The following is a 128,976-nucleotide window of genomic DNA, read 5'->3' as shown; positions in this document are numbered from 1 at the left end:
TGCTAGGCCTATTTTAGGGGGGCTCAAGCCCCCCTAAAATATTTTTAAGGCCCCCTAAATAATTTGGTGTTAAAAAAATATGAGTTTAAATAAATAATCATATAACCTCTCACTATTCACTCAGTTTCCCCTCACTTCATAGCGTAAGATAGAGAGCCCCTTTAGTGCGTCAGTATCCAATCCATTCCACTTGTTCATATAGAAAATGCCCACATCACTCAAAATCCAGTCCGCATTTTCTCTGCGACCTTGCTTGCGGTCCTGCAGATGTACGAAGCACATTAGCACACAGCACTGCAGAACAAGAACGTGAACGGATGCAAAATGGACATAAGAAACTTTTTCAAGTATTCATCACTGCTTGTAGTAAAATGTATTAGCTCCACTTTACACCAGGTCTGTGTTTGACAAAAAGTTACATTCCCACTCTAAAACAATGCTGCTACTTAGTTAGCTAGTTAGCCTGAAATGCATCATGAAGGTCCTGGTTATTTATAAAGTTAAATGTGCACTCTTTTTTTTACCATTTGCTATCTTTGGGGTTACTTCCTTCTGGAGCATCAGCTGTGTTTCTCACTTTACACATGGAGGAGAAGAGGAGCTGAGCTCATTCACGTATGACTATCATCAGTAGATAATAATAATAATAATAATCACTCCACAACCCCTATTGACCTGTAGGAGTCAGGGCAGAGGAGCACATAAAGTGAGAGGGGAGAGGCCTCTACTGGAAAGGTGAGTAGGAGAATAATGATACATATAAATAAATATTAAAACAATTATTTTTTTGAAATGGCTTATCGATAAGCCATTTATTTTATTTATTTCTGGGTGGATCATGTTGACTATTGGTCCTCCTAATTGTCAATCATTCTGGTGATGTTACGTAAGGGGGTAGGGTTAGGATTAGGGTTAGGGTTAGGGTTAGGCATAAAGAAAGAGAGTTGGTTAGGGTTAGGGTTAGAGTTAGGTAGGGTTAGGGTTAGGGTTAGGGTTGGGGTTGGGGTTAGGGTTGGGGTTGCGGTTAGGGTTGGGGTTGGGGTTGGAGTTAGGGTTGGGGTTAGGGTTAGGATTACGATTAGGGTTAGGATTAGGCATAAAGAAAAATAGTTGGTTAGGGTTAGGGCTAGGGTTGGGGGTAGGGTTAGGATTAGGGTTGGGCATAAAGAAAGAGAGTTGGTTAGGGTTAGGGTTAGGGTTAGGGTTAGGGTTAGGGTTAGGGTTGGGGTTAGGGTTAGGGTTAGGGTTAGGGTTAGGGTTAGGGTTAGGCATAAAGAAAGATTTGGTTAGGGTTAGGGTTAGGGTTAGGGTTAGGTGGCGACTATGACTATGACTATGCCCAAATGCATCTGAGATTGGCTCCAGCACCCCCTTTTGACCCTGAAAGGGACAAGCGGTAGAAAATGGATGGATGGATGGAAATTTCATTTTTTTCCCAAAATCTAATGCAAAAAAAAGAAGATTTATTTTTGTTTATAAAGTATTTATACATTTTATAAAAGGCTCACATTACACCAGTTTTAAAATCTCTACACAAGTCGCGATGCGGTGGCGACTTGTCCAGGGTGTACCCCGCCTTCCACGCGAATGCAGCTGAGATAGGCTCCAGCACCCCCCGCAACCCCAAAAGGGACAAGCGGTAGAGAATGGATATTTTATTTTTCCCCAAAATGTAATGCAAAAAAATATATATATTTTTTTTTGTTTATAAAGTGTTTATACATTTTATAAAAGGCTCACATTACACTAGTTTTAAAATCTCTGCATTGGCTCCCCTGCGATGAGGTGGCGACTTGTCAAGGGTGTACACCGCCTTCAGCCCGAATGCAGCTGAGATAGGCTCCAGCACCCGCCGCGACCCCGAAAGGGACAAGCGGTAGAAAATGGATATTTTATTTTTCCCCAAAATGTAATGCAAGTAGGTGGTGTCAGACGACGATTGTTTGTTGTGATCATAATATGCAAACGACAGCGGGAGGCAGCGTGCAGGTAAAAAGGTGTCTAGTGCTAAAACTAAAACTAAACAAAAGGTGAGTGTCCCTAAGAAAAGGCATTGAAGCTTGGGGAACGAAACTAAAACTCAACTGGCTACAAAGTAAACAAAAACAGAATGCTGGACGACAGCAAAAACTTACTGTGGAGCAAAGACGGCGTCCACAAAGTACATCCGTTCCCTTAAATGATCATTTTTACAGCGATTGTTTTATATGTAATTATTTATGTATGTCGCTTTGGATAAAAGCACACCTGGAAGTCTTTATATCAGCTAAAACCACCAATCTGTTTCACTGGATTCAGAATAAAAGCAAATTCTGTCTTACCCAACAATGTTAGTATTTGAATATTGTTACCGTATTTTCCGCACCATAAGGCGCCCTGGGTTATAAGCCGCGCCTTCAATGAACGGCATATTTCAAAACTTTGTCCACCTATAAGCCGCCCCGTGTTGTAAGCCGCATCTAACTGCGCTAAAGGAATGTCAAAAAAACAGTCAGATAGGTCAGTCAAACTTTAATAATATATTAAAAACCAGCGTTCTAACAACTCTGTCCCAAAATGTACGCAAATGTGCAATCACAAACATAGTAAAATTCAAAATAGTGCAGAGCAATAGCAACATAATGTTGCTCGAACGTTAATGTCACAACACACAAAATAAACATAGCGCTCACTTTCTGAAGTTATTCTTCATTCATAAATCCCTCGAATTCTTCTCCTTCGGTGTCCGAATTGAAAAGTTGGGCAAATGTGGGATCCAAAATGGCCGACTCCGTCTCGTCGAAGTAATCGGAGTCAGTGTCACTGTTGTCCAGCAGTTCTGTGAATCCTGCCTTCCGGAAAGCTCGGACCACAGTTGTGACCGAAATATCCGCCCAGGCATTTACGATCCACTGGCAGATGTTGGCGTATGTCGTCCGGCGCTGTCTCCCTGTCTTAGTGAAGGTGTGTTCGCCTTCGGTCATCCATTGTTCCCACGCCGTTCGCAGTCGTGCTTTGAATGCCCTGTTGACACCAATATCCAGCGGTTGGAGTTCTTTGGTTAATCCACCCGGAATGACGGCGAGTGTTGTATTTGTGTGCTTCACTTGTTTTTTGACACCATCTGTGATGTGGGCGCGCATGGAGTCGTATATCAACATGGACGGAGCTGCGTGAAAAAAGCCACCCGGCCTCTTCGCGTAAACTTACCTTAACCACTCGCTCATCTTTTCTTCATCCATCCATCCCTTCGAGTTAGCTTTTATGATGACGCCGGCTGGAAAGGTCTCTTTTGGCAAGGTCTTCCTTTTGAATATCACCGTGGGTGGAAGTTTCTGGCCATTAGCATGGCAAGCTAGAACCACAGTGAAGGACGACTTCTCATTCCCTGTGGTGCGAATATTCACCGTACGTGCTCCCGTTGTATCCACAGTGCGGTTCACAGGAATATCAAAAGTCAGTGGAACCTCGTCCATGTTGATAATGTTCTCTGGCCGGATCTTTTTTTCAGCTATCTTGTTTTTACAATATGCACGGAAAGTAGCCAGCTTTTCTTTAAAGTCGTTAGGCAGTTGCTGTGAAATAGTGGTCCGTGTGCGGATGGAGAGATTGCGTCTTTTCATGAACCGGAAACACCAAGAAGCACCACCTTTAAAATCATCCAGGTGAAGTTCGCTTGCTAGCGTTGTTGCCTTCATTCGAATAGTGATGGTGCTGACACTTCTGCTTGCTGCTCTCTGCTCAACAACCCACTGTTCGAGTTCGTCCTCCAACAGTTGCCATCTTGCTTTGTTCCCTCGGAAACTCTGTTTTGTCTTCTTTACCTGGCGCAGGTCATCTTGTTGCTTCCTCCACCTACGCACCATTGATTCATTTATGTTATATTCTCTTGCTGCTGCTCTATTTCCGTGTTCTTCGGCATGACTTATTGCCTTAAGTTTAAATTCTGCGTTTTACGCGTGTCGCTTAGTAGGAGCCATTTTGTGGTCTGGTCTTTACAGATGTAAACACACAAAGGAAATTAAACGAAATATCCGCGCGCTTCTTCTTCTTCTACGGGGGCGGGTGGTTGCTTACAGTAGAAGAAGAAGAGCTTCCTGTTCTATGGGGGCGGGTGCTTACCTTGGCGGTTGCTTGCGTAGAAGAAGAAGCGCTTCCTGTTCTACCGGGAAAAAAGATGGCGGCTGTTTACCGAAGTTGCGAGACCGAAACTTTATGAAAATGAATCTTAATATTAATCCATATATAAAGCGCACCGGGTTATAAGGCGCACTGTCAGCTTTTGAGAAAATTTGTGGTTTTTAGGTGCGCCTTATAGTGCAGAAAATACGGTACTTGAAGACGTATTCCTGGTTACAATTATACTGTTAAGAAAGTGTTTTGACTAAAATGGTCATACTCTTGTTTGCTAGCGGCTACGATTGAAGATCTTTGCTCCTTTTCAACTCTGTGGTAATATTCTTTTCACAAAATACAACCAATAGTACGTTAATGTTAAATCTTACTTGGGAAAAGTAAATCCCCCGACACCTATTTTCAACAGTCCGCTCATTTGAGCAGGAAAACACTGAACACCGTCAGTTTAGCATCTTTGTTTTCTACCCGTCAACTGTCAGTTTAGCATCTTTGTTTTCTACCCGTCAACTGTCAGTTTAGCATCTTTGTTTTCTACCCGTCAACTGTCAGTTTAGCATCTTTGTTTTCTACCCGTCAACTGTCAGTTTAGCATCTTTGTTTTCTACCCGTCAACTGTCAGTTTAGCATCTTTGTTTTCTACCCGTCAACTGTCAGTTTAGCATCTTTGTTTTCTACCCGTCAACTGTCAGTTTAGCATCTTTGTTTTCTACCCGTCAACTGTCAGTTTAGCATCTTTGTTTTCTACCCGTCAACTGTCAGTTTAGCATCTTTGTTTTCTACCATGAATTGATTAACGTGGACCCCGACTTAAACAAGTTGAAAAACTTAATGGAGTGTTACCATTTAGTGGTCAATTGTACGGAATATGTACTGTACTGTGCAATCTACTAATAAAAGTTTCAATCATTTAATCAATCAATCAATCAATCAATCAATCAATCAACCATGTCAACTGTCGGTTTAGCATCTTTGTTTTCCACCATGAATTGATTAACGTGGACCAAAACTTATTGGGGTGTTACCATTTAGTGGTCAATTGTACGGAATATGTACTGTACTGTGCAATCTACTAATAAAAGTTTCAATCAATCAATCAATCAATCAATCAATCAATCAATCAATCAATCAATCAATCAAACCTGTCAACTGTCAGTTTAGCATCTTTGTTTTCCACCATGAATTGATTAACGTGGACCCCGACTTAAACAAGTTGAAAACTTATTGAGGTGTTACCATTTAGTGGTCAATTGTACGGCATATGTACTGTACTGTGCAATCTACTAATAAAAGTTTCAATCAATCAATCAATCAATCAATCAAATCAATCAATCAAACCATGTCAACTGTCAGTTTAGCATCTTTGTTTTCCACCATGAATTGATTAACGTGGACCAAAACTTATTGGGGTGTTACCATTTAGTGGTCAATTGTACGGAATATGTACTGTACTGTGCAATCTACTAATAAAAGTTTCAATCATTTAATCAATCAATCAATCAATCAATCAATCAACCATGTCAACTGTCAGTTTAGCATCTTTGTTTTCCACCATGAATTGATTAACGTGGACCAAAACTTATTGGGGTGTTACCATTTAGTGGTCAATTGTACGGAATATGTACTGTACTGTGCAATCTACTAATACAAGTTTCAATCAATCAATCAATCAATCAATCAATCAATCAATCAAACCTGTCAACTGTCAGTTTAGCATCTTTGTTTTCCACCATGAATTGATTAACGTGGACCAAAACTTATTGGGGTGTTACCATTTAGTGGTCAATTGTACGGAATATGTACTGTACTGTGCAATCTACTAATAAAAGTTTCAATCATTTAATCAATCAATCAATCAATCAATCAATCAATCAACCATGTCAACTGTCAGTTTAGCATCTTTGTTTTCCACCATGAATTGATTAACGTGGACCAAAACTTATTGGGGTGTTACCATTTAGTGGTCAATTGTACGGAATATGTACTGTACTGTGCAATCTACTAATAAAAGCTTCAATCATTTAATCAATCAATCAATCAATCAATCAATCAATCAACCATGTCAACTGTCAGTTTAGCATCTTTGTTTTCCACCATGAATTGATTAACGTGGACCAAAACTTATTGGGGTGTTACCATTTAGTGGTCAATTGTACGGAATATGTACTGTACTGTGCAATCTACTAATAAAAGTTTCAATCATTTAATCAATCAATCAATCAATCAATCAATCAATCAATCAATCAATCAATCAACCATGTCAACTGTCAGTTTAGCATCTTTGTTTTCCACCATGAATTGATTAACGTGGACCAAAACTTATTGGGGTGTTACCATTTAGTGGTCAATTGTACGGAATATGTACTGTACTGTGCAATCTACTAATACAAGTTTCAATCAATCAATCAATCAATCAATCAATCAATCAATCAAACCTGTCAACTGTCAGTTTAGCATCTTTGTTTTCCACCATGAATTGATTAACGTGGACCAAAACTTATTGGGGTGTTACCATTTAGTGGTCAATTGTACGGAATATGTACTGTACTGTGCAATCTACTAATAAAAGTTTCAATCATTTAATCAATCAATCAATCAATCAATCAATCAATCAACCATGTCAACTGTCAGTTTAGCATCTTTGTTTTCCACCATGAATTGATTAACGTGGACCAAAACTTATTGGGGTGTTACCATTTAGTGGTCAATTGTACGGAATATGTACTGTACTGTGCAATCTACTAATAAAAGCTTCAATCATTTAATCAATCAATCAATCAATCAATCAATCAATCAACCATGTCAACTGTCAGTTTAGCATCTTTGTTTTCCACCATGAATTGATTAACGTGGACCAAAACTTATTGGGGTGTTACCATTTAGTGGTCAATTGTACGGAATATGTACTGTACTGTGCAATCTACTAATAAAAGTTTCAATCATTTAATCAATCAATCAATCAATCAATCAATCAATCAATCAATCAATCAATCAACCATGTCAACTGTCAGTTTAGCATCTTTGTTTTCCACCATGAATTGATTAACGTGGACCAAAACTTATTGGGGTGTTACCATTTAGTGGTCAATTGTACGGAATATGTACTGTACTGTGCAATCTACTAATAAAAGTTTAAATCAATCAATCGATCAATCAATCAATCATATCAGTCAACCAAACCTGTCAACTGTCAGTTTAGGCTGCTCGCCGGCTCCTCATCACCACTTCAAGATGGCGGCCCAATTTCTCGCGTCACAGCAGCTAATGCTGCGTCTACTCATAATATGTCTATCTAACAATTGAAAGAATGATTTTTTACTGTCAATATCGGCTGCTGAGTTTATTTTTTTAATCATTTCTGTTGGTGGTGTGCCTCCGGGTTTGTTTAAACGCAAAAAAATGTGCCTTGGCTCCAAAAAAGGTTGAAAAACACTAATGATTGATCCCGAAATTACAACTTTGTTTTATTTTTGACTCACTTGTCCCCTTTCGCTTCCTGTAGTTCTGGGTGATACCATTAATACAATGTCCCCACTAACGTCTCAAAACAACACTTATTTGATCTTTTAGTGCATTCTAGACAATTTAATGACTTGAAAATAATATTTGACTGATACTGAAATGCGTGACTTGCCTTAGAAAAGTAATACTAATCAGTAATAGTTTCCTGATTCCCCCCCTCCGATGGAAGGCAATAGAATGTTCCAGGAGGCAGGGAAGAGCAGACACATCCAGCCTCTGACAGCGTACAAACTTCACTTCCATAGCCGGGATTGACTGTACAGTGGTAGGTACAATTCACCCGTGTGTCCTCGGACATGTCGTGCGGAGCCTCAGCGCCGGGTTTGACCGGGCTGTCAGTGCTTAAACTCGGGACGTTGCCAGGAAGATGACAGTTTGCTAGCGGTAGCTGCTAGCTGGCTAGCCTGCTAGCAGCTACCGCTCAGCATTATGGAGGAAGTAGCATGCTAACTAGTTAGCATGCTAACTAGCATGCTAACTAGTTAGCTCGTCGCTAGCCGTCCTATTTTTGGGACTGACATTCCGCTCGCCGGTAACTTTAACTTGACTGCCCCTTCCCTGACATGACTACAATACTTCCTATTAACGTACAGCGCCGGTTAAGAAGTGGGTAGTAGCCGGGATAGCTGCATGATGATTGTGCAATGTTTTTGTTTTTATTTAATACAGCCCACGGTTGGGAATGGGTCACTACTATATAATAATAATAGATTTTATTTGTAAAAGCAATTTACATCGAGCAAACAACCTCAAAGTGCTACAGTGCCATTTAAAAAACAAAGACAAAACAACAACAACAACACTAAAACCACAAATAGCTGCCCCCAACAAGTAAAATAAATAGTACAACAAATAAAACCTAGAACAGCCTAATAGCTCACATATATCTAAAATAAGAAGAAGGCTTTTGTTTTTAAAAGAAGGCTTTTTAAGCCCTTTTTTAAAAGCATGCACAGTCTGTGGTGCCCTCAGGGGGTCAGGGAGAGTGTTCCACAGACCGGGAGCGATGGAGCAGAAAGCCCGGTCTCCCGTAGTTTGTAAGTTGGAGGAGGTTAGCGCAGGTGTCGTGTGGAGGATTATGGAAGAAGTAGCTAACTAGTAGCATCTTGCTAGCATGCTACTAGTTAGCTCGTCGCTAGCCGTCCTATTTTTGGGACTGACATTCCGCTCGCCGGTAACTTTAACTTGACTGCCCCTTCCCTGACATGACTACAATACTTCCTATTAACGTAGAGCGCCGGTTAAGAAGTGGGTAGTAGCCGGGATAGCTGCATGATGATTGTGCAATGTTTTTGTTTTTATTTAAAACAGCCCACGGTTGGGAATGGGTCACTACTATATAATAAAAATAGATTTTATTTGTAAAAGCACTTTACATTGAGCAAACAACCTCAAAGTGCTACAGTGCCATTTAAAAAGCAAAGACAAAACAACAACAACAACACTAAAACCACAAATAGCTGCCCCCAACAAGTAAAATAAATAGTACAACAAATAAAACCTAGAACAGCCTAATAGCTCACATATATCTAAAATAAGAAGAAGGCTTTTGTTTTTAAAAGAAGGTTTTTTAAGCCCTTTTTTAAAAGCATGCACAGTCTGTGGTACCCTCAGGGGGTCAGGGAGAGTGTTCCACAGACCGGGAGCAATGGAGCAGAAAGCCCGGTCTCCCGTAGTTCGGAAGTTGGAGGAGGTTAGCGCAGGTGTCGTGTGGAGGATTATGGAAGAAGTAGCTAACTAGTAGCATCTTGCTAGCATGCTACTAGTTAGCTCGTCGCTAGCCGTCCTATTTTTGGGACTGACATTCCGCTCGCCGGTAACTTCAACTTGACTGCCCCTTCCCTGACATGACTACAATACTTCCTATTAACGTACAGCGCCGGTTAAGAAGTGGGTAGTAGCCGGGATAGCTGCATGATGATTGTGCAATGTTTTTGTTTTTATTTAAAACAGCCCACGGTTGGGAATGGGTCACTACTATATAATAATAATAGATTTTATTTGTAAAAGCACTTTACATCGAGCAAACAACCTCAAAGTGCTACAGTGCCATTTAAAAAACAAAGACAAAACAACAACAACAACACTAAAACCACAAATAGCTGCCCCCAACAAGTAAAATAAATAGTACAACAAATAAAACCTAGAACAGCCTAATAGCTCACATATATCTAAAATAAGAAGAAGGCTTTTGTTTTTAAAAGAAGGCTTTTTAAGCCCTTTTTAAAAGCATGCACAGTCTGTGGTACCCTCAGGGGGTCAGGGAGAGTGTTCCACAGAGCGGGAGCGATGGAGCAGAAAGCTCCCGTAGTTCGGAAGTTGGAGGAGGTTAGCGCAGGTGTCGTGTGGAGGATTAAGGAAGAAGTAGCTAACTAGTAGCATCTTGCTAGCATGCTACTAGTTAGCTCGTCGCTAGCCGTCCTATTTTTGGGACTGACATTCCGCTCACCGGTAACTTTAACTTCCCTGACGTGACTACAATACGTCAACGCGTCAGGCGCTATTAACGTACGGCGGCGGTTAAGAAGTGGCAGGTAAAGCTGCATGATGATTGTGCAATGTTTTTGTTTAATATGGGTCACTTCTATTTCTGTAGGGCTGTCTTATACAATAATAATAATATATTTGTAAAAGCACTTTACTTGAGCAAACAACCTCAAAGTGCTACAGTGCCATTTAAAAAACAAAGACGCTAAAACCACATATAGCTGCCCCCAACAAGTCAAATAAATAATAAAAAATAAAAGCTAGAACTAGCACATATATATCTAAAAAAAAAAAAAAAGGCTTTTTTTAAAAAGAAGGCTTTTTAAGCCCTTTTTAAAAGCATGCACAGTCTGTGGTACCCTCAGGGGGTCAGGGAGAGTGTTCCACAGACCGGGAGCGATGGAGCAGAAAGCCCCGGTCTCCCGTAGTTCGGAAGTTGGAGGAGGTTAGCGCAGGTGTCGTGTGGAGGATTATGGAAGAAGTAGCTAACTAGTAGCATCTTGCTAGCATGCTACTAGTTAGCTCGTCGCTAGCCGTCCTATTTTTGGGACTGACATTCCGCTCACCGGTAACGTTAACTTGACTGCCCCTTCCCTGACATGACTACAATACGACCTATTAACGTACAGCGCCGGTTAAGAAGTGGGTAGTAGCCGGGATAGCTGCATGATGATTGTGCAATGTTTTTGTTTTTATTTAATACAGCCCACGGTTGGGAATGGGTCACTACTATATAATAATAATATATTTTATTTGTAAAAGCAATTTACATTGAGCAAACAACCTCAAAGTGCTACAGTGCCATTTAAAAAACAAAGACAAAACAACAACAACGACACTAAAACCACAAATAGCTGCCCCCAACAAGTAAAATAAATAGTACAAAAAAACAACAACCTAGAACAGCCTAATAGCTCACATATATCTAAAATAAGAAGAAGGCTTTTTTTTTTTTTTAAAGAAGGCTTTTTAAGCCCTTTTTAAAAGCATGCACAGTCTGTGGTACCCTCAGGGGGTCAGGGAGAGTGTTCCACAGACCGGGAGCGATGGAGCAGAAAGCTTCCGTAGTTCGGAAGTTGGAGGAGGTTAGCGCAGGTGTCGTGTGGAGGATTAAGGAAGAAGTAGCTAACTAGTAGCATCTTGCTAGCATGCTACTAGTTAGCTCGTCGCTAGCCGTCCTATTTTTGGGACCGACATTCCGCTCACCGGTAACTTTAACTTCCCTGACATGACTACAATACGTCAACGCGTCAGGCGCTATTAACGTAGGGCGGCGGTTAAGAAGTGGCAGGTAAAGCTGCATGATGATTGTGCAATGTTTTTGTTTAACACGGCCCACGGTTGGGAATGGGTCACTTCTATTTCTGTAGGGCTGTCTTATACAATAATAATAATATATTTGTACAAGCACTTTACATTGAGCAAACAACCTCAAAGTGCTACAGTGCCATTTAAAAAAAACAAAGACAAAAAACAATGACGCTAAAACCACATATAGCTGCCCCCAACAAGTCAAATAAATAGTAAAAAATAAAAGCTAGAACTAGCACATATATATCTAAAAAAAAAAAAAAAAGGCTTTTTTTAAAAAGAAGGGTTTTTAAGCCTTTTTTAAAAGCATCCACAGTCTGCGGTGCCCTCAGGGGGTCAGGGAGAGCGTTCCACAGACTAGGAGCGGCGTAGCAGAAAGCCCCGGTCTCCCGTAGTTCGGAGCTTTGTCCTCAGAGGTTGGAGGAGGTTAGCGCAAGTGTCGTGTGGACGATTATGGAAGAAGTAGCATGCTAACTAGTAGCATCTGGCTAGCATGCTACTGGTTAGCTCGTCGCTAGCCGTCCTATTTTTGGGACTGCCATTCCGCTCGCCGGTAACTTTAACTTGACTGCCCCTTCCCTGACATGACTACAATACTTCCTATTAACGTACAGCGCCGGTTAAGAAGTGGGTAGTAGCCAGGATAGCTGCATGATGGTTGTGCAATGTTTTTGTTTTTATTTAATACAGCCCACGGTTGGGAATGGGTCACTACTATATAATAATAATAGATTTTATTTGTAAAAGCACTTTACATCGAGCAAACAACCTCAAAGTGCCATTTAAAAAACAAAGACAAAACAACAACAACACTAAAACCACAAATAGCTGCCCCCAACAAGTAAAATAAATAGTACAACAAATAAAACCTAGAACAGCCTAATAGCTCACATATATCTAAAATAAGAAGAAGGCTTTTGTTTTTAAAAGAAGGCTTTTTAAGCCCTTTTTAAAAGCATGCACAGTCTGTGGTACCCTCAGGGGGTCAGGGAGAGTGTTCCACAGACCGGGAGTGATGGAGCAGAAATCCCGGTCTCCCGTAGTCCGGAGCTTTGTCCTTGGAGGTTGGAGGAGGTTAGCGCAGGTGTCGTATGGAGGATTAACTAGTAGCATCTGGCTAGCATGCTACTAGTTAGCTCGTCGCTAGCCCCCCTATTTTTGGGACTGACATTCCGCTCGCCGTCTCAAAGTACTGTCACCGCCTGTCACATCACGCCGTGACTTATTTGGAGTTTTGTGGCGTTTCCCTGTGTGTGGTGTTTTAGTTCTTGTCCACGCGCTCCTATTTTGTTGTTGATTGTCATGTCATGTACGGATGTACTTTGCGGACGCCGTCTGCTCCACACGCTGCAAGTCTTTGCCGTCGTCCAGCATTCGTGTTTTGTTTACTTTGCAGCCAGTTCAGTTTTAGTTTTGTTTTGCACAGCCATGCCTTAGCTTCAATGCCTTTTTCTTAGCACATATTAATTTTGGTTTAAGCATTAGACACCTTTTTGTCATAACCTGGATGGATTCAAACATCCTAATCCGTAGAGTATAAAGAGTTCAAAGGTTCCAAAGGCAACATTGTCATCCATCCATCAATGGACACATGCATCCATAAATGAGAAGTGTGATGGATTAGGCGGTATTGATATATCGCAATATAATAAATGGTGCTGCTCACTGCTCCCCTCACCCCCCAGGGGGTGAACAAGAGAATGGGTCAAATGCAGAGGGTAATTTCACCACACCTAGTGTGTGTGTGACTATAGAACAACTTCAAAACAGGTTAAAAGGATCCTTAGTTTGTCTGCTGACGTGTGCGGTAACATTGCATATTGTTATTGTCTCGAAACTACTTTAATTGTTAATAACTGGTTACTTTGTGTTGTAACATGTATTAAGAGTGTATTCTTCTGTTTGGCTACTTTACATTAGTGTTGGGCAATACTACACAATTTGGGTATCAGTCCAATGCCAAGTGTGTTGGTCATAAACATTTTTGGTATTGACACTTCAAATTTTCAAGACCATTGAATGTTTCCATTTTTGATCACAATTATAATCAGACAAAAACAAAGATTTGCGATGTAAAAATCCATCCATCTTCTTCCGCTTATCCGAGGTCGGGTCGCGGGGGCAGCAGCCTAAGCAGGGAAGCCCAGACTTCCCTCTCCCCAGCCACTTCGTCCAGCTCTTCCTGTGGGACCCCGAGGCGTTCCCAGGCCAGCCGGGAGACATAGTCTTCCCAACGTGTCCTGGGTCTTCCCCGCGGCCTCCTACCGGTCGGACGTGCCCTAAACACCTCCCTAGGGAGGCGTTCGGGTGGCATCCTGACCAGATGCCCGAACCACCTCATCTGGCTCCTCTCCATGTGGAGGAGCAGCGGCTTTACTTTGAGCTCCTCCCGGATGGCAGAGCTTCTCACCCTATCTCTAAGGGAGAGCCCCGCCACCCGGCGGAGGAAACTCATTTCGGCCGCTTGTATCCGTGATCTTGTCCTTTCGGTCATGACCCAAAGCTCATGACCATAGGTGAGGATGGGAACGTAGATCAACCGGTAAATCGAGAGCTTTGCTTTCCGGCTCAGCTCCTTCTTCACCACAACGGATCGATACAGCGTCCGCATTACTGAAGACGCCGCACCAATCCACCTGTCGATCTCACGATCCACTCTTCCCCCACTCGTGAACAAGACTCCGAGGTACTTGAACTCCTCCACTTGGGGCAAGATCTCCTCCCCAACTCGGAGATGGCACTCCACCCTTTTCCGGGAGAGAACCATGGACTCGGACTTGGAGGTGCTGATTCCCATCCCAGTCGCTTCACACTCGGCTGCGAACCGATCCAGTGAGAGCTGAAGATCTTGGCCGGAGGAAGCCATCAGGACCACATCATCTGCAAATAGCAGAGACCTAATCCTGTAGCCACCAAACCAGATCCCCTCAACGCCTTGACTGCGCCTAGAAATTCTGTCCATAAAGGTTATGAACAGAATCGGTGACAAAGGGCAGCCTTGGCGGAGTCCAACCCTCACTGGAAACGTGTCCGACTTACTGCCGGCCATGCGGACCAAGCTCTGACACTGATCATACAGGGAGCGGACTGCCACAATCAGACAGTCCGTTACCCCATACTCTCTGAGCACTCCCCACAGGACTTCCCGGGGTACACGGTCGAATGCCTTCTCCAAGTCCACAAAGCACATGTAGACTGGTTGGGCAAACTCCCATGCACCCTCAAGGACCCTGCCGAGAGTATAGAGCTGGTCCACAGTTCCACGACCAGGACGAAAACCACACTGTTCCTCCTGAATCCGAGGTTCGACTATCCGGCGTAGCCTCCTCTCCAGTACACCTGAATAGACCTTACCGGGAAGGCTGATAATAAGGCTAATAATCATTTTGGTTTTTCTGATTTCAAAAGTTGGCAGGTATGTTACAGTTTTGATCACTATTACAATCAGACAAAAACACAGGATGTCCGTGGAACAATGTCAATTAAATATTTAAAAATATGTCCTAAATTCTTTATGCCCTTAAAACAGCCCATGGCAATTATTTTGACTCGGGGGGTGCCAAATTTAGAGGAAAAACATGTGTCTAGAGGCCGGTATATCTGTTTTTAGGAACACTAGTACAAAACCTCACAATAATGTCTGATTGGAGGCTAAAAACGTTATGACAGACCGCCTTGCCTTAAAAAACAGAATGGAATTTTACATTTTTTGTGTCCAGAATGTACATGAAAATAAAGAATGTTACAATATTAACTATGATGGATAAAACACTGAATATTGACAACATATGAACGTCACCCCCCTCTACATCCACATATTTTACAATCAAGCGAAACACAACAAAAATGCAACAAACACAGCGAAATATGAACGAGAAGGGTAAAAAAAAAAACCATCTACAATCTGATATATGTGTTATATCACTAAGCTTTAGAACTTTGTTGTAAAAATCAGATCAACTGCTCTAAAAAAAGGGGGGCTATTCAAAGGCTAGAGTATACAAATGAGTTTTGAGATGGGACTTAAATGTTTCTACTGAGGTAGCATCTCTAACTGTCTAAATTATAAATTATAAATTATAAATGTTATTTATTTATAACACTGTTACAAATATGCGCCACACTGTGAACCCACACCAAACAAGAATGCCAATCACATTTCGGGAGAACAAATGGCACCGTAACACAACAGAACAAATACCCAGAAACCCTCGCAGCACTAACTCTTCTGGGACGCTACAATATATTTTATGTTTATTTTGTTGACCACTGACCGAAGAAATAATAAACTAAACTAGTCTGCACACTACTGCCATCTAAAGTCTTGAAACCGCAACTGCATGCAAAGTCGACTATTTAACGCTTGCAAATGACTCTCAGAAGTGTAAGATACAACAAACGGAGAGCATAGTTACTATCAGCTCGTTAAATGTTCAATAAAAATTTTTTTATTTTATGATGAAACAAATGAAGAGTTATTAACACACATAAGTGCTGAAAATTGGTACCATTGAGTACCGCTATCAATCCTCAGGCCTTCAAAGTGGAAGCAGAGTGGTAAAATAACACTGCTTCGCCACACTCGCGTGTAAAAAAACGCCAGCTGACGAAACCAATCATGGACATAATCACCTTAGAGAGATAAGGTCTGGTCTTTTTGAAGGACACAGAAATTCTAAGGTTTCATCTGACTCACTGGGGGGGTCTTAGAATAATAATGACTTCATCTGAACACAGTGTGTCACCGCTCCAAAGAACGCTTCAAATGCTGATAAGGAATCGGTGTAATCATGAGCTGTTACAATGTTCTAAGGGGGAAAAAAAATGCTCCGAATCATTGCAACTTTTTTGAAACGGACAGGTTAAAAACAACATAAACGATTGGATGATATTCAAACATTTTTGGTGGTCATTTTTTTTGCTGTATTACCTAATTTGGGCTGCAACAATCACAAGAAAATGATTGCGCATGCATGCATGCAAAACAATTATTGCAGCGGCTATGTTGGATGGATAAAATTCCATTTGCATACAGTGGGGCAAAAAAGTATTTAGTCAGCCACCGATTGTGCAAGTTCTCCCACTTAAAATGATGACAGAGGTCTGTAATTTTCATCATAGGTACACTTCAACTGTGAGAGACAGAATGTGAAAAAAAAAAATCCAGGAATTCACATTGTAGGAATTTTAAAGAATTTAATTGTAAATTATGGTGGAAAATAAGTATTTGGTCACTTCAAACAAGGAAGATCTCTGGCTCTCACAGACCTGTAACTTCTTCTTTAAGAAGCTCTTCTGTCCTCCACTCGTTACCTGTATTTATGGCACCTGTTTGAACTTGTTATCTGTATAAAAGACACCTGTCCACAGCCTCAAACAGTCAGACTCCAAACTCCACTATGGCCAAGACCAAAGAGCTGTCAAAGGACACCAGGAAAATAATTGTAGACCTTCACCAAGCTGTGAAGAGTGAATCTACAATAGGCAAGCAGCTTGGTGTGAAAAAATCAACTGTGGGAGCAATTATCAGAAAATGGAAGACATACAAGACCACTGATAATCTCCCTTGATCTGGAGCTCCACGCAAGATCTCATCCCGTGGGTTCAAAATGATCATGAGAACTGTGAGCAAAAATCCCAGAACCACGCGGGGGGACCTGGTGAATGACCTGCAGAGAGCTGGGACCAAAGTAACAAAGGTTGCCGTCAGTAACACACTACGCCGACAGGGAATCAAATCCTGCAGTGCCAGACGTGTCCTCCTGCTTAAGCCAGTGCATGTCCAGGCCCGTCTGAAGTTTGCCAGAGAGCACATGGATGATACAGCAGAGGATTGGGAGAATGTCATGTGGTCAGATGAAACCAAAATATAACTTTTTGGTATAAACTCAACTCGTCGTGTTTGGAGGAAGAAGAATACTGAGTTGCATCCCAAGAACACCATACCTACTGTGAAGCATGGGGGTGGAAACATCATGCTTTGGGGATGTTTTTCTGCTAAGGGGACAGGCCGACTGATCCGTGTTAAGGAAAGAATGAATGGGGCCATGTATCGTGAGATTTTGAGCCAAAACCTCCTTCCATCAGTGAGAGCTTTGAAGATGAAACGTGGCTGGGTCTTCCAGCATGACAATGATCCCAAACACAACGCCCGGGCAACGAAGGAGTGGCTCCGTAAGAAGCATTTGAAAGTCCTGGAGTGGCCTAGCCAGTCTCCAGACCTCAACCCCATAGAAAATCTGTGGAGGGAGTTGAAAGTCCGTGTTGCTCGGCGACAGCCCCAAAACATCACTGCTCTCGAGAAGATCTGCATGGAGGAATGGGCCAAAATACCAGCTACTGTGTGTGCAAACCTGGTAAAGACCTATAGTAATCGTTTGACCTCTGTTATTGCCAACAAAGGTTATATTACAAAGTATTGAGTTGAATTTTTGTTATTGACCAAATACTTATTTTCCATCATAATTTACAAATAAATTCTTTAAAAATCCTCCAATGTGAATTCCTGGATTTTCTTCCCACATTCTGTCTCTCACAGTAGAAGTGTACCTATGATGAAAATTACAGACCTCTGTCATCATTTTAAGTGGGAGAACTTGCACAATTGGTGGCTGACTAAATACTTTTTTGCCCTAATGTATATCAGACCTGGGCAAAATACGGCGTTCTACTTAATTTTTTTAGACCTTTAACATGAAAACCGTAGCTGCCATTACGTTGTGCAGTGATGTTTTTAAATGACCATACGTCTTGAACTATAGAAAGTCTTTCAATGGTTGTAAGCTGCACTTTTGGGTGTTTTAGGAGTTATTACGGTAATCTACGTCACAGCAGCTCAGACCAGAAACAAAGCAGAGTAGGCGGGGTTTGTTTTCAGAGCAGCCAGCCCCAAATGCGTGTGTCAGAAACGGACGCGGAAGCACATTTTTACGACAGATTTCTGCATAAAAGTGATAATATATCCAGTGTTTCCCACAGGACAGGCATCTATTTGTGGTGGTGTGATCGGCGGGGGGTGGGGGGGGGGGCAGCGGCGATGACCAAGAAGAACGCGGAGTTGGAATATAATTACATTTTATGTACATATTTATATACAGATTTGAACAATTAGTGATTCACTGAAATATATTTATTAATTGTGGTTCTTACAAAAAATATATCTTATAAAATATAAAAGCTAAAATGTCTCTTAAAGCTCTGCCCCTTTAATGAGTGAATACTAAATAATTTAACTTTAGCCTACTACTACAACCATATTATTTACCAGCAACATGAAGTGAAACAGAGGCAGAGGTGTCCTGCCACAGTCAGTCAACCTCCTCCTCCTCCTGCTGCTGCTGAACAGGTCGCACCTGTGGTCCAGACTGTAGGCCTACCTCCTTTCCAAGTCCAGCCCTTTTCGGCCGTTGAAAATCTTAACTTTAACTTTACACATACAAACTGTAGCACACAAAAAAGCACATTTAATAAAAAAAACTTTATTATGGTCTTACCTTTACTTAGAAATGAAGTCCATGCGCCGCAACTAAAGCCCTCACTTCAACTTTCCACGTGCAAGATTGAATCTATTTAAAAAAGTGTAACCGAGGGTTTATAAATGTCGCCTATACTGTATGAAACTACAAAATAACAAACACGGAGGCTCCAGTTTACACGAGGATCACTTTATTTACCTTCTTTCAAAAACCTCCGCAACGTGACATCACTTCCGCTCTTAGCGCCTTCAAAATAAGAGCTCAAGACATATACTGTATAACAGCGCATAACAGGAACTTAACATCACAAAGAGGAAAGCCCATGAAAATAGGTTACAAAAGTTATTTGATAAGAAGCCAAAAAGTGCAAAAACAATAATGTTCGTGTTGGAGGAGTTGTGAATTAGGTACACCTGCAGTCTGCAGGTGTATCTAATGTTGTGTCCCTGCAGTCATTCACAACTCCTTCAACACCAACATTATTGTTTTTGCACTTTTTGGCTTTTTATGAAATAATTTTTTAAAATAGATTCAATCTTGCACGTGGAAAGTTTAAGTGTGGGCTTTAGTTGATATAACAATTCTACGGCGGGGGTGCAGGAGGCGAGCCTCAGCCAGTGCGTCTTTTGCGGCCGTTTTATGATCGCTCAGCACAAGAAATACGTGACACACATACAGTTGTTGACAAAATACACTGTACATTATATACCTCAGCTAACTAAACTATGGAAATGTATAATATAATTCATATAGCAATACGGTCTCACTGCACAGCAGGCCAGCGGTTAGCCGAGTCATTGCGCAATCCATGTTGAGGCACTGAGTGACGTGCCTCGACTGGCTGTTGTTCACCGCACCGTCTCTTCTCAGTATTTGAACGGCAAATGTGAAAATTCAGCGATTTTGAATACAAATAATCTAAAACTGGTGAAGTTAAATGGAAAATAACTTTATCACTGGATACATATAACAATTAAATTTTTTTTTTTTTTTTTTTACATTTTTTTTCTTTCCATGATGGCAGGTGAGGCCCCGCCTCTAGTGACTGCACGTCACTGATATATATATATATATATATATATATATATATATATATATATATATATATATATATATACCGTATTTTCCGCACCATAAGGCGCCCTGGGTTATAAGCCGCGCCTTCAATGAACGGCATATTTCAAAACTTTGTCCACCTATAAGCCGCCCCGTGTTATAAGCCGCATCTAACTGCGCTAAAGGAATGTCAAAAAAACAGTCAGATAGGTCAGTCAAACTTTAATAATATATTAAAAACCAGCGTGATGTGGGCGCGCATGGAGTCGTATATCAACATAGACGGAGCTGCGTGAAAAAAGCCACCCGGCCTCTTTGCGTAAACTTACCTTAACCACTCGCTCATCTTTTCTTCATCCATCCCTTCGAGTTAGCTTTTATGATGACGCCGGCTGGAAAGGTCTCTTTTGGCAAGGTCTTCCTTTTGAATATCACCATGGGTGGAAGTTTCTGGCCATTAGCATGGCAAGCTAGAACCACAGTGAAGGATGACTTCTCATTCCCTGTGGTGCGAATATTCACCGTACGTGCTCCCGTTGTATCCACAGTGCGGTTCACAGGAATATCAAAAGTCAGTGGAACCTCGTCCATGTTGATAATGTTCTCTGGCCGGATCTTTTTTTCAGCTATCTTGTTTTTACAATATGCACGGAAAGTAGCCAGCTTTTCTTGAAAGTCTTTAGGCAGTTGCTGTGAAATAGTAATACGTGTGCGGATGGAGAGATTGCGTCTTTTCATGAACCGGATCCCTGTCGCTTAGTAGGAGCCATTTTGTGGTCTTTACAGATGTAAACACACAAAGGAAATGAAACGTACGGTAATATCCGCGCGCTTCTTCTTCTTCTACGCGGGCGGGTGGTTGCTTACAGTAGAAGAAGAAGCGCTTCCTGTTCTATGGGGGCGGGTGCTTACCTTGGCGGTTGCTTGCGTAGAAGAAGAAGCACTTCCTCTTCTACGGGGAAAAAAGATGGCGGCTGTTTACCGTAGTTGCGAGACCGAAACTTTATGAAAATGAATCTTAATATTAATCCATATATAAAGTGCACCGGGTTATAAGGCGCACTGTCAGCTTTTGAGAAAATTTGTGGTTTTTAGGTGCGCCTTATAGTGCGGAAAATACGGTACATATTATTCACATGTGAAAAATGCCGTATAATAGACTGTATTTATATTATTCACATGTAAAAAATACCTAAGTGTTTATTGTTTATTGTGAGCGAACTGTGGTGCTGAATTTCCCCCGGGGATCAATAAAGTACTTTCTATTCTATTTCTATCTATTCTATATGGTTTATTATTTCTCATTCTCTGGCAAAAGCAAGCGATAGTTTGTTTCAAATATGTCGACAACCACTTAGGTCCACGTCAGTCAGCCCCTAATTGTGTGTTTTTGAATAACGAGTGGACTTTGTTTCCCAGGCTACGAGAGAGGCGTCACAATGTCCTTGAAGCCACGGGTGGTGGATTTCGACGAGACATGGAACAAGTTACTAACCACGATCAAGGCTGTGGTGATGCTGGACTACGTGGAGAGAGCCACCTGGAACGACCGCTTCTCGTATCCTGTGTGAAATTCATTTGGTACTTTAATGGTGGACGGGTTTTGTACTTGAACCTCACTTTTAGCCCAGTTGATTGAGAGCACTGTGCAAAAAAATGGTCCTGTCACTTCATATTGAATATTTTCTGCCATCATTGGATATCGATACATGCATTTCCTCAACTCTGACCCCAGCGATATTTATGCCTTGTGTGTCGCATACCCCGAGCCTTTAGGCGAGAGATTGTACACCGAAACAAAGGTCTTTCTGGAGAACCATGTGCGGAATTTGTACAAGGTAAACTCAACAAAAGTCTTCACATTTATTCACGTGTTGATTTTCTAACATTCGTCCCGCTTGCCTGTTTTAGAAAGTCTCAGAGTCCGAGGAGAAGGTTTTAGCAATGTACCACAGATACTGGGACGAATACAGCAAAGGGGCTGACTACATGGACTGCTTGTACAGGTACTGCTCTTTTACTTGTGTATTGAACAGAGTAGGGTTGTCTCCATACCAATATTTTGGTACCAGTACCAAAATGTATTTAGATACTTTTCAATACTTTTCTAAATAAAGGGGACCACACAAATTTTCATTATTGTCTTTATTTGAACAAAAAATCTTAGGGTACATGACACATATGTTTAATTTTGTAATTTAGTCCTTAAATGAAATAGTGAACATATTAGACAACTTGTAAACCAGGGGTGCTCATTACGTCGATCGCGATCTACCGGTCGATCTCGGAGCCAGGCATTAAAAAAACTTAACTTTCGTCACTTGATTGACATTCACGGCACCCGAGGGTCTTCTGAGATGACGCTGGCTGCTGCCAGCTCATTAAAATGACCGACTGGAAGGCGAGAAACACTTTATTTCAACAGACTCTGGCGCCGTACCTGTCGTCAAAACTCCAAAGACCGACTGCAGAGTTGCACAATAAAAGGTCTGCTTCATCGCTACCAAAATAAGAGTCTCAGAAAGCTGGCGTGCACAAGCTAGCAAGCTACGGAGTTTGCCGACCGACAATGTATTTCTTGTAAAATGTATACAAAGGAGTACGGAAGCTGGACAAATAAGATGCCAAAAACCAACCACTTTCATGTGGTATTGGACAGAAAGTAGGACTTTTTTTCTCCTCCATTCGAAAATGCGGACGTTATCAGCACCACTGTCTGATTCCAATCAATGCAAGTCATCACAATCAGGTAATACACCAATTTATATTCTTGTCTTCATGAAAGAAAGGAATCTATATGTGTTAAACATGCTTGTATTATCTTTAACCACCTTTAACTTGTTAACAATATTAACTATATGTGTTAAACATGCTTGTATTATCTTTAACCACCTTTGACTTGTTAACAATATTAACTATATGTGTTAAACATGCTTGTATTATCTTTAACCACCTTTAACTTGTTAACAATATTAACTATATGTGTTAAACATGCTTGTATTATCTTTAACCACCTTTAAGTTGTTAACAATATTAACTATATGTGTTAAACATGCTTGTATTATCTTTAAACACCTTTAAGTTGTTAACAATATTAACTATATGTGTTAAACATGCTTGCATTATCTTTAAACACCTTTAACTTGTTAACAATATTAACTATATGTATTAAACATACTTGTATTATCATTAAACACCTTTAACTTGTTGACAATATTAACTATATGTATTAAACATACTTGTATTATCATTAAACACCTTTAATGTATTAACAATATTAACTATATGTGTTAAACATGCTTGCATTATCATTAAACACCTTTAACTTGTTAACAAAAACATATATTTCATAAATAAGTAAATATAAATGATATATATGAATGAGGTAGATCCCCACGACTTGATCAATTGAAAAGTAGCTCGCCTGCAGAAAAAGTGTGAGCACCACTGTTGTAAACAAACAAAGACTCCTAATTAGTCTGCTGACATATGCAGTAACATATTATGTAATTTATCATTGTATTATTGTGTCTACATTATGAGGGACAAACTGTAAAAACGGATTAATAATCTACTTGTTCATTTACTGTTAATATCTGCTTATTTTCTGTTTTAACATGTTCTATCTACACTTCTGTTAAAATGTAATAATCACTTATTCTTCTCTTCTTTGATACTTTACATTAGTTTTGGATGATACCACACATTTAGGTATCGATCCGATACCAAGTAGTTACAGGATCATACATTGGTCATATTCAAAGTCCGCATGTGTCCTGAGTTTATGAATATAATATGAATTTAAAAAAAAAAGATTTTGTGACGATAACAATTATTGATGTAATCACAGTAGTATCGGCTAGATACGCTCTTGTACTTGGTATCATTACAGTGGATGTCAGGTGTAGACCCACCCATTGTTTACATTGTTTACATAAATGAAAGAAAGAAAGAAACACTGATGTATACAAGTCATTAAAGAATAATCATTTACCATTTGAAAGTGTTGACTTACATTTTTAATTTTAATTTGTATAGTATCCACTATACCTCTTGTTCACTGCAGAATGACGTTTATAATAACTAGCAAAATAACTTTAAGAGGAAGTTCAGCCCCAAAAATGTACTGAAAAAGAAGCAAAACCGCAGTACAGAACGTAGCGTGGGTTACCTGCACCGTTGCACCGCTAGTAAACACAATCATATATACCGGTATATATGAACAAAATGACAGTTATCAGCTGTTTGCATATATTACCTCCATCCAACATGGCGGACATGTCTGTTACAAGATACTGCACTAATAAAGAGCAAGGTTGCAACGGTACTCGCGATAATCCTGCATGGGACAATCCAACTTTATTAAAAAAAAATCATGATATTAATCAAGATCGAATGATATGAAAAAATGAATCGTGATCATTGTTTTTGCCATATCACCCAGCCCTAGGAACTTAAATATTGTTGATATTGTTAAACTGTCAATAGCTCTCACCATAAATACATTTACAGTTAATACATGTGAGCGATTGGTATCAATACTGGTATTGGCCAATCTCACTCATGGAGTATCGGAATCGGCAGCATAAATCCCTGATTTCAACACGACGGGGATAGGCAAAAGTGTTGAGCGTGTGAATTGTAATTATCTGCCAAAACGTTAAGGGCGGTGTTGTCCTGAGAGAGTAACCACTACTCTTTGTTGACGTCATTTGTAGCATCCTGTGTAGTAGTAGTGGTGAACCAATGGCCACTCAAACAACATCCAAAAACGTTGTAAAATAATAAAAATATTCATTCAGCTTTAATGACTATGACTACAACTACTACCACACCCACTCCAGGTATCTCAACACTCAGTTCATCAAGAAGAACAAACTTACAGAGGCAGACCTACAGTACGGCTACGGGGGAGTGGACACAAATGAACCGCTCATGGAAATCGGGGAGGTATTAAGCTGATATTTGCACATTGTTGATGTACTTTTGGCTCTTATGTTCATTTTCTGTTTTAATTTGTCACTACAGTTGGCACTGGACATGTGGAGGAAGTTAATGATCGAGCCTCTTCAAGCCACTCTCATCAGAATGCTCCTGAATGAAATCAAAAAGTAGGATTCCCACACAATCCCAGCCGGGGAAATAATTGCAATCACAAGCCCACACCAAATACCAGTGACTTTCCCCCTGCAGTGACCGCTGCGGTGAGAACCCCAACCAGAAAGTCATTCATGGGGTCATCAACTCTTTTGTTCACGTGGAGCAGTACAAGAAGAAGTTTCCGCTAAAGGTGAGGACAGAAGTGTGCAATGATGCAGCAAATGTATCCTTTGTTTGAAAACATGATATTGTTTTCTCACATGAGGAGATCGTGAGTTCAAACCCCGGCCGAGTCATACCAAAGACAATAAAAATGGGAGCCATTTAGGGCTGCAACAACTAATCAATTAAAATCGATTATAAAAATAGTTGGCGATTAATTTAGTCATCGATTCGTTGGATCTACGCTATGCGCATGCGCAAAGGCTACTTTTTTTATTAGGGCCCGCATGGCCCATTGCATAAGGACTCCCACAGGGAGTCCTTATGCAATGGGACATAAGGACCTATTGAATTTGTAAGGTTTTTATTATTATTATTATACCGGCCGCCTCTTTGAGCTGCAATTTGACCCACTTAACATGCTTCAAAACTCACCATATTTGACGCACACGTCAGGACCTGCAAAAATTGCCTTTTGATGAAAAAAACAAACCCCCAAAATAATTAAAGCTGCAAGCAGCGTTGGTCGGGCCCGCGTATTTGGCAGGTGCTAGTCCTAAGTGTCCCAATACTTTTGTCCAGTTTTAGTCCCAAGTGTCCCAATACTTTTGGCAAGTTGTAGTCCTAAGTGTCCCAATACTTTTGTCAAGTTGTAGTCCCAAGTGTCCCAATACTTTTGTCCAGTTTTCGGCCCAAGTGTCCCAATACTTTTGTCCAGTTTTCGGCCTAAGTGTCCCAATACTTTTGTCCGGTGGTAGTCATAAGTGTCCCAATACTTTTGTCTAGTGTACCTACCTTGTCTGCATTGTGTGGGCACGTTGGTGCTTCCTGCTTTTAAGCAGCCATGTTAAAAAAACAGCAGCATCAGCGCAGCGGGTCTTTGAAGGGTCATAAAATCAAAACCGGAGCAGGTATTAAAACGCTGTTCTGTTTTTTTATACACAAGGGTTTAATCTCTCTCCTGTGTTAGTTTGAAACCGAAACGACAAACGCGCTCAGAGGAGATAGATTTTGAAGAAAGGTGACCGTTTTTTACAAAAATTTTGTTTTGAAGGGGGAATAGCAAACTTCCTGTTGATTTTTGCTGGGGGTTGTCAATTTATGAAATGTAGGCCTAAGTAAGACCTACATAGAGGTTTTTGTTTCATGTCTCTCCGACCTTCCCAGTGGGATTTACAGGCAGTTTTGTCAGTTTTTTCATCAGAGGAGCAGTTTTTTGTGCGTTTTATTAAAAAATTGCGCTAGAGCACAATTTTGAGATTTGGGGTTAGGTTTTTTATTAGATCACAATTTTTGCCAGTCCTGATGTGTGCGTTCAGTTTGGTGAGTTTTGAAGCATGTTAAGGGGGTCAAATTACAGCTCAAAGAGGCAAAAGTGACTGTTTTTAGTACTTTTTTGTCTTGAAGGGGGAATTGCCAACTTCCTGTTGATTTTAGCCCGAAAATGTACTATTATGAAATGTAGGTCTAAGTCAGACCTACATAAAGGTTTTTGTTTCATGTCTCTCCGACCTTCCTAGTGGGAGTTACAGGCAGTCTAGTTTTTTTTTTTCCTAGGGGGCGCTAGAGCACAATTTTGAGTTTTGTGGTTCGGTTTTTTTAAAAAAAGGCAATTTTCGCAGGTCCTGATGTGTGGGTCAAATATGGTGAGTTTTGAAGCATGTTAAGTGGGTCAAATTACAGTTTAATGTGGCGGCGGAAGAATAAAGAATTAAACCTTACAAATTCAATAGGTCCTTATGTCCCATGCAATGGGCCATGCGGGCCCTAAAAATTGCGCTCTAGCGCCCCCTAGGGAAAAAAAAACTAGACTGCCTGTAACTCCCACTAGGAAGGTCGGAGAGACATGAAACAAAAACCTCTATGTAGGTCTGACTTACGCCTACCTTTCATAATCGTATATCCTCGGGCAAAAATCAACAGGAAGTTGGTAATTCCCCCTTCAAGACAAAAAAGTACTAAAAACAGTCACTTTTGCCTCTTTGAGCTGTAATTTGACCCCCTTAACATGCTTCAAAACTCACCAAACTGAACGCACACATCAGGACTGGCAAAAAGTGTGATCTGATAAAAAAAACCTAACCCCAAATCTCTAAATTGTGCTCTAGCGCAATTTTTTAATAAAACGCACAAAAAACTGCTCCTCGGATGAAAAAACTGACAAAACTGCCTGTAACTCCCACTGGGAAGGTCGGAGAGACATGAAACAAAAACCTCTATGTAGGTCTCACTTAGACCTACATTTCATAAATTGACAACCCCCTGCAAAAATCAACAGGAAGTTTGCTATTCCCCCTTCAAAACAAAATTTTTGTAAAAACCGGTCACCTTTCTTCAAAATCTATCTCCTCTGAGCGCGTTTGTCGTTTCGGCTTCAAACTAACACAGGAGAGAGATTGAACCCTTGTGATTAAAAGTATAGATGGGCTTTTTAATAACTGCTCCGGTTTTGATTTTATGACACTTCAAAGACCCGCTGCGCTGCTGTTTTTTTAAGATGGCTGCTTAAAAGCAGGAAGCACCAGCGTGCCCACACAATGCAGACAAGGTAGGTACACTAGACAAAAGTCTTGGGACAATTCTGACTAAAAGTAGACAAAAGTTTTGGGACACTTATGACTACCAATGGACAAAGGTATTGGGACAGTTAGGACTAAAAGTAGACAACAGTATTGGGAAACTTAGGACTACCACTGGACAAAAGTATTGGGACACCTACACTGGCCAAAAGTATTGGGACACTTAGGACTACAACTTGACAAAAGTATTGGGACACTTAGGACTAAAACTGGACAATAGTATTGGGACACTTAGGACTAGCACCTGCCAAATACGCGGGCCCGACCAATGCTGCTTGCAGCTTTAATTTGTATTTATTTTTTATTATTTTTCATTTTTTTTATAAACCTTTATTTATAAACTGCAACATGTACACACAGCTGAGAAACAATAATCAAAATAAGTATGGTGCCAGTATGCTGGTTTTTTTTCAATAAAATACTGGAAAGGATAGAAATGTAGTTTGTCTCTTTTATCCGATTATTAATCGAAGTAATAATCGACAGATTAATCGATTATCAAATTAGTTGTTAGTTGCAGCCCTAGACCCATTACATCCCTGCTTGGCACTCAGCATCAAGGGTTGGAATTGGGGGTTAAATCACCAAAAATTATTCCTGCTGCCCACTGCTCCCCTCACCTCTTCGGGGGTGATCGAGGGGATGGGTCAAATACAGAGGACACATTTCACCACACCTAGTGTGTGTGTGTGACAATCATTGGTACTTTGACTTTAACTTAATTAACAAATACATTTTCCATCCATTTTCTACCGCTTGTCCCGTTCTTTTTGACTGCTACGATTTAGGGTTGCACGGCATAGACAATATACAGCGTTCCCTCGTTCAACGCTGGGGTTACGCTCCAAAAAATACCCACTTTAAGAAGTTTTTTTTTAATATTTTGATTGTTCCTGTAAATGAGTCTGTTCTTGTGCCGCAGTTTTATCAGGAAATCTTCGAAGGGGAGTTTGTGACTAAAACAGGAGAGTATTACAAACAGGAAGCTTCGAATTTACTCCAAGAATCCAACTGCTCACAGTACATGGAGAAGGTAAGACGATGCTTTTGCATGGGACATGTAACCTTTTCTTTTAGTTTTTGTAGTGCACAAAGGTCACAGAACAATCCCCAAAATGATGCATTTGCTGGTTGCCAGATGTTGTGTTGTGTTTATATCTGTTTAAGGAGGTACTTGCTACTATTGGATCAAGTGTCCTTAACATTATCAATAGTAGCCTCTCTTCTGGAATAGTTCCAGTAGAGTTTAAACATGCAGTGGTACGACCTCTACTTAAAAAACCCAGCCTCGACCCCTCTCTCCTCTCTAACTTCAGACCTATCTCTAATCTTCCATACATTTCCAAAATATTAGAGAATGTTGTCTACAGTCAGTTGTTGCCCTTCTTAGAGGATAATGCTATCACTGACCTGTTCCAGTCCGGTTTTAAAGCCCTCCACAGTACAGAGTCAGCGCTTCTAAAAGTTTTTAACGATATCCTCCTGTCAACTGATTCTGGTAAATATGTTGTTCTGGTGCTTTTAGATCTGTCTGCTGCGTTCCACGCCACCTTAATCACTCGTCTTGAGAACTGTGTGGGCATTAAGGGCGCCGCCCTCAACTGGTTCCGGTCGTACCTAACCGACAGGAATTTTTGTGTAAAAGTAGGCAGTTTTATGTCTTCCACAGCTCCTTTACCACATGGGGTCCCCCAGGGCTCAATCCTTGCCCCAATTTTATTTGCGCTTTACCTTCTCCCCCTTGGTTCTATTTTTAGGAAGTACAGTATTGCATTTCATTTTTACGCCGATGATTGCCAGATTTATTTTCCCATGGCACAAAATAACACGGTTCAACGTCTTATTGACTGCCTGCACGACATCAAAGTCTGGCTTTCAGCTAACTTCCTGAGCCTAAATGAAGACAAAACTGAAGTTATGTTGTTCGGTCCAAGTCGCTCTCCCTCCCCCAACGTTGACCTCGGCACTCTGACCCCGTATCTCAGCGACTCTGTCACAAACCTGGGGGTAAAGTTCCACTCAGATTTTAAATTCGAAAAACAAATCAGCAGCGTCGTTCAAAAAAGCTTTTATCAATTACGCCAAATAGCGAAAGTGAAACCGCTTCTATCAAGACATGATCTTGAGAAATTAATCCACGCCTTTATCTCGACTCGTCTTGATTACTGTAATGCCCTGTATGTTGGCATTAGCCAGGCCTCCCTCGCCCGCCTGCAGCTCGTGCAGAACTCTGCTGCTCGTCTGCTAACACAGACCCGCAGACGTGAGCACATCACCCCTATTTTAGCGTCCCTTCACTGGCTCCCTGTGCGTTACCGAATCAATTTTAAACTCCTTTTATTTGTTTTTAAATGTCTAAACAACCTTGCGCCAACCTATCTCTCCGACCTCCTTCAGCCTTACTGCCCCACCCGATCCTTAAGATCAGCCGATCAGCTGCTGTTGACGGTCCCTGACACAAGGCTGAAGATTAGAGGTGACAGAGCTTTCGCCGTTGCTGCTCCCAAGCTGTGGAACGACCTACCCCTGAGTGTTAGACAAGCCTCCTCTCTTCCTGTTTTTAAATCTCTCTTAAAAACATACTTTTATTCCATGGCTTTTAACACTGAGTGATATCCATCCTGCAATGGCGCCCCATAATACACCTGCTGTGAACCTGTTTTTATGTTTTTATTTATTCTATTTTATTTATTTATTTTTTATCGTGTTCTGTTTGTGTTGTGTTTGCTCGGTACTCGTTTTATCTTTTAACCTGTTCATTGTACAGCACTTTGGCTACCCCTGTGGTAAATTTTAAATGTGCTTTATAAATCAAGTTGATTTGATTATATTGTATTTTAACACCGGACATGTGTGTATGATTAACATAAAAGTTGAAATCAGAGTATTAGTCCTTCTAATAAGCTTTTCTGTGCCGCTCTGATGTTCATGAAGGTGTTACCATATGTTGATAGTGTTTGCTGAAGAGAGTGACGGTTGACGTTGGCCCACCAACACAGTGTAAATTGGCTTTTGCTTTGTTATTGCCAGGAGGCTTTTTGCCTCGTAGTTCCTTGTTTACACAGCGATATACGTCGAAGGAAGGTTGAGGAGAAAGCTGAAATAAGGACATTCTCTAGAGCAGGGGTCCCCAACCTTTTTTGCACCAGGGACCGGTTTAATGTAGGCATTATTTTCACGGACCGGCCTTCCATGTATGGCAGATAAATATAGCAATATAGTTCATGAAAAATGAATTACATGAAAAAACTAATTAGTGCATACCTGCCAACTACTCCGGTTTTCCCGTAATTCGTACGGTTTTCATCAACCTATTCCGGGTTACGGTTGCAGTGATAAAAAATACGGTTTTTCATTCATTTAAAAAAAAAAAAGGGTGAAAACTACGCGAATTGCACCTTGTGCAGACAAGATTTTTCGATCGGACACGGAGGAATTAGCGATGTAAAAGACCACGTTGGGACAAAAAAACACAAGTCTAATGCCGTTGCTAGCGATACAAGTGGAAAACTTTCAACGTTTTTCGTCGCCCAAACAGATTCTTTGGATGTGATAAATGCCGAAGTTTTATTTACGGAGGCAATAATTGAGCATGGACTTCCAATCGCACTGGCTGATCACATGGGACAGTTAAATGTTTGTAATGCAACCTTTAAAAATCATTACGCGGTGATCGCGGTCCCAAAAATAAACTTTTCTTGCATGATAATGTCCAGAAAAATTCGCTTTATATTACTATAGAGTCCTTTTAACGAATGAGTTTGATGGTTTATCACAAACCTTAAATGAAAGAAGTCCTTTGTTCTCCTGCAGCATGCATGCGCTTTGGCCTTGCTTCGTGTTTGGTGCGCAATCCTGTCGGCTGTATTTCACAGCACGACATACTGTTAAAAGTGTTTATACTATTTATGCTTTCAAGTCCAAGTTGAAGAAATCTTGTTAAATGTTGACAGCATAACTACCAAAATACAGAAGTATGTCCTTAATATTTTTGCAGTGCTATTTCTGTTGAAAAGTTCAAATGATTACATTAGAGATGTGATGTGCCACTTTTCAAGTGTCTGATGGCTTCAATTAATTGTCATTAATTTTTCATATTTTGAATTCTTTTGAAAGGCTTACAAAAAAACTACATTTGAATTGTAATTCCATGCTATTGACAGGACTATTAATTTTAATGAAGTTAGCTTACCATGTTTACAGTATGATCATTGTGATAGAAATGTGAATTTTAGGCACAGAATATTTTTTACAATTGAACAAGGCAGTAGATTATACAAGCTTGGACAGAAAGTTAATAATGACACCAATTTTTTTTTTAATGGAATTGTTTAGTACTGTTTTACCATTTGTTTACTGTAAAAAGTGTTTATACTTTCAATGAACAAATTGAAGTCTTGTGAAAGGTTGACAGGATAACTGGCATTGACTGTCAAAATAATTTCAAACTATTGAAGTTAGCTTACAGAATAAACATGTCAATCAACCCATATGATTTTTGCTGTAATATTTTTGTTTTGAAAAGTCACTGTGACTGATAGAAAAGTGATGGTTTTAGCAACATTTTAACCTGTCTGAATGCTAATAATCATTTTGCGTCGGGGGGCGAAGCCCTGAACCCTCCACCAGGACTTTGTCCTGGACCTACCGGGGCCTGCGGCCCTTGGACCCTGGCTACTAGGTTTTTCTGATTTCAAAAGTTGGCAGGTATGTTAGTGGAATTAGTCTTCAGTAATGCGGACGCTGTATCGATCCGTTGTGGTGAAGAAGGAGCTGAGCCGGAAGGCAAAGCTCTCAATTTACTGGTCGATCTACGTTCCCATCCTCACCTATGGTCATGAGCTTTGGGTTATGACCGAAAGGACAAGATCACGGGTACAAGCGGCCGAAATGAGTTTCCTCCGCCGGGTGGCGGGGCTCTCCCTTAGAGATAGGGTGAGAAGCTCTGTCATCCGGGGGGAGCTCAAAGTAAAGCCGCTGCTCCTCCACATCGAGAGGAGCCAGATGAGGTGGTTCGGGCATCTGGTCAGGATGCCACCCGAACGCCTCCCTAGGGAGGTGTTTAGGGCACGTCCGACTGGTAGAAGGCCACGAGGAAGACCCAGGACACGTTGGGAAGACTATGTCTCCCGGCTGGCCTGGGAACGCCTCGGGAACCCCCGGGAGGAGTTGGACGAAGTGGCTGGGGAGAGGGAAGTCTGGGTTTCCCTGCTTAGGCTGCTGCCCCCGCGACCCGACCTCGGATAAGCGGAAGAAGATGGATGGATGGATGGAATTAGTGGGAGCCCCTGTCCTTTTCCCTTTGCAAAAAAGCTCGCCATAGACTTTTGTTTTTTTTACTCGTTTTTGCTCGTAGGAGGCTTTTTTTTGGCTTTAGTATCTGATGGGTTATAGGTGAAACATCACATTCAAGGACAAAAGCATGGATATTTAATCAAGCTAGAAATACTTGCCATTAGATCCAATATATTTCTGTGGCTTTTTATTTCCATTTTTATTTGCAATATTTCATACGTCCATCCATCCATCCATCTTCTTCCGCTTATCCGAGGTCGGGTCGCGGGGGCAGCAGCCTAAGCAGGGAAGCCCAGACTTCCCTCTCCCCAGCCACTTCGTCCAGCTCCTCCCGGGGGATCCCGAGGCGTTCCCAGGCCAGCCGGGCGAGATAGTCTTCCCAACGTGTCCTGGGTCTTCCCCGTGGCCTCCTACCGGTCGGACGTGCCCTAAACACCTCCCTAGGGAGACGCTCGGGTGGCATCCTGACCAGATGCCCGAACCACCTCATCTGGCTCCTCTCCATGTGGAGGAGCAGCGGCTTTACTTTGAGCTCCCCCCGGATGGCAGAGCTTCTCACCCTATCTCTAAGGGAGAGCCCCGCCACCCAGCGGAGGAAACTCATTTCGGCCGCTTGTACCCGTGATCTTGTCCTTTCGGTCATAACCCAAAGCTCATGACCATAGGTGAGGATGGGAACGTAGATCGACCGGTAAATTGAGAGCTTTGCCTTCCGGCTCAGCTCCTTCTTCACCACAACGGATCGATACAGCGTCCGCATTACTGAAGACGCCGCACCGATCCGCCTGTCGACCTCACGATCCACTCTTCCCTCACTCGTGAACAAGACTCCGAGGTACTTGAACTCCTCCACTTGGGGCAAGATCTCCTCCCCAACCCGGAGATGGCACTCCACCCTTTTCCGGGCGAGAACCATGGACTCGGACTTGGAGGTGCTGATTCTCATCCCAGTCGCTTCACACTCAGCTGCGAACCGATCCAGTGAGAGCTGAAGATCCTGGCTAGATGAAGCCATCAGGACCACATCATCTGCAAAAAGCAGAGACCTAATCCTGCAGCCACCAAACCGGATCCCCTCAACGCCTTGACTGCGCCTAGAAATTCTGTCCATAAAAGTTATGAACAGAATCGGTGACAAAGGGCAGCCTTGGCGGAGTCCAACCCTCACTGGAAACGTGTCCGACTTACTGCCGGCAATGCGAACCAAGCTCTGACACTGATCGTACAGGGAGCGGACTGCCACAATCAGACAGTCCGAAACCCCATACTCTCTGAGCACTCCCCACAGGACTTCCCGAGCGACACGGTCGAATGCCTTCTCCAAGTCCACAAAGCACATGTAGACTGGTTGGGCAAACTCCCATGCACCCTCAAGGACCCTGCCGAGAGTATAGAGCTGGTCCACAGTTCCACGACCAGGACGAAAACCACACTGTTCCTCCTGAAGCTGAGGTTCGACTATCCGGCGTAGCCTCCTCTCCAGTACACCTGAATAGACCTTACCGGGAAGGCTGAGGAGTGTGATCCCACGATAGTTAGAACACACCCTCCGGTTCCCCTTTTTAAAGAGAGGAACCACCACCCCGGTCTGCCAATCCAAAGGTACCGCCCCCGATGTCCACGCGATGCTGCAGAGTCTTGTCAACCAAGACAGCCCCACAGCATCCAGAGCCTTAAGGAACTCCGGGCGGATCTCATCCACCCCCGGAGATACACTAATCCAATTTTCCATGCGTAAATACAGCTATTGTTGCTAACTACTTGTGTAATAGGACTACGTTCAATCACACCAGCACTTAAACTTACTCGGCCAAAGAAGATGTGTATTTTTTACCTTCAAAACAAGTATTATATGCAACAATTTAGCACTTCTCCATCTTTATGTTATGCACTTAAACTACGATGGTCACTTTGTTCCTGATCTGCCCTGATCTTAGGTCATCAACCTGCTGCGGACTGCAGATGGAACCTTGCTTTTAGCTACAATTTGGCACCTTTAGATTCTATGTTTATGAATGTGCATTGTCCCATGTAACAAATATGGCAAATGGCGACTTCTTATCAGGAGTTGTATAATACATTTATGAACACGCTTATTGGTGTTTCTGGTGGGACTGGTGAAAGTTAAGTAGGAGAAAATGCGGTCGGTTATAAATTATTTAACGTCTCTGTGCGGATGTCTCTGGATTGGCAGACCGGGGTGGTGGTTCCTCTCTTTAAAAAGGGGAACCGGAGGGTGTGTTCTAACTATCGTGGGATCACACTCCTCAGCCTTCCCGGTAAGGTCTATTCAGGTGTACTGGAGAGGAGGCTACGCCGGAGAGTCGAACCTCGGATTCAGGAAGAACAGTGTGGTTTTCGTCCTGGTCGTGGAACTGTGGACCAGCTCTATACTCTGGGCAGGGTCCTTGAGGGTGCATGGGAGTTTGCCCAACCAGTCTACATGTGCTTTGTGGACTTGGAGAAGGCATTCGACCGTGTCCCTCGGGAAGTCCTGTGGGGAGTGCTCAGAGAGTATGGGGTTTCGGACTGTCTGATTGTGGCGGTCCGCTCCCTGTATGATCAGTGTCAGAGCTTGGTTCGCATTGCTGGCAGTAAGTCGGACACGTTTCCGGTGAGGGTTGGACTCCGCCAAGGCTGCCCTTTGTCACCGATTCTGTTCATAACTTTTATGGACAGAATTTCTAGGCGCAGTCAAGGCGTTGAGGGGATCCGGTTTGGTGGCTGCAGGATTAGGTCTCTGCTTTTTGCAGATGATTTGGTCCTGATGGCTTCATCTGGCCAGGATCTTCAGCTCTCACTGGATCGGTTCGCAGCTGAGTGTGAAGCGACTGGGATGAGAATCAGCACCTCCAAGTCCGAGTCCATGGTTCTCGCCCGGAAAAGGGTGGAGTGCCATCTCCGGGTTGGGGAGGAGATCTTGCCCCAAGTGGAGGAGTTCAAGTACCTCGGAGTCTTGTTCACGAGTGAGGGAAGAGTGGATCGTGAGATCGACAGGCGGATCGGTGCGGCGTCTTCAGTAATGCGGACGCTGTATCGATCCGTTGTGGTGAAGAAGGAGCTGAGCCGGAAGGCAAAGCTCTCAATTTACCGGTCGATCTACGTTCCCATCCTCACCTATGGTCATGAGCTTTGGGTTATGACCGAAAGGACAAGATCACGGGTACAAGCGGCCGAAATGAGTTTCCTCCGCCGGGTGGCGGGGCTCTCCCTTAGAGATAGGGTGAGAAGCTCTGCCATCCGGGGGGAGCTCAAAGTAAAGCCGCTGCTCCTCCACATTGAGAGGAGCCAGATGAGGTGGTTCGGGCATCTGGTCAGGATGCCACCCGAGCGCCTCCCTAAGGAGGTGTTTAGGGCATGTCCGACCGGTAGGAGGCCACGAGGAAGACCCAGGACACGTTGGGAAGACTATGTCTCCCGGCTGGCCTGGGAACGCCTCGGGATCCCCCGGGAGGAGCTGGACGAAGTGGCTGGGGAGAGGGAAGTCTGGGCTTCCCTGCTTAGGCTGCTGCCCCCGCGACCCGAACTCGGATAAGCGGAAGAAGATGGATGGATAGATGGATGGTCTCTGTGCGGCCCGGTGCCAGTCCCCGGACCTGTAGTTGGGGACCACTGGTCTAGAGGACGGACCTCTACCAGGGACAGAAACTTAACTCGATTCTCTCCATCCAGGTTTTAGGGCGTTTAAAAGATGAAGAGATGCGATGTCGAAAGTACCTTCACCCAAGCTCCTATGCCAAAGTCATCAACGAATGCCAGCAGAGAATGGTGGCGGACCATCTGCAGTTCCTCCACGCAGAGTGCCAGAACATTATTCGTCAGGAGAAAAGAGACGGTCAGCTTCTGTCCTCCTTCCCTGATACATTTTTGCATTTTTCCAACCACATGAATGCATTTGTTCAACACGTAGGAAGTCACTTTGTGTGTTTCTACCTGCAGACATGGCCAACATGTACACGCTGTTGCGAGCTGTGTCCAACGGTTTGCCTCACATGATCCAGGAGCTGCAGGTCCATATCCACAACGAGGGCATTCGAGGCACCAGTAATCTCTCCCTGGAAAACGTAAGTATTCCAACACTACTTTTCTTCCATGATGTCAATATTAAGATGAAATGGCCAAAATAGAGTCAGGGTCTCCTGCATTGGTGCGCCGTGCAGAATATTAAGGTCGACATTTACATTTTTATCAAGCATTGTTTTTAAGTATTTTTATTTAATTGATTTAGATTGAAATAAGCGTAGTAAAATATGTTTAATTTAAAGGTCAATCGATCAATCAATGTTTACTTATATAGCCCTAAATCACGAGTGTCTCAAAGGGCTGCACAAGCCACAACGACATCCTCGGCTCATATCCCACATCAGGGCAAGAAAAAAGTCAACCCAATGGGATAACAATGAGAAACCTTGGAGGGGACCGCAGATGTGGGGATTTTCAGACCGCTTCTAGATGCCGCTATTAACGGACTGTAGGAATGGTCTCCTAAAGCTTTAGTAAAACTTGATAATATTCCTATTCTGTCTTGATGGTCCTTCTTACTCAACATATATGTCAGCTGAAAGAACTTGGGATTGACCAGTGACTTTAATTCCCTGAGAGGAAGACTGGTCAGACGCAACAGCATACCTGCCAACTACTCCGGTTTTCCCGTAATTCGTACGGTTTTCATCAACCTATTCCGGGTTACGGTTGCAGTGATAAAAAATACGGTTTTTCATTAATTAAAAAAAAAAAAAAGGGTGAAAACTACGCGAATTGCACCTTGTGCAGACAAGATTTTTCGATCGGACATGGAGGAATTAGCGATGTAAAAGACCACGTTGGGACAAAAAAACACAAGTCTAATGCCGTTGCTAGCGATACAAGTGGAAAACTTTCAACGTTTTTCGTCGCCCAAACAGATTCTTTGGATGTGATAAATGCCGAAGTTTTATTTACGGAGGCAATAATTGAGCATGGACTTCCAATCGCACTGGCTGATCACATGGGACAGTTCAATGTTTGTAATGCAACCTTTAAAAATCATTACGCGGTGATCGCGGTCCCAAAAATAAACTTTTCTTGCATGATAATGTCCAGAAAAACTCGCTTTATATTACTATAGAGTCCTTTTAACGAATGAGTTTGATGGTTTATCACAAACCTTAAATGAAAGAAGTCCTTTGTTCTCCTGCACCATGCATGCACTTTGGCCTTGCTTCGTGTTTGGTGCGCAATCTTGTCGGCTGTATTTCACAGCACGTCTTTGACAACTTGAAGTGGCATAAAACATTTAAAACAAGTCCAAGTTGAAGAAATCTTGTTAAATGTTGACAGCATAACTACCAAAATACAGAAGTATGTCCTTAATATTTTTGCAGTGCTATTTCTGTTGAAAAGTTGAAATGATTACATTAGAGATGTGATGTGCCACTTTTCAAGTGTCTGATGGCTTCAATTAATTTTCATTAATTTTTCATATTTTGAATTCTTTTGAAAGGCTTACAAAAAAACTACATTTGAATTGTAATTCCATGCTATTGACAGGACTATTAATTTTAATGAAGTTAGCTTACCATGTTTACAGTATGATAATTGTGATAGAAATGTGAATTTTAGGCACAGAATATTTTTTACAATTGAACAAGGCAGTAGATTATACAAGCTTGGACAGAAAGTTAATAATGACACCAATTTTTTTTTTAATGGAATTGTTTAGTACTGTTTTCCCATTTGTTTACTGTAAAAAGTGTTTATACTTTCAATGAACAAATTGAAGTCTTGTGAAAGGTTGACAGGATAACTGGCATTAACTGTCAAAATAATTTCAAACTATTGAAGTTAGCTTACAGAATAAACATGTCAATCAACCCATATGATTTTTGCTGTAATATTTTTGTTTTGAAAAGTCACTGTGACTGATAGAAAAGTGATGGTTTTAGCAACATTTTAACCTGTCTGAATGCTAATAATCATTTTGCGTCGGGGGGCGAAGCCTGAACCCCCCACCAGGACTTTGTCCTGGACCTACGGCCCTTGGACCCTGGCTACTAGGTTTTTCTGATTTCAAAAGTTGGCAGGTATGTATACGGTATATATATATATATATATATATATATATATATATATATATATATATAAATAAAAGAAATACTTGAATTTCAGTGTTCATTTATTTACACATATACACACACATAACACTCATCTACTCATTGTTGAGTTAAGGGTTGAATTGTCCATCCTTGTTCTATTCTCTGTCACTATTTTTCCAACCATGCTGAACACCCTTTCGCAGGTACCCAGAAAAGTTTCGAGTACCACCAAAAAAACTGAATCTCTGAAGACAGTATACAAATCTGTGTTAAAGGTGTACAAATACTGTTTGTATAATAAGCATGTTATTTTTTTACAAATGCGGGTTAAGAGTTCAGTACTAAAAAAAAAAGAAAAGAATGTGGCTTAAGTACAGTTTTTTAATTGAGCTGCTGCATTTTTTGGTTGGGTTGTTTATTTATTTTGAGTAACTTCTATACATTTCTAAATGGGGAGGAATGTAATAGAGTGATCTATGTTTGTCTGTTGCCATCTCCTGGTGAATGTTGGCTATAGCGTACTGGGGTTACTTTTTGGTTGGCCGACGATTTACGCGGTGTTGCGCAACTGACGTCACTCAGGTCCGCATGGAGCTGGAGGGGGCGTGGCTTCCAGCTCCGCCTGAATTTCGGGATATTTTCGGGAGAAAATTTGTCCCGGGAGGTTTTCGGGAGAGGCGCTGAATTTCGGGAGTCTCCCGGAAAATCCGGGAGGGTTGGCAAGTATGTGATAGCAGACAGGAAAGATGGAGCATGATGAGCCAGATGGATTTTATCAAGAAAATAATGTCAACAAACAGGGTGAAGACAGTTTGAGACTTGTACTTCATGTGGAAAGCACTGACTCTACACAACTTTTTGGCCCTGTTTTGTGCAAGTCTAGCATTATTGGGAAACGCTGCACTAAACACGACTCACGTCTGATAATCAATCACCTCTTAAACAGACTTGTTTTCTTTTTGCCCTCTCCTAGATGCCAACGCTGTTTGTGGAGTCAGTGCTGGAGGTTCACAGTAAATTTGTTCAGCTCATCAACACTGTTCTGAATGGAGACCAACACTTCATGAGTGCGCTCGATAAGGTAACGTGTCAACTGTAAAATGTGTAACTGTAGAACTAAGAAGTACTCCGTTGCCTGGTTTTATTTTTATCTTTATCAACACTTTTTTTTTCAAAGGCCTTGACGTCCGTAGTGAACTTCAGGGAGCCCAAGTCCATCTGTAAAGCCCCAGAACTGGTCAGTGCAAACCCACAAACAAATACCATGCACGGTGCATCCGGAATGTACCGTATTTTCCGCACCATAAGCCGCCCTGGGTTATAAGCCGCGCCTTCAATGAACGGCATATTTCAAAACTTTGTCCACCTATAAGCCGCCCCGTGTTATAAGCCGCATCTAACTGCGCTAAAGGAATGTCAAAAAAACAGTCAGATAGGTCAGTCAAACTTTAATAATATATTAAAAACCAGCGTGATGTGGGCGCGCATGGCGTCGTATATCAACATGGACGGAGCTGCGTGAAAAAAGCCACCCGGCCTCTTCGCGTAAACTTACCTTAACCACTCGCTCATCTTTTCTTCATCCATCCATCCCTTCGAGTTAGCTTTTATGATGACGCCGGCTGGAAAGGTCTCTTTTGGCAAGGTCTTCCTTTTGAATATCACCATGGGTGGAAGTTTCTGGCCATTAGCATGGCAAGCTAGAACCACAGTGAAGGATGACTTCTCATTCCCTGTGGTGCGAATATTCACCGTACGTGCTCCCGTTGTATCCACAGTGCGGTTCACAGGAATATCAAAAGTCAGTGGAACCTCGTCCATGTTGATAATGTTCTCTGGCCGGATCTTTTTTTCAGCTATCTTGTTTTTACAATATGCACGGAAAGTAGCCAGCTTTTCTTGAAAGTCTTTAGGCAGTTGCTGTGAAATAGTAGTCCGTGTGCGGATGGAGAGATTGCGTCTTTTCATGAACCGGAAACCTGTCGCTTAGTAGGAGCCATTTTGTGGTCTTTACAGATGTAAACACACAAAGGAAATGAAACGTAATATCCGCGCCCTTCTTCTTCTTCTTCTACGCGGGCGGGTGGTTGCTTACAGTAGAAGAAGAAGCGCTTCCTGTTCTATGGGGGCGGGTGCTTACCTTGGCGGTTGCTTGCGTAGAAGAAGAAGCACTTCCTCTTCTACGGGGAAAAAAGATGGCGGCTGTTTACCGTAGTTGCGAGACCGAAACTTTATGAAAATGAATCTTAATATTAATCCATATATAAAGCGCACCGGGTTATAAGCCGCACTGTCAGCTTTTGAGTAAATTTGTGGTTTTTAGGTGCGGCTAATAGTGCGGAAAATACGGTATTCAAAGCTCTTCACCTTTTCCACATTTGTTTTGTTACAGCTAGGGGTGTAACGGTACGTGTATTTGTATTGAACCGTTTCGGTACGGGGTTTTCGGTTCGGTTCGGAGGTGTACCGAACGAGTTTCCACACGGACATATTAAGTAGCGTACCGCACGTTGCGTAAACAATGCACACCGAGGCACAACACACGGCATGCTAGCAGCGACCGGGCTAGGACAACATGTAAAAGCCAGAGCTGGAAGACTCTCCTCCCTCGTTAAGATCTCCCGTTTGGGAACGCTTTGGCTGCGTGATACAACAATGGAGGACGGAGGTTTGTTCAGCAGCTGCTTCTGACAACACGTCAAACATTCTAACCCATTTGAAGCGTCACCACCGCATTCAAGCAGCCTCTCCTCGGCGAGTCAGGCAGGGCTAAAGCAATAACCAATGTTTTTATAGCAGCAGATTTAAGACCATATTGCATTAGAAACTAGATTTTGAGCCACTTCTATGGTGGAAGAACAATGAGCCCATATATCCTCTTACTGCCAAGTTAGCCAGGCTGGGGGGAGGGGGAAGAAAAGTTCATCTGAGGCTGAGTTGACTTGAAACTGTTTAATGTTGCACTTTTTATATGTAGAAGAAAAGTTTTGTCATTTTATTTAATCTGAGCAACAACTTGAGGCAGTTTAATGTTGATTAACGTGGACCCCGACTTAAACAAGTTGAAAAACTTTTTGGGGTGTTAGCATTTAGTGGTCAATTGTACGGAATATGTACTGTACTGTGCAATCTACTAATAAAAGTCTCAATCAATCAATCAAAAAAAGCACTTTATATGTAGAAAGGTTTTGTTAAGAAACCATTATGAGCCTTATCTTATTTAGTTTTTATTTTATATATGTTGACCACATTAACCCTGGCAATGGACCCTGTGTCCTACTTGCCAACTTTGAGACCTCCGATTTCGGTAGGTGGGGGGCGTGGTCGGGGGTGGGGCGGGGGGCGTGGTTGGGGGCTTGGTTAAGATAGATATATATAAGAATACTTGACTTTCAGTGAATTCTAGCTATATATAAATATATATATTTTTTTTAATTACATATATATATATATATATATATATAAATATAAATAAAATAAATACTTGAATTTCAGTGTTCATTTATTTACACATATACACACACATAACACTCATCTACTCATTGTTGAGTAGATGAGTTGTATATGTATGTGTATATATATATATATATATATATATATATATATATATATATTTATTTATATATATATATAAAATAAACTTAAAACTTTTAATAATACTAAACACAAAATTAGGAATATATAAATAAAACCATTTTTAAAAAAGTACAAAATATCTATTTTGAAAGTTATGTTATTCAGAATTTTTCAGTTTTTTCCAAACAAGTAATAAACTGCTAAATTGGGGCGGTATAGCTCGGTTGGTAGAGTGGCCGTGCCAGCAACTTTAGGGTTGCAGGTTCGATCCCCGCTTCTGCCATCCTAGTCACTGCCGTTGTGTCCTTTGGCAAGACACTTTACCCACCTGCTCCCAGTGCCACCCACACTGGTTTAAAAATGTAACTTAAATATTGGGTTTCACTATGTGAAGCGCTTTGAGTCACTAGAGAAAAGCGCTATATAAATATAATTCACTTCACTTCACTTCACTTAAGGGTTGAATTGTCCATCCTTGTTCTATTCTCTGTCACTATTTCAGAACACACACATTATACAAATATACGTACATTATAAAATCAATAAGAAAACGGGAGCTCTAATTTGGGAGTCTGAATTAGGATCAGAAGTTCCTATATAAACATTGCGCACTCACGTCGCCTTTTTGTATTGATTACTGCAGCTGTGCACTGGATTCATTCACAAATACAAACTACAACTCACAAACACTTTAGAGTTAGGCTCCACCATCAGAATGTGTACTTAAACTTATAAAGATCACATGGATATTATTCAGTGAGTTGATTCACCAAAACTAACCTGTTATACAGGAGGAAAAAGCACACAGGACGTTTCAATTGTTCACAGACTGGCCGCGCTCATCAGAATGACAAGACACTTCCGGTCTGCAGGTGATAGCATTCAATTGGGAAGAAACGCCCTACTGCCCCCTACTGACCAATGTGAATACTGATAAATGTGTAATGACAGCTCCAAAAACGAATTCAAACCACAAAATAAAATAAATAAATCAACACAAAAATGTGACACATTATGGGTGGGTCACATATGCATGTACAGTAGATGGCAGTATTGTCCTGTTTAAAAGTGTCACAACATTGCTGTTTACGGCAGACGAACTGCTTTACGGGGGACGAAAACTTGACTGCTGTTGTTGTGTGTTGTTACCGCGCTGGGAGGACGTTAATGAAACTGCCTAACAATAAACCCACATAAGAAACCAAGAACTCGCCCTCGATCATTAGCTGTTTATATTGTGTGAAAGCGGACGTGTGAACAGGCTGTCAACACGTCACTCAGGTCCGCATGGAGCTGGAGGGGGGCGTGGCCTCCAGCTCCGCCTGAATTTCGGGAGATTTTCGGGAGAAAATTTGTCCCGGGAGGTTTTCGGGAGAGGCGCTGAATTTCGGGAGTCTCCCGGGAAAATCCGGGAGGGTTGGCAAGTATGCCCTGTGTGTATATGTACTGTATGTTATGCCATTGTTTACACATTTTGTAAATAAATAACCAAAAAATTTATATTTTGTTGTTTTCTTACTGTACCGAAAATAAACCGAACCGTGACCTTTAAACCGAGGTACGTACCGAACCGAAATTTTTGTGTACCGTTACACCCCTAGTTACAGCCTTATTCCAAAATGGAGTACATTCATTTTTGTCCTCAAAATTCTATTTTTGTGTAATTTTTAAAATGTATTAATAATAAAAAAAAATAACAAATGCATTCACCGTTTTTGCTCAATACTTTGTTGATGCACATTTGGCAGCAATTACAGCCTTACAGTAACATTTTTTCAAAGCAAAAAATACAACAAGAACATCACCGTCTAGCTTATGTTACCATTAGTGGTTTAACAGAACACATTTGTTTGACTATTGTCTATTTTTCTCACAATTACAAACTTTATGTAATAAACATTTTTACCGGCTTGGATAAAATGATTGGTGTTTACGGCTGTCAACTGGTACACGCTGGAAGCGCATGCACACATATTAAAACAGTCCAAGAGAAGCAACGGACAATTTGCAGCCATGTTGTTGTTATGATAAAACAGGGGTGCTCATTACGTCGATCGCGAGCTACCGGTCGATCTCGGAGGGTGTGTCAGTCGATCACCAGCCAGGCATTAACAAAATAGTCCTAAAAATGAGCGATCATAAATCTTCACTATGACGTCACTTTCGTCACTTGATTGACATTCACGGCACCCGAGGGTCTTCTGAGATGACGCTGGCTGCTGCCAGCTCATTAAAATTACCGACTGGAAGGCGAGAAACACTTTATTTCAACAGACTCTGGCGCCGTACCTGTCGTCAAAACTCCAAAGACCGCGACTGCACAGTTGCACAGTTGCGCTAACAAAACGAGAGTCTCAGAAAGCTGGCGTGCACAAGCTAGCAAGCTACGGAGTTTGCCGACAATGTATTTCTTGTAAAGTGCATACAAAGGAGTACGGAAGCTGGACAAATAAGATGCCAAAAACCAACCACTTTCATGTGGTATTGGACAGAAAGGAGGATTTTTTTCTCCTCCATTCGAAAATGCGGATGTTTTTAGCACCACTGTCTGATTCCAATCAATGCAAGTCATCAGAATCAGGTAATACACCAACTTATATTCTTGTCTTCATGAAAGAAAGGAATCTATATGTGTTAAACATGCTTGTATTATCATTAAACACCTTTAACTTGTTAACAATATTAACTATATGTGTTAAACATGCTTGTATTATCATTAAACACCTTTAACTTGTTAACAATATTAACCATATGTGTTAAACGTGCTTGTATTATCTTTAAACACCTTTAACTTATTAACAATATTAACTATGTGTTAAACATGCTTGTATTATCATTAAACACCATTAACTTGTCAACAATATTAACATGCTTGTATTATCTTTAAACACCTTTAACTTATTAATAATATTAACTATATGTATTAAACATGCTTGTATTATCATTAAACACCTTTAACTTGTTAACAATATTAACTATATGTATTAAACATGCTTGCATTATCTTTAAACACCTTTAACTTGTTAACAATATTAACTATATGTATTAAACATACTTGTATTATCATTAAACACCTTTAATTTATTAACAATATTAACTATATGTATTAAACATGCTTGCATTATCTTTAAACACCTTTACAATATTAACTATATGTATTAAACATGCTTGTATTATCATTAAACACCTTTAACTTGTTAACAATATTAACTATATGTATTAAACATGCTTGCATTATCTTTAAACACCTTTACAATATTAACTATATGTATTAAACATACTTGTATTATCATTAAACACCTTTAATTTATTAACAATATTAACTATATGTATTAAACATTCTTGTATTATCATTAAACACCTTTAATTTATTAACAATATTAACTATATGTTAAACATGATTGCATTATCATTAAACACCTTTAATTTATTAACAATATTAACTATATGTGTTAAACATGCTTGCATTATCATTAAACACCTTCAACTTATTAACAAAAACATATATTTCATAAATAAGTAAATATAAATGATATATATGAATGAGGTAGATCCCCACGACTTGATCAATTGAAAAGTAGCTCGCCTGCAGAAAAAGTGTGAGCACCCCTGGTGTAAATGTTGCAAACACACCTTTTAAGTCTTTTTGAATACAATGTGTTGTGTGCGATCAGTCTTCCTCAGGGAATAAAACACGCTGATCAGTCCCAAGTTCTTTAGATGACATATATGTTTAGTAAAAAGTACCCCACAGACAGAATGATACAATACCAAGGTTTTTTACTAAACAGTAAGGAGACCAGCCCTTACAACGCAACAATAGCATCACCAAGAGAGTTCTAAAAGTAAGACAAAAGGAGTTAACTCTTATATTGAGGAGGCAGCCCCCCCTTACAGAGAGGGATGCACCTGCTGATAAGAAGAGGGACCGTGTCCTTCACAGAACTGAACTGGCTCAAACCTCCTTTTTGAGGAGTGATTCATCATGTTTGTGCAGACACTGGGCGCTTGAGGACCAAATGTGGAAATCAAGAACAGATAATAAGGCAACAAAAGTATACCGGCCGCATGAATATCTCGACAAGTACCAGTAGCACCAGTAGTTTGTTGCAGGTGGCACCAAGATGCACCCTTTTTAGTCCCGTTTACGTTGGCACCGGTGCCATAAGAGAACTGAGTTTTTACAACTCCGGACTGTAGGATGGCATCGTAACTCCTGGTCTGCCAGAGAAAAAGAAAACATAGTAGGAAGGATCATTGTTGCTTATTCAGTGACTTTATTACTATATCTTTTAGATCAGGGGTGCTCACACTTTTTCTGCAGGCGAGCTACTTTTCAATTGATCAAGTCGTGGGGATCTACCTCATTCATATGTATAATTTATATTTACTTATTTATGAAACATATGTTTTTGTTAACAAGTTAAAGGTGTTTAATGATAATACAAGCATGTTTAACACATATAGTTAATATTGTTAACAAGTTAAAGGTGTTTAAAGATAATGCAAGCATGTTTAACACATATAGTTAATATTGTTAATAAATTAAAGGTGTTTAATGATAATACAAGAATGTTTAATACATATAGTTAATATTGTTAACAACTTAAAGGTGTTTAAAGATAATACAAGCATGTTTAACACATATAGTTAATATTGTTAATAAATTAAAGGTGTTTAATGATAATACAAGCATGTTTAACACATATAGTTAATATTGTTAACAAGTTAAAGGTGTTTAAAGATAATACAAGCATGTTTAACACATATAGTTAATATTGTTTAACAACTTAAAGGTGTTTAAAGATAATACAAGCATGTTTAACACACATAGTTAATATTGTTAATACATTAAAGGTGTTTAATGAAAATACAAGTATGTTTAACACATATAGTTAATATTGTTAACAAGTTAAAGATGTTTAATGATAATGCAAGCATGTTTAACACATATAGTTAATATTGTTAATACGTTAAAGGTGTTTAAAGATAACGCAAGCATGTTTAACACATATAGTTAATATTGTTAACAAGTTAAAGATGTTTAAAGATAATGCAAGCATGTTTAACACATATAGTTAATATTGTTAATAAATTAAAGGTGTTTAATGATAATACAAGAATGTTTAACACATAGTTAATATTGTTAACAAGTTAAAGGTATTTAAAGATAATACAAGCATGTTTAACGCTTATAGTTAATATTGGTAATAAGTTAAAGGTGTTTAAAGATAATACAAGCATGTTTAACACATATAATTAATATTGTTAAGTTAAAGGTGTTTAAAGATAATACAAGCATGTTTAACACATATAGTTAATATTGTTAACAAGTTAAAGGTGTTTAATTATAATACAAGAATGTTTAACACATAGTTAATATTGTTAACAAGTTAAAGGTATTTAAAGATAATACAAGCATGTTTAACGCTTATAGTTAATATTGGTAATAAGTTAAAGGTGTTTAAAGATAATACAAGCATGTTTAACACATATAATTAATATTGTTAACAAGTTAAAGGTGTTTAAAGATAATACAAGCATGTTTAACACATATAGTTAATATTGTTAACACGTTAAAGGTGTTTAAAGATAATACAAGCATGTTTAACACATATAGAATCCTTTCTTTCATGAAGACAAGAATATAAGTTGGTGTATTACCTGATTCTGATGACTTGCATTGATTGGAATCAGACAGTAGTGCTGATAAGGTCCGCATTTTCGAATGGAGGAGGAAAAAAAGTCCTCCTTTCTGTCCAATACCACATGAAAGTGGTTGGTTTTTGGCATCTTATTTATCCAGCTTCCGTACTCCTTTGTATACACTTTACAAGAAATACATTGTCGGCAAACTCCGTAGCTTGCGAGCTTGTGCACGCCAGCTTTCTGAGACTCTTATTTTGGTAGCGCAGGCAGGATGAAGCAGAGCTTTTATTGTGCAACTGTGCAGTCGGTCTTTGGAGTTTTGACGACAGGTACGGCGCCAGAGTCTGTTGAAATAAAGTGTTTCTCGCCTTCCAGTCGGTAATTGTAATGAGCTGGCAGCAGCCAGCGTCATCTCAGAAGACCCTCGGGTGCCGTGAATGTCAATCAAGTGACGAAAGTGACGTCATAGTGAAGATTTATGATCGCTCATTTTTAGGACTATTTTTTTAATGCCTGGTGTTTTGGAGACTGTTGGATGACAATGTCCTCTCTGGACACCCCTGGTGTGTATTATAAAGTTTGGTAGTCACTTGTCTCCTGGTGTCTGTGCAGCTGGCCAAGTACTGTGACAATCTGCTGAAGAAGTCCGCAAAGGGAATGACGGAGAACGAGGTGGAGGACAAGCTGACCAGCTTCATTACCGTGTTTAAGTACATAGACGACAAAGACATCTTTCAAAAGGTACAAACTGAGGCGTCATCTTCTTGCCACTCTATTCCCCTGACACTTGTTTGTATCCTTGACTTTAAGCTTGAAGTAGTGATAAAAATATAGTTGAATGTCTATTATTAGCCTCTTCAGAAGTTCTTTTGTCCCTTTTCCAGTTTTATGCCAGAATGCTAGCAAAGCGACTAATACATGGGTTATCTTTGTCCATGGACTCAGAAGAAGCCATGATCAACAAACTAAAGGTACATCCTGATTTGTCCCTTTTTAAATAGCCTGCTGTATTTACCCCCGTTAATGAGCCAACTCCTGAATTCCCGCAGCAAGCGTGTGGCTATGAATTCACGAGCAAGCTCCACAGAATGTACACAGACATGAGCGTAAGCGCCGACCTCATCAACAAGTTCAACAATTTCATCAAGACTCAGGAGACCGTGGTGGACCTGGGTATCAACTTCCAGATATACGTATTACAGGTGAGGAGGGAGATCCCGTTTACTGTACTCACCAGTGGTTCTCACACTTGTACCACCTCAGAAAACACTCTTCAAGTCATCAACATTAAAGTGCAGTTGCGCAGTAGGCCTAAGTATTCATTAAAAACTAAGCAGATGTTTTATATAACAGGTATATTTCATATTTTTGGCCACAAAGTTTGAACACTGACACTGTGTTTAAATATAGGAAACTAAAACTCTGTACCACTTGATCATATGTGTCAAACTCAAGGACCAGGGGGCCAGATCTGGCGCGCAAAAGTCGAGTACATTATCTTTTTTTTTTAATTAAATGTTTTCCTTCGTTCCACGTCCCAAGAGCTAGCTTCTGTAGCCGAGGATCGGACCGCCAAGTGCCCTGCCGTCGGCTTCCGCCCAGCTCACACTGCACCCGACCTCTATGGCCCCTGCTATGGGTGGTGAGCCCATAGCAGATTCTGGACCACCATCCGCCGCCTCAGGAAGGGGAAGCGGTGCACTGTCAACACCGTGTATGGTGAGGATGGTGTTCTGCTGACCTCGACTGCGGATGTTGTGGATCGGTGGAGGGAATACTTCGAAGACCTCCTCAATCCCACCAACACGTCTTCCTATGAGGAAGCAGTGCCTGGGGAATCTGTGGTGGGCTCTTCTATTTCTGGGGCTGAGGTTGCTGAGGTTGTTAAAAAGCTCCTCGGTGGCAAGGCCGGAGTTCCTTAAGGCTCTGGATGCTGTGGGGCTGTCTTGGTTGACAAGACTCTGCAGCATCGCGTGGACATCGGGGGCGGTACCTCTGGATTGGCAGACCGGGGTGGTGGTTCCTCTCTTTAAGAAGGGGAACCGGAGGGTGTGTTCTAACTATCGTGGGATCACACTCCTCAGCCTTCCCGGTAAGGTCTATTCAGGTGTACTGGAGAGGAGGCTACGCCGGATAGTCGAACCTCGGATTCAGGAGGAACAGTGTGGTTTTCGTCCTGGTCGTGGAACTGTGGACCAGCTCTATACTCTCGGCAGGGTCCTTGAGGGTGCATGGGAGTTTGCCCAACCAGTCTACATGTGCTTTGTGGACTTGGAGAAGGCATTCGACCGTGTCCCTCGGGAAGTCCTGTGGGGAGTGCTCAGAGAGTATGGGGTATCGGAGTGTCTGATTGTGGCAGTCCGCTCCCTGTATGATCAGTGCCAGAGCTTGGTCCGCATTGCCGGCAGTAAGTCGGACACGTTTCCGGTGAGGGTTGGACTCCGCCAAGGCTGCCCTTTGTCACCCATTCTGTTCATAACTTTTATGGACAGAATTTCTAGGCGCAGTCAAGGCGTTGAGGGGATCCGGTTTGGTAGCTGCAGGATTAGGTCTCTGCTTTTTGCAGATGATGTGGTCCTGATGGCTTCATCTGGTCAGGATCTTCAGCTCTCGCTGGATCGGTTCGCAGCCGAGTGTGAAGCGACTGGGATGAGAATCAGCACCTCCAAGTCCGAGTCCATGGTTCTCGCCCGGAAAAGGGTGGAATGCCATCTTCGGGTTGGGGAGGAGACCCTGCCCCAAGTGGAGGAGTTCAAGTACCTCGGAGTCTTGTTCACGAGTGAGGGAAGAGTGGATGGTGAGATCGACAGGCGGATCGGTGCGGCATCTTCAGTAATGTGGACGCTGTATCGATCCGTTGTGGTGAAGAAGGAGCTGAGCCGGAAGGCAAAGCACTCAATTTACCGGTCGATCTACGTTCCCATCCTCACCTATAGTCATGAGCTTTGGGTTATGACCGAAAGGACAAGATCACGGGTACAAGCGGCCGAAATGAGTTTCCTCCGCCGGGTGGCGGGGCTCTCCCTTAGAGATAGGGTGAGAAGCTCTGCCATCCGGGGGGAGCTCAAAGTAAAGCCGCTGCTCCTCCACATTGAGAGGAGCCAGATGAGGTGGTTCGGGCATCTGGTCAGGATGCCACCCGAACGCCTCCCTAGGGAGGTGTTTAGGGCACGTCCAACCGGTAGGAGGCCACGAGGAAGACCCAGGACACGTTGGGAAGACTATGTCTCCCGGCTGGCCTGGGAACGCCTCGGGATCCCCCGGGAGGAGCTGGATGAAGTGGCTGGGGAGAGGGAAGTCTGGGCTTCCCTGCTTAGGCTGCTGCCCCCGCGACCCGACCTCGGATAAGCGGAAGAAGATGGATGGATGGATGGAATATTATCATACATTACACTTTTTAAAATAAAATAAATATCTGATTGACTTATAATTTTAAAGTGAGTTATCCATTTAATTGTACACTGTAAAAATGACAAGTAAAAAAAAAAAAAATCCAAACTGTCTGCTCTGCTGCCTGAATTCTGTCGTAAAAAACAGTTGTACCATTTTTCCATGTACAATAATTCACCATGAAACAACAACAACTGTATATATGAATAAATGGCCTCTCAGTCGCCAGAATTTTAACGTTAACTTCAAATTTGCTGTAAAAAAAAACACCGTAAATTATACGTTGAAATGATGGGTTACCGTATTTTTCGGGTTATAAATCGCCCGGGAGTATAAATCGCACCGGCCGAAAATGCATAATAAAGAAGGGGAAAAAAACATATATAAGTTGCACTAGAGCAGGGGTGCTCATTACGTCGATCGCGATCTACCGGTCGATCTCGGAGGGTGTGTCAGTCGATCACCAGCCAGGCATTAAAAAAATAGTCCTAAAAATGAGCGATCATAAATCTTCACTATGACGTCACTTTCGTCACTTGATTGACATTCACGGCACCCGAGGGTCTTCTGAGATGACGCCGGCTGCTGCCAGCTCATTAAAATGACCGACTGGAAGGCGAGAAACACTTTATTTCAACAGACTCTGGCGCCGTACCTGTCGTCAAAACTCCAAAGACCGACTGCACAGTTGCACAATAAAAGCTCTGCTTCATCCTGCCTGCGCTACCAAAATAAGAGTCTCAGAAAGCTGGCGTGCACAAGCTAGCAAGCTACGGAGTTTGCCGACAATGTATTTCCTGTAAAGTGTATACAAAGGAGTACGGAAGCTGGACAAATAAGATGCCAAAAACCAACCACTTTCATGTGGTATTGGACAGAAAGGAGGACTTTTTTTCTCCTCCATTCGAAAATGCGGACGTTATCATCACCACTGTCTGATTCCAATCAATGCAAGTCATCACAATCAGGTAATACACCAACTTATATTCTTGTCTTCATGAAAGAAAGGAATCTATATGTGTTAAACATGCTTGTATTATCTTTAACCACCTTTAACTTGTTAACAATATTAACTATATGTGTTAAACATGCTTGTATTATCTTTAACCACCTTTAAGTTGTTAACAATATTAACTATATGTGTTAAACATGCTTGTATTATCTTTAACCACCTTTAAGTTGTTAACAATATTAACTATATGTGTTAAACATGCTTGTATTATCTTTAACCACCTTTAAGTTGTTAACAATATTAACTATATGTGTTAAACATGCTTGTTTTATCTTTAACCACCTTAGTTGTTAACAATATTAACTATTTGTGTTAAACATGCTTGTTTTATCTTTAACCACCTTAGTTGTTAACAATATTAACTATTTGTGTTAAACATGCTTTTATTATTTTTAACCACCTTTAACTTGTTAACAATATTAACTATATGTGTTAAACATGCTTGCATTATCTTTAAACACCTTTAACTTGTTAACAATATTAACTATATGTGTTAAACATGCTTGTATTATCTTTAACCACCTTTAAGTTGTTAACAATATTAACTACCGTATATGTGTTAAACATGCTTGTATTATCTTTAACCACCTTTAAGTTGTTAACAATATTAACTATATGTGTTAAACATGCTTGTATTATCTTTAACCACCTTTAAGTTGTTAACAATATTAACTATATGTGTTAAACATGCTTGTATTATCTTTAACCACCTTTAACTTGTTAACAATATTAACTATATGTGTTAAACATGCTTGTTTTATCTTTAACCACCTTAGTTGTTAACAATATTAACTATTTGTGTTAAACATGCTTGCATTATCTTTAAACACCTTTAACTTGTTAACAATATTAACTATATGTATTAAACATACTTGTATTATCATTAAACACCTTTAATGTATTAACAATATTAACTATATGTGTTAAACATGCTTGCATTATCATTAAACACCTTTAACTTGTTAACAAAAACATATATTTCATAAATAAGTAAATATAAATTATATATATGAATGAGGTAGATCCCCACGACTTGATCAATTGAGAAGTAGCTCGCCTGCAGAAAAAGTGTGAGCACCCCTGCACTAGAGTATAAGTCGCACTTCTCAGTTTTTATAAGTTACCGCCAATGTTGAAATGATCAATTTTCATAGGTACGGAAGGAGCGGGTAGCATCTTTTTTTCCCACAATGCACTTCTGCCATGACCCGCTCCCGCCAAATTTGTATTGGTTGACGTGTGTGTGATTGTTGATATACGCCTATAGTCTCTTGCGTGAATGAGATGAATAATATTATTTGATATTTTAAGGTAATGTGTTAATATTTTCACACATAAATTGCTCCAGACAAACTATGAAAAAAACTGCGATTTATAATCCGAAAAATACGGGACGTTAAAATACGTTAAAATAACTGAGCTGCCTGTCTACAGAGAAGGCAACAAAATGATATTATGATCAAATGCATGTGCAATTCCATAATAATATCACGAGGCGAATCCTTATACATTTATATTGATTTATTACTCACTGTTACAAGTGGCCCTCTGAGGGCAGCCATGACTGCCATGTTGCCCTCAGAGAAAACCAGTTTGACACCTCTGCACTAGATGGTACCAGTAGCGGTGCACGTAGCACGGTTTTGAGAATGACTGGAATAAATGCTACTGTATATGTTTGCAGGCTGGAGCGTGGCCACTCACACAAGTCCCCTCCTCCACGTTTGCCATCCCACAAGAGCTGGAGAAGAGTGTGCAGATGGTGAGGTGGTTCAATTGAGCAACTACTTTAAAGTAGCAGTAGAGTGGGAGCACAAGTTGCCTTTATATTGTAGCAATTATCATATATATACAGGTAAAAGCCAGTAAATTAGAATATTTTGAAAAACTTGATTTATTTCAGTAATTGCATTCAAAAGGTGTAACTTGTACATTATATTTATTCATTGCACACAGACTGATGCATTCAAATGTTTATTTCATTTAATTTCGATGATTTGAAGTGGCAACAAATGAAAATCCAAAATTCCGTGTGTCACAAAATTAGAATATTGTGTAAGGCTAATACAAAAAAGGGATTTTTAGAAATGTTGGCCAACTGAAAAGTATGAAAATGAAAAATATGAGCATGTACAATACTCAATACTTGGTTGGAGCTCCTTTTGCCTCAATTACTGCGTTAATGCGGCGTGGCATGGAGTCGATGAGTTTCTGGCACTGCTCAGGTGTTATGAGAGCCCAGGTTGCTCTGATAGTGGCCTTCAACTCTTCTGCGTTTTTGGGTCTGGCATTCTGCATCTTCCTTTTCACAATACCCCACAGATTTTCTATGGGGCTAAGGTCAGGGGAGTTGGCGGGCCAATTTAGAACAGAAATACCATGGTCCGTAAACCAGGCACGGGTAGATTTTGCGCTGTGTGCAGGCGCCAGGTCCTGTTGGAACTTGAAATCTCCATCTCCATAGAGCAGGTCAGCAGCAGGAAGCATGAAGTGCTCTAAAACTTGCTGGTAGACGGCTGCGTTGACCCTGGATCTCAGGAAACAGAGTGGACCGACACCAGCAGATGACATGGCACCCCAAACCATCACCCAACCATGCAAATTTTGCATTTCCTTTGGAAATCAAGGTCCCAGAGTCTGGAGGAAGACAGGAGAGGCACAGGATCCACGTTGCCTGAAGTCTAGTGTAAAGTTTCCACCATCAGTGATGGTTTGGGGTGCCATGTCATCTGCTGGTGTCGGTCCACTCTGTTTCCTGAGATCCAGGGTCAACGCAGCCGTCTACCAGCAAGTTTTAGAGCACTTCATGCTTCCTGCTGCTGACCTGCTCTATGGAGATGGAGATTTCAAGTTCCAACAGGACCTGGCGCCTGCACACAGCGCAAAATCTACCCGTGCCTGGTTTACGGACGTCAATGCTAAAAGTACTTTGTCTGTGTTAGCGCTTACAATAACAACATTACTAATATTTTGGTTAATATTCAGGTCACGAGATGTTAATAGAGTATTGTTTGCAGGGTTAGGTTGGTTATTTAGATAGTTTTTGTGGGCAAAATATTGTCATGGCAACGGATGTAGTGTTCCCATCATGCTTATAGGCAAGGTCACTCAACATCTACTGCTCTAGCTCAGCTGACTGATGACTGGCTGTCACAAATGGATGTCAAGAAGATGGTTGGTACTGTCCTGATTGACTTTAGTGCGGCATACGATGTCGTAGATCACAACATAATGATCTCCAAACTGAGAAAATATGGTTTTAATAGTATGTCACTTTCTTGGATGTTGAGCTATCTATCAGGAAGATCACAGGGAGTGTTTTAATGGTAGCTTATCTGCGGCGTGCCTCAAGGAAGCTGCTTAGGTCCTTTACTTTTTGTTATTTTTACTAATGATCTTCCCTGTGTTAGAACAAACACCAATATGGTGACGTATGCAGATGTACAGTACTGCCTCGACCTTAAATGACCTAGAAAATAACTTCAATCAGAACCTGGAGAGAGTGTCCCGCTGGGTAAATGATAGTAAACTTGTTGTGAATATTGACAAAACAAAAATAATTATTTTTGGATCCAGGCATATGCTTGTTGATGACCCTCAGCTTCATATTTCAATGTCAGACATACGTATAGAGCAGGTCAAAAAAGCAAAACTACTTGGTGTGCTATTAGACAGTCAACTGTCATGGTCCCATCATGTTGATGGTATTTCAATGAAAATGGGAAGAGGTTTAGCCATGGTAAGGAAGTTATTAGATTGGTAAGGAATCTATTAGACAGTCAACTGTCGTGGTCCCATCATGTTGATGGTATTTCAATGAAAATGGGAAGAGGTTTAGCCATGGTAAGAAAGTTATTAGATTGGTAAGGAAGCTATTAGACAGTCAACTGTCGTGGTCCCATCATGTTGATGGTATTTCAATGAAAATGGGAAGAGGTTTAGCCATGGTCAGGAAGTTATTAGATTGGTAAGGAAGCTATTAGACAGTCAACTGTCGTGGTCCCATCATGTTGATGGTATTTCAATGAAAATGGGAAGAGGTTTAGCCATGGTCAGGAAGTTATTAGATTGGTAAGGAAGCTATTAGACAGTCAACTGTCGTGGTCCCATCATGTTGATGGTATTTCAATGAAAATGGGAAGAGGTTTAGCCATGGTCAGGAAGTTATTAGATTGGTAAGGAAGCTATTAGACAGTCAACGGTCGTGGTCCCATCATGTTGATGGTATTTCAATGAAAATGGGAAGAGGTTTAGCCATGGTCAGGAAGTTATTAGATTGGTAAGGAAGCTATTAGACAGTCAACTGTCGTGGTCCCATCATGTTGATGGTATTTCAATGAAAATGGGAAGAGGTTTAGCCATGGTCAGGAAGTTATTAGATTGGTAAGGAAGCTATTAGACAGTCAACTGTCGTGGTCCCATCATGTTGATGGTATTTCAATGAAAATGGGAAGAGGTTTAGCCATGGTCAGGAAGTTATTAGATTGGTAAGGAAGCTATTAGACAGTCAACTGTCGTGGTCCCATCATGTTGATGGTATTTCAATGAAAATGGGAAGAGGTTTAACCATGGTAAGGAAGTTATTAGATTGGTAAGGAAGCTATTAGACAGTCAACTGTCGTGGTCCCATCATGTTGATGGTATTTCAATGAAAATGGGAAGAGGTTTAGCCATGGTAAGGAAGTTATTAGATTGGTAAGGAAGCTATTAGACAGTCAACTGTCGTGGTCCCATCATGTTGATGGTATTTCAATGAAAATGGGAAGAGGTTTAGCCATGGTAAGGAAGTTATTAGATTGGTAAGGAAGCTATTAGACAGTCAACTGTCGTGGTCCCATCATGTTGATGGTATTTCAATGAAAATGGGAAGAGGTTTAGCCATGGTAAGGAAGTTATTAGATTGGTAAGGAAGCTATTAGACAGTCAACTGTCGTGGTCCCATCATGTTGTTGGTATTTCAATGAAAATGGGAAGAGGTTTAGCCATGGTAAGGAAGTTATTAGATTGGTAAGGAAGCTATTAGACAGTCAACTGTCGTGGTCCCATCATGTTGTTGGTATTTCAATGAAAATGGGAAGAGGTTTAGCCATGGTAAGGAAGTTATTAGATTGGTAAGGAAGCTATTAGACAGTCAACTGTCGTGGTCCCATCATGTTGATGGTATTTCAATGAAAATGGGAAGAGGTTTAGCCATGGTAAGGAATTTATTAGATTGGTAAGGAAGCTATTAGACAGTCAACTGTCATGGTCCCATCATGTTGATGGTATTTCAATAAAAATGGGAAGAGGTTTAGCCATGGTAAGGAAGTTATTAGATTGGTAAGGAAGCTATTAGACAGTCAACTGTCATGGTCCCATCATGTTGATGGTATTTCAATGAAAATGGGAAGAGGTTTAGCCATGGTAAGGAAGTTATTAGATTGGTAAGGAAGCTATTAGACAGTCAACTGTCGTGGTCCCATCATGTTGATGGTATTTCAATGAAAATGGGAAGAGGTTTAGCCATGGTCAGGAAGTTATTAGATTGGTAAGGAAGCTATTAGACAGTCAACTGTCGTGGTCCCATCATGTTGATGGTATTTCAATGAAAATGGGAAGAGGTTTAGCCATGGTAAGGAAGTTATTAGATTGGTAAGGAAGCTATTAGACAGTCAACTGTCGTGGTCCCATCATGTTGATGGTATTTCAATGAAAATTGGAAGAGGTTTAGCCATGGTCAGGAAGTTATTAGATTGGTAAGGAAGCTATTAGACAGTCAACTGTCGTGGTCCCATCATGTTGATGGTATTTCAATGAAAATGGGAAGAGGTTTAGCCATGGTAAGGAAGTTATTAGATTGGTAAGGAAGCTATTAGACAGTCAACTGTTGTGGTCCCATCATGTTGATGGTATTTCAATGAAAATGGGAAGAGGTTTAGCCATGGTAAGGAAGTTATTAGATTGGTAAGGAAGCTATTAGACAGTCAACTGTCGTGATCCCATCATGTTGTTGGTATTTCAATGAAAATGGGAAGAGGTTTAGCCATGGTAAGGAAGTTATTAGATTGGTAAGGAAGCTATTAGACAGTCAACTGTCGTGGTCCCATCATGTTGATGGTATTTCAATGAAAATGGGAAGAGGTTTAGCCATGGTAAGGAAGTTATTAGATTGGTAAGGAAGCTATTAGACAGTCAACTGTTGTGGTCCCATCATGTTGATGGTATTTCAATGAAAATGGGAAGAGGTTTAGCCATGGTAAGGAAGTTATTAGATTGGTAAGGAAGCTATTAGACAGTCAACTGTCGTGGTCCCATCATGTTGATGGTATTTCAATGAAAATGGGAAGAGGTTTAGCCATGGTAAGGAAGTTATTAGATTGGTAAGGAAGCTAATAGACAGTCAACTGTCGTGGTCCCATCATGTTGTTGGTATTTCAATGAAAATGGGAAGAGGTTTAGCCATGGTAAGGAAGTTATTAGATTGGTAAGGAAGCTATTAGACAGTCAACTGTCATGGTCCCATCATGTTGATGGTATTTCAATGAAAATGGGAAGAGGTTTAGCCATGGTAAGGAAGTTATTAGATTGGTAAGGAAGCTATTAGACAGTCAACTGTCGTGGTCCCATCATGTTGATGGTATTTCAATGAAAATGGGAAGAGGTTTAGCCATGGTAAGGAAGTTATTAGATTGGTAAGGAAGCTATTAGACAGTCAACTGTCGTGGTCCCATCATGTTGATGGTATTTCAATGAAAATGGGAAGAGGTTTAGCCATGGTAAGGAAGTTATTAGATTGGTAAGGAAGCTATTAGACAGTCAACTGTCGTGGTCCCATCATGTTGATGGTATTTCAATGAAAATGGGAAGAGGTTTAGCCATGGTCAGGAAGTGCTCCACCTTCTTGACATCCTCAACAATGCCTCAAGTCATACAGTCCTTGCTTTTCTCTCATCTTCTTACGGTCCTATAATATGGTCCGCTACGACTAAGTCTGACCTGAACAAACTGCAACTTGTTCAGAACAGAGCGGCTAGACTGCTACTTAAATGTTCTTTGCGCACTAATATTTCATTTATGCATTCACGCCTGTCCTGGTTGTCTGTTGAACAAAAGATGCATTGTAGTCTCCTTATGTTCTTTACAACTATCATGTTAGAACAGGGGTCACCAACCTTTTTGAAACCAAGAGCTACTTCTTGGGTACTGATTAATGCGAAGCGCTACCAGTTTGATACACACTTAAATAAATTGCCAGAAATAGCCAATGTGCTCAATTTACCTTTAATTCTATGTTATTATTAATAATTAATGATATTTATCTTTGTGGAAACACTGATCATCTTAATGATTTCTCACAATAAATATATATAGAAACAGATAAATATCAATATGCAACACTTTATTTTTATATTTTCTCTAAGTGCACATTTTTCAAATAGAACATTTTCAAATGATGACTTCTAAGACAGTCTTGTGAAATCACAATATCCCATTTTAACTAGCTAGTGTTGCGTTTTGGACCAGTTGTTCCTCCCAGGGAATTCAAGTCACAATTCGCTCCCAAGTTCTTTCCGACACTTAAAGCTGAGTTGAAAAACCACCAGAGACAGAATAGGTATTTTGTTGTATATTCTCAAAGCTTTGCCAATATACATTTTGATTGAGACCAGTCTAACCCTAGAACATTCTATCGCGCCTCCCCAAAATGGTCTCTCTTCCCGATCCCACCACCCTCTCTCTCGTCCCATCTCTGTAGACATAACAAAATGCTAGTCTAAACACATTCCAAAGAACTCAAGGTTTACACACATAGTATACTTGCTGACAGAGCATCAAGAGAATAAATGGAAAACACGAGCTGTGTTCAAATATGACTAAGAAATGAAAGAAGTACAACTTAAATTCATCCATCCATCCATCCATCTTCTTCCGCTTATCCGAGGTCGGGTCGCGGGGGCAGCAGCTTAAGCAGGGAAGCCCAGACTTCCCTCTCCCCAGCCACTTCGTCCAGCTCCTCCCGGGGGATCCCGAGGCGTTCCCAGGCCAGCCGGGAGAGATAGTCTTCCCAGCGTGTCCTGGGTCTTCCCCGTGGCCTCCTACCGGTCGGACGTGCCCGAAACACCTTCCTAGGGAGGCGTTCGGGTGGCATCCTGACCAGATGCCCAAACCACCTCATCTGGCTCCTCTCGATGTGGAGGAGCAGCGGCTTTACTTTGAGCTCCCCCCGAATGACAGAGCTTCTCACCCTATCTCTAAGGGAGAGCCCCGCCACTCGGCGGAGGAAACTCATTTCGGCCGCTTGTACCCGTGATCTTGTCCTTTCGGTCATGACCCAAAGCTCATGACCATAGGTGAGGATGGGAACGTAGATCGACCGGTAAATCGAGAGCTTTGCCTTCCGGCTCAGCTCCTTCTTCACCACAACGGATCGATACAGCGTCCGCATTACTGAAGATGCCGCACCGATCCGCCTGTCGATCTCACGATCCACTCTTCCCTCACTCGTGAACAAGACTCCGAGGTACTTGAACTCCTCCACTTGTGGCAAGATCTCCTCCCCAACCCGGAGATGGCACTCCACCCTTTTCCGGGAGAGAACCATGGACTCGGACTTGGAGGTGCTGATTCCCATCCCAGTCACTTCACACTCGGCTGCGAACCGATCCAGCGAGAGCTGAAGATCTTGGCCAGAGGAAGCCATCAGGACCACATCATCTTTAAATAGCAGAGACCTAATCCTGCAGCCACCAAACCAGATCCCCTCAACGCCCTGACTGCGTCTAGAAATTCTGTCCATAAAGGTTATGAACAGAATCGGTGACAAAGGGCAGCCTTGGCGGAGTTCAACTCTCACTGGAAACGTGTCCGACTTACTGCCGGCAATGCAGACCAAGCTCTGGCACTGATTATACAGGGAGCGAACTGCCACAATAAGACAGTCCGTTACCCCATACTCTCTGAGCACTCCCCACAGGACTTCCCGGGGTACACGGTTGAATGCCTTCTCCAAGTCCACAAAGCACATGTAGACTGGTTGGGCAAACTCCCATGCACCCTCAAGGACCCTGCCGAGAGTATAGAGCTGGTCCACAGTTCCACGACCAGGACGAAAACCACACTGTTCCTCCTGAATCCGAGGTTCGACTATCCGGCGTAGCCTCCTCTCCAGTACACCTGAATAGACCTTACCGGGAAGGCTGAGGAGTGTGATCCCACGATAGTTGGAACACACCCTCCGGTTCCCCTTCTTAAAGAGAGGAACCACCACCCCGGTCTGCCAATCCAGAGGTACCGCCCCCGATGTCCACGCGATGTTGCAGAGTCTTGTCAACCAAGACAGCCCCACAACATCCAGAGCCTTAAGGAACTCCGGGCGGATCTCATCCACCCCCGGGGCCTTGCCACCGAGGAGCTTTTTAACTACCTCGGCAACCTCAGCCCCAGAAATAGGAGAGCCCACCACAGATTCCCCAGGCCCTGCTTCCTCATAGGAAGACGTGCTGGTAGGATTGAGGAGGTCTTCGAAGTATTCTCTCCACCGATCCACAACATCCGCAGTCGAGGTCAGCAGAACACCATCCCCACCATACACGGTGTTGACACTGCACTGCTTCCCCTTCCTGAGGCGGCGGATGGTGGTCCAGAATTGCTTCGAAGCCGTCCGGAAGTCTTTTTCCATGGCCTCCCCGAACTCCTCCCATGTCCGAGTTTTTGCCTCCGCGACCGCTGAAGCCGCACACCGCTTGGCCTGTCGGTACCTGTCTGCTGCCTATTCAGATATATGTAAATATCTGCCTCCGACACTAGCCACTGACATTTTTTAACAAATCATGAATTACTTTGCACCATGTTTGTACAAATAATAACTCATGTAAAATACAAAAGTCAACTCTTAAATTTTTAAATAAATCATGTCACACTTTGAACTGGACACCAAATCTGTTATCTGTTTCTTTGTCAGTTAGTGAAGACCAAATCTTTCAAATATTTTCTTGGATTTTCAAATTCTATTTGAGTTTTGTCTCTCTTAGAATTAAAAAATGTCCAGCAAAGCGAGACCAGCTTGCTAGTAAATAAATACAATTTAAAAAAAATAGAGGCAGCTCACTGGTGTTGCGTTTTGGACCAGTTGTTCCTCCCAGGGAATTCAAGTCACAAGTCGCTCCCAAGCTCTTTCTGACACTTAAAGCTGAGTTGAAAAACCACCAGAGACAGAATAGGTATTTTGTAATATATTGGCAAAGCTTTGCAGATATACAGGTAAAAGCCAGTAAATTAGAATATTTTGAAAAACTTGATTTATTTCAGTAATTGCATTCAAAAGGTGTAACTTGTACATTATATTTATTCATTGCACACAGACTGATGCATTCAAATGTTTATTTCATTTAATTTTGATGATTTGAAGTGGCAACAAATGAAAATCCAAAATTCCGTGTGTCACAAGATTAGAATATTGTGTAAGGCTAATACAAAAAAGGGATTTTTAGAAATGTTGGCCAACTGAAAAGTATGAAAATGAAAAATATGAGCATGTACAATACTCAATACTTGGTTGGAGCTCCTTTTGCCTCAATTACTGCGTTAATGCGGCGTGGCATGGAGTCGATGAGTTTCTGGCACTGCTCAGGTGTTATGAGAGCCCAGGTTGCTCTGATAGTGGCCTTCAACTCTTCTGCGTTTTTGGGTCTGGCATTCTGCATCTTCCTTTTCACAGATTTTCTATGGGGCTAAGGTCAGGGGAGTTGGCGGGCCAATTTAGAACAGAAATACCATGGTCCGTAAACCAGGCACGGGTAGATTTTGCGCTGTGTGCAGGCGCCAAGTCCTGTTGGAACTTGAAATCTCCATCTCCATAGAGCAGGTCAGCAGCAGGAAGCATGAAGTGCTCTAAAACTTGCTGGTAGACGGCTGCGTTGACCCTGGATCTCAGGAAACAGAGTGGACCGACACCAGCTGGACTGCTGCTGAGTGGTCCAAAGTCATGTTTTCTGACGAAAGCAAATTTTGCATTTCCTTTGGAAATCGAGGTCCCAGAGTCTGGAGGAAGACAGGAGAGGCACAGGATCCACGTTGCCTGAAGTCTAGTGTAAAGTTTCCACAATCAGTGATGGTTTGGGGTGCCATGTCATCTGCTGGTGTCGGTCCACTCTGTTTCCTGAGATCCAGGGTCAACGCAGCCGTCTACCAGCAAGTTTTAGAGCACTTCATGCTTCCTGCTGCTGACCTGCTCTATGGAGATGGAGATTTCAAGTTCCAACAGGACTTGGCGCCTGCACACAGCGCAAAATCTACCCGTGCCTGGTTTACGGACCATGGTATTTCTGTTCTAAATTGGCCCGCCAACTCCCCTGACCTTAGCCCCATAGAAAATCTGTGGGGTATTGTGAAAAGGAAGATGCAGAATGCCAGACCCAAAAACGCAGAAGAGTTGAAGGCCACTATCAGAGCAACCTGGGCTCTCATAACACCTGAGCAGTGCCAGAAACTCATCGACTCCATGCCACGCCGCATTAACGCAGTAATTGAGGCAAAAGGAGCTCCAACCAAGTATTGAGTATTGTACATGCTCATATTTTTCATTTTCATACTTTTCAGTTGGCCAACATTTCTAAAAATCCCTTTTTTGTATTAGCCTTAAGTAATATTCTAATTTTGTGACACACGGAATTTTGGATTTTCATTTGTTGCCACTTCAAATCATCAAAATTAAATGAAATAAACATTTGAATGCATCAGTCTGTGTGCAATGAATAAATATAATGTACAAGTTACACCTTTTGAATGCAATTACTGAAATAAATCAAGTTTTTCAAAATATTCTAATTTACTGGCTTTTACCTGTACATTTGAGACCAGTCCAGCATAGAACATTCTATCGCGCCGCCAAAATGGTCTGTCTTCCCGACCCCAAAACCCTCTCTCCTCTCTCCTCTCTCTAGTCAAAACACATGCGAGTCAAAACACATTCCAAAGAATTCAAGGTTAACACACACAGTTTACTTGCAGAGAAACAGAAAGAGAATAAATGGAAAACACGAGCTGTTTTCAAATATGACTATGAAAGAAAATAAGTAACACTAAAATTCGGATGTATGTAAATATCTGCCTCCGACACTGGTAAGTGCTGCTATTTGAGCTATGCTGCCCACATGATGTGAATTTTTAATACTGGTTTTAACTAGCTTTTTATCTTATGTTGTATTTTTCCTTTGTGTAATGTTTGGTAATGCATGTATTCTTTGTATTTTTATTTTGTATGCTCCTATATGGACCCCAGGAAGACTAGCAGTCGCCTTGGCGTCAGCTAGTGATGGGTCCGGCAACACCGATGCATCGGCGCATGCGTCGAGCTCATAGAGCAAAACCCTGTGTCGGTTTTAGAAAGTCACGTGACTGATCATGAGCTGTTTTGGTCACGTGACCGATACGCCAACTGTGTCGCACTGACGCCTCCTCTGTGCCCTGTGAGCGTGTCTTTTCTACAGCCGGAGAAATAATAACTAAGAGAAATCGTCTAAAATGTAATACGTCGGAAAAACTTTTTTTTTTTTTTTTTAATAAAAATGTGTAGAAAAATTTAATTAAAAAAATTCCCAGTCCACAATCATCCACAACACGTTCTCTTAGATTTCCATGTTATGATACATGTTCACGTTATTTATTGACTGTATCTAAAAAAGATAAAAATATATTTTTATTTAAATGAAGATATGAAATAATCCTAAATGAAATACAATGACTTGGTTTATATTATTGTATATACTAGGGCAGGGGTCACCAACGCGGTGCCCGCGGGCACCAGGTAGCCCGTAAGGACCAGATCAGTCGCCCGCTGGCCTGTTCTAAAAATAGCTCAAAGAGCAGCACTTACCAGTGAGCTGCCTCTATTTTTTAAATTGTATTTATTTACTAGCAAGCTGGTCTCGCTTTGCTCGACATTTTTAATTCTAAAAGAGACAAAACTCAAATAGTATTTGAAAATCCAAAAAATATTTTAAAGACTTGGAATAAATGGTAGAAAATGGATGGATGGATGGGTCTTCACTTGTTTAAATAAATTCATTTATTTTTTACTTTGCTTCTTATTACTTTTAGATATACAATTTTAGAGAAAAAATACAACCTTAAAAATGATTTTAGGATTTTTAAACAAATATACCTTTTTACCTTTTAAATTTTTTCCTCTTCTTTTCTGACAATTTAAATCAATGTTCAAGTACATTTATTTATTTTTTATTGTAAAGAATAATAAATATTTTAGCTTCTGGTTTTTCGACGAAGAATATTTGTGAAATATTTCTTCAAACTTACTATGATTAAAATTCAAAAGAATTATTCTGGCAAATCTAGAAAATCTGTAGAATCAAATTTAAATCTTATTTCAAAGTATTTTGAATTTCTTTTAAACATTTTTGTTCTGGAAAATCTAGAAGAAATACTGATTTGTCTTTGTTAGAAATATAGCTTGGTCCAATTTGTTAAATATTCTAACAAAGTGCAGATTGGATTTTAACCAATTTAAAACATGTCATCAAAATTCTAAAATTTATCTTAATCAGGAAAAATGACTAATAATGTTCCATAAATTCTTTTTTTAATTTTTCCAAAAAGATTCAAATTAGCTAGTTTTTCTCTTCTTTTTGTCGGTTGAATTTTGAATTTTAAAGAGTCGAAATTGAAGATAAACTATGTTTCAAAATTTTATTTTAATTTTTTTCGTGTTTTCTCCTCTTTTAAACCGTTCAATTAAGTGTTTTTTTCATCATTTATTCTCTACAAAAAACCTTCCGTAAAAGGAAAAAAAAATGTACGACGGAATGACAGACAGAAATACCCATTTTTTTATATATATACCGGTATATAAATGTATTTATTTAGCTATTCTTGTTTAAATCACACTTATGTGTAACTTACAAATGACAATATATTTATTTATTTAAGTGTGTATCAAACTGGTAGCCCTTCGCATTAATCAGTACCCAAGAAGTAGTTTTTGGTTTCAAAAAGGTTGGTGACCCCTGTACTAGGGCATCAAATCAGTGTCAGTTGAGTCGGTCCATAGGTTGCCTGTAGGGATTTTTAATGTCCAGCAGATGTCAGTATTTAGTGACACAGTATCGACACAGTATCAATACAGTTTTGCAATGTGTCGAAACGCTTCATGACGCCTCATCAACCCATCACTAGCGTCAGCTAATGGGGTTCCATTCAATAAACAATAAACAATAAAATACAGAGCCCCCATAGACTCCATGATTGTTAGCGGACTTTTTACTTAGGTTTTTATTTACGACTTAAAATGCATAAAACAAATAAAAACGTGTATTCATGTCTTATATAAAGATTGTGAATGAGAAATAGCACATCTCTTTCAAATGTTTGCGTATTTCCAGTATGACTGATCTAATAATATGGTCAGAGTGACGAAGCGTCACTACGGTGGCGTCAATCTTTGGAAATAGCAGAAGGTATTCGGAGCGGAATATTCCAAATGGCTGACTGAATTTGCGGCATTTTGTGACGTTTGAACTGTGTCTTTACCTACTTTGTGGATTGTAAACACAATATGGTTGAATGAAACACAATTCAGCATATACAGGTAAAAGCCAGTAAATTAGAATATTTTGAAAAACTTGATTTATTTCAGTAATTGCATTCAAAAGGTGTAACTTGTACATTATATTTATTCATTGCACACAGACTGATGCATTCAAATGTTTATTTCATTTAATTTTGATGATTTGAAGTGGCAACAAATGAAAATCCAAAATTCCGTGTGTCACAAAATTAGAATATTACTTAAGGCTAATACAAAAAAGGGATTTTTAGAAATGTTGGCCAACTGAAAAGTATGAAAATGAAAAATATGAGCATGTACAATACTCAATACTTGGTTGGAGCTCCTTTTGCCTCAATTACTGCGTTAATGCGGCGTGGCATGGAGTCGATGAGTTTCTGGCACTGCTCAGGTGTTATGAGAGCCCAGGTTGCTCTGATAGTGGCCTTCAACTCTTCTGCGTTTTTGGGTCTGGCATTCTGCATCTTCCTTTTTCACAATACCCCACAGATTTTCTATGGGGCTAAGGTCAGGGGAGTTGGCGGGCCAATTTAGAACAGAAATACCATGGTCCGTAAACCAGGCACGGGTAGATTTTGCGCTGTGTGCAGGCGCCAAGTCCTGTTGGAACTTGAAATCTCCATCTCCATAGAGCAGGTCAGCAGCAGGAAGCATGAAGTGCTCTAAAACTTGCTGGTAGACGGCTGCGTTGACCCTGGATCTCAGGAAACAGAGTGGACCGACACCAGCAGATGACATGGCACCCCAAACCATCACTGATGGTGGAAACTTTACACTAGACTTCAGGCAACGTGGATCCTGTGCCTCTCCTGTCTTCCTCCAGACTCTGGGACCTCGATTTCCAAAGGAAATGCAAAATTTGCATGGTTGGGTGATGGTTTGGGGTGCCATGTCATCTGCTGGTGTCGGTCCACTCTGTTTCCTGAGATCCAGGGTCAACGCAGCCGTCTACCAGCAAGTTTTAGAGCACTTCATGCTTCCTGCTGCTGACCTGCTCTATGGAGATGGAGATTTCAAGTTCCAACAGGACTTGGCGCCTGCACACAGCGCAAAATCTACCCGTGCCTGGTTTACGGACCATGGTATTTCTGTTCTAAATTGGCCCGCCAACTCCCCTGACCTTAGCCCCATAGAAAATCTGTGGGGTATTGTGAAAAGGAAGATGCAGAATGCCAGACCCAAAAACGCAGAAGAGTTGAAGGCCACTATCAGAGCAACCTGGGCTCTCATAACACCTGAGCAGTGCCAGAAACTCATCGACTCCATGCCACGCCGCATTAACGCAGTAATTGAGGCAAAAGGAGCTCCAACCAAGTATTGAGTATTGTACATGCTCATATTTTTCATTTTCATACTTTTCAGTTGGCCAACATTTCTAAAAATCCCTTTTTTGTATTAGCCTTAAGTAATATTCTAATTTTGTGACACACGGAATTTTGGATTTTCATTTGTTGCCACTTCAAATCATCAAAATTAAATGAAATAAACATTTGAATGCATCAGTCTGTGTGCAATGAATAAATATAATGTACAAGTTACACCTTTTGAATGCAATTACTGAAATAAATCAAGTTTTTCAAAATATTCTAATTTACTGGCTTTTACCTGTATAGTCAACTTTGTTTCTACACTCTACTGCTACTTCAAAGGAGCATGACTCTTTACTAACATCAGTTTCACTTTCGTTACAGTTTGAGTTGTTCTATAATCAGCACTTCAGTGGGAGGAAGTTGACCTGGCTGCACTACCTTTGCACAGGTAACTTCACATGCATGCACCATTTTTTTTTTTTTACTCTCAATATTTCCCTCAGTCAGCGGTTCTCATAACCAGAAATGAGAAATGGTATTTATTGCTTAGTTTGTACAAACCACAACATAACCATTCAGTCACCTGGTAACCAACATCGATGTAAACAAGTAGCTGAGAAGCTGCAACAAGTTAGGGTAAGAAAGTAGGTATTGGTATGGTGCGATCAGGGTTTTACACTGCCGATCCATGAGTGAGATCAGCTGATACCAGTACATGTATTAACTGTCAACCTTTGAATGAATTCAACAATTTCCCAAGTTTCTTTATTTTCTTTTATTACAATTGTGGCCGCAAGGTAGTTGGTAATCCTAGAACCCGTTGGTGGACACCGGCGGTGAGGGATGCCGTCAAGCTGAAGAAGGAGTCCTATCGGGTTCTTTTGGCTCATAGGACTCCGGAGGCAGCGGACAGCTACCGACAGGCCAAACGGTGTGCGGCTTCAGCGGTCGCAAAGGCAAAAACTCGGACATGGGAGGAGTTCGGGGAAGCCATGGAAAACGACTTCCGGACGGCTTCGAAGCGATTCTGGACCACCATCCGCCGCCTCAGGAAGGGGAAGCAGTGCACTGTCAACACCGTGTATGGTGCGGATGGTGTTCTGCTGACCTCGACTGCGGATGTTGTGGATCGGTGGAGGGAATACTTCGAAGACCTCCTCAATCCCACCAACACGTCTTCCTATGTGGAAGCAGTGCCTGGGGAATCTGTGGCGGGCTCTTCTATTTCTGGGGCTGAGGTTGCTGAGGTAGTTAAAAATCTCCTCGGTGGCAAGGCCCCGGGGGTGGATGAGATCCGCCCGGAGTTCCTTAAGGCTCTGGATGCTGTGGGGCTGTCTTGGTTGACAAGACTCTGCAGTATCGCGTGGACATCGGGGGCGGTACCTCTGGATTGGCAGACCGGGGTGGTGGTTCCTCTCTTTAAGAAGGGGAACCGGAGGGTGTGTTCTAACTATCGTGGGATCACACTCCTCAGCCTTCCCGGTAAGGTCTATTCAGGTGTACTGGAGAGGAGGCTACGCCGGATAGTCGAACCTCGGATTCAAGAGGAACAGTGTGGTTTTCGTCCTGGTCGTGGAACTGTGGACCAGCTCTATACTCTCGGCAGGGTCCTTGAGGGTGCATGGGAGTTTGCCCAACCAGTCTACATGTGCTTTGTGGACTTGGAGAAGGCATTCGACCGTGTGCCTCGGGAAGTCCTGTGGGGAGTGCTCAGAGAGTATGGGGGGGGACTGTCTGATTGTGGCTGTCCGCTCCCTGTATGATCAGTGCCAGAGCTTGGTCCGCATTGCCGGCACTAGGTCGGACACGTTTCCAGGGAGGGTTGGACTCCACCAAGGCTGCCCTTTGTCACCGATTCTGTTCATAACTTTTATGGACAGAATTTCTAGGCGCAGTCAAGGCGTTGAGGGGATCCGGTTTGGTGGCTGCAGGATTAGGTCTCTGCTTTTTGCGGATGATGTGGTCCTGATGGCTTCATCTGGCCAGGATCTTCAGCTCTCGCTGGATCGGTTCGCAGCCGAGTGTGAAGCGACTGGGATGAGAATCAGCACCTCCAAGTCCGAGTCCATGGTTATCGCCCGGAAAAGGGTGGAGTGCCATCTCCGGGTTGGGGAGGAGATCTTTCCCCAAGTAGAGGAGTTCAAGTACCTAGGAGTCTTGTTCACGAGTGGGGGAAGAGTGGATCGTGAGATCGACAGGCGGATCGGTGCGGCGTCTTCAGTAACGCGGACGCTGTATCGATCCGTTGTGGTGAAGAAGGAGCTGAGCCGGAAGGCAAAGCTCTCAATTTACCGGTCGATCTACGTTCCCATCCTCACCTATGGTCATGAGCTTTGGGTTATGACCGAAAGGACAAGATCACGGGTACAAGCGGCCGAAATGAGTTTCCTCCGCCGGGTGGCGGGTCTCTCCCTTAGAGATAGGGTGAGAAGCTCTGTCATCCGGGGGGAGCTCAAATTAAAGCCGCTGCTCCTCCACATCTAGAGGAGCCAGATGAGGTGGTTCGGGCATCTGGTCAGGATGCCACCCGAATGCCTCCCTAGGGAGGTGTTTAGGGCACGTCCAACCGGTAGGAGGCCACGGGGAAGACCCAGGACACGTTGGGAAGACTATGGCTCCCGGCTGGCCTGGGAACGCCTCGGGATCCCCCGGGAGGAGCTGGATGAAGTGGCTGGGGAGAGGAAAGTCTGGGCTTCCCTGCTTAGGCTGCTGCCCCCGCGACCCGACCTCGGATAAGCGGAAGAAGATGGATGGATGGATGGACAATTGTTTGAGCAAAAGAAAGTCAATGGTACACAATAACAAACAAAAACTACTCTCTATTACTCATTTATGCCCTCAAAGTCCTCCTGTGTCCAGGGAATTGTTCCCTGAATTTGTAAACATGAACAAAAACCTTTTGTGAAAATATCGATCGAATCACTCTAGTATCAATCAGGTTACTTTCTGCTGTAATGTGGTTCCATTGAGACCTCTTAAAGTTTATAAAGCACTTGTTTCTTGTGTTGCCACACTGCAAAAAGTCAGTGTTCAAAAACAAGAAACAAAAATACAAAAATTAGGAGTATTTTATTTGAACTAAGCAAAATTATCTGCCAATAGAACAAGAAAATTTGGCTTGTCAAGACTTTCCAAAACAAGTCAAATTAGCTAACCTCAATGAACCCAAAAATACCTTAAAATAAGTATATTCTCACTAATAACAAGTGTACTACTATATGAGTACGTATTTTCTATTGTTTCATTGTAAATAAAACAGCAAAGTCCTTTTGGCTGTCATCTGTTTTAATATGAGACACAATTGTGTCAAAGTCATGCTTTTTTTTTTTCATGCTTGAAATAAGAAATTATTACTTTAAAAAAAAGTAGTTTTATACTTGTGAGTGTTGATGACACAGCTTTGCAACACTTGATATTCTAGTTTCAAGCATGTTTTACTCAATATAGGTCATCAAATCTCAGCAACAAGCTGTAATATCTTACTGAGATCATTTAGGACATACTTGCCAACCTTGAGACCTCCGATTTCGGGGGGTGGGGCGTGGTCGGGGGTGGGGCGGGGGCGTGGTTAAGATATATATATATATATATAAGAAATACTTGACTTTCAGTGAATTCTAGCTATATATATATTTTTTTATTACATATATATATATATATATATATATATATATATATATATATATATATATATATGTATAAATAAATAAAAGAAATACTTGAATTTCAGTGTTCATTTATTTACACATATACACACACATAACACTCATCTACTCATTGTTGAGTTAAGGGTTGAATTGTCCATCCTTGTTCTATTCTCTGTCACTATTTCAGAACACACACATTATATGAATATACATTATAAAATCAATAAGAAAACGGGAGCTCTAATTTGGGAGTCTGAATTAGGATCAGAAGTTCCTACATAAACATTGGTACTCACGTCGCCTTTTTGTATTGATTACTGCAGCTGTGCACTGGATTCGTTCACAAATACAAACTACAACTCACAAACACTTTAGAGTTAGGCTCCACCATCAGAATGTGTACTTAAACTTATAAAGATGACATGGATATTATTCAGTGAGTTGATTCACCAAAACTAACCTGTTATACAGGAAGAAAAAGCACACAGGACATTTCAATTGTTCACAGACTGGTCGCGCTCATCAGAATGACAAGACACTTCCGGTCTGCAGGTGATAGCATTCAATTGGGAAGAAACGCCCTACTGCCCCCTACTAACAATGTGAATACTGATAAATGTGGAACGACAGCTCCAAAAACGAATTCAAACCACAAAATAAAATAAATAAATCAACACAAAAATGTGACACATTATGGGTGGGTCACATATGCATGTACAGTAGATGGCAGTATTGTCCTGTTTAAAAGTGTCACAACATTGCTGTTTACGGCAGACGAACTGCTTTACGGCAGACGAAAACTTGACTGCTGTTGTTGTGTGTTGTTACCACGCTGGGAGGACGTTAATGAAACTGCCTAACAATAAATCCACATAAGAAACCAAGAACTCGCCCTCCATCATTAGCTGTTTATATTGTGGGAAAGCGGACGTGTGAACAGGCTGTCAACACGTCACTGAATTTCGGGAGATTTTCGGGAGAAAATTTGTCCCGGGAGGTTTTCGGGAGAGGCGCTGAATTTCGGGAGTCTCCCGGAAAATCCGGGAGGGTTGGCAAGTATGATTTAGGACCAAAACACTTAAAACAAGTAAAACACTCTAACATCAAATCTTATGTATGGCCGCCGCGCAAGTCCCGGGATGCCCAAAATGTCCATAACACACCCAACCGAGTCCCACGGGGACGGGGGATAAAAGTTTGAAAAGTTGGCAAAAGTCCCAAAAATGTTCAAAATACCTACCCAGGTGCGAGTCCCACAAGTCCCGCCGCCGGCCGGGATGCCCAAAATGTCCAAAACGCGTCCAGCAAAGTCCCACGGGAAGGCGGGGAGAAAAGTGAGAAAAGTCGGTAAAATGTTCAAAAATCACACCCGGGTCTTAAGACTTGTGGCACTCCATGTGGGACTGGAACATTTTTGGGGACTTTTGCCGACTTTTCTCACTTTTCTCCCCCACTTCCTGTGGGACTTTGCTGGGTGCGTTTTGGACATTTTCTGCATCCCGGGACTTGTGCGGCCATACAGAAGATTTTATGTGCAGGACTTGTGAGACTGGAACCCGGGGAGGTATTTTAGACAAAATTGGGACTTTTGACCATTTTGGCCACCTTTTCCCCTTTTCTTCCCCGCCTTCCTGTGCGCCATTGCTGGGTGTGTTTTGGACAAAAATAGTTTCGAGCATGTTTTACTCAATATAGGTCATCACATCTCAGAGTCCAGTCCATAGTGGATCTAACATAATAGTGTGAGAGTCCAGTCCATAGTGGATCTAACATAATAGTAAGAGTCCAGTCCATAGTGGATCTAACATAATAGTGAGAGTCCAGTCCATAGTGGATCTAACATAATAGTAAGAGTCCAGTCCATAGTGGATCTAACATGATAGTGAGAGTCTAGTCCATAGTGGATCCAACATAATAGTAAGAGTCCAGTCCATAGTGGATCTAACATAATAGTAAGAGTCCAGTCCATAGTGGATCTAACATAATAGTGTGAGTCCAGTCCATAGTGGATCTAACATAATAGTGTGAGTCCAGTCCATAGTGGATCTAACATAATAGTAAGAGTCCAGTCCATAGTGGATCTAACATGATAGTGAGAGTCCAGTCCATAGTGGATCTAACATAATATTGTGAGAGTCCAGTCCATAGTGGATCTAACATAATAGTGAGAGTCCAGTCCATAGTGGATCCAACATAATAGTAAGAGTCCAGTCCATAGTGGATCTAACATAATAGTGAGAGTCAATTCCATAGTGGATCCAACATAATAGTAAGAGTCCAGTCCATAGTGGATCTAACATGATAGTGAGAGAGTCCAGTCCATAGTGGATCTAACATAATAGTAAGAGTCCAGTCCATAGTGGATCTAACATAATAGTGAGAGTCCATTCCATAGTGGATCCAACATAATAGTAAGAGTCCAGTCCATAGTGGATCTAACATAATAGTAAGAGTCCAGTCCATAGTGGATCTAACATAATAGTGAGAGTCCAGTCCATAGTGGATCTAACATAATAGTGAGAGTCCAGTCCATAGTGGATCTAACATGATAGTGAGAGTCCAGTCCATAGTGGATCTAACATGATAGTGAGAGTCCAGTCCATAGTGGATCTAACATAATAGTGAGAGTCCAGTCCATAGTGGATCTAACATAATAGTGAGAGTCCAGTCCATAGTGGATCTAACATAATAGTGAGAGTCCAGTCCATAGTGGATCTAACATAATAGTGAGAGTCCAGTCCATAGTGGATCTAATATAATAGTGAGAGTCCAGTCCATAGTGGATCTAACATAATAGTGTGAGAGTCCAGTCCATAGTGGATCTAACATAATAGTGAGAGTCCAGTCCATAGTGGATCTAACATAATAGTAAGAGTCCAGTCCATAGTGGATCTAACATAATAGTGAGAGTCCAGTCCATAGTGGATCTAACATAATAGTAAGAGTCCAGTCCATAGTGGGTCCAACATAATAGTAAGAGTCCAGTCCATAGTGGATCTAACATAATAGTAAGAGTCCAGTCCATAGTGGGTCTAACATAATAGTGAGAGTCCATTCCATAGTGGATCCAACATAATAGTGTGAGTCCAGTCCATAGTGGATCTAACATAATAGTAAGAGTCCAGTCCATAGTGGATCTAACATGATAGTGAGAGTCCAGTCCATAGTGGATCTAACATAATAGTGTGAGAGTCCAGTCCATAGTGGATCTAACATGATAGTGAGAGTCCAGTCCATAGTGGATCTAACATAATAGTAAGAGTCCAGTCCATAGTGGGTCTAACATAATAGTGAGAGTCCATTCCATAGTGGATCCAACATAATAGTGTGAGTCCAGTCCATAGTGGATCTAACATAATAGTAAGAGTCCAGTCCATAGTGGATCTAACATAATAGTGAGAGTCCAGTCCATAGTGGATCTAACATAATAGTGAGAGTCCAGTCCATAGTGGATCTAATATAATAGTGAGAGTCCAGTCCATAGTGGATCTAACATAATATTGTGAGAGTCCAGTCCATAGTGGATCCAACATAATAGTGTGAGAGTCCAGTTCATAGTGGATCTAACATAATAGTGTGAGAGTCCAGTCCATAGTGGATCTAACATAATAGTGAGAGTCCAGTCCATAGTGGATCAAACATAATAGTGAGAGTCCAGTCCATAGTGGATCTAACATAATAGTGAGAGTCTAGTCCATAGTGGATCCAACATAATAGTAAGAGTCCAGTCCATAGTGGATCTAACATAATAGTAAGAGTCCAGTCCATAGTGGGTCTAACATAATAGTGAGAGTCCATTCCATAGTGGATCCAACATAATAGTAAGAGTCCAGTCCATAGTGGATCTAACATAATAGTGAGAGTCCAGTCCATAGTGGGTCTAACATAATAGTGAGAGTCCATTCCATAGTGGATCTAACATAATAGTAAGAGTCCAGTCCATAGTGGATTTAACATAATAGTAAGAGTCCAGTCCATAGTGGATCTAACATAATAGTGAGAGTCCAGTCCATAGTGGATCTAACATAATAGTAAGAGTCCAGTCCATAGTGGATCTAACATGATAGTGAGAGTCCAGTCCATAGTGGATCCAACATAATAGTAAGAGTCCAGTCCATAGTGGATCTAACATAATAGTAAGAATTCAGTCCATAGTGGGTCTAACATAATAGTAAGAGTCCAGTCCATAGCGGATCTAACATAATATTGTGAGAGTCCAGTTCATAGTGGATCTAACATAATAGTGTGAGAGTCCATTCCATAGTGGATCTAACATAATAGTGTGAGAGTCCAGTCCTTAGTGGATCTAACATAATATTGTGAGAGTCCAGTCCATAGTGGATCTAACATAATAGTGAGAGTCCAGTCCATAGTGGATCTAACATAATATTGTGAGAGTCCAGTCCATAGTGGATCTAACATAATAGTGTGAGAGTCCAGTCCATAGTGGATCTAACATAATAGTGAGAGTCCAGTCCATAGTGGATCTAACATAATAGTGAGAGTCCAGTCCATAGTGGATCTAACATAATATTGTGAGAGTCCAGTCCATAGTGGATCTAACATAATAGTGTGAGAGTCCAGTCCACAGTGGATCTAACATAATAGTGAGAGTCCAGTCCATAGTGGATCTAACATGATAGTGAGAGTCCAGTCCATAGTGGATCCAACATAATAGTAAGAGTCCAGTCCATAGTGGATCTAACATAATAGTAAGAGTCCAGTCCATAGTGGATCTAACATAATATTGTGAGAGTCCAGTTCATAGTGGATCTAACATAATAGTGTGAGAGTCCAGTCCATAGTGGATCTAACATAATAGTGAGAGTCCAGTCCATAGTGGATCTAACATAATAGTGAGAGTCCAGTCCATAGTGGATCTAACATAATATTGTGAGAGTCCAGTCCATAGTGGATCTAACATAATAGTGTGAGAGTCCAGTCCATAGTGGATCTAACATAATAGTGAGAGTCCAGTCCATAGTGGATCTAACATAATAGTGAGAGTCCAGTCCATAGTGGATCTAATATAATAGTGAGAGTCCAGTCCATAGTGGATCTAACATAATATTGTGAGAGTCCAGTCCATAGTGGATCCAACATAATAGTGTGAGAGTCCAGTTCATAGTGGATCTAACATAATAGTGTGAGAGTCCAGTCCATAGTGGATCTAACATAATAGTGAGAGTCCAGTCCATAGTGGATCTAACATAATAGTGAGAGTCCAGTCCATACGGGATCTAATATAATAGTGAGAGTCCAGTCCATAGTGGATCTAGCATAATATTGTGAGAGTCCAGTCCATAGTGGATCTAACATAATAGTGTGAGAGTCCAGTCCATAGTGGATCTAACATAATAGTAAGAGTCCAGTCCATAGTGGATCTAACATAATAGTGAGAGTCCAGTCCATAGTGGATCTAACATAATAGTAAGAGTCCAGTCCATAGTGGATCTAACATGATAGTAAGAGTCCAGTCCATAGTGGATCCAACATAATAGTAAGAGTCCAGTCCATAGTGGATCTAACATAATAGTAAGAGTCCAGTCCATAGTGGATCCAACATAATAGTAAGAGTCCAGTCCATAGTGGATCTAACATAATAGTAAGAGTTCAGTCCATAGTGGGTCTAACATAATAGTGAGAGTCCATTCCATAGTGGATCCAACATAATAGTAAGAGTCCAGTCCATAGTGGATCTAACATAATAGTAAGAGTCCAGTCCATAGTGGGGTCAGCAGGAAACCATCCCGAGTAGAGACGGGTCAGTAGCGCAGAGATGTTCCCAACCGATGCACAGGCGAGCGGTCCACCCCGGGTCCCGACTCTGGACAGCCAGCACTTCATCCATGGCCACCGGACCTGTGTGTCTCCCCCTCCACAAGGGAGAGGGGAGCAGAGGAGAAAGGAAAAGAAACGGCAGATCAACTGGTCGAAAAAGTTGGGTCTATTTAAAGGCTAGAGTATACAAATGAGTTTTAAGATGGGACTTAAATGCTTCTACTGAGGTAGCATCTCTAATTGTTACCGGGAGGGCATTCCATAGTACTGGAGCCCCAATAGAAAACGCTCTATAGCCCGCAGACTTTTTTTGGGCTCTGGGAATCACTAATAAGCCGGAGTTCTTTGAACGCAGATTTCTTCCCGGGACATATGGTACAATACAATCGACAAGATAGGACGGAGCTAGACCGTGTAGTGTTTTATACGTAAGTAGTAAAACCTTAAAGTCACATCTTAAGTGCACAGGAAGCCAGTGCAGGTGAGCCAGTATAGGTATATATATATGTATATATGTATATAAAGGTATATACAGTATAGGCGTAATATAATCAAACTTTCTTGTTCTTGTCAAAAGTCTAGCAGCCGCATTTTGTACCAACTGTAGTCTTTTAATGCTAGACATAGGGAGACCCCAAAATAATACGTTACAGTAATCGAGACGAGACGTAACGAACGCATGAATAATGATCTCAGCGTCGCTAGTGGACAAAATAGAACGAATTTTAGGCGATATTACGGAGATGAAAGAAGGCCGTTTTAGTAACACTCTTAATGTGTGACTCAAACGAGAGAGTTGGGTGGAAGATAATACCCAGATTCTTTACCGAGTCGCCTTGTGTAATTGTTTGGTTGTCAAATGTTAAGGTGGTATTACTGAGATCATTTAGGACCAAAACCCTTAAAACAAGTAAAAACACTCTAACATAAAATCTGCTTAATGAGAATAATTATCTTATCAGACAGAAAATAAGCAAATATCACCCTTATTTGACATATTTCACCTTACTTAGATTTCACTCTTTGCAGTGTACCGTATTTTCCGCACCATAAGGCGCCCTGGGTTAAAAGCCGCGCCTTCAATGAACGGCATATTTCAAAACTTTGTCCACCTATAAGCCGCCCGGTGTTGTAAGCCGCATCTAACTGCGCTAAAGGAATGTCAAAAAAACAGTCAGATAGGTCAGTCAAACTTTAATAATATATTAAAAACCAGCGTGATGTGGGCGCGCATGGAGTCGTATATCAACATGGACGGAGCTGCGTGAAAAAAGCCACCCGGCCTCTTCGCGTAAACTTAAACTTACCTTAACCACTCGCTCATCTTTTCTTCATCCATCCCTTCGAGTTAGCTTTTATGATGACGCCGGCTGGAAAGGTCTCTTTTGGCAAGGTCTTCCTTTTGAATATCACCATGGGTGGAAGTTTCTGGCCATTAGCATGGCAAGCTAGAACCACAGTGAAGGACGACTTCTCATTCCCTGTGGTGCGAATATTCACCGTACGTGCTCCAGTTGCTGTGAAATAATAATCCGTGTGACGGTGTGCGGATGGAGAGATTGCGTCTTTTCATGAACCGGATCCCGGTCGCTTAGTAGGAGCCATTTTGTGGTCTTTACAGATGTAAACACACAAAGGAAATGAAACGTACGGTGATATCCGCGCGCTTTTTTCTTCTTCTACGCGGGCGGGTGGTTGCTTACAGTAGAAGAAGAAGCGCTTCCTGTTCTATGGGGGCGGGTGCTTACCTTGGCGGTTGCTTGCGTAGAAGAAGAAGCGTTTCCTGTTCTACCGGGAAAAAAGATGGCGGCTGTTTACCGAAGTTGCGAGATCGAAACTTTATGAAAATGAATCTTAATATTTATCCATATATAAAGCGCACCGGGTTAAAAGGCGCACTGTCAGCTTTTGAGAAAATTTGTGGTTTTTAGGTGCGGCTAATAGTGCGGAAAATACGGTACTGAGATCATTTAGGACCAAAACCCTTAAAACAAGTAAAACACTCTAACATAAAATCTGTTTAATGAGAATAATTATCTTATCAGACAGAAAATAAGCAAATATCACCCTTATTTGACATATTTCATCTTATTTACATTTCACTTTTTGCAGTGTAGCTTAGCGTTAAGCATGTCCTCTGTCAGCTTCTGCTTTTTTGTACTCACTGTGTAACATGTTTAGCCTCATCATCAAGCTGCATGGTCGAATGGCCAAAAAGTTCAATTTTGGTCTCAATCACTCCAAATGACTTTGTTCCAGAAGTTTTGAGGCTTGTCTCTGTGTTTTTTTGGCGTAATGTAAGAAGGATACTTTCTGACATTTTCGCAGAAATTGCTTTCTTCTGGCGACTCGACCATGCAGCCCATTTTTCTTCAAGCGCCTCCTTATTGTGCATCTTGAAACAGCCACACCACAATTTTTCAGAGAGTCCTGTATTTCAGCTGACGTTATTTGTGGATTTTTCTTTGCATCTCGAACAATTTTCCTGGCAGTTGTGGCTGAAATCTTTGCTGGTCTACCTGAATCCCTCATTTCCCACTTCTTAATCAGCGTTTGAACGCTGCTGATTGGCCTTCTCAATTCCTTGGATATCTTTTTATACCCCTTTCCTGTTTTATGCAGTTCAATGACCGTTTCTCGCAGATCCTTTGACAATTATTATGACTCAGAATCCAGAAACATGTGTGCAGCACTGGATGAAAGATGCAATGGTGTGTCAGAAGCCCAGAAACTCACTGACCTTTTATATGCACACACATTCATTACAAACAAACATGTCACAGGTGAGGATTGGAACCTTGATTAGCCATGCAAACCTGTTTGTGTCAACTTTTGTGCATGTTATCAGATCATACTTGCCAACCTTGAGACCTCCAATTTCGGGAGGTGGGAGGTGGGGGGGGTGGTTGCGGGGGGCGTGGTTAAGAGGGGAGGAGTATATTTACAGCTAGAATTCACCAAGTCAAGTATTTCATATATATATATATATACATATTAGAGATGCGCGGTTTGCGGGCACAACCGCGGAGTCCGCGGATTATCCGCGGATCGGGCGGATGAAATTAAAGAAAATTAGATTTTATCCGCGGGTCGGGTCGGGTCGGGTGGTTGAAATAATTAGATTTTAAATAGATTCAGGCGGGTGGCAGTTAAACCAATTGGGAAATATATATACATAGTTAAATGTTGTTACCCACATACGAAAAACGAGCAGGCACCTGCAGCATATGCCACAACAGAAGAAAAAAAAAGAAAAGAGATGGACACTTTTACGGAGCGGAGAAGGGACGCCTCGCCGGGGTCCGGGACCGAGGCCCCTTCCCCCGAGAGGGCCCCACCGGGAGCCGTAGCTGAGGCGATCCGCGAGAAGGGCCCGACGCACGTCCAGGGTCACCACCGCACCGCACCGACACCCCGCCTCGTCCGCCTTCGCCGCGGCCGGCGTCACACGCAGCAGATAAGCAGCTTACCTGCCCGCCACCCCCGTGGCCGGGGGCTCGTAACAGGGGTCACTCCGCGCGCTCCGCCCGCGCAGCTTACCTGCCCGCCACCCCTGTTGCCGGGGGCGCGTAACAGGGGTCACTCCGCGCGCAGTGCGCTCACGAAAGGGGTGGGGCTCACCCTGGTTGATATAGACAGCAGCTAGGACGGTGGCCATGGAAGTCGGAACCCGCTAAGGAGTGTGTAACAACCCACCTGCCGAATCAACTAGCCCTGAAAATGGATGGCGCTGGAGCGTCGGGCCCATATACCCGGCCGTCGCCGGCAGCGAGACGCGCTTGGAGGTGCGCTCAGCGCGGCTCCCATATGATTGCGCACTGGTGTGCGTCTGGGTCGTGACAGCGTGGCACGCGAATGTCTGTGCTGCATTGGATCAGTCTCCTTTCTTTAACAGGCAAAAGCTTTATAACCTCACTAATGCCTTGCATCGTCTATATTAGATGTATAACAACGGGCGGGTGCGGGCGGATGCGGTTCTGATCAAATGTTAGATCGGGTGGATTGCGGATGGTTGACGACTTTCTGATGCGGTTGCGGATGAAATAATTGCCTATCCGCGCATCTCTAATATATATATATATATATATATATATATATATATATATATATATATATATATATATATATATATATGTATATATATATATATATATATATGTATGTGTGGGGAAAAAATTCACAAGACTATTTCATCTCTACAGGCCTGTTTCATGAGGGGGGTACCCTCAATCGTCAGGAGAATCGTCAAATCTCCTGACGATTGAGGGTACCCCCCTCATGAAACAGGCCTGTAGAGATGAAATAGTCTTGTGAATTTTTTCCCCACACATACATATATTGCGCTCTACTACGGTATCGAGCACTATTTTTTGGATAACCTTATTAAGACATATATATATATATATATATCCCCGCGACCCCGAAGGGAATAAGCGGTAGAAAATGGATGGATGGATATATATATATATATATATATATATATATATATATATATATATATAAGAAATAATTGACTTTCAGTGAATTCTAGCTATATATATATATATATATATATATATATATATATATATATATATATATATATATATATATATATATATATATACACATATACATATATATATATATATATATATATAAATAAAAGAAATTCTTGAATTTCAGTGTTCATTTATTTACACATACACACACACATAACACTCATCTACTCATTGTTGAGTTAAGGGTTGAATTGTCCATCCTTGTTCTATTCTCTGTCACTATGTTTCTAACCATGCTGAACACCCTCTCTGATGATGCATTGCTGTGTGGCACGCACAAAAGTGCTTTCATCAAATGCACTAGATGGCAGTATTGTCCTGTTTAAGAGTGTCACAACATTGCTGTTTACGGCAGACGGACTGCTTTACTGTAGACGTTCTTTATATTGTGGGAAAGCGGACTTAGGTCCGCATGGAGCTGGAGGCCACGCCCCCTCCATTTCGGGAGAAAATTTGTCCCGGGAGGTTTTCGGGAGAGACGCTGAATTTCGGGAGTCTCCCGGAAAATCCGGGAGGGTTGGCAAGTATGTATCAGATCAAAGTCACTGGGGTATGTCAACTTTTTGATCAGGGTCATTTGGGTACTTTCTTTTGTCATTTTGATTTAAAAAGAGTAAACACTGTTGTTTGCCAATAAATATCTTCACACAAGCATTAAGCATGAGTGGAAGAAAGGTTTTTGTGTTATCATTCATATTCTCTGAAGAATGGCCAAGAAGTCATCAATTCTCCCAGGGTACGTCAACTTCTGAGCACGACTGTATGTCCCATTTATCTGCAGTTATACCCTTAATAATGCAAAGTGTATGTGCCATTTGTGTGCCAAAGGTGAAGTCAAGATGAACTACTTGTCCAAGCCCTACGTGGCCATGGTGTCCACCTACCAGATGGCGGTGCTCCTCACCTTCAACAACAGCCTGATGGCCTCGTACAAGGAGCTGCAGGACGGTACCCAGATGAACGAGAAGGAGCTGCAGAAGACCATCAAGTCCCTGCTGGACGTGAAGATGCTCAACCACAACTCGGAAAAGGTCAGAGATCATTAATTACGACTTGTAGAAATAGGACTTGGGATCAGACCTGGAAGAACGTTGAGTGCTTCTTTAGGAAGATACTAACTCCCAGTCAGGCATGAGTTTCCACCACATTGTCAAAGTTCTCATTCGGATGCTTTTTCCAAAAGCCAAAGAAAAAGCGAGGGCCATTCCACCAAATGTGTGCCGTTTCCTTGGTGCATTTCTCTCTAAACTTAACCTTCAGTCCTTCTTTCTGACTGTAAATCTAATAATACACACATGGAACTATTTCAAATGTGTTGTAGCCAGAGGTGTGGACTCGAGTCACATGACTTGGACTCGAGTCAGACTCGAGTCATGAATTTGATGACTTTAGACTCGACTTGACAAAATGTAAAAAGACTTGCAACTCGACTTCGACTTTAACATCAATGACTTGCGACTTCACTTGGACTTGAGCCTTTTGAATTGACATGACTTGCTACTTTCCCCAAAACCCAAAGATGAAAAAGTTATTCGGGAGCGCTCCGTATTTTTCGTCGTGTACTTGTCTATCAGGCGTTGCGTGTGTCAGCTGGTGTGCTCTCAGTACAACAGCCAATCAAATTAGATCTACTTTGTTTTCATCACACAGCATTCATCCAATCAAATTGCAGGACAACCAACGAAGAAGACATGTCCAAACCACACGAAAAATGATACCTAAAATAATTTTGTTTGGGTATAAAAATTACGAGGTGGTCAACACAAAACGGTTTGCAGTATGCAACACATGCGGTTCGAAAATGACTGATGGAGAGGCAACAACTTCCAACTTCGTCCGGCATTTGAAGTTGCACAAAGAACGGTAAGTTTTGAATGTAAGATAACGTTTATTGGCTAAGTAACGTGACTTTTATTTGCTGTGTAGTTAAATCAGTGAGGCTGTAAACTCACTGCTAACGTTATTGCAAACACGGGAATCTGTTGCAGTTCACTACCTTATTCATACTTTTTGTTCAGTGATTTTTTTTTAAGCAGGGTTACGTTAGTCAATATATCACACGTAACGTTAGACGGCGGTCAGCAGCACCGCGTATTTTAGCCACCTAAAAAAAGACAAAAATAGTCAAATAAAGGTCAGTTAAAATGTATACTATATTATGAATATGTGTACCGTTTTAGCTAGCTTTCTGACATACTGTTGGTTGTTTACCTCAGTGGTCCCCAACCACCGGGCCGCGGCCCGGTACTGGTCCGTGGATCGATTGGTATCGGGCCGCACAAGAAATATATATACATATTTTTTCTTTTTTTAATTAAATCAACATAAAAAACACAAGATACACTTACAAGTAGTGCACCAACCCAAAACAACTCTCTCCCCCCTTTTGTTCTGGGCATTGAACATGAAGACTCTTCCTTCACTGTTCCGAGTGGCCATGAGAGTCTTGGCAGTGCCTGCCTCCAGTGCTCCAGTGGAGCGAGTTTTCACAACACAAAACGGTTTGCAGTATGCAACACATGCGGTTCGAAAATTACTGACAGAGAGGCAACAACTTCCAACTTCGTCCGGCATTTGAAGTTGCACAAAGAACGGTAAGTTTTGAATGTAAGATAACGTTTATTGGCTAAGTAACGTGACTTTTATTTGCTGTGTCGTTAAATCAGTGAGGCTGTAAACTCACTGCTAACGTTATAACGTTATTGCAAACACGGGAATCCGTTGCAGTTCACTACCTTATTCATACTTTTTGTTCAGTGATTTTTTTTTTAAGCAGGGTTACGTTAGTCAATATATCACACGTAACGTTAGACGGCGGTCAGCAGCACCGCGTATTTTAGCCACCTAAAAAAAGACAAAAATAGTCAAATAAAGGTCAGTTAAAATGTATACTATATTATGAATATGTGTACCGTTTTAGCTAGCTTTCTGACATACTGTTGGTTGTTTACCTCAGTGGTCCCCAACCACCGGGCCGCGGCCCGGTACTGGTCCGTGGATCGATTGGTATCGGGCCGCACAAGAAATATATATATATATTTTTTCTTTTTTTAATTAAATCAACATAAAAAACACAAGATACACTTACAAGTAGTGCACCAACCCAAAACAACTCTCTCCCCCCTTTTGTTCTGGGCATTGAACATGAAGACTCTTCCTTCACTGTTCCGAGTGGCCATGAGAGTCTTGGCAGTGCCTGCCTCCAGTGCTCCAGTGGAGCGAGTTTTCAGCCATGGTGGCATCATACTACGCCCCCCATCGTGCACAAATGACTGACAGACTCTTGGCTAATTTGGTCTTTTGCAGCATAGGGCCCTGACATATAAAAAGTACAACTTTTTTGTTATGTTCACGTATATGTCATGTTTTTTTCAATGTTAACACTTTTGTACAAATAAGTACATTTGCACTTTATTTTTCAATGTGTTTGTTCTGTAAAGGAATGAGTTAATGTTTAAAATGACTGGTTAATAGTGCTATTATAAAGTGCAATGTCAGCACAATTTTCTTTCCTGCAATTTAAAATGCACTTGTTTTAATAAATAAATACAGCGTTTGAAAAGCATACACAATCTGTGTTAATATATTAGTCTGTGGTGAAAAGGACTTGAAAGGACTCGAAACTCAAAACGCAGGACTTAGGACTTGACTTGAGACTTTCCAGTCTTGACTTTGGACTTGACTCGGGACTTGACTCAGACTTGAGGGCAAAGACTTGAGACTTACTTGTTGACTTGCAAAACAATGACTTGGTCCCACCTCTGGTTGTAGCCCCTCTCTTTAAAGGGGAACATTATCACCAGACCTATGTAAGCGTCAATATATACCTTGATGTTGCAGAAAAAAAGACCATATATTTTTTTAACCGATTTCCGAACTCTAAATGGGTGAATTTTGGCGAATTAAACGCCTTTCTAATATTCGTTGTGACGTCACATCGGGAAGCAATCCGCCATTTTCTCAAACACCGAGTCAAATCAGCTCTGTTATTTTCCGTTTTTTTCGACTGTTTTCCGTACCTTGGAGACATCGTGTTGTCGGAGGGTGTAACAACACGAACGGGGACGGATTCAAAGTTGCACCAGTGGCCCAAAGATGCCAAAGTGGCAAGAAATTTGTTCCGCACACTTTACCGACGAAAGCTATGCTACGACAGAGATGGCAAGAATGTGTGGATATCCTGCGACACTCAAAGCAGATGCATTTCCAACGATAAAGTCAAAGAAATCTGCCGCCAGACCCCCATTGAATCTGCCGGAGTGTGTGGGCAATTCAGGGACAAAGGACCCTCGGTAGCACGGCAAGCAATGGCGGCAGTTTGTTCCCGCAGACGAGCGAGCTAAACCCCCTATCGACCCTAGCTTCCCTGGCCTGCTGACATCAACTCCAAAACTGGACAGATCAGCTTTCAGGAAAAGAGCGCGGATGAGGGTATGTCTACAGAATATATTAATTGATGAAAACTGGGCTGTCTGCACTCTCAAAGTGCATGTTGTTGCCAAATGTATTTCATATGCTGTAAACCTAGTTCATAGTTGTTAAGTTTCCTTTAATGCCAAACAAACACATACCAATCGTTGGTTAGAAGGCGATCGCCGAATTCGTCCTCGCTTTCTCCCGTGTCGTTTTCGTCTGGTTTCGCTTGCATACGGTTCAAACCGATATGGCTCAATAGCTTCAGTTTCTTCTTCAATTTGGTTTTCGCTACCTGCCTCCACACTACAACCATCCGTTTCAATACATGCGTGCCGTATTTTCCGCACCATAAGCCGCCCCGGGTTATAAGCCGCGCCTTCAATGAACGGCATATTTCAAAACGTTGTCCACCTATAAGCCGCCCCGTGTTATAAGCCGCATCTAACTGCGCTAAAGGGAATGTCAAAAAAACAGTCAGATAGGTCAGTCAAACTTTAATAATATATTAAAAGCCAGCGTGATGTGGGCGCGCATGGAGTCGTATATCAACATGGACGGAGCTGCGTGAAAAAAGCCACCCGGCCTCTTCGCGTAAACTTAAACTTCCCTTAACCACTCGCTCATCTTTTCTTCATCCATCCATCCCTTCGAGTTAGCTTTTATGATGACGCCGGCTGGAAAGGTCTCTTTTGGCAAGGTCTTCCTTTTGAATATCACCATGGGTGGAAGTTTCTGGCCATTAGCATGGCAAGCTAGAACCACAGTGAAGGATGACTTCTCATTCCCTGTGGTGCGAATATTCACCGTACGTGCTCCCGTTGTATCCACAGTGCGGTTCACAGGAATATCAAAAGTCAGTGGAACCCTGTCGCTTAGTAGGAGCCATTTTGTGGTCTTTACAGATGTAAACACACAAAGGAAATGAAACGTATGGTAATATCCGCGCGCTTCTTCTTCTTCTACGCGGGCGGGTGATTGCTTACAGTAGAAGAAGAAGCGCTTCCTGTTCTATGGGGGCGGGTGCTTACCTTGGCGGTTGCTTGCGTAGAAGAAGAAGCACTTCCTCTTCTACGGGGAAAAAAGATGGCGGCTGTTTACCGTAGTTGCGAGACCGAAACTTTATGAAAATGAATCTTAATATTAATCCATATATAAAGCGCACCGGGTTATAAGGCGCACTGTCAGCTTCTGAGAAAATTTGTGGTTTTTAGGTGCGCCTTATAGTGCGGAAAATACGTGTGAGTGATTGGTATCAATACTGGTATTGGCCAATCTCACTCATGGAGTATCGGAATCGGCAGCATAAATCCCTGATTTCAACACGACGGGGATAGGCAAAAGTGTTGAGCGTGTGAATTGTAATTATCTGCCAAAATGTTAAGGGCAGTGTTGCATCCGGGATGTACCGTATTTTCCGCACCATAAGCCGCCCTGGGTTATAAGCCGCGCCTTCAATGAACGGCATATTTCAAAACTTTGTCCACCTATAAGCCGCCCCGTGTTATAAGCCGCATCTAACTGCGCTAAAGGAATGTCAAAAAAACAGTCAGATAGGTCAGTCAAACTTTAATAATATATTAAAAACCAGCGTGATGTGGGCGCGCATGGAGTCGTATATCAACATGGACGGAGCTGCGTGAAAAAAGCCACCCGGCCTCTTCGCGTAAACTTACCTTAACCACTCGCTCATCTTTTCTTCATCCATCCATCCCTTCGAGTTAGCTTTTATGATGACGCCGGCTGGAAAGGTCTCTTTTGGCAAGGTCTTCCTTTTGAATATCACCATGGGTGGAAGTTTCTGGCCATTAGCATGGCAAGCTAGAACCACAGTGAAGGATGACTTCTCATTCCCTGTGGTGCGAATATTCACCGTACGTGCTCCCGTTGTATCCACAGTGCGGTTCACAGGAATATCAAAAGTCAGTGGAACCTCGTCCATGTTGATAATGTTCTCTGGCCGGATCTTTTTTTTCAGCTATCTTGTTTTTACAATATGCACGGAAAGTAGCCAGCTTTTCTTGAAAGTCTTTAGGCAGTTGCTGTGAAATAGTAGTCCGTGTGCGGATGGAGAGATTGCGTCTTTTCATGAACCGGAAACCTGTCGCTTAGTAGGAGCCATTTTGTGGTCTTTACAGATGTAAACACACAAAGGAAATGAAACGTAATATCCGCGCGCTTCTTCTTCTTCTACGGGGGCGGGTGGTTGCTTACAGTAGAAGAAGAAGCGCTTCCTCTTCTACGGGGAAAAAAGATGGCGGCTGTTTACCGTAGTTGCAAGACCTAAACTTTATGAAAATGAATCTTAATATTAATCCATATATAAAGCGCAGCGGGTTATAAGCCGCACTGTCAGCTTTTGAGTAAATTTGTGGTTTTTAGGTGCGGCTAATAGTGCGGAAAATACGGTAATCTGTTGAATCGCTTAAGCCGCTGAAATCCGAGTCTGAATCCGAGCTAATGTCGCTATAGCTCGCTGTTCTTTCCGCCATGTTTGTTTGTGTTGGCTTCACTATGTGACGTCACAGGAAAATGGACGGGTGGTTAAAATCAGGCACTTTGAAGCTTTTTTTAGGGATATTGCGTGATGGGTAAAATTTTGAAAAAAACTTTGAAACATATAATAAGCTACTAGGAACTGATTTTTAATGGTTTTAACCCTTCTGAAATTGTGATAATGTTCCCCTTTAATTGTATTTTGCACAAGGTTTTTAACAGCAAATATTGCTCATTTTGAGTAAAAGGAGTTGAAGTACCAGGAGTGTTGAGTGACTAATACACGGTCATGTGATACAGTAATGTACAGTACTGTGTCAAGGTACATTCCCACCTCCAGGAGAGACGGTCAGAAAGTGGCTTGAAGATGGTCCATGCAGAAAGTTAGACCACATGCTATGTAGACCACAAGGAAGTGTTTTACGTGTTATTTTTTCAATGTGTAGGATTGTTTGCTTGATAAAAACTATTTTATTTTGCATTTATACATTTTATTTCCTGGGGATGCGAGTGGCACAGTAATATTAGGTGGAATGTTGCAGCCTGTGGGGCTGTCTTGGTTGACAAGACTCTGCAGCATCTCGTGGACATCGGGGGCGGTACCTCTGGATTGGCAGACCGGGGTGGTGGTTCCTCTCTTTAAGAAGGGGAACCGGAGGGTGTGTTCTAACTATCGTGGGATCACACTCCTCAGCCTTCCCGGTAAGGTCTATTCAGGTGTACTGGAGAGGAGGCTACGCCGGATAGTCCAACCTCGGATTCAGGAGGAACAGTGTGGTTTTCGTCCTGGTCGTGGAACTGTGGACCAGCTCTATACTCTCGGCAGGGTCCTTGAGGGTGCATGGGAGTTTGCCCAACCAGTCTACATGTGCTTTGTGGACTTGGAGAGAGGATTTTGACCGTGTCCCTCGGGAAGTCCTGTGGGGAGTGCTCAGAGAGTATGGGGTATCGGACTGTCTGATTGTGGCGGTCCGCTCCCTGTATGATCAGTGCCAGAGCTTGGTCCGCATTGCCGGCAGTAAGTCGGACACGTTTCCAGTGAGGGTTGGACTCCGCCAAGGCTGCCCTTTGTCACCGATTCTGTTCTGAACTTTTATGGACAGAATTGCTAGGCGCAGTCAAGGCGTTGAGGGGATCTGGTTTGGTGGCTGCAGGATTAGGTCTCTGCTTTTTGCAGATGATGTGGTCCTGATGGCTTCATCCGGCCAGGATCTTCAGCTCTCACTGGATCGGTTCGCAGCCGAGTGTGAAGCGACTGGGATGAGAATCAGCACCTCCAAGTCCGAGTCCATGGTTCTCGCCCGGAAAAGGGTGGAGTGCCATCTCCGGGTTGGGGAGGAGATCTTGCCCCAAGTGGAGGAGTTCAAGTACCTCGGAGTCTTGTTCACGAGTGAGGGAAGAGTGGATGGTGAGATCGACAGGCGGATCGGTGCGGCGTCTTCAGTAATGCGGACGCTGTATCGATCCGTTGTGGTGAAGAAGGAGCTGAGCCGGAAGGCAAAGCTCTCAATTTACCGGTCGATCTACGTTCCCATCCTCACCTATGGTCATGAGCTTTGGGTTATGACCGAAAGGACAAGATCACGGGTACAAGCGGCCCAAATGAGTTTCCACCGCCAGGTGGCGGGGCTCTCCCTTAGAGATAGGGTGAGAAGCTCTGTCATCCGGGGGGAGCTCAAAGTAAAGCCGCTGCTCCTCCACATGGAGAGGAGCCAGATGAGGTGGTTCGGGCATCTGGTCAGGATGCCACCCGAACGCCTCCCTAGGGAGGTGTTTAGGGCACGTCCGACCGGTAGGAGGCCACGGGGAAAAGACCCAGGACACGTTGGGAAGACTATGTCTCCCGGCTGGCCTGGGAACGCCTCGGGATTCCCTGGGAGGAGCTGGACGAAGTGGCTGGGGAGAGGGAAGTCTGGGCTTCCCTGCTTAGGCTGCTGCCCCCGCGACCCGACCTCGGATAAGCGGAAGAAGATGGATGGATGGATGGATGGAATGTTGCACCTGAAGAACTCCAGTGTGACCTTGCAGCTATCAAGACTTCTTCACATGTTTCACGTGTCTTATGTGGCTCGCAGGAGGAGATTGAAGCGGAATCCACCTTTTCACTAAATATGACTTTTGTCAGTAAAAGGACAAAGTTCAAGATCACCACGTCCATGCAGAAGGACACACCACAGGTCAGACACTCACCTTGCACCCACAGTCCTGCATCTATTGAAATACATCAAACATGCATGCATTAATGTATTTATGAGACAAATGAACATTATTCAGTGGAAGTCCATGGAAAGCAGAGGTGGGTAGAGTAGCCAGAAATTGTACTCAAGTAAGAGTACTGTTACTTTAGAGATTTATTGCTCAAGTAAAAGTAAGGAGTAGTCACCCAAATATTTACTTGAGTAAAAGTAAAAAGTATGTTCAAGTACTGAGTAACTGATGAGTAACCTGTTCGTTTAATGATGACGGCAACAAATAATGCACAAAAACATAAAAATAGCAATGAGCAAATTCAGAGCCAGGAATATCTCTTAAGCAACTAAAACATTAATATATATTAAATAATAATACATTAACATAAAAAAAGATCAGGCAAATTGAGCCGCAATAACTTAACAGCACCATAGGCTCAGTAGGCAGAGATTACAAAGGAAAATTAAAGCTGCAAGCAGCATTGGTCGGGCCCGCATATTTGGCAGGTGCTAGTCCTAAATGTCCCAATACTTTTGTCTACTTTTAGTCTGAAGTGTCCCAAGACTTTTGTCTAGTGTACCTACCTTGTCTGCATTGTGTGGGCACGTTGGTGCTTCCTGCTTTTGAGCAGCCATCTTAAAAAAACAGCAGCGCAGCAGCATCAGCGCAGCGGGTCTTTGAAGGGTCATAAAATCAAAACCGGAGCAGTTAGAAAAAAAGTGCTTCTGTCGTTGTAATCACAAGGGTTCAATCTCTCTCCTGTGTTAGTTTGAAGGCGAAACGACAAACGCGCTCAGAGGAAATCGTTTTTGAAGGAAGGTGACCGGTTTTTACAAAAAATTTGTTTTGAAGAGCCTGTACCTACCCACTCTGTGCCCTATATAAACCATGGTATGTGAATGCTTCCATTAAAAATCTCCTGATGATTGAGGGAACCCCTCATGAAACAGGCCTGTAGAGATGAAGTAGTCTTGTGATTTTTTTTCCCACACACACACACACACACACACATATATATATATATATATATATATATATATATATATATATATATATATATATATATATATATATATATAAGAAATACTTGACATTCAGTGAATTCTAGCTATATATATATATATATATATATATATATATATATATATATATATATATATATATTTATTTTATTATATGTATGTATATATATGTATATATATCTATTTTATATATATATATATATATATATATATATATATTTTAGAGATGCGCGGATAGGCAATTATTTCATCCGCAACCGCATCAGAAAGTCGTCAACCATCCGCCATCCACCCGATATAACATTTGATCAGAACCGCACCCGCCCGCACCCGACCGTTGTTATATATCTAATATAGACGATGCAAGGCATTAGTGAGGTTATAAAGCTTTTGCCTGTTAAAGAAAGGAGACTGATCCAATGCAGCACAGACATTCGCGTGCCACGCTGTCACGACCCAGACGCACACCAGTGCGCAATCATATGGGAGCCGCGCTGAGCGCACCTCCAAGCGCGTCTCGCTGCCGGCGACGGCCGGGTATGGGCCCGACGCTCCAGCGCCATCCATTTTCAGGGCTAGTTGATTCGGCAGGTGGGTTGTTACACACTCCTTAGCGGGTTCCGACTTCCATGGCCACCGTCCTGCTGTCTATATCAACCAGGGTGAGCCCCACCCCTTTCGTGAGCGCACTGCGCGCGGAGTGACCCCTGTTACGCGCCCCCGGCCACGGGGGTGGCGGGCAGGTAAGCTGCTTACCTGCTGCGCGTGACGCCGGCCGCGGCGAAGGCGGACGAGGCGGGGTGTCGGTGCGGTGGGCGCGGTGGTGACCCTGGACGTGCGTCGGGCCCTTCTCGCGGATCGCCTTAGCTACGGCTCCCGGTGGGGCCCTCTCGGGGGAAGGGGCCTCGGTCCCGGACCCCGGCGAGGCGTCCCTTCTCCGCTCCGTAAAAGTGTCCATCTCTTTTTCTTTTTCTTCTTCTGTTGTGGCATATGCTGCAGGTGCCTGCTCGTTTTTCGTATGTGGGTAACAACATTTAACTATGTATATATATTTACCAATTGGTTTAACTGCCACCCGCCTGAATCTATTTAAAATCTAATTTTTTTTTATTTCAACCGCCCGACCCGACCCGCGGATAAAATCAAATTTTTTTTTATTTCATCCGCCCGATCCGCGGATAATCCGCGGACTCCGCGGTTGTGCCCGCAAACCGCGCATCTCTAATATATATATATATATATATATATATATATATATATATATATATATAAAATAAATACTTGAATTTCAGTGTTCATTTATTTACACATATACACACACACATAACACTCATCTACTCATTGTTGAGTTAAGGGTTGAATTGTCCATCCTTGTTCTATTCTCTTGTCACTATTTTTCTAACCATGCTGAACACCCTCTCTGATGATGCATTGATGTGTGGCACGCACAAAAGTGTCACAACATTGCTGTTTTACGGCAGACGAACTGCTTTACGGTATACAAAAAACGTGACCGCTGTTGTTGTGTGTTGTTGCCGCGCTGGGAGGACGTTAATGAAACTGCCTAACAATAAACCCATGAGGACCTGAGTCCGCCTGAATTTCGGGAGATTTTCGGGAGGAAAATTTGTCCCGGGGGAGGTTTTCGGGAGAGGCGCTGAATTTCGGGAGTCTCCCGGAAAATCCGGGAGGGTTGGCAAGTATCATGTAGATAAAAGTAGCGTTTCTTCTCTATAAATATACTCAAGTAAAAGTAAAAGTATGTTGCATTAAAACTACTCTTAGAAGTACAATTTATCCCAAAAGTTACTCAAGTTGATGTAACGGAGTAAATTTAGCGTGTTACTACCCACCTCTGCTGGAAACTAAATTCTACTTCATTCACCTACCATCACCCCCCTGGTTCACCCTCACACGTGTCTCTGCTCGCTAGGAAATGGAGCAGACTAGAAGTGCGGTGGACGAAGACCGCAAAATGTATTTACAAGCTGCTATAGTGAGGATCATGAAGGCCCGCAAGGTGCTGCGACACAACGCCCTCATACAAGAGGTGGGTGCCTTTCTTCTGTCAGGTCACACGACAGAACATTAGTGTTGAATTAGTGAACATGTGTTTTGTGGCAATTCCAACTTTGACCATGTAGAGTGGCACTTTCCATCATTTTCAGCAGACTGCATTGCAAAGTGTTCAACCCAAGCCAGCATGTGTCCCAATGACTGTCCTTTGCAGGTGATCAATCAGTCCAAAGCCAGGTTCAACCCCAGTATCAGTATGATCAAGAAGTGCATCGAGGTCCTGATCGACAAGCAGTACATCGAGCGCAGTCAGACCTCGGCGGACGAGTACAGCTACGTGGCCTAAGACCCCCCCCCGTCCCCGTCCCCCGTGTGACCTTGGACCATGCAGCTTTTAAAAGACAAAAATAAACAATAACACAACAAGACTCTGGCATCCCTTTCTTTGGACTGTCGCGGTCTGGCCTGATCCGGACGACAGCCGGGCCCAAACACTCCCCGTCAAGACTCGTAGTCGTGACAACATCAGCAGTGCCGCCGGACGACTCCAGGAGGACGCCGAGGTGTTTGCGAGCGGAAAGGACCGTACAGCGGGGCATCGAGTGGCACGTTCATGTTTAAAAACAGCCTTTCTTTTCTCACATTTGCAGTTCTTGTGTGTGTTTTTTTAATGTTCTGGATAGGAATAATATTGTAATAAAAACTGCTATACTGACAATTGTATCTACTTTCAGATGTAAAAATAATGCAATGCTTGTCAAATAAAAGAAATGAAATCCCTCAAGACTTGTATTTCCAATTAAATGCACATTTTATATCGTAGGTGTCGTTTTCACTGAGGGCCACATGGCAGTTGTGTTTGGCCCCTAACAGTAAACAATATTGTTACACAATTTTTTTATGCATTTTATTAGTAGATTTTTTTTTTAAATAATATGTGGTAAATTGCGATAATTTCACCTCAAAATGTAGTGTATGTTACTGTAAATGGAAATACACTATTGCTGTTTTTATGGCTAAAAAGGCAAGAATTTTACTGTAAAATGTACATTTGTTTTTTTTACTGTAGATCAAAAAACTTTTTTAATTTTTTTACAGTAAAAAAAACAACAACAAATGCACTCAATGTAATCGCAAATATGTTAACTTAAAAATTGTCCAATTATGCAAAAATATATTGTCAAACATTCAAACCATTTTTAAAATTGAAATAAATACTAATAATAATGATTTCAAAGCAAGTTATCCATCAAATTGTGCAATTTAAAAGTAGATTTCATGGTCAAATTGTGAAATTTACTGTGGTTTTTACGGTATTTTTTTTTTTTTTTTTGTAAAATGGCAAATGTACATTTGTTTTTTTATACCGTAGATAAAAAAAACTTCATTTTTACAGTAAAAATGTCACCTGAGCTGCCTTTTTTTTGGTTTTTTTTTACCACAAATCAAGTGTAGATTATTCGGTGCATTACTGTAAATGCCAAAACTGTTTCAATAAACTGTGGTGCCGTTTTGGCATTTACAGTAATGCACCGAATAATCTACACTTGTTGATTTGTGGTAAAAAAAAAAAAAAAAAAAAAAAAAGGCAGCTCAGGTGACATTTTTACTGTAAAAATGAAGTTTTTTTTATCTACAGTATAAAAAAACAAATGTACATTTGCCATTTTACCAAAAAAAAAAAAACTTTTTTTTTTCATTTAGAGAAAAATACCGTAAAAACACAGTAAATTTCACAATTTGACCATGAAATCTACTTTTAAATTGCACAATTTGATGGATAACTTGCTTTGAAATCATTATTATTAGTATTTATTTCAATTTTAAAAATGGTTTGAATGTTTGACAATATATTTTTGCATAATTGGACAATTTTGAAGTGAACATATTTGCAGTTCTTGTGTGTGTTTTTTTAATGTTCTGGATAGGAATAATATTGTAATAAAAACTGCTATACTGACTATTGTATCTACTTTCAGATGTAAAAATAATGCAATGCTTGTCAAATAAAAGAAATGAAATCCCTCAAGACTTGTATTTCCAATTAAATGCACATTTTATATCGTAGGTGTCGTTTTCACTGAGGGCCACATGGCAGTTGTGTTTGGCCCCTAACAGTAAACACTATTGTTACACAATTTTTTTATGCATTTTATTAGTAGATTTTTTTTTTAAATAAAATGTAAAATAATATGTGGCATATCGCGATAATTTCACCTCAAAATGTAGTGTATGTTACTGTAAATGGAAATACACTATTGCTGTTTTTATGGCTAAAATGGCAAGAATTTTACTGTAAAATGTACATTTGTTTTTTTTACTGTAGATCAAAAAACTTTTTTAACTTTTTTTAATTTTTTTACAGTAAAAAAACAACAACAAATGCACTCAATGTAATCGCAAATATGTTAACTTAAAAATTGTCCAATTATGCAAAAATATATTGTCAAACATTCAAACCATTTTTAAAATTGAAATAAATACTAATAATAATGATTTCAAAGCAAGTTATCCATCAAATTGTGCAATGTAAAAGTAGATTTCATGGTCAAATTGTGAAATTTACTGTGGTTTTTACGGTATTTTTCGCTAAATGAAAAAAAAAAATTTTTTTTTTTTTTTTGTAAAATGGCAAATGTACATTTGTTTTTTTATACCGTAGATAAAAAAAACTTCATTTTTACAGTAAAAATGTCACCTGAGCTGCCTTTTTTTTGTTGTTTTTTTACCACAAATCAAGTGTAGATTATTCGGTGCATTACTGTAAATGCCAAAACTGTTTCAATAAACTGTGGTGCCGTTTTGGCATTTACAGTAATGCACCGAATAATCTACACTTGTTGATTTGTGGTAAAAAAATAAATTAAAAAAATGGCAGCTCAGGTGACATTTTTACTGTAAAAATTAAGTTTTTTTTATCTACGGTATAAAAAAACAAATGTACAAAAAAAAAAAAACTTTTTTTTTTCATTTAGCGAAAAATACGGTAAAAACCACAGTAAATTTCACAATTTGACCATGAAATCTACTTTTACATTGCACAATTTGATGGATAACTTGCTTTGAAATCATTATTATTAGTATTTATTTCAATTTTAAAAATGGTTTGAATGTTTGACAATATATTTTTGCATAATTGGACAATTTTTAAGTTAACATATTTGCGATTACATTGAGTGCATTTGTTGTTGTTTTTTTACTGTAAAAAAAAATAATAAAAATTTAAAAAGTTTTTTGATCTACAGTAAAAAAACAAATGTACATTTTACAGTAAAATTCTTGCCATTTTAGCCATAAAAACAGCAATAGTGTATTTCCATTTACAGTAACATACACTACATTTTGAGGTGAAATTATCGCAATTTACTACATATTATTTTTAAAAAAAATCTACTAATAAAATGCATTAAAAAATTGTGTAATAGTGTTTACTGTTAGGGGCCAAACACAACTGCCATGTGGCCCTCAGTGAAAACGACACCTATGATATAAAATGTGCATTTAATTGGAAATACAAGTCTTGAGGGATTTCATTTCTTTTATTTGACAAGCATTGCATTATTTTTACATCTGAAAGTAGATACAATAGTCAGTATAGCAGTTTTTATTACAATATTATTCCTATCCAGAACATTAAAAAAACACACACAAGAACTGCAAATATGTTCACTTCAAAATTGTCCAATTATGCAAAAATATATTGTCAAACATTCAAACCATTTTTAAAATTGAAATAAATACTAATAATAATGATTTCAAAGCAAGTTATCCATCAAATTGTGCAATGTAAAAGTAGATTTCATGGTCAAATTGTGAAATTTACTGTGGTTTTTACGGTATTTTTCTCTAAATGAAAAAAAAAAGATTTTTTTTTTTTTTTTTTTGTAAAATGGCAAATGTACATTTGTTTTTTTATACCGTAGATAAAAAAAACTTCATTTTTACAGTAAAAATGTCACCTGAGCTGCCATTTTTTTTGTTTTTTTACCACAAATCAAGTGTAGATTATTCGGTGCATTACTGTAAATGCCAAAACTGTTTCAATAAACTGTGGTGCCGTTTTGGCATTTACAGTAATGCACCGAATAATCTACACTTGTTGATTTGTGGTAAAAAAACAAAAAAAAAAAAAAATGGCAGCTCAGGTGACATTTTTACTGTAAAAATGAAGTTTTTTTTATCTACGGTATAAAAAAAACAAATGTACAAAAAAAAAAAAAATCTTTTTTTTTCATTTAGCGAAAAATACCGTAAAAACCACAGTAAATTTCACAATTTGACCATGAAATCTACTTTTACATTGCACAATTTGATGGATAACTTGCTTTGAAATCATTATTATTAGTATTTATTTCAATTTTAAAAATGGTTTGAATGTTTGACAATATATTTTTGCATAATTGGACAATTTTGAAGTGAACATATTTGCAGTTCTTGTGTGTGTTTTTTTAATGTTCTGGATAGGAATAATATTGTAATAAAAACTGCTATACTGACTATTGTATCTACTTTCAGATGTAAAAATAATGCAATGCTTGTCAAATAAAAGAAATGAAATCCCTCAAGACTTGTATTTACAATTAAATGCACATTTTATATCATAGGTGTCGTTTTCACTGAGGGCCACATGGCAGTTGTGTTTGGCCCCTAACAGTAAACACTATTGTTACACAATTTTTTAATGCATTTTATTAGTAGATTTTTTTTTAAATAAAATGTAAAATAATATGTGGCATATCGCGATAATTTCACCTCAAAATGTAGTGTATGTTACTGTAAATGGAAATACACTATTGCTGTTTTTATGGCTAAAAAGGCAAGAATTTTACTGTAAAATGTACATTTGTTTTTTTACTGTAGATCAAAAAACTTTTTTAATTTTTTTTAATTTTTTTACAGTAAAAAAACAACAACAAATGCACTCAATGTAATCGCAAATATGTTAACTTAAAAATTGTCCAATTATGCAAAAATATATTGTCAAACATTCAAACCATTTTTAAAATTGAAATAAATACTAATAATAATGATTTCAAAGCAAGTTATCCATCAAATTGTGCAATGTAAAAGTAGATTTCATGGTCAAATTGTGAAATTTACTGTGGTTTTTACCGTATTTTTCGCTAAATGAAAAAAATATATATATATTTTTTTTTTGTAAAATGGCAAATGTACTTTTGTTTTTTTATACCGTAGATTAAAAAAACTTCATTTTTACAACAAAAATGTCACCTGAGCTGCCATTTTTTTTTGTTTTTTTTTACCACAAATCAACAAGTGTAGATTATTCGGTGCATTACTGTAAATGCCAAAACGGCACCACAGTTTATTGAAACAGTTTTGGCATTTACAGTAATGCACCCAATAATCTACACTTGATTTGTGGTAAAAAAAACAAAAAAAAAGGCAGCTCAGGTGACATTTTTACTGTAAAAATGAAGTTTTTTTTATCTACAGTATAAAAAAACAAATTTACATTTGCCATTTTACAAAAAAAAAAAACTTTTTTTTTTTCATTTAGAGAAAAATACGGTAAAAACCACAGTAAATTTCACAATTTGACCATGAAATCTACTTTTACATTGCACAATTTGATGGATAACTTGCTTTGAAATCATTATTATTAGTATTTATTTCAATTTTAAAAATGGTTTGAATGTTTGACAATATATTTTTGCATAATTGGACAATTTTTAAGTTAACATATTTGCGATTACATTGAGTGCATTTGTTGTTGTTTTTTTTACTGTAAAAAAATTAAAAAAAATTAAAAAAGTTTTTTGATCTACAGTAAAAAAAACAAATGTACATTTTACAGTAAAATTCTTGCCTTTTTAGCCATAAAAACAGCAATAGTGTATTTCCATTTACAGTAACATACACTACATTTTGAGGTGAAATTATCGCGATATGCCACATATTATTTTTAAAAAAAAATCTACTAATAAAATGCATTAAAAAATTGTGTAACAATAGGGTTTACTGTTAGGGGCCAAACACAACTGCCATGTGGCCCTCAGTGAAAACGACACCTATGATATAAAATGTGCATTTAATTGGAAATACAAGTCTTGAGGGATTTCATTTCTTTTATTTGACAAGCATTGCATTATTTTTACATCTGAAAGTAGATACAATAGTCAGTATAGCAGTTTTTATTACAATATTATTCCTATCCAGAACATTAAAAAAACACACACAAGAACTGCAAATATGTTCACTTCAAAATTGTCCAATTATGCAAAAATATATTGTCAAACATTCAAACCATTTTTAAAATTGAAATAAATACTAATAATAATGATTTCAAAGCAAGTTATCCATCAAATTGTGCAATGTAAAAGTAGATTTCATGGTCAAATTGTGAAATTTACTGTGGTTTTTACGGTATTTTTCTCTAAATGAAAAAAAAAAAGTTTTTTTTTTTTTGTAAAATGGCAAATGTACATTTGTTTTTTTATACTGTAGATAAAAAAAACTGTTTTTTTATACCGTAGATAAAAAAAACTTCATTTTTACAGTAAAAATGTCACCTGAGCTGCCATTTTTTTTTTTTTTTTTTTTTTACCACAAATCAACAAGTGTAGATTATTCGGTGCATTACTGTAATCCATCAAATTGTGCAATGTAAAAGTAGATTTCATGGTCAAATTGTGAAATTTACTGTGGTTTTTACGGTATTTTTCGCTAAATGAAAAAAAAAGATTTTTTTTTTTTTTTTTGTACGGTACATTTGTTTTTTTATACCGTAGATAAAAAAAACTTCATTTTTACAGTAAAAATGTCACCTGAGCTGCCATTTTTTTTTGTTTTTTTACCACAAATCAACAAGTGTAGATTATTCGGTGCATTACTGTAAATGCCAAAACGGCACCACAGTTTATTGAAACAGTTTTGGCATTTACAGTAATGCACCCAATAATCTACACTTGATTTGTGGTAAAAAAACAAAAAAAAATGGCAGCTCAGGTGACATTTTTACTGTAAAAATGAAGTTTTTTTTATCTACAGTATAAAAAAACAAATGTACATTTGCCATTTTACAAAAAAAAAAAACTTTTTTTTTTTCATTTAGCGAAAAATACCGTAAAAACCACAGTAAATTTCACAATTTGACCATGAAATCTACTTTTACATTGCACAATTTGATGGATAACTTGCTTTGAAATCATTATTATTAGTATTTATTTCAATTTTAAAAATGGTTTGAATGTTTGACAATATATTTTTGCATAATTGGACAATTTTTAAGTTAACATATTTGCGATTACATTAAGTGCATTTGTTGTTGTTTTTTTACTGTAAAAAAATAAAAATTTTTTAAAAAGTTTTACAGTAAAAAAACAAATGTACATTTTACAGTAAAATTCTTGCCTTTTTAGCCATAAAAACAGCAATAGTGTATTTCCATTTACAGTAACATACACTACATTTTGGGGTGAAATTATCGCGATATGCCACATATTATTTTCCTTTTTTTTTTTTTTTTAAATCTACTAATAAAATGCATTAAAAAATTGTGTAACAATAGTGTTTACTGTTAGGGGCCAAACACAACTGCCATGTGGCCCTCAGTGAAAACGACACCTATGATATAAAATGTGCATTTAATTGGAAATACAAGTCTTGAGGGATTTCATTTCTTTTATTTGACAAGCATTGCATTATTTTTACATCTGAAAGTAGATACAATAGTCAGTATAGCAGTTTTTATTACAATATTATTCCTATCCAGAACATTAAAAAAACACACACAAGAACTGCAAATATGTTCACTTCAAAATTGTCCAATTATGCAAAAATATATTGTCAAACATTCAAACCATTTTTAAAATAGAAATAAATACTAATAATAATGATTTCAAAGCAAGTTATCCATCAAATTGTGCAATGTAAAAGTAGATTTCATGGTCAAATTGTGAAATTTACTGTGGTTTTTACGGTATTTTTCGCTAAATGAAAAAAAAAAAAGTTTTTTTTTTTTTGTAAAATGGCAAATGTATATTTGTTTTTTTATACTGTAGATTAAAAAAAATCATTTTTACAGTAAAAATGTCACCTGAGCTGCCTTTTTTTTTGTTTTTTTTTACCACAAATCAAGTGTAGATTATTGGGTGCATTACTGTAAATGCCAAAACTGTTTCAATAAACTGTGGTGCCGTTTTGGCATTTACAGTAATGCACCGAATAATCTACACTTGTTGATTTGTGGTAAAAAAACAAAAAAAAATGGCAGCTCAGGTGACATTTTTACTGTAAAAATGAAGTTTTTTTTATCTACGGTATAAAAAAACAAATGTACAAAAAAAAAAAAAAAATCTTTTTTTTTCATTTAGCGAAAAATACCGTAAAAACCACAGTAAATTTCACAATTTGACCATGAAATCTACTTTTACATTGCACAATTTGATGGATAACTTGCTTTGAAATCATTATTATTAGTATTTATTTCAATTTTAAAAATGGTTTGAATGTTTGACAATATATTTTTGCATAATTGGACAATTTTGAAGTGAACATATTTGCAGTTCTTGTGTGTGTTTTTTTAATGTTCTGGATAGGAATAATATTGTAATAAAAACTGCTATACTGACTATTGTATCTACTTTCAGATGTAAAAATAATGCAATGCTTGTCAAATAAAAGAAATGAAATCCCTCAAGACTTGTATTTCCAATTAAATGCACATTTTATATCATAGGTGTCGTTTTCACTGAGGGCCACATGGCAGTTGTGTTTGGCCCCTAACAGTAAACACTATTGTTACACAATTTTTTTTAATGCATTTTATTAGTAGATTTTTTTTTTTAAATAATATGTGGTAAATTGCGATAATTTCACCTCAAAATGTAGTGTATGTTACTGTAAATGGAAATACACTATTGCTGTTTTTATGGCTAAAAAGGCAAGAATTTTACTGTAAAATGTACATTTGTTTTTTTACTGTAGATCAAAAAACTTATTTTTATTTATTTTTATTTTTTTTACAGTAAAAAAACAACAAATTCACTCAATGTAATCGCAAATATGTTAACTTAAAAATTGTCCAATTATGCAAAAATATATTGTCAAACATTCAAACCATTTTTAAAATTGAAATAAATACTAATAATAATGATTTCAAAGCAAGTTATCCATCAAATTGTGCAATGTAAAAGTAGATTTCATGGTCAAATTGTGAAATTTACTGTGGTTTTTACGGTATTTTTCGCTAAATGAAAAAAAAAAAAGATTTTTTTTTTTTTTTTGTAAAATGGCAAATGTACATTTGTTTTTTTATACCGTAGATAAAAAAAACTTCATTTTTACAGTAAAAATGTCACCTGAGCTGCCTTTTTTGTTTTGTTTTTTTTACCACAAATCAACAAGTGTAGATTATTCGGTGCATTACTGTAAATGCCAAAACGGCACCACAGTTTATTGAAACAGTTTTGGCATTTACAGTAATGCACCGAATAATCTACACTTGATTTGTGGTAAAAAAACAACAAAAAAAAGGCAGCTCAGGTGACATTTTTACTGTAAAAATGAAGTTTTTTTTATCTACGGTATAAAAAAACAAATGTACAAAAAAAAAAAAAAAATCTTTTTTTTTCATTTAGCGAAAAATACCGTAAAAACCACAGTAAATTTCACAATTTGACCATGAAATCTACTTTTACATTGCACAATTTGATGGATAACTTGCTTTGAAATCATTATTATTAGTATTTATTTCAATTTTAAAAATGGTTTGAATGTTTGACAATATATTTTTGCATAATTGGACAATTTTGAAGTGAACATATTTGCAGTTCTTGTGTGTGTTTTTTTAATGTTCTGGATAGGAATAATATTGTAATAAAAACTGCTATACTGACTATTGTATCTACTTTCAGATGTAAAAAGAATGCAATGCTTGTCAAATAAAAGAAATGAAATCCCTCAAGACTTGTATTTCCAATTAAATGCACATTTTATATCGTAGGTGTCGTTTTCACTGAGGGCCACATGGCAGTTGTGTTTGGCCCCTAACAGTAAACACTATTGTTACACAATTTTTTAATGCATTTTATTAGTAGATTTTTTTTTTAAATAAAATGTAAAATAATATGTGGCATATCGCGATAATTTCACCTCAAAATGTAGTGTATGTTACTGTAAATGGAAATACACTATTGCTGTTTTTATGGCTAAAAAGGCAAGAATTTTACTGTAAAATGTACATTTGTTTTTTTACTGTAGATCAAAAAACGTCAAAAATTTTTATTATTTTTTTACAGTAAAAAAACAACAACAAATGCACTCAATGTAATCGCAAATATGTTAACTTAAAAATTGTCCAATTATGCAAAAATATATTGTCAAACATTCAAACCATTTTTAAAATTGAAATAAATACTAATAATAATGATTTCAAAGCAAGTTATCCATCAAATTGTGCAATGTAAAAGTAGATTTCATGGTCAAATTGGGAAATTTACTGTGGTTTTTACGGTATTTTTCGCTAAATGAAAAAAAAAAGATTATTTTTTTTTTTTTTGTAAAATGGCAAATGTACATTTGTTTTTTTATACTGTAGATAAAAAAAACTTCATTTTTACAGTAAAAATGTCACCTGAGCTGCCAATTTTTTTTGTTTTTTACCACAAATCAACAAGTGTAGATTATTCGGTGCATTACTGTAAATGCCAAAACGGCACCACAGTTTATTGAAACAGTTTTGGCATTTACAGTAATGCACCGAATAATCTACACTTGATTTGTGGTAAAAAAAAACAAAAAAAAGGCATCTCAGGTGACATTTTTACTGTAAAATTTTTTATCTACAGTATAAAAAAACAAATTTACATTTGCCATTTTACACAAAAAAAAAAAATCTTTTTTTTTCATTTAGAGAAAAATACCGTAAAAACCACAGTAAATTTCCCAATTTGACCATGAAATCTACTTTTACATTGCACAATTTGATGGATAACTTGCTTTGAAATCATTATTATTAGTATTTATTTCAATTTTAAAAATGGTTTGAATGTTTGACAATATATTTTTGCATAATTGGACCATTTTTAAGTGAACATATTTGCAGTTCTTGTGTGTGTTTTTTTAATGTTCTGGATAGGAATAATATTGTAATAAAAACTGCTATACTGACTATTGTATCTACTTTCAGATGTAAAAATAATGCAATGCTTGTCAAATAAAAGAAATGAAATCCCTCAAGACTTGTATTTCCAATTAAATGCACATTTTATATCGTAGGTGTCGTTTTCACTGAGGGCCACATGGCAGTTGTGTTTGGCCCCGAACAGTAAACAATGTTGTTACACAATTTTTTAATGCATTTTATTAGTAGATTTTTTATGTGGTAAATTGCGATAATTTCACCTCAAAATGTAGTGTATGTTACTGTAAATGGAAATACACTATTGCTGTTTTTATGGCTAAAATGGCAAGAATTTTACTGTAAAATGTACATTTGTTTTTTTACTGTAGATCAAAAAACTCCTCTCTGAGCTGCCACCTTAACGTGGTAGAGGAGTTTGCGTGTCCCAATGATCCTAGGAGCTATGTTGTCCGGGGGCTTCCATGCCCCCTGGTAGGGTCTCCCAAGGCAAACTGGTCCTAGGTGAGGGATCAGACAAAGAGCAGCTCGAAGACTTCTATGGAAATGCAAGAACCGAGACTCAGATTTCCCTCGCCCGGACGCGGGTCACCGGGGCCCCCCTCCGGAGCCAGGCCCGGAGTTGGGGCACGATGGCGAGCGCCTGGTGGCCGGGCCTGTCCCCATGGGGCCCGGCCGGGCACAGCCCGAAGAGGCAACGTGGGTCCCCCCTCCAATGGGCTCACCACCCATAGCAGGGGCCATAGAGGTCGGGTGCAATGTGAGCTGGGCGGTAGCCGAAGGCAGGGCACTTGGCGGTCCGATCCTCGGCTACAGAAGCTAGCTCTTGGGACGTGGAACGTCACCTCGCTGGGGGGGAAGGAGCCTGAGCTAGTGCGCGAGGTAGAGAAGTTCCGGTTGGATATAGTCGGACTCACCTCGACGCACAGCAAGGGCTCTGGAACCAGTTCTCTCGAGAGGGGCTGGACTCTCTTCCACTCTGGCGTTGCCAGCAGTGAGAGGCGACGGGCTGGGGTGGCAATTCTTGTTGCCCCCCGGCTCAGAGCCTGCATGTTGGAGTTCAACCCGGTGGACGAGAGGGTAGCTTCCCTCCGCCTTCGGGTGGGGGGACGGGTCCTGACTGTTGTTTGCGCTTACGCGCCAAACAGCAGCTCAGAGTACCCACCCTTTTTGGATTCACTCGAGGGAGTACTTGAGAGTGCTCCCCCGGGTGATTCCCTCGTTCTACTGGGGGACTTCAACGCTCATATTGGCAACGACAGTGAAACCTGGAGAGGCGTGATTGGGAAGAATGGCCGCCCGGATCTGAACCCAAGTGGTGTTTTGTTATTGGACTTTTGTGCCCGTCACGGATTGTCCATAACGAACACCATGTTCAAGCATAAGGGTGTCCATATGTGCACTTGGCACCAGGACACCCTAGGCCGCAGTTCTATGATCGACTTTGTAGTTGTGTCATCGGATTTGCGGCCTCATGTTTTGGACACTCGGGTGAAGAGAGGGGCGGAGCTTTCTACCGATCACCACCTGGTGGTGAGTTGGCTGCGATGGTGGGGGAGGATGCCGGACAGACCTGGCAGGCCCAAACGCATTGTGAGGGTTTGCTGGGAACGTCTGGCAGAGTCTCCTGTCAGAGAGAGTTTCAATTCCCACCTCCGGAAGAACTTTGAACATGTCACGAGGGAGGTGCTGGACATTGAGTCCGAGTGGACCATGTTCCGCACCTCTATTGTCGAGGCGGCCGATTGGAGCTGTGGCCGCAAGGTAGTTGGTGCCTGTCGTGGCGGTAATCCTAGAACCCGTTGGTGGACACCGGCGGTGAGGGATGCCGTCAAGCTGAAGAAGGAGTCCTATCGGGTTCTTTTGGCTCATGGGACTCCTGAGGCAGCGGACAGGTACCGACAGGCCAAGCGGTGTGCGGCTTCAGCGGTCGCGGAGGCAAAAACTCGGACATGGGAGGAGTTCGGGGAAGCCATGGAAAACGACTTCCGGACGGCTTCGAAGCGATTCTGGACCACCATCCGCCGCCTCAGGAAGGGGAAGCAGTGCACTACCAACACCGTGTATGGTGCGGATGGTGTTCTGCTGACCTCGACTGCGGAAGTTGTGGATCGGTGGAGGGAATACTTCGAAGACCTCCTCAATCCCACCAACACGTCTTCCTATGAGGAAGCAGTGCCTGGGGAATCTGTGGTGGGCTCTCCTATTTCTGGGGCTGAGGTTGCCGAGGTAGTTAAAAAGCTCCTCGGTGGCAAGGCCCCAGGGGTGGATGAGATCCGCCCGGAGTTCCTTAAGGCTCTGGATGCTGTAGGGCTGTCTTGGTTGACAAGACTCTGCAGCATCGCGTGGACATCGGGGGAAGTACCTCTGGATTGGCAGACCGGGGTGGTGGTTCCTCTCTTTAAAAAGGGGAACCGGAGGGTGTGTTCTAACTATCGTGGGATCACACTCCTCAGCCTTCCCGGTAAGGTCTATTCAGGTGTACTGGAGAGGAGGCTACACCGGATAGTCGAACCTCGGATTCAGGAGGAACAGTGTGGTTTTCGTCCTGGTCGTGGAACTGTGGACCAGCTCTATACTCTCGGCAGGGTCCTTGAGGGTGCATGGGAGTTTGCCCAACCAGTCTACATGTGCTTTGTGGACTTGGAGAAGGCATTCGACCGTGTCCCTCGGGAAGTCCTGTGGGGAGTGCTCAGAGAGTATGGGGTTTCGGACTGTCTGATTGTGGCGGTCCGCTCCCTGTATGATCAGTGTCAGAGCTTGGTCCGCATTGCCGGCAGTAAGTCGGACACGTTTCCGGTGAGGGTTGGACTCCGCCAAGGCTGCCCTTTGTCACCCATTCTGTTCATAACTTTTATGGACAGAATGTCTAGGCGCAGTCAAGGCGTTGAGGGGATCTGGTTTGGTGGCTGCAGGATTAGGTCTCTGCTTTTTGCAGATGATTTGGTCCTGATGGCTTCATCTGGCCAGGATCTTCAGCTCTCACTGGATCGGTTCGCAGCTGAGTGTGAAGCGACTGGGATGAGAATCAGCACCTCCAAGTCCGAGTCCATGGTTCTCGCCCGGAAAAGGGTGGAGTGCCATCTCCGGGTTGGGGAGGAGATCTTGCCCCAAGTGGAGGAGTTCAAGTACCTCGGAGTCTTGTTCACGAGTGAGGGAAGAGTGGATGGTGAGATCGACAGGCGGATCGGTGCGGCGTCTTCAGTAATGCGGACGCTGTATCGATCCATTGTGGTGAAGAAGGAGCTGAGCCGGAAGGCAAAGCTCTCAATTTACCGGTCGATCTACGTTCCCATCCTCACCTATGGTCATGAGCTTTGGGTTATGACCGAAAGGACAAGATCACGGGTACAAGCGGCCGAAATGAGTTTCCTCCGCCGGGTGGCGGGGCTCTCCCTTAGAGATAGGGTGAGAAGCTCTGTCATCCGGGGGGAGCTTAAAGTAAAGCCGCTGCTCCTCCACATCGAGAGGAGTCAGATGAGGTGGTTCGGGCATCTGGTCAGGATGCCACCCGAGCGCCTCCCTAAGGAGGTGTTTAGGGCATGTCCGACCGGTAGGAGGCCACGAGGAAGACCCAGGATACGTTGGGAAGACTATGTCTCCCGGCTGGCCTGGGAACGCCTCGGGATCCCCCGGGAGGAGCTGGACGAAGTGGCTGGGGAGAGGGAAGTCTGGGCTTCCCTGCTTAGGCTGCTGCCCCCGCGACCCGACCTCGGATAAGCGGAAGAAGATGGATGGATGGATGGATGAGAAAAATACTGTAAAAACCACAGTAAATTTCACAATTTGACCATGAAATCTACTTTTACATTGCACAATTTGATGGATAACTTGCTTTGAAATCATTATTATTAGTATTTATTGCAATTTTAAAAATGGTTTGAATGTTTGACAATATATTTTTGCATAATTGGACAATTTTTAAGTTAACATATTTGCGATTAAATTGAGTACATTTTTTTTTTTTTTTTTTTTAGAAAGAAAGAATACATTTAGTAAGACAAGTTACAGTACTTTATTGATACATATTATTTCCAGGATTTCAAGGGCTAAATAAAATAAAGTGGCGGACCACATCTGGCCTATTTTATATGAAAACTACTTTTGGTGCAGCAGAATGAACAAACAAATGCTGCCACCAAGTGGCCAAAAAGAGTCACTGCAGGGACATTGTGACTGCACTTCTCTTGTTGGCCAGCAGGGTGCGACAAAGTGCGGCTTGTATCCTCGTAAATACTTGAGAAGTAAAACTACACGAACGTCCTTGGGAGTTTCAGTCGACTACTCGTGGGACTAATCACGTGTTGTGACAACTTTCATTTCTTTTGGCCTTTTTTTTTGACATTTGCGTGAACGGACTCGTGCTGGCGTTTCCACTGGCTGTGGATACTTTAGCGACACACACAAAGTGACGTCAGAGACGTGATTACCAATCACCCTTGACCATATTTGGTTGTGACGATGTAAAAGAAGCTTCTACTACTGAGTCCTGATTGGTCGCCGATCACACGGCCGGTTAGTTCAGTTGGTTAGAGCGTGGTGCTAATAACGCCAAGGTCGCGGGTTCGATCCCCGTACGGGCCACTTATCTTTTTTTTTTAACCATGATTTATAAAGGGGCGTTTAATTTTTTTTACACTGAATTTTTATACATTTACTTTTTTTACACTGAATTTTGAAACTTTGACATTTTTTACACTGTAATTTTTATACATTTAATTTTTTTACTCTGAATGTGTACATAAAAAATTTGTACATTGAATTTTTATGCATTGAATTTTTTACACAGAATTTTCATACATTGAATTTTTATACATTTAATTTTTTTACACTGAATTTTTATGTATTTTATATTTTACACTGAATTATTATACATTTAAGTTTTTCACACTGCATTTTTATACATTTAATTATTTACACTGAATTTTTATACATTGAATTTTTTTCGAACTGAATTTTTATACATTTAATTTTTTTTACACTGAATTGCTAAACATTGACATTTTTTACACTTAATTTTTTTACGCAGAATTTTTATACATATTATTTTTTTTACTCTGAATTTTTATACATATATTTTTTTTACTCTGATTTTGCATGCATTGATTTTGTTTTTACACTGACATTTTATACATTGAATTTTTTCACAGAATTTTTATACATAAGATTTTTTTACACTGAATTTGTATACATTAAAAATTCTTTACACTGAATTGCTAAACATTGACATTTTTTACACTGAATTTTTAACTCTGATTTTTTATACATATATTTTTTTTACTCTGAATTTGTATACATAGAAATTTTTTACACTGAATTTTTATTCTTTGATTTTTTTTACACTGAATTTTTATACATTGAATTTTTTTTCTCTGAATTTTTATACTTTTTTACGCTGAATTTGTATACATAGAATTTTTTTACACTGAATTTTGAAACATTGACATTTTTTACACTGAAATTTTTTACACGTAATTTTTATACATTTAATTTTTTTACTCTGAATTTGTGTACATAAAAAATTTGTACACTGAATTTTTATGCATTGAATTTTTTACACAGAATTTTCATACATTGAATTTTTTCACACTGAATTTTATGTATTTTATATTTTACACTGAATTATTATACATTTAAGTTTTTCACACTGAATTTTTATACATTGAATTTTTTTCACAATGAATTTTTATACATTTAATTTTTTTTACACTGAATTGCTAAACATTGACATTTTTTACACTTATTTTTTTTTACGCAGAATTTTTATACATATAATTTTTTTTACTCTGAATTTTTATACATATATTTTTTTTACTCTGAATTTTTATACATATATTTTTTTTACTCTGAATTTGTATGCATTGATTTTGTTTTTACACTGAAATTTTATACATTGAATTTTTTCACATAATTTTTATACATAAGATTTTTTTACACTGAATTTGTATACATTTAATTTTTTTACACTGAATTGCTAAACATTGACATTTTTTACACTGAATTTTTAACTCTGATTTTTTATACATATATTTTTTTTTTACTCTGAATTTGTATACATAGAATTTTTTTACACTGAATTTTTATGCATTGATTTTTTTTTACACTGAATTTTTATACATTTAATTTTTTTACACTGAATTTTTATGTATTTTATATTTTACACTGAATTATTATACATTTAAGTTTTTCACACTGCATTTTTATACACTTAATTATTTACACTGAATTTTTATACATTGAATTTTTTTCACACTGAATTTTTATACATTTAATTTTTTTTACACTGAATTGCTAAACATTGACATTTTTTACACTTAATTTTTTTACGCAGAATTTTTATACATATTATTTTTTTTACTCTGAATTTTTATACATATATTTTTTTTTACTCTGAATTTGTATACATTGAATTTTTTTACACTGAATTTTTATGCATTGATTTTGTTTTTACACTGAAATTTTATACATTGAATTTTTTCACAGAATTTTTATACATAAGATTTTTTTACACTGAATTTGTATACATTTAATTGTTTTACACTGAATTGCTAAACATTGACATTTTTACACTGAATTTTTAGCTCTGATTTTTTATACATATATTTTTTTTTTACTCTGAATTTGTATACATATAATTTTTTTACACTGAATTTTTATGCATTGATTTTATTCACACTGAATTTTTATGCATTTAATTTTTTTACACAGAACTGTTATACATTAAAAATTTTTACACTGAATTTTTATACATTGAATTTTTTTTTACACTGAATTTTTAAACATTGACAATGTTTACACAGAATTTTTATGCATTTAATTTTTTTTACACTGAATTTTTATGCATTTTATTTTTTTTACACTGAATTTTTAAACCTTAACATTTTTTACACATCATTTTTATACACATAATTTTTTTAATTGTCAGCACAATTTGATGTAAAAAAGAAACAACGCAATATATTTAAGTTACATACATTCAGTGTCCAAAAAAAGGTGAGTGTGGTAATAAAAGCTCCCTGCATCGTTAGTAAGTCCAGCAGTAAATAAACATTTAGTTTGACTCTGCACCTCAAATGGAGGGAAAAGAAAACCAGGTTTAGGTTATTTTACTGACATTAGTCTTGAAAAAGGAATGACTTGTGCTGCTTGACTCTCTAAATAGCAGCCTGAAAACACAAAAAGTCGGGGGTGGGACGGGGGGCGTGGTTTAGATATATATATATAAGAAATACTTGACTTTCAGTGAATTCTAGCTATATATATATATATATTTTATTACATATATGTATATATATATATATATATAAATAAATAAAAGAAATACTTGAATTTCAGTGTTCATTTATTTACACATATACACACACACACACAACACTCATCTACTCATTGTTGAGTTAAGGGTTGAATTGTCCATCCTTGTTCTATTCTCTGTCACTATTTCAGAACACACACATTATACAAATATACATTATAAAATCAATAAGAAAACGGGAGCTCTAATTTGGGAGTCTGAATCAGGATCAGAAGTTCCTATATAAACATTGCGTACTCACGTCGCCTTTTTGTATTGATTACTGCAGCTGTGCACTGGATTCATTCACAAATACAAACTACAACTCACAAACACTTTAGAGTTAGGCTCCGACCATCAGAATGTGAACTTAAACTTATAAAGATCACATGGATATTATTCAGTGAGTTGATTCACCAAAACTAACCTGTTATACAGGAGGAAAAAGCACACAGGACGTTTCAATTGTTCACAGACTGGTCGCGCTCATCAGAATGACAAGACACTTCCGGTCTGCAGGTGATAGCATTCAATTGGGAAGAAACGCCCTACTGCCCCCTGCTGACCAATGTGAATACTGATAAATGTGTAATGACAGCTCCAATTATTATTATTATTACAGTCATAATCAACCAACGAGAGGAAAATTCACCAAATGATTCCGTGATATTTATGAGGGATTGTCCTAAAGACTCTGATACCCATCATCCATGAGTGAGATCGTCCTGATACCAAAAGCGATACGTTCAAGAAGAGTAGACATATGGATTTATGCAATTGTCAGGTTCAAACACTGATGACATCTATCAAACAGACAAGAAGCAAGGAATCATGCAGAGACAGAGTTCAATTTAGCTCAATGAGGAGAGACGTTTTGGGACTGCAAACTCAGTTCCAGTTCCAAACTACGCTCTAAGGCACGGTCCCACGTGTTCCTCTATTTATTTGGGAGGTCCCTGGTTACATCACTGAGGCTGCTGCTGAAGGAAGGGGGGTCATTTCAGCAGCCCCAGTTAGACACAATATATGATTATTCATGAAATGCAAATGTGTTGACACTCGTGATATCGCCCTGTCTCTGCTTTGTCTGCGTCACAGTACTCGATGTTCGCCCAGGCCAGTTCTGGACACAAACACTGATAAATGTCCCTTTGCACAGATAGAAAAAGTACAACTTCAGCACAATTGATAATAACTATAGCAACGGCCTTTAAGCATAAGAGTTGTGTGATAACTTACACAAAATTATTCTACCAGCAATGTATTACTTAAATCTGTTTTTACGTAAAATACACTCATTTGTAAGGTGTGGTGGCTTTTATTTTGCCACGGTGCCAACTGTTACATCAATTTAATGTAGGGAAACCCTGGTACTAAACTATACTAATATGTGGTGAAATTACCACCTGGATCACGGCCGCTTGTACCCATGATCTTGTCCTGTCGGTCATAACCGATGTTATAACTGCTCGCACCACCAGAGTCCAGCCCTTCTGGACCAGACTGGTTCTTGAGGACTAGATCCAGCTCAGGCTCCTTGCTCCCCAGCAAAGTGATGTTCCACGTCTTCCAAGCTGGTTCAGACTGTAGCTGCAGCTGAGTTTATTCAAAGTTGCAATTGAATAATATTACATTATAATAATCAGTTATATAAGAGTGGATTATGGATACCAGACTTTCCTCCAGACCTTCTAGAAATAACATTCTATCTGTCATCTAGCAAAACAATGGATGCAACCAGCCACTTCTACATACAGCTACAAAAGTAAAACAACAAAACAAAAACATTCACACTGTTGTGGCCTCTGCGGTGTTCCTTGGCATTGTCTACTGGGGTGGGAGAGCATGGCCGGAGACAGGAGCAGACCCAACAAAGCAACCAAGAGGTCCGGCTCCAGCCTCAGCGGCCCCGCCCTCCAACTCTCGGCCAGTGTCCAGTCCAGAGGACACGTTCAAGTAGACCGAGGTGTCCGTTACCTGCTCATTCAACCAAGACACTGTGATCCTTGTCCGTACCGGCGCTCAGCACCTGCTCCGCAGTCCTGTCTCTTCATCCGCATCTCCTCCAGTCTCTCCAAACGGACTCTGGTGTGGCAGAGACCCAGCAGCTGGTCTCCACGGTCAAAAGTCTCTCAGGAGGCAGATCCAGAAGTTCACAAAAAAAGCACCGCAGAAGTCAGGAAAGTGCCACCCCTTGTCACACAGTCCCAAAGGGTCCCCAACCAAAAGGCAAAAAAACCCCATGAAAACAAGAGGGAAACATCAGGAACGCAAACGGATGACACAAGAGCACAGACCTCCTGCCACCAGCAGCCACTACAGCGGTGCCATCTTGGGGGAAAAAAAGCATTTTAGTAACGCATATTGAAGGTCCTGAGTTCAATCCCGGGCTCGGGATCTTTCTGTGTGGAGTTTGCATGTTCTCCCCGTGACTGCGTGGGTTCCCTCCGGGTACTCCGGCTTTCACCCGCCTCCAAAGACATGCACCTGGCGATAGGCCCCTCCCACCTCCAAAGACATGCACCTGGGGATAGGCCCCTCCCACCTCCAAAGACATGCACCTGGGGATAGGCCCCTCCCACCTCCAAAGACATGCACCTGGGGATAGGTTGATTGGCAACACTAAATGGTCCCTAGTGTGTGAATGTGAGTGTGAATGTTGTCTGTCTATCTGTGTTGGCCCTGGATGAGGTGGCGACTTGTCCAGGGTTCTGTCTTCTGTCCGAATGCAGCTGAGATAGGCTCCAGCGCCCCCCCGCCCCCGCGACCCCAAAAGGGACAAGCGGTAGAAAATGGATGGATGGATGGATGGACACACCTCACAATACGAAGGTCCTGAGTAGTCCTGAGTTCAATCCTGGGCTCAGGATCTTTCTGTGTGGAGTTTGCATGTTCTCCCCGTGACTGCGTGGGTTCCCTCCGGGTACTCCGGCTTCCTCCCACCTCCAAAGACATGCACCTGGGGATAGGCCCCTCCCACCTCCAAAGAATGCACCTGGGGATAGGCCCCTCCCACCTCCAAGCACATGCACCTGGGGATAGGTTGATTGGCAACACTTAATTGGCCCTAGAGTGTGAATGTTGTCTATCTGTGTTGGCCCTGCGATGAAGTGGCGACTTGTCCAGGGTGTACACCGCCTTCCGTCCGAATGCAGCTGAGATAGGCTCCAGCGCCCTCCCGCGACCCCAAAAGGGACAAGCGGTAGAAAATGGATGGATGGATGGATGGACGGATGGACACACCTCACAATACAAAGGTCCTGAGTAGTCCTGAGTTCAATCCCGGGCTCGGGATCTTTCTGTGTGGAGTTTGCATGTTCTCCCCGTGACTGCGTGGGTTCCCTCCGGGTACTACGGCTGGCTCCCACTTCCAAAGACATGCACCTGGGGACAAGCCCCTCCCACCTCCAAAGACATGCACCTGAGGATAGGTTGATTGGCAACACTAAATGGTCCCTAGTGTGTGAATGTGAGTGTGAATGTTGTCTGTCTATCTGTGTTGGCCCTGCGATGAGGTGGCGACTTGTCCAGGGTTCTGTCTTCTGTCCGACTGCAGCTTAGATAGGCTCCAGCGCCCCCCCCGCGACCCCAAAAGGGACAAGCGGTAGAAAATGGATGGATGGATGGATGGACACACCTCACAATACAAAGGTCCTGAGTAGTCCTGAGTTCAATCCCAGGCTCAGGATCTTTCTGTGTGGAGTTTGCATGTTCTCCCCGTGACTGCGTGGGTTCCCTCCGGGTACTCCGGCTTCCTCCCACCTCCAAAGACATGCCCCTGGGAATAGGCCCCTCCCACCTCCAAAGACATGCACCTGGGGATAGGCCCCTCCCACCTCCAAGCACATGCACCTGGGGATAGGTTGATTGGCAACACTTAATTGGCCCTAGTGTGTGAATGTTGTCTATCTTTGTTGGCCCTGTGATGAAGTGGCGACGTGTCCAGGGTGTACACCGCCTTCCGTCCGAATGCAGCTGAGATAGGCTCCAGCGCCCCCCCGCCACCCCGAAAGGAACAAGCGCTTGAAAATGGATGGATGGATGGATACACCTCACTATACGAAGGTCTCTGAGTAGTCCTGAGTTTAATCCCGGGCTCGGGATCTTTCTGTATGGAGTTTGCATGTTCTCCCCGTGACTGCGTGGGTTCCCTCCGGGTACTCCGGCTTCCTCCCACCTCCAAAGACATGCACCTGGGAGTAGGCCCCTCCCGCCTCCAAAGACATGCACCTGGGGATAGGACCCTCCCACCTCCAAGCACATGCACCTGGGGATAGGTTGATTGGCAACACTTAATTGGCCCTAGTGTGTGAATGTTGTCTATCTTTGTTGGCCCTGTGATGAAGTGGCGACGTGTCCAGGGTGTACACCGCCTTCCGTCCGAATGCAGCTGAGATAGGCTCCAGCGCCCCCCCGCCACCCCGAAAGGAACATGCGCTTGAAAATGGATGGATGGATGGATACACCTCACAATACGAAGGTCTCTGAGTAGTCGTGAGTTCGGGATCTTTCTGTGTGGAGTTTGCATGTTCTCCCCGTGACTGCGTGGGTTCCCTCCGGGTACTCCGGCTGGCTCCCACTTCCAAAGACATGCACCTGGGGATAAGCCCCTCCCACCTCCAAAGAATGCACCTGGGGATAGGCTCCTCCCACCTCCAAAGACATGCACCTGAGGATAGGTTGATTGGCAACACTAAATGGTCCCTAGTGTGTGAATGTGAGTGTGAATGTTGTCTGTCTATCTGTGTTGGCCCTGCGATGAGGTGGCGACTTGTCCAGGGTGTACCCCGCCCTCCGCCCGAAGCAGCTGAGATAGGCTCCAGCAACCCCCCGCGACTCCGAACGGGACAAGCGGTAGGAAATGGATGGATGGATGGATGGATATATCGATGTTATATTTAGGGACCATTTAGTGTTGCCAATCAACCTATCCCCAGGTGCATGTCGTTGGAGGTGGGAGGGGCCTATCCCCAGGTGCATGTCTTTGGAGGTGGGAGGAGCCTATCCCCAGGTGCATGTCTTTGGAGGTGGTAGGAAGCCGGAGTACCCGGAGGGAACCCACGCAGTCACGGGGAGAACATGCAAACTCCACACAGAAAGGTCCTGAGCCCAGGATCGAACCCAGGACCCTTCGTATTGCGAGGTACATGCACTAACCCCTGTCCCACCGTGCTGCCAACTTCAGAATCAGAATAGCTTTATTGTCATTGTATGGAAACAACGAAAATGGACAGCAATCCAGCTCAGTGCTTTTAAAACAAACCTACATGAAATAGTCTCAAGACAACAACAATAATAAAACAACTTAAAATTTAAAAACATATTGCACAGTAGATCTCTATAAGAGGTAAGCAAGTAATAAAGTGGTGAGTGTTCAGGTAAGTGCAGGGTTTAGGGAAATAACAGCTCTAGGATAGAAACTGTTTTTCAGTCTATTTGTCCTTGCTTTGATGGTCTTATAGCGCCTCCCTGAGGGCAAGAGTTCAAGCCAGTGGTAACCTGAGTGGGATGAGTCCCTGAGGATGCTGTTTGCTCTCCTGTTGCTGCAACTTGTCCCGGGTGTACCCCGCCTTCCGTCCGAATGCAGCTGAGATAGGCTCCAGTGCCCCCCTGCGACCCCAAAAGGGACAAGCGGTAGAAAATCGATGGTTGATGGATTTCCAGGCTTTCGCAGACCACATAAAATAATATGGCGGGCCAGATTTGGCCCCCGGACCTTGAGTTTGACACCTGTGGTCTACGTCAACAATATTTCTCTGTGAAGCTAAACAGGACAAAAAAATAAAATACAATAAAACAACAATATAATGCCTTTTAAAAGGAGTTGGAAAGCCAACTTGCGGTATATTAATCCATCTTCACACTCCTACCTGTTACATGTTGCCTTTGACACCGTTGACCACGCTATACTGTTGGATAAGCTCAGAGCAATCGGATTTGATAAAACCTCATGGAGCTGGATGCAATCTTACTTGGAGGGGAGGGAACAGGTGGTAGAGGTGAACGGCACCGTGTCCCCCCACCCTCTCAGTAAGCTGTGGAGTCCCCCAAGGCAGTATATTAGGGCCTTTACTGTTCCTAATATACATAAACGACTTGTCATCAGCATGCGACTGTGAGTTGTTCTTGTTTGCGGATGACTCGGCCCTGCTGGTCTCAGACAAGGACAAGTCACAGGTGGAGAAAATCCTCAGTGCTGAACTCTGTAGAACTTGCACCTGGCTCGCTGACAACAAGCTATCCATACACTTGGGTAAAACGGAATCCATCCTGTTTGGGTCCCACATCAACCTTAAGAAAGTGGGTGACATTGGTATCACCAGGAAAGATGAGGTCACCTACCTAGGTTCCATTCTAGAGGCTAATCTTTCCTGTGATAAAATGGCAACCAAGGTAATCAAAAAGGTCAACCAACGAACGAGATTTCTCTATAGAATCTCCTCTCTGGTCAACAAAAGCACCATGAGGATTCTAGCAGGAACTCTCATTCAACCCTTTTTCGACTACGCATGCACGTCCTGGTACCCTCAAATCTAAACTCCAAACATCCCAGAACAAGCTAGTCAGATTACTTCTAGACCTCCACCCCAGATCCCACCTCACTCCTACCCACTTCTCCAAAGTGGGCTGGCTCAGGGTGGAGGACAGAGTAAAACAACTTGCACTGAGCCTGGTCTATAAAATCCGCTACACCTCCCTGATACCGAAGTACATGTCAAACTACTTCCTTAACGTAAATGACCGCCATAACCACAACACCAGGGGGAGCTCCACTAACCACGTTAAACCCAGATTCCCATCTAACAAAGGTCTTAACTCATTCTCCTTCTATGCCACATCAATGTGGAATGCACTCCCAACAGGTGTAAAAGAAAGGGCATCTCTATCCTCCTTCAAAACCGCACTAAAACAACACCTCCAGGCAACTTCAACCCTAAACTAACACCCTCCCTTCCACATCCCACCTCCCCGGATTCTATATAATCAAATGTAAATAATCAAAAGTAGATACTTATTCTTATGCTTTCTGATCTCTCTCTCTATGTCCACTACTTGCTGTACATATCCTACCGCTTTTTGCGGATGATGTGGTCCTGATGGCTTCATCTGGCCGGAATCTTCAGCTCTCACTGGATCGGTTCGCAGCCGAGTGTGAAGCGACTGGGATGAGAATCAGCACCTCCAAGTCCGAGTCCATGGTTCTCGCCCGGAAAAGGGTGGAGTGCCATCTCCGGGTTGGGGAGGAGACCCTGCCCCAAGTGGAGGAGTTCAAGTACCTAGGAGTCTTGTTCACGAGTGGGGGAAGAGTGGATCGTGAGATGGACAGGCGGATCGGTGCGGCATCTTCAGTAATGCGGACGCTGTATCGATTCGTTGTGGTGAAGAAGGAGCTGAGCCGGAAGGCAAAGCTCTCAATTTACCGGTCGATCTACGTTCCCATCCTCACCTATGGTCATGAGCTTTGGGTTATGACCGAAAGGACAAGATCACGGGTACAAGCGGCCGAAATGAGTTTCCTCCGCCGGGTGGCGGGTCTCTCCCTTAGAGATAGGGTGAGAAGCTCTGTCATCCGGGGGGAGCTCAAAGTAAAGCCGCTGCTCCTCCATATCGAGAGGAGCCAGATGAGGTGGTTCGGGCATCTGGTCAGGATGCCACCCGAACGCCACGTCCAACCGGTAGGAGGCCACGGGGAAGACCCAGGACACGTTGGGAAGACTATGTCTCCCGGCTTGCCTGGGAACGCCTCGGGATCCCCCGGGAAGAGCTGGACGAAGTGGCTGGGGAGAGGAAAGTCTGGGCTTCCCTGCTTAGGCTGCTGCCCCCGCGACCCGACCTCGGATAAGCGGAAGAAGATAGATGGATGGATCCTACCAAGTCAGTCCTACACTGTTCCAATGTACATTTCTCTGATGATACAATTGTTGATGACTGAAGTGATGATATCAACCAAACCTACCCCCCCCCCCCCCCCTCCATATCCCACACCCTGGATTGTAAATAATGTAAATAATTCAATGTATATACTCTGATGATTATCTTGTGTAATGACTGTATTATGATGAGAGTATATATCTGTATCATGAATCAATTTAAGTGGACCATGAGTTAAACAAGTTGAAAAACTTATTGGGGTGTCTGTGTTGGCCCTGTGATGAGGTAGCGACTTGTCCAGGGTGTACACCGCCTTCCGCCCGATTGTAGCTGAGATAGGCTCCAGCGCCCCCGCAACCCCGAAGGGGATAAGCCAGGGGTCGGCAACCCGCGGCTCCGGAGCCGCATGCGGCTCTTTGATCACTCTGATGCGGCTCAGCAGCATACTTGCTGAACCCCCCGATTTTCCCGTGAGACTTCCGGATTTCAGTTTCTCTCGCAGAAAACTCCCCCGGGATTAATATTCACCGACCCTTACAGCTATAATAAGGGCGTATCATGATGGTACAACATTTGGCGCCTTCTACAATTTATATTAACAGCATGCTAGCCCAACACTTGTTATACAATATACATTTTCTGCTTCCACACGTAGCGGACAGCAAGGCACAACAACAGCCACACAGGTTACACTGACGGTGACCATATAAAACAACTTTAACACTCTTACTAATAATGCGCCACACTTTGAACCAAAACCAAACAAGAATGACAAACACATTTTGGGAGAACATCTGCACCTTAACACAACATAAACACAACAGAACAAACACCCAGAATCCCATGCAGCCCTGACTCTTCCGGGATACATTATACACCCTTACTACCACCAAACCCCGCCCCCACCCCAACCCTGCTCCCTCACACATCACCCCCCCCCTCTGTGCGTCGGTTGAGGTGGGCGGGGTTTGGTAGCGGGGGTGTATAATGTATCCCGGAAGAGTAGGGCTGCATGGGATTCTGGGTATTTGTCCTGTTGTGTTTATGTTGTGTTAAGGTGCAGATGTTCTCCCGAAATGTGTTTGTCATTCTTGTTTGGTGTGGGTTCACAGTGTGGCGCATTATTAGTAAGAGTGTTAAAAAAAAATGTATACCGCCACCGTCAGTGTGACCTGTGTGGTTGTTGACCAAGTATGTGTTGCTGTCACCTACGTGAGCAAGCAAAAGCCATATATAACATGAGGCTGATCAGGCACACTGTTTATGGTGGGAGCTATGTGCTGTACCAACATGGTACGCATGACGCTGACAAGCGCCATTCATTTAAAACCTGCGTGCCGCACCAGCTTTCAAATCCCATATAAAGGTGTGGGCAGCGTGTCTGAGACCCCTGGATTATACATAGCACAAAGCAAAAACAAATCTTTGTATACAGTGTTATTTCATTTAAAATTTCATAATTTTTTTGCGGCTCCCATAGTTTTCTATAATTTGTGAAACTGGTCAAAATGGCTCTTTGACTGATAAAGGTTGCCGACCCCTGGGATCAGGCCCGGCCCTAACCAATCTGGCGCCCTAGGCAAGATTTTAGGTGGCGCCCCCCCACATCGGCAGTGAAGTGTATATACTCACAAGAAACCGAATAGCTTTGTCTTTGACCTTTTTTTTTTACTTACAACCAGAGGTGGGTAGTAATGCGCTACATTTACTTCGTTACATCTACTCAGTGGCCTAGTGGTTAGAGTGTCCGCCCTGAGATCGGTAGGTTGTGAGTTCAAACCCCGGCCGAGTCATACCAAAGACTATAAAAATGGGACCCATTGCCTCCCTGCTTGGCACTCAGTATCAAGGGTTGGAACTGGGGGTTAAATCACCAAAATGATTCCCGGGCGCGGCCACTGCTGCTGCCCACTGCTCCCCTCACCTCCCAGGGGGTGATCAAGGGTGATGGGTCAAATGCAGAGAATAATTTCGCCACACCTAGTGTGTGTGTGACTATCATTGGTACTTTAACTTTTAACTTTAACTTGAGTAACTTTTGGGATAAATTGTACTTCTAAGAGTAGTTTTAATGCAACATACTTTTACTTTTACTTAAGTATATTTATAGAGAAGGAACGCTACTTTTACTCCGCTACTTTTATCTACATTCAGCTCGCTACTCGCTACTAATTTTTATCGATTTGTTAATGCACGCTTTGTTTGTTTTGGTCTGTCAGACAGACCTTCAAAGTGTCTGCCTTACTGGTGACGTTTCACTTCGTTCCACCAATCAGATGCAGTCACTGGTGACGTTGGACCAATCAAACAGAGCCAGGTGGTCACATGACCTGACTTAAACAAGTTGAAAAACTTATTGGGGTGTTACCATTTAGTGGTCAATTGTACGGAATATGTACTGTACTATGCAATCTAATCATAAAAGTTCCAATCAATCAATCAAAAGTGTGAAGGAAAAAATATACCTTTTTTATTTCAACCGTACATCCCGTCAAAAGCCTCAAGACTGACCGCACATGAGGACGTTCCTGTCTTCACAATAAAAGTGCCGCTCCATCGCGCCTGCGCATTCAAAACAAGAGTCTCCGAAAGCCAGCGCAAACAAGCTAGCAAGCTACGGAGTTTGACGCCAATATATTTCTTGTAAAGTGTATAAAAACGAATATGGAAGCTGGACAAATAAGGTGCCAAAAACCAACCACTTTCATGTGGTATTAGACAGAAAGGAGGAACTTTTCTTCTCCTCCATTTGAAAACGTGGACGTTATCATCACTACTGTCTGATTACAATCAATGCAAGTCATCAGAATCAGGTAATACACCAACTTATATTCTAGTCTGCATGAAAGAAAGGAATCTATATGTTAAACATGCATGTATATTCATTAAAACATCTTTAACATGTAAACAAAAACAGCAAAATAAATACATATAAATTATATACTGTATATATCAATGTATATGTATGTATATATATATATATATGTGTGTGTGTGTATGTTACTCATCAGTTACTCAGTACTTGAGTAGTTTTTTCACAACATACTTTTTACTTTTACTCAAGTAAATATTTGGGTGACTACTCCTTACTTTTACTTGAGTAATAAATCTCTAAAGTAACAGTACTCTTACTTGAGTACAATTTCTGGCTACTCTACCCACCTCTGCTTACAACTATACCTAATATATAAAGGGGTGGAAAAGTGACTATTACCTGCAGGGCAAACATTAGCTAACCAGAAGGCAATAACAATGTAAACAAAAAACACCTGCTTAAAAGATCTAATACAAATGTCCCTGAGGAATGTAAGGTGGGAGTACTGTAATTACCTAACGTTACATTATTATTTTCCATAACAATTTAGCCTCCTCCACAATATTAACCCGACGTTAAAACAGAACTAGCTATTTATTGATTAGCAATTGCCGAATCATGTAACATTAGCTTAATGCTAAAAAGCCAGGTTACTATCACATTCTGTAACAGACAAATAATTTCATGTAGGCTAACGTTACCTACCTGCTACCTCAGTCTTTTCTCGTTTCTCCTCCTCTTCTTTTCTCTTTTTTCTTCCCTGGGCACCTGACAGTTTTGGCCGTTTTGACATCTTGTGTTGATTTTTTGATGTGGTGACGTCCAAAAAGAGTCATGATACGGGAAGGGAGGGGGCGCACCGTGCGGGGAGATGAGGGGGGGGCGTAATGTTGTAACAAATAATATTTCTATTAAATAGGCTTTACTTTGCATTTTAATTAACGTGGGATTATTTTTTGTATTTAGAAATAATAGTACCAACTTTTTTTCTTTCTTTTTTTTTGTCCAACATTTGTGGCACTGGCATGGCGCCCCCTGATGGACGGCGCCCTTAGCATTTGCCTATACGGCCTATGCCACGGGCCGGCCCTGCCCTGGATTATACATAGCACAAAGCAAAAACAAATCTTTGTATACAGTGTTATTAGGGCCCGCAATGGCCCATTGCAAAAGGACTCCCACAGGGAGTCCTTATGCAATGGGACATAAGGACCTATTGAATTTGTAAGGTTTTATTATTCTTTTTTCTTTATTCTTCCGCCGCCTCTTTGAGCACTAATTTGACCCACTTAACATGCTTCAAAACTCACCATATTTGACCCACCCATCAGGACCTGCGAAAATTGTCTTTTAATAAAAAAAACGAACCGCAAAAATCAAAATTGCGCTCTAGCGCCCCCTAGAAAAAAAAAAAACTAGACTGCCTGTAACTCCCACTAGGAAGGTTGGAAAGACATGAAACAAAATCCGCTATGTAGGTCTGAGTCCCTAACTTTCATAATGGTACATTCTCGGGCTAAAATCAACAGGAAGTTGGCAATTCCCCCTTCAAGACAAAAAAGTACTAAAAACAGTCACTTTTGCCTCTTTGAGCTGTAATTTGACCGCCTTAACACGCTTCAAAACTCACCGAACTGAACACACACATCAGGACTGGCAAAAATTGCGATCTAATAAAAAAACCTAACCCCAAATTCAAAAATTGCGCTCTACAGCAATTTTTGAATAAAACGGAGAAAAAACTGCTCCTCGGAAGAAAAAAAAATGACAAAACTGCCTGTAACTCCCACTGGGAAGGTCGGAGAGACATGAAACAAAATCCTCTCCGTAGGTCTCACTTAGACCTACATTTCATAAATTGCCAACCCCCAGCAAAAATCTACAAGAAGCTTGCTATTCCCCCTTCAACACAACATTTTTGTAAAAACCGGTCACCTTTCTTCAAACATTATCTCCTCTGAGCGCGTTTGTTGTTTCGGCTTCAAACTAACACAGATTGAACCCTTCTGATTAAAAGTGGGCGAAAGAGTTTTGATACCGGCTCCGGTTTTTATTTTATGACCCTTCAAAGAGCCGCTGCACTGATGCTGCTGTTTTTTCAAGAAGGCTGCTTAAAAGCAGGAAGCACCAGCGTGCCCACACAGTGCAGACAAGGTAGGTACACTAAACAAAAGTATTGGGACAATTCGGACTAAATGTAGCCAAAAGTATTGGGACACTGGCCAAAAGTATTGGGACACTGGCCAAAAGTATTGGGACACTTAGGACTACAACTGGACAAAAGTATTGGGACACTTAGGACTACAACTGGACAAAAGTATTGGGACACTTAGGACTACAACTGGACAAAAGTATTGGGACACTTAGGACTACCACTGGACAAAATTATTGGGACACCTACACTGGCCAAAAGTATTGGGACACTTAGAACTACAACTTGACAAAAGTATTGGGACACTTAGGACTACAACTGGACAAAAGTATTGGGACACTTAGGACTACAACTTGACAAAAGTATTGGGACACTTAGGACTACAACTGGACAAAAGTATTGGGACACTTAGGACTACAACTTGACAAAAGTATTGGGACACTTAGGACTACCACTGGACAAAATTATTGGGACACCTACACTGGCCAAAAGTATTGGGACACTTAGAACTACAACTTGACAAAAGTATTGGGACACTTAGGACTACAACTGGACAAAAGTATTGGGACACTTAGGACTACAACTGGACAAAAGTATTGGGACACTTAGGACTACAACTGGACAAAAGTATTGGGACACTTAGGACTACCACTGGACAAAATTATTGGGACACCTACACTGGCCAAAAGTATTGGGACACTTAGAACTACAACTTGACAAAAGTATTGGGACACTTAGGTCTAAAATTGGACAATAGTATTGGGACACTTAGGACTAGCACCTGCCAAATACGCGGGCCCGACCAATGCTGGCTTTAATTTCATTTAAAATTTCATAATTGTTTTGCGGCTCCCATAGTTTTCTATAATTTGTGAAACTGGTCAAAATGGCTCTTTGACTGATAAAGGTTGCCGACCCCTGGGATAAGCGATAAAATGGATGGATGAATGTACGGAATATGTACTGTACTGTGCAATATACTAATAAAAGTTTCAATCAATCAATCAAAAGTCCCTTCATTGGCAATGTTGGCAGGTGTGCGAAGGTGGCGGTCATTTATGAAAAAGGCGCCATTATGGTGAAGACGGCGTCATTAATGAAAAAGGCGCCATTATGGTGAAGACGACGTCTCGTACCTGCGAGGAAACATTCCTGCTGCCTGCCGCAACATGTGGACGCCCTCGCCGCGTCACGTCAGCTGGGAGCCCGCTGGGAAGTTTCTCTCAAGTGAGTCACCAGCAGGAGGACGACACCACCCAGTCTCTCTCGCTCTCTCTCTCTCTGGATATACAACACTTTCTGACGCCATGATGACTTAAATCTGCCTTTTTTTCCCCCCACTTTTTTTTTCAAACATTCGGCCATGAAAGTCACCGTCTGCTTCGGACGCACGAAGGTGGTGGTGCCGTGCGGGGATGGAGACATGACCGTGAGCAGCCTGGTGGCCCAAGCCGCCATGAGGTACAAAAGAGCCATCGCCAAGGTAAGAAGCGCCGCTCGTGTCACTTCTCGCTCCGGGGGGGGGAGGGCGGACTTCCTGCTTGAGCCAAGCCGCGATATGGCGCTTCTTTTCGGACGAAGAGAGCGCGGGACAGCGGCGGTGTGCGTGGAGGTTACTTCCCGGTTAAACGAGGAGATAACTTTGCACTTTGGAGACACTTTTGTTCACAATTGTGTCTTGTTTGAAACGAGACAAATGGCGGGAGTATTATTGATGTTTGTTATTAAGTTATTAAAAGACGTGCTTGGTGTTTGTGTGCAGGTGTGCTAATATCAAACTATTATTATCATGGATTATCATGGAATATCAAACTATTATTATCATGGATTACACTGTTATCATGGAATAAACTATTAATATCATAGATTACACTATTATCATGGAATAAACTATTAATATCATGGATGAAACTATTAATATCATTGATTACACTATTATCATGGAATAAACTTGTAATATCATAGATTACACTATTACCATGTAATACACTATTAATATCATGGATTACACTATTATCATGGAATAAACTATTGATATCATAGATTACACTATTATCATGGAATAAACTATCAATATCATGGATTAAACTATTAATATCATGGATTACACTATTATCATGGAATAAACTATTAATATCATTGATTACACTATTAATATCATGGATGAAACTATTAATATCATGGATGAAACTATTAATTGCATGGATTACACTATTAATATCATGAGTGAAACTATTAATATCATGGATTACACTATTATCATGGAATAAACTATCAATATCATGGATTAAACTATTAATATCATGGATGAAACTATTAATATCATTGATTACAATATTATCATGGAATAAACTATCAATATCATGGATTAAACTATTAATATCATGGATTACACTATTATCATGGAATAAACTATCAATATCATGGATTAAACTATTAATATCATGGATGAAACTATTAATATCATTGATTACAATATTATCATGGAATAAACTATTAATATCATAGATTACACTATTACCATGTAATACACTATTAATATCATGGATTACACTATTATCATGGAATAAACTATTGATATCATAGATTACACTATTATCATGGAATAAACTATCAATATCATGGATTACACTATTATCATGGAATAAACTATCAATATCATGGATTAAACTATTAATATCATGGATTACACTATTATCATGGAATAAACTATTAATATCATTGATTACACTATTATCATGTAATAAACTATTAATATCATGGATTAAACTATTAATATCATGGATGAAACTATTAATATCATGGATGAAACTATTAATTGCATGGATTACACTATTAATATCATGAGTGAAACTATTAATAGCATGGTTGAAACTATTAATATCATGGAATAAACTATTAATATCATAGATTACACTATTAATATCATGGATGAAACTATTATCATGGATTAAACTATTAATAT

At 40.9% G+C, this 128,976-nt stretch overlaps 2 protein-coding genes and 1 non-coding gene across 3 annotated transcripts in view; all 3 read left to right on the top strand.

Annotated features, from left to right (window-relative positions):
• The first annotated feature begins 7,765 nt into the window (after positions 1–7,765).
• On the top strand, positions 7,766–95,552 carry cul2 (cullin 2). Its single transcript, XM_061964867.1, has 21 exons — positions 7,766–7,900; positions 21,384–21,522; positions 21,700–21,802; positions 21,876–21,970; positions 24,809–24,914; positions 24,993–25,075; positions 25,158–25,254; positions 28,728–28,838; positions 36,773–36,935; positions 37,040–37,164; positions 40,148–40,255; positions 40,352–40,411; positions 49,012–49,140; positions 49,284–49,370; positions 49,449–49,601; positions 54,486–54,563; positions 69,053–69,119; positions 83,469–83,671; positions 91,625–91,726; positions 94,695–94,811; positions 94,992–95,552. The coding sequence occupies exons 2-21, from the start codon at positions 21,404–21,406 to the stop codon at positions 95,121–95,123; spliced, it is 2,238 nt and encodes a 745-aa protein (XP_061820851.1). The 5' UTR covers positions 7,766–7,900; positions 21,384–21,403; the 3' UTR covers positions 95,124–95,552.
• A 14,839-nt stretch (positions 95,553–110,391) lies between these two features.
• Positions 110,392–110,465, top strand: trnai-aau (transfer RNA isoleucine (anticodon AAU)). Its single transcript has one exon. It is a non-coding gene; the product is annotated as a tRNA-Ile (tRNA).
• A 16,799-nt stretch (positions 110,466–127,264) lies between these two features.
• LOC133609344 (partitioning defective 3 homolog) overlaps positions 127,265–128,976 on the top strand; it is a 963,929-nt gene continuing 962,217 nt past the window's right edge. The window contains exon 1 of the mRNA XM_061964873.2: positions 127,265–127,494. Within this exon, the coding sequence (XP_061820857.1) occupies positions 127,375–127,494 (120 nt within the window). The 5' untranslated portion in view covers positions 127,265–127,374. The remainder of the gene's footprint in view (positions 127,495–128,976) is intronic.

The sequence above is a fragment of the Nerophis lumbriciformis genome, linkage group LG07 (assembly GCF_033978685.3).
Source record: "Nerophis lumbriciformis linkage group LG07, RoL_Nlum_v2.1, whole genome shotgun sequence".
In the NCBI taxonomy this organism is placed as follows: domain Eukaryota; kingdom Metazoa; phylum Chordata; class Actinopteri; order Syngnathiformes; family Syngnathidae; genus Nerophis; species Nerophis lumbriciformis.
This window is presented reverse-complemented; position numbering and strand designations above follow the sequence as displayed.

Bases quoted from the DNA above. Each gene is read 5' to 3' on its own strand.
- cul2 (XM_061964867.1), top strand. From the start codon at position 21,404: ATGTCCTTGAAGCCACGGGTGGTGGATTTCGACGAGACATGGAACAAG. The intron at 21,523-21,699 runs GTATCCTGTGTG...CTCTGACCCCAG, and splicing joins ACCTGGAACGACCGCTTCTC to CGATATTTATGCCTTGTGTG. The intron at 37,165-40,147 runs GTAAGTATTCCA...GCCCTCTCCTAG, and splicing joins GTAATCTCTCCCTGGAAAAC to ATGCCAACGCTGTTTGTGGA.